This window comes from Camelina sativa, chromosome 8 (assembly GCF_030686135.1).
Source record: "Camelina sativa cultivar CO46 ecotype springtype chromosome 8, ASM3068613v1".
NCBI classification, from domain to species: Eukaryota; Viridiplantae; Streptophyta; class Magnoliopsida; order Brassicales; family Brassicaceae; genus Camelina; species Camelina sativa.
This window is the reverse complement of record NC_141887.1, coordinates 18,849,140-18,992,686: the sequence shown is the minus strand read 5'-3', so window position 1 is coordinate 18,992,686 and position 143,547 is coordinate 18,849,140. Positions and strand designations below refer to the sequence as shown.

The 143,547-nt window shown below is 36.8% G+C and overlaps 12 protein-coding genes, 2 non-coding genes and 3 pseudogenes across 17 annotated transcripts; 7 read left to right on the top strand and 10 right to left on the bottom strand.

The window, feature by feature from the left end:
• Positions 1-7,100: 7,100 nt before the first annotated feature.
• Positions 7,101-10,167, bottom strand: LOC104707270 (transcription factor TT8). The gene is made up of 7 exons (XM_010423586.3): positions 9,800-10,167; positions 9,479-9,730; positions 9,002-9,098; positions 8,795-8,809; positions 8,647-8,703; positions 8,142-8,400; positions 7,101-8,061 (listed from the first exon to the last, which is right to left on the bottom strand). Exons 1-7 carry the CDS (start codon positions 9,934-9,936, stop codon positions 7,331-7,333), a joined length of 1,548 nt encoding a protein of 515 aa, XP_010421888.1. The 5' UTR covers positions 9,937-10,167; the 3' UTR covers positions 7,101-7,330.
• Positions 10,168-21,586: 11,419 nt separating this feature from the next.
• Positions 21,587-23,603, top strand: LOC104707269 (UDP-rhamnose/UDP-galactose transporter 5). 2 transcript variants are annotated; one of them, XR_015563821.1, is made up of 5 exons: positions 21,587-21,929; positions 22,042-22,226; positions 22,315-22,516; positions 22,600-22,761; positions 23,038-23,603. XR_015563821.1 is itself a non-coding variant. In XM_087461594.1 (3 exons), the coding sequence occupies exons 2-3, from the start codon at positions 22,735-22,737 to the stop codon at positions 23,368-23,370; spliced, it is 360 nt and encodes a 119-aa protein (XP_087317720.1). In that variant the 5' UTR covers positions 22,337-22,516; positions 22,600-22,734; the 3' UTR covers positions 23,371-23,603. The 2 variants fall into 2 exon arrangements, 1 of the variants encoding a protein (XP_087317720.1); XM_087461594.1 differs by lacking the exons at positions 21,587-21,929; positions 22,042-22,226 and having other exon boundaries at positions 22,337-22,516.
• A 64-nt stretch (positions 23,604-23,667) lies between these two features.
• Positions 23,668-25,150, bottom strand: LOC104707268 (small ribosomal subunit protein uS13z/uS13y/uS13x). The gene is made up of 4 exons (XM_010423584.3): positions 24,989-25,150; positions 24,525-24,685; positions 24,030-24,218; positions 23,668-23,939 (listed from the first exon to the last, which is right to left on the bottom strand). Exons 1-4 carry the CDS (start codon positions 24,989-24,991, stop codon positions 23,834-23,836), a joined length of 459 nt encoding a protein of 152 aa, XP_010421886.1. The 5' UTR covers positions 24,992-25,150; the 3' UTR covers positions 23,668-23,833.
• Positions 25,151-47,102: 21,952 nt separating this feature from the next.
• On the top strand, positions 47,103-50,409 carry LOC104709584 (putative choline kinase 3). The gene is made up of 6 exons (XM_087461175.1): positions 47,103-47,363; positions 47,522-47,875; positions 49,511-49,576; positions 49,662-49,779; positions 49,854-50,002; positions 50,107-50,409. The coding sequence occupies exons 2-6, from the start codon at positions 47,522-47,524 to the stop codon at positions 50,212-50,214; spliced, it is 795 nt and encodes a 264-aa protein (XP_087317301.1). The 5' UTR covers positions 47,103-47,363; the 3' UTR covers positions 50,215-50,409.
• On the bottom strand, positions 50,262-52,630 carry LOC104707267 (uncharacterized). Its single transcript, XM_010423583.3, has 10 exons — positions 52,409-52,630; positions 52,233-52,294; positions 51,898-52,017; positions 51,686-51,785; positions 51,504-51,584; positions 51,365-51,414; positions 51,132-51,282; positions 50,955-51,011; positions 50,755-50,876; positions 50,262-50,663 (listed from the first exon to the last, which is right to left on the bottom strand). Exons 1-10 carry the CDS (start codon positions 52,421-52,423, stop codon positions 50,453-50,455), a joined length of 969 nt encoding a protein of 322 aa, XP_010421885.1. The 5' UTR covers positions 52,424-52,630; the 3' UTR covers positions 50,262-50,452.
• A 6,454-nt stretch (positions 52,631-59,084) lies between these two features.
• LOC147940162 (uncharacterized) lies at positions 59,085-60,032 on the bottom strand. Its single transcript, XM_087461174.1, has one exon. It carries the CDS (start codon positions 60,030-60,032, stop codon positions 59,085-59,087), a length of 948 nt encoding a protein of 315 aa, XP_087317300.1.
• An 8,277-nt stretch (positions 60,033-68,309) lies between these two features.
• LOC147940161 (small nucleolar RNA R71) lies at positions 68,310-68,416 on the top strand. The gene has a single exon (XR_015564823.1). It is a non-coding gene; the product is annotated as a small nucleolar RNA R71 (small nucleolar RNA).
• Positions 68,417-79,841: 11,425 nt separating this feature from the next.
• Positions 79,842-80,318, bottom strand: LOC147940160 (uncharacterized). Its single transcript, XM_087461173.1, has one exon. It carries the CDS (start codon positions 80,316-80,318, stop codon positions 79,842-79,844), a length of 477 nt encoding a protein of 158 aa, XP_087317299.1.
• Positions 80,319-83,684: 3,366 nt separating this feature from the next.
• LOC147940159 (uncharacterized) lies at positions 83,685-86,868 on the bottom strand. Of its 2 annotated transcripts, XM_087461572.1 has the most exons (5): positions 86,486-86,868; positions 86,136-86,297; positions 85,964-86,021; positions 85,805-85,878; positions 83,685-85,705 (listed from the first exon to the last, which is right to left on the bottom strand). In XM_087461572.1, exon 5 carries the CDS (start codon positions 84,885-84,887, stop codon positions 83,922-83,924), a length of 966 nt encoding a protein of 321 aa, XP_087317698.1. In that variant the 5' UTR covers positions 84,888-85,705; positions 85,805-85,878; positions 85,964-86,021; positions 86,136-86,297; positions 86,486-86,868; the 3' UTR covers positions 83,685-83,921. The 2 variants fall into 2 exon arrangements, with proteins under 2 accessions (XP_087317698.1, XP_087317699.1); XM_087461573.1 differs by having other exon boundaries at positions 85,144-85,878; positions 86,498-86,868.
• A 1,783-nt stretch (positions 86,869-88,651) lies between these two features.
• Positions 88,652-89,740, top strand: LOC104709583 (uncharacterized; annotated as a pseudogene).
• A 2,568-nt stretch (positions 89,741-92,308) lies between these two features.
• On the bottom strand, positions 92,309-93,402 carry LOC109125945 (uncharacterized; annotated as a pseudogene).
• Positions 93,403-102,126: 8,724 nt separating this feature from the next.
• LOC147940158 (uncharacterized) lies at positions 102,127-103,430 on the top strand. The gene is made up of 6 exons (XM_087461172.1): positions 102,127-102,261; positions 102,369-102,639; positions 102,776-102,890; positions 102,992-103,134; positions 103,206-103,290; positions 103,379-103,430. Exons 1-6 carry the CDS (start codon positions 102,127-102,129, stop codon positions 103,428-103,430), a joined length of 801 nt encoding a protein of 266 aa, XP_087317298.1.
• Positions 103,431-120,700: 17,270 nt separating this feature from the next.
• On the top strand, positions 120,701-121,445 carry LOC147940157 (uncharacterized). The gene is made up of 2 exons (XM_087461171.1): positions 120,701-120,898; positions 121,068-121,445. Exons 1-2 carry the CDS (start codon positions 120,701-120,703, stop codon positions 121,443-121,445), a joined length of 576 nt encoding a protein of 191 aa, XP_087317297.1.
• A 338-nt stretch (positions 121,446-121,783) lies between these two features.
• LOC104707264 (type I inositol polyphosphate 5-phosphatase 1-like) lies at positions 121,784-124,951 on the top strand. 2 transcript variants are annotated; one of them, XM_087460444.1, is made up of 10 exons: positions 121,784-122,197; positions 122,301-122,466; positions 122,558-122,587; positions 122,680-122,752; positions 122,885-122,989; positions 123,068-123,818; positions 123,903-124,093; positions 124,169-124,277; positions 124,352-124,494; positions 124,588-124,951. In XM_087460444.1, exons 1-10 carry the CDS (start codon positions 122,162-122,164, stop codon positions 124,784-124,786), a joined length of 1,803 nt encoding a protein of 600 aa, XP_087316570.1. In that variant the 5' UTR covers positions 121,784-122,161; the 3' UTR covers positions 124,787-124,951. The 2 variants fall into 2 exon arrangements, with proteins under 2 accessions (XP_087316570.1, XP_087316571.1); XM_087460445.1 differs by having other exon boundaries at positions 121,916-122,197; positions 122,881-122,989.
• A 238-nt stretch (positions 124,952-125,189) lies between these two features.
• On the bottom strand, positions 125,190-125,408 carry LOC147940156 (U2 spliceosomal RNA; annotated as a pseudogene).
• A 1,747-nt stretch (positions 125,409-127,155) lies between these two features.
• Positions 127,156-127,270, bottom strand: LOC147940155 (U5 spliceosomal RNA). The gene has a single exon (XR_015564917.1). It is a non-coding gene; the product is annotated as a U5 spliceosomal RNA (small nuclear RNA).
• A 4,761-nt stretch (positions 127,271-132,031) lies between these two features.
• Positions 132,032-133,513, bottom strand: LOC147940154 (uncharacterized). The gene is made up of 2 exons (XM_087461170.1): positions 133,070-133,513; positions 132,032-132,994 (listed from the first exon to the last, which is right to left on the bottom strand). The coding sequence occupies exons 1-2, from the start codon at positions 133,511-133,513 to the stop codon at positions 132,032-132,034; spliced, it is 1,407 nt and encodes a 468-aa protein (XP_087317296.1).
• Positions 133,514-143,547: the final 10,034 nt, after the last annotated feature.

Sequence of the window (143,547 nt, the reverse complement as noted above, 5' to 3'; positions counted from 1 at the left end):
TAAAGAGATGAATGAAAATGTATTTTTCTTTAAAAGTTTGAAAAACTGATTTGATAAAAAGTGACTTTTAGCCTCACATACTATATTTTACTTTCACAGGTTTCGTATGATGAGTTTTTGCAGATTAAAAATCTTTGAACATGTTGTGTAATCCGCCTAGCATGACGGGTTTGGACTATAGAACTACACCAAAATTATTAATTTATTTCATATACTATAGATTTGTAGTCATAGTTTGGAAAATTAACTTATAAATTGTTTAGTATATGAACTACAAAATATTACACATACTACAATACATTCTTAATATTCAAAAAAAAAAATTGTATACACATAAAAATATACATTAACATACAATATAGGCATATACGTCTGTTTAATTATAGAAAACAAAACTAAGCGTTTTAAAATTTTATATTCTATCTAATAACAAATTTAATGTAATTAGGTTATAAATTGTATAAAACATAAGAAGAAGAAAAAACATTCTAAACAAAATTATAAACTAATTAGATAAAAGTTAATTAATTGGGAATTTGAAAACTAAATAAATTAAAAATTATTATTTGAAATACAATAACTTATAATTTAGTCCCGCAGTGTACCGCGGGTGTAAACCTAGTTTTAATACATCAAAGCAAAACACTAGTTAATGTTACCAATCATAGTTTTATTCCAATAGTGTGCGTTTTTCCAAAAAAGTGAAAACAACTCATTTGCGTTTTTTAAACCATGATAATACACAATGGACCGCCTTTGTTTATCACACCACCAAATATCCAACAGATTGTTTCCAAAAACACACCAAATACAGTAAAAAAAGTATTTATTTAATTGATGATTAATAAAAGGAGCAATAGTCAACATATTATATTTTAAATATGTCTCTATTTTAAACATGTTTCTTAATTTAAATTGTTAAAATCATTCATAAATCATTTACTTTTTAAATATATGAACAAAAATTTACATGATTAATTCAAAATAAATTTTGGGTTTTAAAGTTCATAAAAAATAAATGAAAATACAATTTCACTAACAATAAAGAAAATATTTACATCTGTAAATATATTAGTATGATATATTTTTTTAATGTTTATTTATAATATATTATTATACTAGTTATTAATAAAATAGTATCAAATCCGCACCGCAAATAGATTTTTTACCAATAAAACATTATTTTACACCGCTTGTTTTGCATTAACCGCACTTTTCCCGCAAATATATTTTTCCCGCTCGTACCGCAGTTCAACCATACCGCACTATCAAATTATTTGTACTGTACAACCATATCTGATGTTACTACTCAGACCCTAAATATGTAGTTACATCTATTTAGGTTCAAAGGTATATGCAGACATATAACATACGTAGGTTCAAAGGTATATGCAGGAGCTTAATTTATGCATGGTGTTTTCCATAAATGCAGTCCAACTACCATCCTGGAACTGGTGGCATTAATCTAACGTTATAAAATCTGAAACACACGCCACACATTTAATTTACCTTAATCCTATAGTATCTGCTTGTGGCCACTCTTCCAATATTTCAAAATGAGAAACAAAATTTAATAACATAATAATAAGTCACATATTTACTACATATATTTTTCTGTGCTTTTTTACTCATCAATAGCTGTCATAGAGACATTCAGGCTCTGATTGGAAGCATGGTAAAGTATGTATTTCAATACATAAAAGTAAAACACTAGTTATTATTACCAATCATAGTTTTCTTTCAATAGTGTGCAATTTTCCAAAAAAGTTAAAAATGTTGTGAAAATCAGAAAAAGAAGACGTATACAATGTCAACAAATGATGCGCATGTGTATAACGTTATGCGTTTATTACTATTTTTTGTGGAGCCTACTGTCACTATACACACATAGTAACTTACCTTTTTACCTCTATAGAAATGATCAAATTCGATCATTGTAACATATGAATATAACTTACAAAAACTTCAATTACAAAAGAAGTAAAATCTCTCTCTCATCTCTCTTTTACTCAGTATCCCAATCTTTCTGCGGGTATAAAATTTCTCTATATTATTTATTATATTCACCACAAAATCAAACACTTATTTATAACACGTTATTAGCACGATCACGATATGGTGGATTATAATTATATATTTAAAATAGATATGTCATTATACTTTATATGTTATTCTACTGGGCACAGAAGCGTGAGAACATCTGTTATCGATGTGGATCTAAATGGCATTGGGCCCATGTATGTCGAACCCCTGAACATCTTTGCAAATTGTTCAAAGAGTCCCAAAAGGGAAAAGGGAAAGAAGTGAACCTCACGGAGCATTTTGAGGGTACATCGTACCTCGATGCATCTAACTTTGTGGACGATTTCGACGAGACCGCTCATGCGGATAACTGAAATGCTTGTAGTGAGACTAATAGTCTCCAGTAATGCCATTATATAAGTATTATGTATTTCAGTTGTTTTAAAAAATAATGTTGTTTCATAAAATAAGATAATGTATAATCATTATATGTTTCTCTATAAATGAAATTTACTTATATTTTTAATGTTTATGTTTATTACAGACTTGATTGAAGGAAGTGGCAAAGCTAATTTTGTATTACCTAATGGAACAAAGATTTCCATAAAGAATGCCTTATATTCTCCAAATTCTAAAAGCAATTTGTTGAGTTTCAAAGACATATACCTTCAAGGATATGAAACTCAGTCTACCACTGAGAATGGAAAGAAGTGTATGTATATAACTTCAAATAAATTTGGAAAAAGGCATGTGTTAGAAAAATTTCAGAACTTCCTTTTGGTTTGCATCATACTTATATAGATGCAATAGAATCGCATCTTGTGATCAAAAGAAATCCAGAAGATTTCACATTGTGGCATGATCGCCTTGGTCACCCAGGCACTACAATAATGCGAAAAAATTATAGTGAGCTCACATGGTTATTCAATTAAAATTAATGAGATATATCAGGGGAATAAAATGACATGTAAAGCGTGTTCTCTTGGAAAATTGATCATAAGACCATCGCCAACCAAAATTGATAAAGAATCACCAAAGTTCCTTGAACGAATTCAAGGCGATATATATGGACCGTTACATCCACCATGTGGACCATTCCACTATTGTATGGTGTTGATTGATGCATCTAGCAGATGGTCACATGTTTGTCTATTGTCATCTCGAAATTTAGCATTTGCGAGATTTCTAACTCAGTTCTCTGATTATACTATTAAAAGAGTTAGACTAGACAACGCGGGTGAATTCACATCCCAAGTATTTAATGATTATTGCATGGTAACGGGAATTGAAGTTGAACATACTGTAGCCCATGTTCATACAAAAAATGGTATGGCTGAATCATTAAATTAAACGTTTGCAATTGATTGCAATACCATTGATCATGAGATCAAAACTTCCAACCTCTGTATGGGGACATGCCATCTTGCATGCAAAAGCACTTATTCGGATAAGACCAAGTGCATATCATAAGTATTCCCCTTTGCAAGTAGCATTTGGTCGAGAACCAAATATATCCCATCTAAGGACTTCTGGTTGTGCGGTATATGTGCCTATAGCACCTCCACAACATACAAATATGAGACCACAAAGAAGGTTGGGTATATGTATTGGTTGTGATTCTCCATCAATTATAAGATACCTAGAACCACAGAATGGTGTTGTCATTATGGCACGTTTTGCCGATTGTCATTTTGATGAGAAAGTTTTCTCGGTTCTAGGGGAGAAAATAAACAAGTAGGAAAAGATATCAAATGGTGTGTACCATCTTTGCTACACCTTGATCCTCCTACCAAGCAGTCTGGAATAGAAGTTCGACGAATCATGCATATGCAGCGAATCAACTTCCTGATGCATTTGTTGATACCAAAACGGTAATTAAATCAGATATACCAGCTGCAAATGTTCCTTCTAGAATTGAAATACCACAGGAACGTGGAAAAGCAAATGATACACGAGAGTCTAGAACATGCTTGAAGCGTGGTAGGCCAGTTGGTTCTAAGGATAAAAATCCTAGAAAACGAAAGGAAGTTGAAAAGCATGATATGCCCAAAATAGCATAAAGCATTTTGGAAGAAACGAATCATGAGTCTAATGAAAGTATTGAGCATCATGAGCTTGAAGATAATCATGATATTTCTATCAACTATATCCATAATGGAAAGATATGGAATCGAAATAAAATCGATGATACTGATGACACTTTTTCGTACCTTGTTTCAAGGGAAATAGATGAGGAAAGTGAGGATCCGAAACTAAAGTCTGTATATGAATGTCAAAAGAGACATGATTGGACAAAATGGAAAGATGCAATACAAGTCAAACTTGACTCGCTTAATAAACGAAATGTATTCAGACCTATTGTACTCACAGCTGAAAATGTGAGACCGGTTGGATACAATTGGGTATTTGTTAGAAAACAAAATGAGAAAAATGAAATTACGAGATATAAAGCTCACCTTGTAGCTCAAGGATTTTTTCAAAGACTCGGGATTGATTATGAGGAAACATATTCCTTCGTTATGGATGCAATAACATTTAGATTTCTAATGAGTCTAGCAGCTGGCGAAAATCTAGAAATGCATCTCATGGATGTTGTTACACCATAATTATATGGATCATTAGATACTGATATCTATATGAGAGTTCTTTATGGATTTAATATGCCAGAAGCATTAAAAGCTAAATCTAAAGAGTTATGTGCAATAAAGTTGCAAAAATCATTATATGGGTTAAATCAGTCTAGACGTATGTGGTATAATTGTCTCAGTGAGCATTTAACAAAAGAAGGATATATGAATGATCCTATATGCCCATGTGTTTTAATCAAGAAAACAAACTTCAGATTTGGGATAATCGCGGTATATGTTGATGATCTTAATATAATCGAGACTCAACATGAAATACAGAAAGCAACAAACTATTTGAAAGGGGAATTTGAGGGGATATAGAGCCAACTATCTTATATGAAGACAATGTTGCATGTGTTGCCCAAACAAAGGAAAGGTATATCAAAAGTGATAGAACCAAACATATCCCTCCAAAGTTCTTTTCATACACCTAAGAACTCGTGAAGAATAAAGACATTGAAGTAAGATATGTTCGATCATCCGAGAATTCTGCAGATCTCTTCACAAAGTCATTACCCACGACTATGTTCAGGAAACATGTCCACAACATTGGAATCCGTCGTCAACAAGAGTTGTAAGATGCAATCCTGATCAGTCGAGGGGGAGCTTGCGAAGTTGTACTCTTTTTACCTTACTAAGGTTTTTCCCACTGGGTTTTTCCTAGAAATATTTTTAATGAGGCAACAGAAGACATTATGCAAGAGACATAGTGACACTGGTCTCCAAGGGAAGTGTTGTGAAAATCAGAAAAAGAAGACGTATACAATGTCAACAAATGATACGCATGTGTATAATATTATGCATTTATTATTATTTTGTGTGGAGCCCATCGTCACTATGCACACATAGTAACTTAGTTTTTTACCTCTATAAACGATCGAATTTGATCATTGTAACATACACATATAACTTACAAAAACTTCAATTATAGAAGAAGTAAAATCTCTCTCTCTCTCTCTCATCTCTCTTTTACTCAGTATCCCAATCTTTATGCGGGTATAAAATTTCTCTCTATCAGTATCCCAATTCACCACAAAATCAAACAATTATTTATAACAAAAACAACTCATTTGCGTTTTTTAAACCATAATAATACACAATTGACCTCCTTTGTTTATCACACCACCAAATACCCAGCGGATTATTTCTAAAAACGCACCAAATTTATGATTAATAAAAGGAACAATAACCAACATATTATATTTCAAAAAATGTCTCTATTTTAAACATGTTTCTTAATTTAAATTGTTAAAATAATTCATAAATCATTTACTTTTTAAATGTATCTTTTCACTATTTTTGTTAATTTAATGAACAAAAGTTTACATGATTAATTTAGAATAAATTTTGGGTTTTAAATTTCATAAATAATAAATGAAAATACAATTTCACTAACAATAAAGAAAAAATTTACATCTATAAATATATTAATATGAAATATTTGTCTTTAATGTTTATTTATGATATATATATAATTATATTAGTTATTAATAAAATAATACCAAATCCGTACCGCAAATAGATTTTTTACCAATAAAAGTATCAAACATTATTTTATACCGCTTATTTTGCATTAACCGCACTTGTTCCGCAAATACATTTGTCCCGCACGTACTGCAGTTCAACCGTACTGCACTATCAAATCGTTTGTACTGTACAACCAAATCCGCTGTTACCATTCGGATCCATAACAGATACACTTAAGTGTCATTTGCTGCCCAACTGATGAGCAAAACTAAGTTGTCACCTTTTCTCCTCCTATTTTCTGAGCTTTTTCTTTTTTTTTTATGGGCAAAATCCTCTTATTTTCTGATAGTATCTGTTTTTCTAACCAAATTGCTAAGCTTTCATCTTACCTTCAAACTATTTTTTTTGGTAGTTTCTCACTTCTTTTACTTCTCCTTGTTTTTTGTTTATCATACTCGGTTTGTTAATCTTTAAGGTTGGTTTAATTTGTCAATTATCATCAACTTCAAAAAAGACATTGGATGATCATCACTAATCTCATTAGATACGTGAGTCTTTCTTTCTCATTGATTTAGTTTTTGGTTCAGCTTGCTTGAATTTTAAAACAAAATCGATTTTGAATCTAATTTTAGTTTAAACCGGTATTATTTAGTTCTGAAATTAAAACCGGATTGACCTTGGTTTATCTTGACCCTGACTATCAGTTTTGGTCCAAGTAGATAACTTTGGTTAATAAATGAAGTTAACGTTGATTGAATCCGGTTTGATTTCTAAACTCTACGTGCAGTTCATATCGAAATCAAATAATCGAATGGGGCCAGTCCAATATTAAGCAGCCTTATAAGTGGACGAATTTTGGCACAGACTTGTTTACATTTAAATAATTTTTTCGACGGTAATATTTTGTCAAATTTGAATTAAAACTGCAAAGGAACTGATCTACTTGTATCCATCCAAATACGATGTTTTGGTTGCAACTGAAACTGCATCCAAATACAGCATTCATATAAAATATTAAATTGGACAAACGAACAACATGACATCTAGTACATTTGCATTTATATGTTGCTTCCGTACTCCTACTCGGAACAACGGGGCCTATATATGTAAGTAACTGATCATATTGCAAGATACGTGAGGCTAAAACAAAAATACGTTTAGTTATCCTTATCTAGAGTTGACATCAACGAAAAGTTAGGATCTATAGACTAGTATTAATTATGTATAATGACTTGGTGGATGGCTCTTTTGACCTCAACGATGCTTGCTTTCTTCCCTCTTACTTTTGCCCTTATCTCCGCCTCGAAATCACCGTCGTTCACCGCGGTATGAACCGAGGTAGTCTCTATACCAAGATCATGAAGAACCTGAAGAATGTCAAGCAACAAACCATCTCGGTACTCACATCTCATCTCTAACAAAACGTCGCTCTCTATGATGGAAACCTCCACCTCCTCCGATGTTTTTCTCTTACAAGTACGTGTGCGCTTATGTTGTTTATCATGATGAGTAGTCTCAAGCTCGTGTACTCTCTTTCTAAGATGATTTACGTACTCGATAGTGTCTCCAAGGATTGATACTTTATCCATCTTGGTCATAAATGGAACCATTGATCTCAACGTTGTAAATTTCTCGTTCAACTTCTCTCTCCTTCGTCGCTCTGCCACTACGTGGTTCAGGTCTTCCCGAGGAAGACTCTTATCTTTAGTGTTGTCATGGAGGAAAGGAACTCTCAAGATCATGTGTTTGAGCATCCATTGCGACTCCACTCGCTGATGGTCTTTGACATTCTCAGCCCTCCACGTGGAAAAAGATGATTGGACGTAAGAAGATGTGGAAACTGAATCTGAAAGAAGACTCGTGGGATGCGACATGAGAAGTGTTGTTACTGTCTGAGAGTAAATTCCACCTTCCTCCATTAAGTTCATCATGTCCATGTGTGTATCTATATAACATACAGATGATAAGAGTGTTAGATACAGCAAAGAATAAAAATATATAAGTTGCTTAAAGGTATATATATACCTAACGTGTGGGTTGATTCTATATGAAGATCAGAGCGTAGATTTTGATTGGAGACGTCGTCATCATCAGGAGAGCCAAGCCTCATCTCCCCTGACATTGTCATCTCTTCTTCTTCTTCTTCTTCTTCCTCTTCTTCTTCTTCAACTTCTTCATGCACTTCGTAGGTGGAGTGTTCAGAAAGAGCAGGCTTTGGGATCGAATTAGAGTAGCCAATGAAGAAACTCTTTATTAGCTCAACAAACTCTACATCTTCTTTTACCTTCACACACAAATATAACAAATCATGCATCCATGATCCACCAACCTTAATTATCCCTTCCATATTTTAACATCATTATATCTAGCTAGGCTTTTTCAAACAAAACTTATGCACAATTTAAGATTATTATATATATGTTACCCCATATGTAATTATAATATAGTTATATACGCTATTTTTACATTTTTTTATATATCTCATTAACAAGGGAATAATAAAGAGAGAGGTACATAAACACTATTATACCTTCTTCGTTGTGCCAAGTTCCACAACACCATTAAGCATGGGAATACAAACCACTGTCTGCGTTTTGTCAAATTACATTTTTCATCAGAATACAAAATAAATGTGTAAATGATACTAAAATGAGTTAAATAATAAAGAAAATTTTTACCTGAATTTTGGCACTCTTAAGTATTATATTGACCGACGTAAAAGGAACATCCCAAAAACAACAAGAAAAAATCATTAATTTGAGATAATATATAAAGGTGTATTATTAAATATATATAGGTATAGTCGTATAGACGTCGATAGTTGCGTACTGTTAGTGTACACATATAGTATAGTTGTTGAATGGATAAAAATAAAATTTATTTACCTTAGCGAGAATAGCCCTACAAAAAGTTTTACTGTCAACCTCATTTGCACCACTTAGCCATACATGCTTCCTCCTCGCATACGCTTTTCCTGGCATCCTACAAAAATTACTACTTCTCACATTTATATTTTTACCACATAGAGGAAAGCATTAAGTATACCCATAACTAACCCATTTTGTTATGCATTTATGTAATATATATTCATGCTTCTACTTTAGATAATCAATCACACCAAACAATGAGAATCTCAACGGTCCTAATTATGTTCATCAAAATGGAGTGTGTGTGTGTACATATGACGTTTTCATTAACTCACATTCCTTTTCTTATTAAAGTAACTCAACCTCCTCAGTTTCTCTTTAATGTCAACACAATATTTTGTGATTGCATTTAACACACAATACTATTTTTGTCTTCACTTACAGAAGAAAAATATGACCAAATTAAGAAACTAGAGTAGAGAGAAAGTTATGTACCCTGAAGGAGGAGAGAAAGAGAAAGAGACACACATTAGATAAAACCATTCAGTCTCCGTCAAATCCTCTGGCGATAATGCGGTGCATGCTCTCGCTTCCGATGTTGACTCTCCCGCTAAAAGCGTCTCGTAAAGCTCCCTCAGCTGTTGGCTCCTCTCTAGTGCAGCCTCTTCTGCCGTCACCTCCGCTGGTTGAGTTGTCTTTCTCGTCTTTATTGCACCGTTATAGTATCCATTCCCCCACACCAATACCCTAAAAATATTGAAATATAGATATTATGGTTGTGTTGTGAGAGATGGATGAAATAAATAAGAAACGAACCGTTGTTGCGGACAAAATTGCCAGAACAGACTATAAGTCCACTCCACAGATTGAACCGCTTCCTTAAGCAGCCCTTGAAGCTCCCTTTTATCAGCTCCGGCAGATTTCTCTGTCGGAATATTAATTGATCCATCCATCAATTCCCGGAGATGAAAACTTGTGTTAGACCTCTCTCTTTGATAAACAGAGTAAAATATAATAATTTACAACTTTGAAGGGTTGTTAACATATAAGAAGAAGATATATATATCTACTCTCATAAACTATTTCGATTGATGGTGATTTAAAATGGAATGGGACCACAGATTTTGCAAATATGCATGTATACATGCGATCTTAATGTTTTTGCGACAGTTGACATAAGTAGAGTTGTGTAATTTAGTTCAATTTATTCCATGTATATATATGAATGCATGACCAAAACTTAAAAGATGTATTCAAAATTGACTTTTGAGTTTTCTGACTGGTTGGTTCACCAGACGTTGGATACGAAAGTAGTATATATATATATATATATATATATATATATATATATATATATATATATATATACAAGTGAAATAATGAAAAGAGATATGTATTTTGTATACGTGTCGTCCACTAATTGGACAAATAAAATTGCACAATGGATATTTTTTATTATGTTATTTAAATGTTTTTGTTCAGAAAGGCATAACATATTGTAGTAGATAAAATAGCTAACTGACAAACAATAGAAAACAGACGTTGCTTTGACTTGTTTTACTGCTACAAGAAGCAAATAAATTATTTCGTTTTTTTACATATTTTTTTTTAATATATTCAGCAAAATTATGCATGGATAAAAATGTTCAAATTCGAGAATTATTGAAGAAACATTATTATTCTTTTAATAATGATCAAAAGAGACATTAACAATATGGGGAATGGTAGAATTGTTGACCTGACCGGTAAGTAAAGAATGAAGAAAATGGTTTGGTGTATTAAAGAAGAATGAGATGTTTCACACAATTTGAGTTTCTAATTTAAAATTGATGGTAATTTGCTAGCCACTATGGTTTCCAATTAAATAATGTCTTATAAAATCGTATTTTGAAATATAGATAATATAATTATAGATAGAAACTGATACGTACACATGTGAGTACGACATACAGTCGGGTAATCGTATGGATATGGGTAGTGTAGACCTGGTTAATTAGACAAAACCAACATTGAATGTTTCTTGGCTTGTTTTGTCGACAAAAATAAATGTTGCTTGGATTTTGCTTCTGTGTTCTGTTTATTACTTACTTTTTTTTTCTACTTCTGAATTAGTCTTTCACCAGTAAATATGTATCTCTGACGGCCACGTGGAGTGATTTATTGTTGCTTCTGTATCTTTGTTTTTTTTTTAAACGTATGTTGTTAACTTATTTCTTATTGAAAATGATGATTCAAATACCAAGAATAAAAAACAATATGCTTTTTAGTATAGAAATGAGAGACTGAGTTAGTCAAAAAAAAAAGTGATTTAGTACATAAAGGAGAGAATGGTCACAAATGTTACCAAGCTAAAACCCAAGTTCTTCTATTCCTGAAGTGGACAAGTCGTACCAATTATAACAATCTGAATTCTATACTTTGCGTTCTTTGAAAATGACATTAGCAGAAAGTGTTTTAGCAAGCATTATTCGTTGGATTACAATATTTACAACAAATGTGTTGGATATTGGCTTTGCCCCAACATTTGGGAAGGTCCAAACTGAAAATACACCAGATTTTAAGGTTTTAAGTCAAAAAATCAGCCCATTTGGTTGCAGGGCCAAAATCATCATTTGCAGAAGGATTCTTAGGTCAATGGTCTATTATAAATACCAGAGATCACTATCAGGCACAAGATCCGAAATCTTGGCAATCAGAGAGAAAAAAGCATTTATTCTCGTATTAATTGCGTTTAGATCTTCGATTGTATTTTCCGTAAACTCTCACCTTCAATTCTACGTTAATAAAAAGATCAGTTCCGATTTATCCCCACTAATATTCGTATTATTTACATTGTCGATTTCGTACATCAACAATTTGGCGCCCACTGTGGGGCTAGACGGAATCCTTTCTTTGACGAAAAGAATTTGAAGACGAAAGCGTTTTCGGAAAACCAAAAGAATGTCTCACACCGTCTCTCCAGCAACGAAGGCGTCGACTCTTCCGCGCCGCGCTCTCCTGCAGCTCGCGTCGTGTCTCCTAGGCCAACCATTTGGGGGCGCACCTGTGCTACGACGAACCAATCCTAAGGCGCCGATAGGACCAAAGCAGCCGCAGTCGAAGGCGAAGAACTGAACACTGCCAGAGTCACCATCCCGAACAAGCACACCACGGAAGGCACTGTTCCAGGAGATCGTGTAGCCATAGGCACCACATTCACCAATGGCGGTGCCGTAGGCGTTCCGTCCTCCAATGGTGTAGCCGTAGGCGCTACTCTCCCTAATCGCGGAGCCATAGGCGCTCCGTCCATCAACAGCATAGCCATAGGCGCTACGCTCCTTAATCGTGTAGCTGGTGGCATCGCCTCAATCAATCACATAGCCGTAAGCACTACGCGCATCGCCCTAACCATCTCACACAATCGTATACGTAATTGCCGCACATCGCGCGCCCAACACCTGTCAACGCGCACGGCCCGGCGTCCTGCGTCCTGCATACCGCGCACTGCCCGACGTCTTGCGTACCACCACTCCCATGCATCCGTCATCAGCGCGCCCTCCTCTGCGTCCCGAACACTGTTCCCCTACCATCGAGAACCCACCGACATCACCTCGCAACCCGCAGCGACGAGTACACCAAGTCCCAAGCTCGCCGAGTACTCTCCACGATAAGCACGCCTACACGAGCACTCTTCACTCGCAGCAAGCAATCACACCAATATCCTCGTATCCACCATGCCCATACGCAAACAATCATACGCGAACGCGAGCTTGCTGACATCACAACATGTCCCGTACTCGGCGACCTCGCCATCTTCTCGATCTAGCCACGATCTCGTACGCAAAAGTTTCGATCTCGCCACGATCTCGTTTGCAAAAGTCTCGATCTAGCCACGATCTCGTACGCAAAAGTCTTCATCTCGCCATGATATCGTACGCAAAATTCTCGATAGATCTCGCCACGATCTCATACGCAAAAGTCTCGATCTAGCCGCGATCTCGTACGCAAAAGTCTCGATCTCACCACGATCTCTTACGCAAAAGTTTCGATCTAGCCACGATCTCGTACGCAAAAGTCTCGATCTAGCCACGATCTCATATGCAAAAGTCACGATCTAGCCACAATCTCGTACGCAAAAGTCTCGATCTCGCCACAATCTCATACGCAAAAGTCTCGATCTCATACGCAAAGGTCTCGATCTCACCACGATCTCGTACGCAAAAGTCTCGATCTCGCAACTCTCGCTTGAGCTCGCAACCCTCTATCTCGTAACTCTTGATAGAGCTCGCCACTCATGATCTCGCACATTCGATTGAGCTCGCAACTCTCGCTCGATCTCGCACTCTTGAGCTCACAACTCTCGCTCGATCTCGCACTCTTAAGGTCGTAACTCTCGCTCGATCTCGCAACTCTCGCTCGATCTCGCACTCTTGAGCTTGCAACTCTCGCTCGATCTCGCACTCTTGAGCTTGCAACTCTCGCTCGATCTCGCACTCTTGAGCTCGCAACTCTCGCTCGATCTCGCACTCTTGAGCTCGCAACTCTCGCTCGATCTCGCACTTTTGAGCTCGTAACTCTCGCTCGATCTCGCACTCTTGAGCTTGCAACTCTCGCTCGATCTCGCACTCTTGAGCTTGCAACTCTCGCTCGATCTCGCACTCTTGGGCTCCAACCTCTCGCTCAATCTCGCACTCTCGATTTTGCCACTCTCGATCTTGTATTCTCGAGCTCGCATTTCTCGCTCGACCTCACCACTCTCGAGCCCAGAACAACAAGCACAACAATTATCGAGTACGTCATCATACGTCACCCGTCGCCGTTCCATGAATTCACGCCACAACCAACTCGTCCTCCAACATCACACGTCATCTTCTGCGCATCGGCGCCCAACAAGCCAGCAAGACATTTTGTGCGATTCTCCTACCACCCTCGATAGCATCTCGCGAACACACCTTCGATCTCGCCATCTCTGTGCCTTGCGAGACATGACCGCGCAACACGCCTACATGCCAGAATCTCAAGCCAGCCATGGTTTCGATGCATCGACGCATCATCCATCTCGACATCTCGCCATCATCCATTGACGCCAGATTGGACAAACATCAAAGTCGACGCATCGACAGATCATCCATCTCGCCATCTCGCCATTGTACGCGCACCCACCAGACTGGACCGCCGGCAAACCTCCGCACATTCACTATAACGCATCAATGAGCCATACTTGTCATACTTGGTGCTACGAGAACCTCTCATGCCAAAAAAAAAAAAAAAAAAAGAGAACACGCTCGACAATATCGAGCTCTTGCTTTAACATTCTTGTGGATATGATTATCTCTAAGTACTTACGGGATAAGCCAGACGCAAGAGCCGCAGCCAATGAGTTTTCAGGCAATGCTGCATTGCTGACGATTATCTTGCACATCGTCGCCCTGGCCAGGTGTTCGATTTTAAACGCGTTCCGCATGAATGCAGTGGTGAAATAATCCACAAACTTTACTTTTGTAAAGATTCTAAGCCGAGTCCATACTCGCAAGCGCTCCGCATGGGTGCAGTGGTGAAATAATCCACATCCTTACTTTGGTAAAGATTTATAAGCCGAGCCCAGACTCGCAAAAAGCTAGCAGGAAGCGGAGTGAGTAAGCCGAGACCCCGACTCGAACACACGCAATTCCTGCAGCACCCACAGGGTAAGCCGGTCACGCGTACCGCACCTAAAACAGTACAACAAGTCCGTCTTGTCTACTCAAAACGTTTTGGGGAGCAACATATCTAGAGTAAGCCAGGAGACGTCCTGCACTACAAAATATGCCCTGTAAATAACAAAAACATCGCATCTCTATTTTGAGGGTAATTTCGCAATAATCTAACTTTGAGCGACAAAAATCAGCAATAATCAACCTTTGCCAAGATCATCAATAAAATACGAATGACCAAGTTCATGAAGCAACAAAGTTCGCAATAACAAAAAAAAAAAAAAAAAAAAAAACACAAAGCCTTGATCGCTGGATCGCGTCTACGCGTAACTACGGAGATCATATTCACGCCACGACTTCCTCGTAATGTCCTAGCCACGTCAAGCTAAGTCATCTCCTCGTTTTGTACGCACGACTCGACGCCACGATAACATACTCACAACAACCACTCAAATCGCGGATTTCCACGACTAGTGCGTAACCTTCAGGCTCTTACGCGCCACCGTGTCGAACGCGCTTCTACGATCTCCTCGTCATGACTAGCGCGCCAACAAAATTTGGGCAGAACACGCCCTAGCGTCAATACACACACGCATCGTCACTGGAAGAACTACGCGCCTCTCAGATCATCGCCCCAAGGCCAGCACGCCTTCGAATGAGCCGACGCGCCAATAGGTACCAAGCCACTCCACACCTCCTATCATGCAGCTCTGCGCCTCATATCAAGCACCTTTGCGCCTCATATCAAGTCGCTTCACGCTGCATATCTAGCTGCTTCACGCCGCGTATCAAGTTGCTACATGCCCCGTATCAAGCTCTATGCCTCGTTCCAAGCCGCTCCATCGCGCCAAAGCCTTGAATATTTCACAACTCTCCAAATCAACAAGCCATAGCGCAACGACCATCATCACGACGAGACGTCCATACCTTCAACCATCTTCACACGTGACCGTGGAGCCACGAGATCCGATCGACGAACACGGCTACATATAGAACCCTCAAAACTCTCGTTCAAAATCCACCACACCTTCGAGAGTTGGGCATCCGAGAACTTTCCAAATATCTCAAAAAATGTGTGAAACGCACTATTCATCCCAAAACCTTCCGGAGGGTTTCGAACTCTACAAGTACATGCCAAGCTCCTAAAATCTTTTGTTCCTTTCGCAAGATGACCAAGAGACGCATAATAGAACCCGACGAGCTCAAGCAAGCCATCGCTCATCGGACTAGGGGGAGGGGACCATTGTTGGATATGGACTTTGCCCCCAACATTTGGTGAGGCCCAAACTGAAGATACACCAGATTTTAGGGTTTTAAGTAAAAAAATCAGCCCATCTGGCCGCAGGGGCAAAATCGTCATTTTCAGAAGGATTCCTAGGTCAATGGTCTATTATAAATACCAGAGGTCACTATCAGGCTCAGGATCCGAAATCTAAGAAATCAGAGAGAAAAGAACATTTATTCTCGTATTAATTGCGCTTAGATCTTTGATTGTATTTTCCGTAAACTCTCACCTTCAATTCTACGTTAATAAAAGGACCAGTTCCGATTTATCCCCACTAATATTCGTATTATTTACATTGTCGATTTCGTACATCAACAGAATGAAATTTGGAGGACCCGGGTTTATGATGAGAGTGAACTATTTGAAAATTGGGTCATATAGTTGAAGAAAAATAATGCATCATTGTAGAGATACTAACAAAAAGTTCACTTTCGGTCTACTGTGTTTTGCTCAATATTATATAAAGACCAGGTCCAAACCGGTTGGTAGGACTTGTAAACCAATGATGTGGTCATTAATGTGGTTCAGGATTCACTGCTAAAGTCATCCCGTGGCGTAAAGTAACTGGTCACGTATATGATACTGCGTACCGGGGTGAAGCGCCTGCGTATTTCTATTAGGATATACATCATATATTTACTAAAGATACGCTTCTATCACAATTGGCAACTTCTATGTGTATAAATACTTATTCTACTCAATAAAATAAACAACTTTGGCATTCTATTCTATTCTATTTCATGGTATCAGAGCAGAAAAATTCTGTGACATAATTCTATTTTTTTTCTTCTCGCCGCTGTTGTCTACTTCTATACTTCTGTTTGTTCTATCATCAATGTCACATAATTTCTTTCTTCTACACCAGCAACCACCAACGCTGGAAACCAACTCGTCGTTGCAACGTCCAACCCATACTCGCTTAGCTCCTCTGGTAACCCTGGATGCTTGATTTCTTCAGTTTTTCTGAGGGAAGACAATTATTCAGAATGGGCGACCGAACTACGTAACTCCCTTCAAGCCAAGCAAAAACTAGGGTTTATTGATGGGACAACACCTAAACCCTCAGCTGATCCAAAGCTTGCTCAGTGGCTAGCTGTGAACTCCATGATTATCGGTTGGATTCATACCTCGATAGATCCTCAGATCAAATCTATTGTCTCTTTTATCTCTGAAGCTTCCATGTTGTGGGAGAGTCTTCGTGTTCGTTTCTCTGTGGGCAATGGTGTTAGGAAACAAGTCATCAAAGATGAGATTTCCTTATGCAAACAAGATGGCCAATACGTTCTTCAATACTACGGGCGGTTATCTAAGTTATGGGAGGAAATTCATAACTACACATCTCGTTGTGTATGTCGATGTGAAGCTGCTCCTTACACGGCCAAGGAGCATGAAGACGACCAGATTCACCAGTTCCTCTTCGGTCTTGATTTGCCACGTTTTGCTAATCTCCGTTCTAAACTTACCGATGAAGATCCTTTGCCTTCTCTCAATCAAGTTTACTCTCGAGTCATTCGGGAAGAACAGAATCTCGATAATGTCCGCTCCAAGGAAACAACCAAGTCCGATGCTATTGGTTTCTCAGTTCATTCTGAATCATCTACACAGGTTGCAGCTTTCTCCACTTCTAAACCTCGTGAACGTACTTGTACACACTGTCGTAGGCAAGGTCATGACGTGACCGAATGTTTCTTGCTTCATGGATTTCCCGATTGGTACTATGAACAAAAAGGAGGCAGTTGGGGATCTTCCGATACAAGGGACACCATGCCTCGGTTTGAATCCAGACCAGTTCAATGAGGAGGTCGGTCTAACAGAGGCATAGGCCATGGTCGTGGAAGAGTTATCAATGCTTATGTTAAGCCTTCCTCTTCGGTTCCCGCCAATGATCAGATCTCTCATCAAATCTCTCTTCTTCAAGCACAACGTCCTAATATTTCGTCCAAACGGTTATCGGGTAAAACTAATCTTACTGATGTCATTATTGATACTGGTGCGTCTCACCATATGACAGGAGATAGTTCTATTCTGCAAGATGTTTTTGATATTATACCATCACGGGTTACCAAGCCGGATGGAACGGCTTCCCGCGTTACTAAATGCGTCACGCTACAGCTCAATAACACATATAAGCTTCACGATGTGTTGTTTGTTCCTGATTTTGATTGCACATTGATCTCTGTCTCCAAGCTGCTTAAACAAACTAGTTCCATTGCCATATTTACTGACACATTGTGTTTCTTACAGGACTGTTTTTCGAGGACTTTGATTGGGGCGGGGGAAGAACGTGAGGGAGTCTACTATTTTACGGGTGTCTTGGCTGCTCGTGCTCACACAGCTTCAACCGCGTCTGCGTCATCAGGAGCTTTGTGGCATCGTAGATTAGGACATCCTTCTACTAGTGTGTTGTTATCTTTACCCGAATGTCATCAATCTTCCCAAGACTTACACAAGATTGAGAGTTGTGATATTTGTTTTCGTTCTAAACAAACAAGAGAGGTTTTTCCTATTAGCATTAATAAAACAATGGAATGTTTTTCTTTGTTCATGGCGATGTTTGGGGACCATGCCGCACTCCTTCTACTACTGGTGCTGTCTATTTTCTTACTATTGTTGATGATTTCTCTCGGTCTGTTTGGACTTATCTCATGTCGGCCAAGTCTGAAGTTTCTCATCTTATCCAAAATTTTTGTGCCATGACCGAACGTCAATTCGGTAAAAGGGTCAAGACGATCCGCAGTGATAATGGTAAAGAATTTATGTGCCTTACTTCGTATCTTCAGGACCACGGTATTCTACATCAAACCTCATGCGTTGATACTCCGCAACAAAATGGACGTGTCGAAAGAAAACATCGTCACATTCTTAATGTCGCTCGTGCTTGCCTTTTTCAAGGGAATCTTCCCGTAAAGTTTTGGGGTGAGAGTATTTTGACAGCCACATTTCTCATAAACCGCACTCCATCTACCGTGTTACACGGTAAAACACCGTATGAGGTTTTCTTTGCTCAACGTCCGTCTTATGCTATGCTTTGCACATTTGGGTGTTTGTGTTATGCTCACATTCGTCCTCGCAATAAAGACAAGTTTGCATCCCGTAGTCGTAAATGTGTGTTTCTTGGTTATCCGTATGGCAAGAAGTCTTGGCGCGTATATGATCTTGAATCAGGAAAAATCTTAATGAGTCGGGATGTTCGGTTTCAAGAGGATGTTTTTCCTTACGCTTCTTCAGATCTGCCTCTTCCTTACGTTCTGACTCCTGTCACGGCAGTTGATGAGGATGATTGGTTCTTACCGGTGCAGCCTTCTTCTGGTTCATTGGTTTCACCATTGGCTACAGAGTCTACTCACATAGTTGTTCCTACTTCAGTGGATCCGCCACTGATTGATCTTGTCCCTGGATCGGTCGACCCTGTTCCTGGATCGGTCAATCTTGTTCCTGGATCGGTCAATCCTGTTCCTGGATCGGTCGATCCCACCTCTGCTGTTCCTGTCGCTCCAACTCCAGTTGTTCCCCCTCCGGAACAAGTTCTCTCCACTGAACCTGCATCTCCGGGACTACCTGAATTGTTGGGGAAAGGTCATCGGAAGAAACTACCTTCTATTTTGCTCAAAGACTATGTTGTTCCTTCACAACACTCCTCCTCTCACGTTCTCACCTCTGATCTCCCCTCTTCAACTTCCTCGTCTTTGGTTTCTGGTAAGGTATTGTATCTTATCTCTGATTATCTAACCGACGTGGGTTTTTCAGCCAACCACATTGCTTTTCTTGCCGCTATACTTGATAGTTCAGAACCCACACACTTCAAAGATGCAATTCGTATTAAAGAATGGTGTGAAGCCATGCAAAAAGAAATTGCTGCTCTTGAAGCAAATCATACTTGGGACCTCACCGACTTGCCTCTTGGAAAGAAGGCTATCAATAGTAAGTGGGTCTACAAACTCAAATTTAACTCTGATGGTACTCTTGAACGTCACAAAGCTCGTCTGGTAGCGATGGATAACCATCAGAAACCAGGCACTGATTTTAAAGGTCTGTCGTCTTTGCAAGTCATTGTATGGACTTAAACAGGCTCCCCGCTGTTGGTTTGCTAAGTTGTCTACTGCACTCCGACGGCTTGGTTTTACTCAAAGTTATGAAGATTATTCTTTGTTCTCTCTCAAGTGCGGCTCTAGCGTCATTCATGTTCTCGTCTATGTGGATGATTTAATTGTTGTTGGCAATGATCTCGCTGCCATCAACAGTTTCAAGGGTCAGCTACACAAAATTTTTCATATGAAAGATCTTGGCAAGTTGAAGTACTTTCTTGGCCTCGAAGTTTCATGTGGACCTGATGGGTTTTGTGTCTCTCAACAAAAATATGTGTTAGATATTATTCGTGAAGCAGGTATGCTCGCCTGTAAACCATCCGGCGTTCCCATGGAGGTTAATCACCATCTCGGTTCAGTGAAAAGTTTGGAGTCTGATGATTCGGCGCAATATCGCAGGCTTGTCGGTCGCTTCATTTATCTCACAATTACACGTCCGGATCTGTCTTATGCTGTTCACATCCTCTCTCAGTTTATGCAGACACCTTTGGTTGCTCACTGGGAAGCTGCTCTCCGTCTTGTGTCCTATCTCAAAGGGTCGCCCGCTCAAGTTATTTTCCTTCGCTCTGACAGTTCCTTGTCTCTCACGGCGTATTGTGATTTGGATCATAGTGCATGTCCTCGCACGCGTTGCTCTCTCTCTGCATATATCATGTATCTCGGTGACTCTCCAATCTCTTGGAAGACTATGAAGCAAAAGACAGTGCCGTCCTCGTCTGCTGAAGCAGAGTACCGTGCTATGGCCTATACTCAAGGAAATAAAGTGGTTGAAGGCACTTATGACAACTCTTGGCGTTCTCCACGATCATCCCATTCCACTCTTTTGTGATAGTCAAGCGGCGATTCATATTGCCGCTAATCCCGTCTTCCACGAACGTATTAAGCACATTGAGCGTGACTGTCATCAAGTTCAGGACGCGGTTCAGGACAAATTGATTTCTACTCATGACCAAGTGGTTGATCTGCTTACCAAATTTTTCCCGAAACCGCAGTTTGATTTTCTATTGTCCACCTTAGGAATTCGTAATTACGACTTACCAACGTGAGGGGAGTATTAAGATATACATCATATATTTACTAAAGATACGCTTCTATCACAATAGGCAACTTCTACGTGTATAAATACCTATTCTACTCAATGAAATAAACAACTTTTGCATTCTATTCTATTCTATTTCAATTTCACTTACGAGCTAGTGGAAGTTAATTACTTGACCATCCTTTTGCTCCAAAGCTTTGTGTGGAATTGTTCTTTGGCCATTTAAGGCTTCTATTGTGGTTGACAACATCACACCAATGCAACTAAACCCACCTTGTTAAAAAGTAATATCCTGGTGTGATGCCTCCTCAAAGGAAACCATGAGAAGCACTTTCACTCTTATCTATTTTCATATACACAGCTTCATTATACCTCATCATATTAGTTATGTTCAAATAGTTGCTTCCTTCTAAATATTTCGGTTATCTACAAATATAACAAACCGGAAATTATTAGATCTATAACCAAATCTCGGTTCGGTTCTTCGAAGTTATAAGTTAGAACAGAGGAAGAAAACAAACTAGAAAATGATCCCCGACAGATCACTTGTTTTTTTAGTTTGTTTTCTTCCTCTGGTCCGATCTGTCCTCTAATCCCCGACGATCACTTGTTTTTTTAGTTTTGATTACTCTTTTTTTTCATGATTTACGGAGATCCATCGATTTTGGCTCTGTGTAGAATGTGAGATTGAAGAAGAAGACGATCGAAGAAGGTGTGAAGTTAAAACTTAAAACAATGGCTCCAGTGAAAAAAGCAGATAAGAAAGCAACACTAGATGCTGCTGCTTGGATCTTCAATGTTGTTACTTCTGTTGGTATCATCATTGTTAATAAAGCTTTAATGGCTACTTATGGCTTTAGCTTTGGTAATTTATTTCTACAATACCCTCTTTTTTTTATGATCTACTTCATTCATTGAACATCCAAAGCTTGCTCTTTTTCACTAACCATGTGTGTACATTTTGATTTTTAATGCAGCAACAACCTTAACTGGTTTACATTTCGCTACGACGACGTTGATGACACTTGTTTTAAGATGTTTAGGATATATTCAGCCTTCTCATCTTCCATTTTCAGAGCTTCTTAAGTTTATTCTGTTTGCAAACTTTTCCATTGTTGGCATGAATGTTAGTCTTATGTGGAACTCTGTTGGGTTTTATCAGGTAAATTTGTGTTTGCATAACCTATGCTTGACGCTTTGATGTTGTTGATTTTTTAATGGTGTTATCTCTTCTCTTTTGGTTTTGTCAGATTGCAAAGCTCAGTATGATTCCTGTGTACATGCTTGTTGGAAGTAGTATTTGAAAAGATTCGTTACTCGAGAGATACAAAACTTAGCATAGGACTTGTTCTTGTTGGTGTTGGTGTTTGCACTGTTACTGATTTTAGTGTTAATACCAAAGGTTTCATTGCTGCTTTTGTTGCTGTTTGGAGTACTGCTTTGCAACAATACGTAAGCTCTTTGATCTTTTGTTATATAACTTTCAACTTTAGACTAAGATTTTTACACGAAGTTACTCTTTTTTTCTATTGCAGTATGTACATTATCTACAGAGAAAGTACTCGCTTAGCTCATTCAACCTACTGGGTCATACTGCTCCAGCCCAGGCTGCAACGCTGTTGATAGTCGGTCCATTTCTCGACTTTTGGTTGACAGACAAACGAGTAGACATGTACGATTACAACTTTGTCTCTGTGGTAAGTGCTCGAAACACTCAGGTTATACTAAAACTCTATAGTCCTCTTTGAAAGAGTATTCTCAGTAGCTAATGTGACGTTTTAGAGAAAATTACCAATTTTGTCCAATACTTGAAGTCATAGTTAGCCTGGTATTGTGACTATATCCTTATTTCGGTTATGACCCTTCATCAAATGAGTCTAAAATGAGTTTGTGATAGTATTTCAGTTGGCCTCTTTTTATCTATAGTATGAATTGTTCTTTTGTACATAAATAACTTGATCATGATTCTGCAGATGTTTATAATAACCCTCTCGTGCACAATAGCGATCGGGACAAACCTAAGCCAGTTCATCTGCATCGGGAGATTTACAGCGGTGTCGTTCCAAGTCTTGGGCCATATGAAGACGATCTTGGTGCTGGTAATGGGCTTCTTCTTCTTTGACCGAGATGGTCTAAACCTGCATGTCATTCTTGGCATGATTATTGCAGTATTAGGAATGATCTGGTACGGTAATGCCTCGTCCAAACCAGGCGGCAAGGAGAAGAAGAACTATTCTCTTCCAACAACCCGACAACAGAAACATGGAGCTGCTTCGGATTCTAATGAACTCCAAAGTAAAATTTAGCAAGTAGTAAATGATCAATAAGATCAGTTTCACACACATAGCCTTTATATATCTCCCACTTTGAGTTATTCTTTCGTAGCTAAATTATGTAATCAATAATGTAGTACTCATTTTTTACCTTTGATGTATAAATCTACCACATTTCTTTCATACGATGAAATTGATACCCTGTCAATCTTCTGATATTTGTAAAATTCAAAGTAAAAGCATTGCTTTTTTACTATTTTAAGACCTTAAGAATCCGCTTAGTTATCTCTTTGCTGTCACAATAGACAATACAGAGAGTAAGCTGGAAAATTAAAACAAATACTATTCATGGCATTGAAGGATCAAGAATGAAAAACAGAGGAATGTGATCACAAAAAGCCAAAAAAACGTCACACAAGAAGGTCCTAGTACGAAAAAAAAGAGAGGTTCTTAAGAAGCATCCGAAACAGTAATAAGTAGCAACATTAGCTAAAGCTTAACGCTTCTTTGAAACACCAACAGTCTTTCCTCTGCGACCAGTAGTCTTTGTGTGTTGTCCTCTGACACGGAGACCCCAATAATGCCTCAGACCACGATGGTTTCTGTCAATTTGTCAAACATGGAAGAATCATTATCACCACGATTAGGCAAATTTGTACAAGGATCAGAATAATTTCTCGGTTTCTAATTACCTGATCTTCTTGAGACGTTCAAGATCATCCCTCAGCTTCATGTCCAATGCATTGGAGACGACTTGGGAATACTTGCCATCTTTGTAATCCTTCTGTCTGTTCAAAAACCAGTCTGGTATCTTGAACTGACGTGGGTTAGCAACAATGCTCATGAGGTTATCAATCTCGGCAGCAGATAACTCACCAGCCCTGTCAAAATATACATCAAATAAGACAACCATCTCCACAAATTAGCCCCAAAAAAGACACGAGTTGCATTGGAGAGTAAACAACAATATGCCCCCAAACCTAGAAAGCTTTAACCATACTCTAAACCTCTCAACAAGCTTTGCTATTCTAATTACTACTTTCCAAGATAAGAGAGAGAACTTGAAACTGTACTCATATAAACATTAATCTCCAAACACAACAACGATATGATCTAGACCTACAATAATCTATATTAAGATGGCCGAATCCATATTCAGTTCCGCAAGCTAAAGAAAAGGGTCAAACCTTTTGTTCATGTCGACATCAGCCTTCTTGCAGACAATGTTGGCCAATCGCCTCCCAATACCTTTGATAGAGGTAAGGGCAAACATAATCTTTTGCTTACCATCAACATTGGTGTTCAACACACGAAGAATGTGCTGAAACTCCTCATTTGCAACCAGAGACTACACAAACCATAACACAATCCAATTAACCCATCAGCAATCACACATAGACTAAAAAGCTTCTTTATAAACCAGAGAGAGAAAAAAAATACAAGAACTTTGTAAATCAGATAGAAAGATAACATAGGAACTCTAGATTCCAGAAACTAACACAACCTAACACTTGTTCAATGAGTGGATTCGAGATGACATCTAAATGCCAAGTTTCTTTTTTTTTATGGCAGATCGATGGAATCAAGATGATTGTGGTTGTTGGAGAACATTTCGGAAGAGGAAAATGAGAAATTTGAAAACGCTATTTACCATTTTGATTAGCAGAGATGAGGTTAGTGAGAAGAAGAAGCCGTCTTCAAGGAGTTAACGATCTCTTGGGAGAGTGAAGAACGCAAAAGAGGTCTGCTAGGGTTTTTCCAGTGATTTATATATGTGATACATTCGTAGGGTTATCATAATCCTCAAATATTCAAAGACCATTGTACCCTTCATTATAATATATTTATAATTTTCTTTTTCTCAACAATAAATTATTTATTACTCTAGTTAGTTTTTTAGTTTTTTTTTTACTTGTTAAAAGCGATGTTCATGGAAACTTTTTTCGAGGTGCGTTTCCCGTTTCCGAAACGTTTCGAAAACAGAAACTCGTGGAAATTCGGAAATAAGGCACAGAAACACGATTTTTAGAAATTTCTGTTTGGAAACACAATGGAAACTCCATTTCCGTTTTGGAAACACGACGGAAACTTTTTTTTTAATTTGAAATTTAACAAATAAATATTTTTAAAATATAAAACTTCATTATAAATATAAATATATAATATTATTAGTGTTTTAATTCAACTATTTAATATTTATATTTGAAGTTTTATTTATTGAAGCTTTTTGATATGGCTTTTATGTTTGGTGTTTTATTTTATATATATAGATATAAATATTTAAATCTATATATATGTATATGTATATGTACATACGTTTCCAAAACGTTTCCATTTCTTAATTTTTGAATAAAACCGTTCTCCGTTTCTGAAACGTTTCGTTTCCGCGTATCCGTTTCCATGCAACCTAGGTTAAAAGCGTTTAAATTTTTTAATAGAACAGTAATGAAAATTGGGTAAATTAGCTCATTAACCAAAATAAAAAAATCATAGAAAAATAAGTATATTACTATATTTTTAAAAATTAGGATAGAGTAAAATTACCATTTTAGTATTTTGGGTAGCAGAAAAGGGTGGTAGTTGTTGACCGGCGGGCGGTAGAGGGGTGGCCAGAGACCAGTAGTTGTAGGAGATGGCTGGAGGTCGTGGCCGGAGATGGTCGGAGATGGTGGTCGGAGGAGATGACTGGAGGCCGGCGGTCAGACATGGTGACCGGAGTCTGGTGGTCGAAGGTCGGCGGCCAAGAGAAATTGCCGGAGGTCGGCGGCCAAAAGAGGTTGTGGCCAGAAGTGGGGCAGTGGTGGTGGCCGAAGATGGTGACCAGAAATAGTGGTGGCCGGAGGTTGAGCAGAGGTGGAGTAGTGCTGGTGGTTGGAGGTCAAATATGGCCAAAGGTGGTGGTGGTTAGAAGAAAATAAAAAAGACAACAACTGTCGTTAATACATAAATATAGAAAATATAATTAATTGATGGTTAACGTGCTTAGTTTATGGATTATAGTTTTTTTTTTTATTATACAACCCAATTTCTCATGAAAATAACTCCAATACGAGAAGTTTTAGCCATAGAAGCGTGCCACTGCCATGTAGATACTGCTAATCTACAGAAATTAGAAGTGAGGGGTTCCTCATCATCCCAGCTGTTGTGACAAGTGTGTTGGGATACAATTCAAGTTCCACATCGAAAATTTAAAGAAACTATCATTAATATATAAAGGATTAAGGTCAATATGCTAATTGCCAATTGGTTTTTAGTTGAAAGCCCAGAATAAACCCAAATTTAACATGGTATCAGAGCCCAAAGTTCAAGTTCTTATGGACCTAGAAAAGTGGATACAGACATGTTTCTTGTTAACCCAAGTATAGGGATCCAAAAAAAGGTTTATTATCAGTCCAAGTGGGATCAGTTTGAAATGGGGTTATCATCTCGAGGAGGCGTGTTAATATCTCACATATGGTCTTTGCTTTAATATATAAAGGATTACGGTCAATACACTAATTGCCAATTGGTTTTTAGATGGAACCTGAGCATAAACCTAAATTTAACAAAGTCACGCTAAATTCTTTGCTTGTGAGTTGTGATTGTATCATTGGTCGTCATGGATACATCAAATAGAACACAGTTTAAAAATTTATTTTCCAAATCTTAATTGGACTCTATATTATTACTACTCATTACTTTTTTTTTTTAATCGTACAAAAAAATTGTTACTCTTCGAATTTGATAACAAACAGAGTTTTTTTTGTCATCTAGATATTATATTAATCCATCAATGGAACCAAAAGATTACAACATATAACTGAAGTCAAGGCAACCGAACAAGTTAGCCTAACCCACACACTTCTAAGAAGAAAGTTGGGGTCTATACCATGATCCTGACCTTCCAAGGTCACCTATCTAAACAACAAAAGAATGATCTCATCACAGAGAACTATTCACAGAAAACTGCCACTCAAACAGAATACAAACCCCTTTCCTCTATAAAAACATTACGAGTCCATTCAAGAAATCCTTGAGCAACATAAGACTGAAATCTTTCATATCTTCAGTAACACTCTTTGCTATAAGGTTTGCTCCTCTGTTTGCTGCAGCGCATTCCAAAACCACTTTCCATTCCACAAAAAGACTTAAAGAACTTAATAAAGCCGCTGAATGTGGTTTAAAGGAGGACCAAGCTATTGGTCTGTTCACCGCTCCTACCAAGGATTTGTCTTGAAAGGAGAAAATGACTTTGTCCAATCTATGACTAGCCATACTTTCCAAAACCCAGAGTAATATCCTGAGCATTGCATCACCTTTTGAAGAGATATTTGAAAAGGCTCGTCGACTATGCAAGAGCACTATACCTTCTTCATCTCTTAAGACCGAGGAACCTCCTGCAAATTGATTTCTTTTTGACCAGGATGACCCTACATTACACTTCAACCAATTATTTGGAGGTTTCTCCCACACCCTACCACTGCTCCCCTGTTCATCTTGGTCTCTATTCCGATTTGATTCGTCAGTCTCGATGATTTGAGCCTCAAACCATTCTGTGACATATTCTCTGATTTTTTCCACCATTTCAATGGCCGAGAAACTCATATCTTCGAAATTAAGAGCGTTTCTATTTTTTCAAATTCTCCAAACTATCCAAGGAAAAGACTTTCGAAGCATCGATGGCCAAGTTCGATTGTCCATGTTTTCCAGCAAGTGAAACATGTTTGAGAAAACAGATCCATTGTGGAAACTTTCAGAAGGAGAGGGGTAATCAGAAACAGAAAAGAAAATAAATTATATATATATAAGAAATTCATGCACAAATCTAAACTAAAAAAAATGGTTATATTAAACTTACGTACGTTCAAACTCATCTTCATAAGTTGATATTGTATGAACTTCATGGTTGATATCCAATATTTAAAAATTACATCCCCACTAGTATTTTAAGCAACTCGTTTACATCCAAGATCAAGTTCACAATCATCTTCGTCTGTTTCATAATTATATTATTAGTTGTTTAAATATATAAGTCATATCAAATAAATACAAATATAAATAGTCTTTCTATCTTCTTATTTTGTACGTACAGAACATTCTGTTTAGAGCAGAAAATATAGCATTGCACAATATTAATTCTCGACTGATTAATTATGGCAATTTTTTGATGATTTGATGTGTTTGGTTTTGTTTATGTATATGTTCTATAGAAGTTTGGATTATGGCAAGTTTCCAAGAGAACAGTGTATCACGTTGCGGAGGTCATTCAGAAAAAAAAGCAAAATCGACAAGGCTGGACAGTGAAGGAAATGTATATATGTTTTGTATACAGTTACTAAATATGATCAAATCTACTAAAGCTAAACATGATAACCCATAGTCATATACAGTATATGGGTATAGTATGTGTGGCAGGAAAAGCATTAGTATATTGTATTAGTATTATATATTATCTTACTCTTATTCTTATTATATATTGGTTTTTAGAGTTAATAACTCGCCTGTAATAAAAATCTGTTATGTTAAACTTCTTAACCGTGTACAGAAGATCCGCTTTAGCTATGAAATTTTGGACCGGCAGAAACATGCGTTTATCATCTCTAACTTGGAAATCATAGAAATAAGCCGATTTGATGAAAACCTGCTCAGCACATTGCATGGAACCTATCCATGCGATGAAGCTCATGTTCAAACTGGTCTCCTCTCTACCACACTTACTTGATCGAATAAGGTTGTAAACTTCTAGACATGCCAATAGCCGACCGACACTACACTCGGTCATATTATTCTAACCACCAATTCCCAGACATTCGATCCTACATCAGCAGCGGATCTTGAACAAATTTTAATTAAATGCAAAAATTGATAAATACTAATATATTAAATCTATATATAATAAGAAAAAATAAATAATTTAAAATAAATGAAGATAAAAAAAAAACTATATCCATTTGCTAGGATTATGTATTTTAAAATTTTGGTATAAATATTTATCATAAAAAAACAAGAGAATTGTAAAAATGTTAAATAATAAGTATTATGCAAAAAGAGTATAGCTATTTTGCATTTAAGATACAATACAATTGGAAATAAAGTTTTTGATCTAAAGTTAAAGATATCGTAAAAATTTGAAAAACATAATAAACTTATATGCATTTTTATTAATTTATGATAATGTTAGTATAGTTTTATTTAAAATTAGTTGAAAACATAGTATATGCTCAATGTATAGATATTTTGGTGTTTCTGTTAGATATTTCTCTAGAATTAACGTCTAGAAAAATGGAATCACCTTTCAAAAATGAGTGTTGACAAGCTAAACAGAGGCCAAAGCTAATGACTTTAGCATGAATGAGCTTAAACCAAGGATTTAGAGAACTTAACTAAGTTTGTAAAACACTCAACGAACTCAAAACGCAACAGAACCAAGAAAAACAAAGCACACCAAACAAATGTTTACCCAGTTCACTTCCGTTAACGAGGAAGCTACGTCTGGGCCGGGATCTGTTTCCCGGAATCCACTAATTACAGAGTTTACTACAAAGAGATCTCTCACCCACTGAACCCCTTACAAGCTCACTCGATTCAATCTCTCTTATCTCTCTCTCTTTTCCAAGAACACAAAACACAAGTTTACTCTTTGTTTTTTTAGTTCTCTCTACTTAACCTTACTTTCTCTATGAAACATACACCTTCTTTAAATAGATGCTTGCTCAATAACCCTAGTTACCCTTCTAGCCGCTTCTACAAAGTTGCCTCTTCCTTGGCGTTATTGTAGTGACATCACTCGGTCTATTTGCAGGGAGTAAATAAGACAAATACCCCTTTTGCTTTTGCTTTTACAGGCTCGACGGCAAAAATGGTTAGCTGCAGCTTGTGGTCCTGTACGTGAGTCATCACTTGAGCTGTCTTGTTCTTTGTTCACCTATTCCTAACAAAACTCCACCTAGTGAATCAAGAACAACAATAAGAAAACATGTCAAGTGTACTTACCTTTAAGAGAGAGATAGTCTGGTTTGAATTAGTCTTTAGATTCCATCCCGGTTCCTGTGTTTGATTACTCAGTCTTCACACGTAGCAAGTTAAGTGCTGCTTGAAACTTGCTAACGGGCAAAACTTTGGTGAAGATATCTGCAGGATTTACATCCGTGGATATCTTTGTCACCTCCACAACTCCATCTGCTACGCAATCTAGGATCTTGTGGAACTTGATGTCAATGTGCTTCATTCTTTCATGATTCACATTGTTCTTTGAAAGAGCTATGGCTCCTTGAAAGTCACAGAAAATCTCAATTGCCTTCTCATCATAACCAAATTCCTTCAATAAACCTTTAAGCCATAATGCCTCTCTTACTGCTTCACATAGAGACATGTACTCGGATTCAGTGGAGGATAAAGCCACCACTTTATGTAAACGCGACCTCCAACTGATAGTATTTCCACTAAGGGTGAAGACCATGCCACCTGTAGACCTTCTTCTATCAACATCTCCTGCGTAATCAGAGTCACAATAACCTCTAATGAGGAAATCAGACCCTTTTCTGTAGCACAGCTTTATCTTTTGTGTTCCCCTGATGTATCTTAACATCCACTTGACTCCTAACCAGTGTTCTTTGATCGGTTTACTCATAAACCTGCTAATGACACCAACAGGATAGGCCAAGTCAGGCCTAGTCCCGATCATAGCATACATAATGCTCCCGACCGCATTAGAGTATGGAAATGTGATATGTATATATTTTACCTTATTTAACCACTGTTTATTCACATCTTTTACATGTTTTAATAGCTTGTTTTGTCACTTTCATGTAGTTTAAAGACTGTTTATGCATTAGAATAGGATTTGCATTGCATTTGCATTCTTTCTTGTGTTAACAGGTGAATTCGACTAAAAAGGCATGGAAATAGCATTTGGGATTAAAGGAGTGCAACCATTGAAGCAGATGGGAGTTGAATCAAGGGGATGACCAGCAAAACATGAAGCACTCGACCATTACCACTAGTGCACTCGACCGTTTGCATCTGAAGCACTCGACCGTGTGCGACTCATGGACTCGACCGTGTGATATTCAGCAGCTCAACCGTTTAGAAGCAAGGAAATGGACCACTCGACCGCCAGTGGTCGAGCACATCGAGCCGACTTTCTATTTTGTCATGTAGCCAAATCAGGGCTTCCTTCCCTCACTATATATACTCTTTGTACCCCATGGCTGCCAACAACACCTTTTTTTTAGGAAAAATCACATCAGCAGCCAGAAAAACCTTAGTTTTCATCCCTTAAGGGTTTTTAGCATATATTTACTGCTTTGCATCTTTTATTTATTGTTTTTCTCAGATTTATGTACTTTGTAAGTCTCATAACTTTATGGGTATTGAGAATCTGAGTTTGCTTCTTTATATTAAGTTGTTGTTCATCATCTCATCTATCTATCATGCTAGTTTCATCATTTTCTGGGTTTATGTTCATCATTATTATGATTTGCTTATCTGAGTAGTGAGTTAGGATTCTGGAGATGGATTAGGCTAGTTTAGGGCTGTGGTAGTCTGGAAGGGTCAAGCTTGATTGTTTAAATATCTCTTCTGGGTTGGGTGTGCTCTAGGATGTTCTTATATCTGAGAGGGTAAGAACAGATCTTAAGCTTCCTAGCATTACACCAATGTCTAGGTTGTTAGATAAAGCCAACACTGGAGATTATCATGCTTGTCCCAAGAGATTGGTTGCACAAGGTGGTTTTTGACAAGTAATTATTTGGTTTTTAATGCCTGTTCAGTATGGTTTCACCAATGAGAGTTGGGTTAGGATGTTACTGTAACTTGATCACTTTTGTCATGAAAGTGGATTAGTGAGTCATTAAGATCATTGTCTAGAGATAGCTCATGTTTAATTGAGGCTTGTTGACTAGTTTAGATAGCCACAACCTGAACACTAGCCCATGAATCCATCTCTGGAATCCTTCTTTGTCATTTGATTGTTTACTTATCGCACATATTCCTGTTTCACTGCATTTGTTTCAGTTTTAAGTTGTTTAGATTGCATATGCTCTACGTAGAAACCCACTCGACCTAGTCACTCGACCAGTCACACAATCGAGGGCTTGATTGAGCACTTCGGGTTGTTCATTTATTTTCTGTTTCATTTAGTTTACTTTCTGCATTTACATTTCTATCATTAGGATTGTTAGTACCAAAACCATTTTCATATTTGGCTTGACTTGAGTCTCTGTTTACATCTTGATTGCATGCATCACACACTTTATGGATTGACATCCTTTATGCTACAACTACATAACGGTATTGAAACACCTTGCATCTCATGCTTATGTCTGTTTGTTTGATTGCATCATTCATTCATTCATAAGTAAACCTTGAAAAAGATCTTGTTTCAAAATGTCTTCATGTACTCTTTGTCTTTGAGCAGTTGCTCTTCAGTAGCAGCCTACATCTTTAGGTGAACTCCAAGTGGAGTGTCTTGCTTCTTCGCTTGTTCCATTTTGTACTGTTCCATAACCTTTTCCAGATAACCTTCTTGGGAGAGCTTTCAGTGTTTCTCTTCCTTGGTCCCTTATGATCTCCATGTCGAGTATCTTCTTCGCAGCTCCCAAGTCTTTCATTTCAAATCTTGCATTGAGTTTCGGTTTCAAACTTGAATTCACACTCATGTCTTTTGCTGCCACCAACATGTCATCAACACAGATGAGCAAGTAAACTTTAGAACCATCCTCATGGGTCTTAATGTAAGCATAATTATCTCTAGCACTCTTCTCAAAACCAATCTCAGTCATAAAACTATCGAATTACTGATTCCATTTTTTTGGTGACTATTTCAGGTTGTATAGTGACTTGTTTAGTAGACACACTTGTCCTGGCTGGAACTGACTCTCAAAACCCTCAGGGATCTCCATATATATCTTTTCTTCTAACTCTCCATGGAGAAATGCAGTCTTGACGTCTAACTGCTCCAACTCATAATCCTCTTCTACAATGGTTAACAAGATCCTTATGGACACATGTTTCACCATTGGTGCGAGAACATCAGTGTAATCTACACCTTCTCTTTGTGCATACCCTTTAGCAACAAGTCTAGCCTTGAATCTCCGCTTCTCAACCTCAGGAAACCCAGGCTTACGCGTGAAAATCCACTTGCATCCGATAATTCTTTGTCCTTTAGGCGGTATGACTGCAGTCCATGTGTGATTCTTTAATAAAGAATCCATTTCTTCAAGCATTCCTCCTCTAAATAATTCCCAATCAGCATCTCTTAGTGCTGCTTCATAGGTTGCAGGTTCTGTAGTGTCTTCATCGACTGTGGTGAACAGAGCCTCTCCATCAAATTCGTCTTCATCATCGGTTTCTTCACCAAAATATCCTTCCACATGAAACCTCCTATGAGCAGTGATATGTCTTTTTGCTCTATCTCGAACCAAATGACAACTCTCTGGTGAATCATGTTCGGGATCTTCAGGAACTGCGTTCTCTTCTGTTTGGTGACCATCTTGGACAGGTGAGAGATTTCCCAGGGATACTATTTCTTCTTGGAGATCTCCACCCTAGCTTGTATCACAAGTATCTTCAAGATCAATGTTTAGAGAACCGCTTGATGTTTCTTCTTTAGAGTCTTTGTTTCCCTGCATCAGATCCTTGTAGATTGCATTCTCTTGAAATAACACATTTCTACTTACTAGAACTTTCTTTACTTCTAGTAGCCATACCTTATAACCTTTTACTTCTTCTAGATAGCCAATAAACACTCCTTTCTTGGCTCTACGTACTAGTTTTCCTTCATCTGCATGAACAAAAGCAACACATCAGAATCTTTTTAAATAACTGTAAACTGGAGACTTACCTGTCCATCTCTTGTCAGGAATCTCAAAGTTTACTGCAGACGAGGGTGTTTTGTTTATCAATATCACTGCTGTGTTGGTAGCTTCGGACCAAAATCTCTTAGGTATTCCAGAATCACTTATCATGCCTATTACTTTCTCCATGATCGTCCGGTTCATTCTCTCTACAACGTCGTTCTGTTGGGGCTTGTATGCATAAGTTATGTGTCTCGGTATGCCTTTATCCTTGCAGAACTCATTGAACAAGTGATTGCAGAATTCTAGACCATTGTTGGTCCTTAAGATCTTGATCTTCCTCTCTACCTTATTTTCCACCAAAGTGCTCCATTCGACAAATTTTTCAAATGCCTCATCCTTGTGCTTCAGGAAGTAAATCCATGTCTTTCGTGAGTAGTCATCGATGAACGTGATGAAGTCATTTTCCCTAAGACAGTGGAACTGATGGAGCTCCCCATAAATGTGAATGTACATAGTCGAGCTTGTCTTTAGTCCCGTGAGTAGCTAAGACAAAACAAAATCTCTTTGCTTTCCCGTATATACAGTCTTCACACACTGTTAAGGTTGAGATCCTCTTCTTGTCTAGAAAGCCTTTCTTTACTATGATCTCCATGTTTTTCTGACTTATGTGGCCCAATCTCCTGTGCCACAAGACTGTATCATCAGGTGATCTTTCAACTGCGAGAGGCTGACCAGTTTTGGGTCTTCCCTGAAGAAGATAAAGTTTCTCATGCCTCTTTCCCACCAGAATGGTGTAGTCTTCTTCTTTTATTTTTAGGATCCCATTCTTGGATTTAAAACTGCATTCCTGCTCTTCCATTGTTCCCATTTTTAGCAAGTTTCAGTCTATATCCCTCTCCCTAAGCTAATATCTTTAGTATGTAATATGTAATTCATTTACTTCAACAAACGCTGCACTTGATGTAACAAAGTTTTTTCGAATAAATTTTACATTTTATTCAAAAAAAAAAAAAAAGTTTCAGTCTATATCAGGAATGTATCTCACATGTGTGAGCAATACTGTTGATCCATCCTCATTTTGGATCCTGACATTATCAATGCCTCTGACCTTTGATGTACTTTTGTTCCCCATCCTCACTGATCCTCCAACATCTTCACTTATCTCTTCAAACCAGTCTCTCTTGTGAGTCATGTGGTAGCTGCATCATGTATCCATGATCCATTCATTCTCCAAATTTACATCTATAGGAATGTAATGCTTCGGACACATATAGCCCTGCACCATCAGCTGAATTTCCTTTCACCATTGCAGCTTCTCCTTTGTTGCCATTTCCCTGATCCTTCTTATTTCCTTGCGACTTGCCTTTGTTCGGACACGCGTTCTTGAAATGTCCTTCTTCTCCACAAGTCCAACATCCTTTTCTACTCTTAGACTTAGATCGGAATCTATTCTTGTTTCCCTTCTCCTTTTGTTCAGGCCTTCCTCTGTTCTCTGTTTTGTCTTTCGCATACAACACTTCAGCTTGACCCTTGATGCTCTTCTTATTTGACCCAAACTCTAGTTCCTTCATGTACTCTTTGTCTTTGAGCAGTTGCTCTTCAGTAGCAGTCTGCATCTTTAGGTGAACTCCAAGTGGAGTGTCTTGCTTCTTCGCTTCTTCCATTTTGTACTGTTCCATAACTTTTTCCAGATAACCTTCTTGGGAGAGCTTCAGTGTTCCTATTTCTCGGTCCCTTATGATCTCCATGCCGAGTATCTTCTTCGCAGCTCCCAAGTCTTTCATTTTAAATCTTTCACTGAGTTTCTGTTTCAAACTTGAAATCACACTCATGTCTTTTGCTGCCACCAACATGTCATCAACATAGATGAGCAAGTAAACTTTAGAACCATCCTCAAGATTCTTGATGTAAGCACAATTATCTCTAGCACTCTTCTCAAAACCAATCTCAGTCATAAAATTGTCGAATTTCTGATTCCATTTTTTTGGTGCCTGTTTCAGGCTGTATAGTGAATTGTTTAGTAGACACACTTGTCCTGGCTGGAACTGACTCTCAAAACCCTCAGGGATCTCCATATATATCTTTTCTTCTAACTCTCCATGGAGAAATGCATTCTTGACGTCTAACTGCTCCAACTCATCATCCTCTTCTACGACGATGGCTAACAAGATCCTTATGGACACATGTTTCACCACTGGTGCGAAAACATCAGTGTAATCTACACCTTCTTTTTGTGCATACCCTTTAGCAACAAGTTTGGCCTTGAATCTCGGCTTTTCAACTTCAGGAATCCCAGGCTTATGCGTGAAAATCCACTTGTATCCGATAATTCTTAGTTCTTTAGGCGGTATGATGCAGTCCATTTGTGATTCTTTAATAAAGAATCCATTTTTTCAATCATTCCTCATCTCCTTAATTCCCAATCAGCATCTCTTAGTGTTGCTTGATAGGTTGCAGGTTCTGTAGTGTCTCCATCGACTGTGATGACCAGAGCCTCTCCATCAAATTCGTCTTCATCATCGGTTTCTTCACCAAATTAGCCTTCCACAGCCCATCGGTTTCTTCACCAAAAGTGACGCCCCACTGTCACTTTTCAATGGGCTTCATGTCCACTCCGAGCCCATGGATTCCCTTTGCTTAATGGGCATCACATCCTCTCAGTAGGTCTGTGAGTCCATCTATATCCGACGGTCTGTTTGCTACATCCGGAAGGCTTTAAGACTTGTTTACCGTCCTTACAAATCACCACATGATCTTTTCATGTGTTTTATTCTCACTTGCACAATTCCGACAATAACTTCCCGGAAGGTCAACTAACCTGAAATTAAACTACTTCAACTCAAGCACGCTTAATTCTAGAATTCTCTCGAAACTCTTGACTGAAGATAATTACACTTTGATGACATAAATGATCTAATCAATTCTTTTAAACCTCTTTACTAACCTAGATGTCACAATTTAGCTGCATAGCCCACGAATAATTAACCTAGTAACTCTCAAAGATGGGTTGGGGACTAAAATAAGAAAAGTATCTTCTTTCGGATAACAGTCTCTCTTTCTAAAGTGATTGGCTAACTTATGTTTTTTTGGAAATACGTAAAGCAATTTTTTCATTTGCCAAAAATAATAATAATAATAAGTAAAGCAATTTTTCTAGTTCGCCACTACATCAATAACATCTTAAATTGAATGTAATGCAATGTATACACATAAGAGTGTAAATACAGATTCTGGAACAACTCGCTGTGAGGAACAAGTCGTTGTACCAAACAGAGCGTTGTGCCAATCAGGAAGCTGCATCAGATCACAGACGCTTGAGTTGATGACGTGGATGTGTGAGCTGACATGGCAGGACGTGAGTGGATGTGATGATGTGTCGAAAAAGGTTGCTGACTTGGCATTGAAGATAGAGACGAAATTGTACTTGGAGATATGAAGAACATTCTCTATAAAAAATAAGGAAAGGATTAGCTTGAGGAGCAAGCAGTTTCCTTATCCCTTGATACTTGGAGATTCGCCTTCTAGGGTTTCTCAAGTCGTGTATATATATTCTAGGAGTAGGTCACAAGCCAATTTGAGCACTCTAGAATATTGATACAGTTGTAAACTTCGAAGCCACAAAGATAAGGCTTAGAAGGGGTGTTCCCAGTTCTCTGTGACGTTAATCAGGGTGGCGATTAAGTGCGCAGAGAATTATTTTTCTTTCTCTTAGATCTATACTGGTGAGAGTTTAGATAGAAAAGAGAGAGGGTTGGTTTTACTCTCTTAGATCTACACAGGGTGTTGTGATAGATAGAAAAGAGAGAGACTCATATTCATTCTTAGTTGGGATCAATCCTACTGGGTAGAATAGGTTGAGTAAGGGCCGAGACAAAATTGTATCATTGTAAGAGATAAATTTTGTTAATAAGATTGAAGAGAAAAGCGTTGGTTTGGCGCGTTCCAAGTGTAAATCAGTGTGTTGTGTGTCTCTATACCCTAACAATTGGTATTAGAGCAGACGCCTGATAAAAGATTTTTTTATCTTTTCAACATGTGAGATCTTGAGACGAGGTATGGAGAATCCACAACAGCTCATTGATGAGAACAATCCGCTGATGCTTGACGCTGAGCATTATGATGATTTGAAAGCACAAATCAGACAGATAATTCAGAGTTGTGATATGGAAGCCTGGTTCGGTGTTGAAGATGGATGGTCACTTCCAACACTTACGAACATGAGAGGAGAAACTGTAATAAAGCCCTGTAAGCTGTGGACGGCTGAGGAGAAGTTAAAGGGAAAACAGAACACTGAAGCGCTATCTGCTATTTTCAGCTGCTTGCCGATGGATCTGTTCGCGATGGTGCAAGAGTGTATGTCAGTGAAAGAAGCTTGGGATCGTTTGGAAGCCTTCTTTGAGGAAACCAGAAGGGTGAAGAAGGAAAAATCTGATGTATCACCATCCTGTCATTTCAACAGTCAACTAAGCTCCCCTTGTCAGGAAGTTGTAGTGTTGAAGAAGGTACACAAGGATAAGAGACAGATGAACTGCAGATGAGAAAGAATGATCAGAAGGCTGAGGAATCATTCACTCTGAAGACTGTAGAAACTCAGACGTCTGTTCAAGGTAATAAGGAAGTATTGATCAAGAAGCAGTTCAGAAGGCTGAAGGGTGTACAACGCCATCATCAATCTTCATCATCTGAATCTGATGGAGAAAAAGAATCTCAGAGTTCTTAATATCAAGGTTCTGGACACTTCAAATCATGATGTTCTACACTTAAAAGAAGAAGCGTCTTGATGTGTTACAACCGTCAAGGCTGTGGTCATACAAAATCTTGTCTGACATGGAGTGATATTGATTTTCCCAAAGAAGATGATAAGAATCAGAAGTCTGTTTTGAAGTCTAATGATGAAGTGGCTTGCTTATCTGTTGAGAAACAAGTCATCGCTCTGTCTAAGGATCTGATTCTGCAAAAGAAGGAGAATTATGATCTGATGTCTGAGAAGGAAGAACTGCTTTGTAGAGTCTTCATGCTTGAGAAATTGTTGTCTGAAGAGAAAGTCATTTCATCTCTGTTGAGACAACGTCTTGAGGATCAGCTAAAGAATAACAAGAGGCTGAGTAAAGGAAGAAAGGATCTGGACAAGCGGCTGATCACTCACAAAGGTACTATGATTTCAAACTGTGATATGAGCAACCATATAGGAAACTCAAGTGGTGACATGAGTGTAGTGAACGGGTCTGTATATGGTCAGAAGGCTGCAAAACAAATGTGATTCTGTCAAACGAGTGTCTGAGTTCAACCTGTAGAAGACTAAACAGATGACTGTTGTGAACTTGCTGAGAGGGAAACTGCGTCATTGTTGGTATTGTGGTGTGATTGATCATATTAAGGTTGATTGCTACAGATTTAAGAATCGCGTAAGTCAACTCATACGCCAGAAGAAATTCCACAAGGTTGGAAGAAGAGGCAATCAAGTCTTCTTTAAGAATAATGATATGTTAATTGTGTTAGAAGTTGGGGCAAAACTGTGGAGTGTCGAAGATCTGAACAAAAGAACATGTTGTTGTTACTATGCAAGTCAGAGCCTCCACAAAGCTGTCTGTTTCAAGTGTCTGGATTGTACTATATCACTCACGCATCTGAAGGAGTGTCACAAAGATGTTCGAAGATACAAGCGAGCAAACATCAAGAAGTGTGACATGAACTGTTGTGTTGCGCACATTGTTGATGATGAACAAACTGTTGTGTTGAAGCATTGGTTCTTTGATAGTGGTTGTTTAAGGCACATGACTGGGAATCAAGGAAGGCTACACACCTTTGAAAAAGGCTCAAAGTTACTTTTGGGGATGAAGCTGAAGGTAAAATCAGAGGGAAAGGTGCATCTCGTGTTGTGTGATGAGGATGTTACTTTCACCAAGAAAGGATGTCTGGCGGTTGATGAGCACGACAATATTCGAGTCGAAGGTGAGCGCTCTGATAATGGTTGTTATATATGGAACTTGTCCACACTGCAAGCAAAAGATTTCAATCAACAGTGTTCTATGATGCCTAGAGACATGATCTCATAAGGAGTGCATTAACTAGTTGTTGTTAAGTGTAAGGTGCAACAGTCAAGAAACTATGAGAATCACATCCATCACGAAGCTGCTGGAAGGATTCAGGAGGGCAGATTTGTTGTGTCTGCTGCTACTACACATAGTTGTTTGCATGCAGTTAATGGTGTGACAAGTCAGAGCTTTGGCTGATAAAATTATGCTTAACGAACTCAATTGTATGTGGGTCTTCAAGAACATAAAAGACAAATGTGGACAAGTTGTGGAGAACAAGGCATGAATGGTCGTACAAAGCTCTAAGGAGAGTTTGCTAGACGCAGCACATTCACTTCAACACAAGGTGATCAGAAACCTGATAAGGGATTGTCTGTGCGCATAACTTCATGTTGTATCAGATGGATGTTAGCAGGATTGCTAGGAATGACTTCTTCAGAAGACTGTTTACTAGAAACTGTAAGGTTTTGAGGTATTCATATACCAATGCGAGTATGCAAAAGGTTTGATCAGTGCATGTGAGTAACAAAGAAGTGAAGATGAAGCCACACCTATGAGAGTTGGAAATGTTCTATCTTAGAAGATGATTCAAGAGATTGTGTAAATTGTAACTGGTACGGTGGGCTGATCAGTCGTCTGAAGATGTGTTGTATCAGCAAACCAGACATCTGTTATGTACGTGAAAGCTGAAAAGATTGTCAAGTATTTCAAAAGAACATGCAACATAGGGTTGATATTGACGAAGGGAGCGAGCAGAAACTTGAAGTGATACCGCTTTCTGAATCACCGTGAAGGATCTGGTGGCTATTGCCTTCTGGGAACAAAGCTGTTTTCTGCTATGCTCATAAACTTGTTAAGGTACCTTGTTCAATTGTTGAATCTGAGGTTAATGCCTTGGGAACCTGTTTCAATCACCTGATGAGGATCAAACAATTGAGAACAGTGTACGATACATTCTTAGACTATGCTTCAATTTTGTGTGATAATTGTTTGTTTGCTAATATTGTTGTAGATCATGTATCATATACTAAAATTAAATTACAGGATCCCGAATATCAGTTTATTCATAGAGTAGTTGTGGAAAAACTGATAGTAATAGAACATTAGAGCACTGATTTGCAAATTGCTGATTTGTTTACAAAACCATTGGACTTAGATCAACACATGATTACGAAAAAAGTCATTGGTGTTTGTGAGATCTAATATGTTCTGTAAGTTGTGTTGATCAGATACAGGGACATGCATCAGAACAGGCCAGAATTCCTAGAATGTATAAAAGATCAACACTCTGTCCAAACAAAGAGTCAGTGGAAAACAGTTGCTTGTCATGCCAATTCATATTGGGGATCTCGTAAAACGTTGTCGTGAAGCAGGAGGTCAAAGAGCTGAGGAGTAGCATTATTATGTATTCCATTCTGAAAGAAGTACCAGTTGTTTGTAATTAAAAATAAACAGAGTAATATGGTTGGTACGTCTCCAATAGAGCTCTGAAGAATAATAACAAGGGAATGCACAAATATCCGCGGTTGAGAAGTCAAGTGATATCGCTGATCGAAATCAAGAGATTCAGTAGAAGATCGTTCATATCATCAAACTGTGAAGATCATTCATGTCTGTTGGATCTAAGTTCTAAGGTAGTGTATCATGCAAACTCAAAAAAAAAAAAAAAAAAAAAAATGACTTGATACACCCTGTCAATGCAATCTCCAAAGAAAAATTCCAGCTGCCTATTTCACGTTGATGGTGAACCATGAGAATCAAAGGCATGCCAGAGCAAAAGACTAGCCACTGATCATAGATCTGTTCTTTGAAGATTCACAACAGGTTGTGGTAGTTTCTGGTGAAGTCCTGAACAAGTGGTTGGCACACATCACAAAACATATCTCAAGGTATGAAAGCCTCTTACTTTAAGAAGTAAAAATTAATATAAAAGTGCTTTTGATGGTCTTGCTTTTTTGGTTCCCTCACTTCCTGTGATTAACTATGTTTGGATGTCTGAGGTTGTATATAAAAGGCTGAAAAGAAAAAATGTGTTGTAAAATCAATGTTTTGTAGTTAAATTCATATGATTGATTGCTGAAACACGAGGCTGGTTGTAAATATTGTTGATGATAAATGTTTGTATGTTTTCAACAAGTGTGCACTGATGTGTGTGTTAAGTGTTTCAGGTTTAAGCTTATTTGTTTCAGCTCATAGGACTGATCATGACTCTCTAAGAGGTAAACTCCAGAGAGTAGCAATGGATCAAGGGTCTGACATATGGATTGATCATGGAAGTAGGATCAGAGAGCTGCGTGTTCATCTAATTATGTGGGTTGTGAAAGTGCTTTAGAGGATTGCTGCTGAGTTGTCATGTGTCTGAAGGCGAATCGAATGACTGATATTGGGTCTCAATCGATAAATGAGTATAATGTTGGTTCTATGATGCAAAGGAATAAAGCTACCTCTTCCAGAGGCTGATGAGAGTTCCTAGACAGAAGACTGTGCTCGTAAGGTGTTATGTGACTATCATGTCTGTACAACAAGTGGGTGTTCATTTGAGTTCATCTTTGATCCAAGTATTTGATGCAAGGGACTGTTACCGGAAGTTGGACTGTGCTACAAAGCCAGTATCTATGGTCTACCAACTGTTTGGCGTATATATTGTAGTCTCTATCGATGGTAAAATGCTCAACAAGTTTAACCACATGTCACTATCTCCAAAGCAAGGGTCTGTTTTGTCTTCTACAAGTGAATCTAGAGAAGATGTGATCTTGCGGTTAAAGAAGATTATGCAGAAGTGTGTGGATGCTTCAGTTTCTTGAAGCCTAGCGGAAGATGACATTAGACCATCTCATTCCTGATAATTAGACAGGGGCAGCAAATTGTTATGAGATCCTTGGTTCAAGTGTCTACAGGGACAACGAAGATGTGATGCTCTGGTCATCATCATGCATGCATGTTTGGACAATGTTGTGTTAACAAACGGACGATTGTGTTTGCTCTTAATGATGCAGCATGCAACTGTTGAGTTTCTTAGGAATGTGTTTGCGTTGAAGACTTGCTTCAGCAAAGGTGTATGATATTCTTGGACTAATCTGTCAAGTTCCAAGGGGTTTGATCAAGACAGTGAATGCTCTTTTCAAAGAACTATGGATTTGGAGTCTCACATGTACAATCAACTCTCTGTTTGATTGTGTGGAATAAATGTCTAGGCTGGTATTAGACATGTGAGAATGATGATAGTTGAGTTAACAGATGATCATGTGTTTGAGTTCCCTACAGATGAAGAATTAGAGAAGTGATATGTGCTTAGCTCATCTGATTAGGTAAGGGGAGCAAGACTCTGTGTAGAATCGTTCAAAGAAACTGGTTTAGATGCAAGAATGAAGGTTATCTACAGTGAAGCAGAGATTTGAAAGTGTAGAACATGATACACAAGGGGCTGTTTTTTCCTACAAAGCTTATGTATGGTCACATTCACATTGTGATTCGATCAAAGAGCTACTTGCTGTTCGAATTCTCGACTATCAGCGTCCTATTGCCTAACATCCAGTTGTGGTTGCAAGGAGAGTCAAAATGCCTACAAACATGAAGCTGTTTCAATAGGCGACGAGACTGATCATCAAAGTGATTAAGGATGTGAAGCACTGTTAGCAGGTAAGTAATTCCCATAACTCAGTATACTCTTGTGATACATATGTCTGTTTTTGACTTAGTTGATCACTCAAGCTGGGGGAGAATGATTCTGGTTCTGGTTTTTGATATAATTCTAATCAATGGCTAATGATAAGGAGTTCTGTACTTATGGGGGGAGAATGCTTGTAGCTACTTGGTTTAGGGGGAGAATCATTGTTTATGGGGGAGACTTAATTGATTAATTGGTTGATCATAGGTTGATGGTGGTTATTGATCTTAGGTTGTTAATGATTGAGAATATGCCAATTGATTAAGTATGATTAGAGAGCTACTCAGAGCATGGTTTTCGCTGCAGCCCGTTGGGGTTTCTGATTATTAGGTTCTTAATCATAGTTCTGTTTGAACAAGCTGTTGATTTATTTTGCTAGATAATGATTGTTGTTTTGTCTAGTTGTTGATTGTTCTATTTTTGGCTTGTGTTTGTTGGAGTGTCTTTTCAGGATGAACCAGAGAGATGCTTGAGTATCAAACTCAGTCAAAAAGGGGGAGATTGTAAATGCAGATTCTAGAACAACTCGTTGTGAGGAACAAGTCGTTGTACCGAACAGAGCGTTGTGCCAATCAGGAAGCTACATCAGATCACTGACGCCTGAGTTGCTGACGTGGATGTGTGAGCTGACGTGGTAGGACGTGAGTGGATGTGATGATGTGTCGAAAAAGGTTGTTGAATTGTTATTGAAGATAGAGACGAAATTGTACTTGGAGATATGAAGAATATTCCCTACAAAAAATAAGGAAAGGATAAGGTTGAGGAGCAAGCAGTTTTCTTATCCCTTGATACTTAGAGATTCACCTTCTAGGGTTTCTCAAGTCGTGAATATATATTATAGAAGTAGGCCACGAGCCAATTTGAGCACTCTAGAATATTGATACAGTTGTAAACTTCGAAGCCACAAAGATAAGGCTTAGAAGGGGTGTTCCCAGTTCTCTGTGACGTTAATCTGGGTGGTGATTAAGTGCGCAGAGAATTGTTTTTTTTCTCTCTTAGATCTATTCATTCTTAGTCGAGATCGATCCTATTGGGTAGAATAAGTTGAGTAAGGGCCGAGACAAAATTGTATCATTGTAAGAGATAAATTTTGTTAATAAAATTGAAGAGAAAATCATTGGCTTGACGTGTTCCAAGTATAAATCAGTGTATTGTGTGTCTCTATACCCTAACAAACAGAAGATTAAAAAGATCAAAAAGATCGAAGTTATTAATTGTTTGTTCACAAACACAAAAGATTGAAGATATTTTCGATTAGTTACAAAATACTTTTGGAAATTTTTTGAAACCTCATTTCGTCTTCACTCAAATTATGTTAATAAACTGAAAGTATCATTCTAGGCCTTTAGTCTCGGCGTCCTTAACTTTACCTCCAAACCTAGAAATAAAAAAGAGGTGCATAGTTTCTATACAAATCCTGATTAAGACAGATTATTTCATTCCTAACCGAGGCCATCCTACTATAAAACTTTAGTCTACATCCCAATTCCCAAGATAGCCATTTGAAAAATAAAATAAAAAGTATGTAATCTCACCTTTAAATGTTTGACGGAATATATTCTGTATATATTTATGGACGAGAATGACAAGACAAGGTAATGTAAAAGGTTATGGACGAGAATAAATGGTTGAAGGAGAAGTGGAGGATCAAATTTTGTTGAACAAAAGGCAAAAATATTTCGAATTGTTTAAAGAAGAGAGATAAGACTCATTAAGAGGGGGAATCTTGGCTCTCAACCAGACGTTACTTCTTAATTTCAACTCCATTTCTTCAACTTTTCTGAATTGATTCTCACATCACGTGGAGTCACAAGTGAAAAAAAAAAAAAATCATATTAAACAAAAATGAGTACTTAACTTACAAAAGATCGTTTTACTGACCATTGCTCTTTAACTACAATTTCAAAGCTCAAAGCATCATTTTTTTTCCCATTTCAACAAATCATCAAGTTTGAAATTTTAGTAATATATGTTTCGTTTCTCGTATTATATATTCGACACCACGTTTTTCTACATGATATATATATCAAAAATATATATTAAAAAATAGAGCTAAATTATATAATAGGAAAAACTCTCAACGTTATCTTGTTCAAAGAGTGGGTGTGGTACATTAAAACGTGTCGTATTCTCATTTGCTTAGTAAGCAAGTGGAAGACAAATTGAGTTCTGCAATATAACCGCTCTATGGAGTAAGTAACGAAAGCTTATCTGTCTGAAAATTAGCAGCAGATGGTCCGATTCAGTTGACTAACGCCTACGTTACCCATGTAGTCATTACCTACTTTGTCTTACTCACTCAGGACTCACCGTGCACAATTTCACATTATGTATAGACATACTCGAACCAAGAATTCTGTGTAGGAGTTCAAACCAAAAGAAACAAGCAAAACTGATTAGAGTAGTTAAACTGTTAAAGAATAGTATAAATGAATAAATGATTTATGATGATATTGGTGAAAATATCATGGACGCAAAGCGATCTCTATTTAATATATGTCTGTTTATGAATCTCTTTTTTACAAGTTCTTAAAGTCTTCAAAATGCTTTTAAAGTACTCTTTGGAAGCGTCATTGTCTAATCATGGTAAGATGATATATTACAAGATTTTATTTCGGCCCCAAATAGTGTCTATAATGTAAATGCCATTATTAACTATGCTGATTGGTACCTTCTGCGGACAAATTTCAGACCGATGTGTTGTGGTCTTATCATCTTCTCACTATGTATCCTTTTCAATTTAAAAAATGTGGAGTATGGAAAATTTTCTACTTTGTTCCCACTTTCATGCAAACACACTTAACTGATAGGGAATTTTGGTACCGTTGGTGTTATCAAAATGTTATCAAAATTTTCTACTTTGTTCCCACTTTCATGTAATCTTGTCTAAACAAAATGTTCGAACGAATGACACCAAAAATTTAATAGACTTTTGTTGTTGTCGATCTAAATGTTTTACAAACATGCTCTTGTTGAGAGTCAACTTTTTTTATAATAGAATTTATTTGGTGTTTTAACACAACGCAAAACGGGTTTCACGTAACATGAAATTTGTATGTTTTAAGTTTTTTTTAAAAAACTAATATATAATATACATATTAATTCTATATTCAGAATCAAGTACTACCACTTCAAACTTATATTTCCTCTTTTACCAAAACAAACAATAGTTTCTGTTTGTCACAACAAAAATCCAGAATCCAATTACTTGTTATATCTCTTGTCTGATAGATTTTTCATGAGTTTATTTTAATATTCACAATTCTACAAAATAATACCATTTTTGTTTCTTTATTTTGTATTTGTCATGATCCTCTCAAATCAAACCCACCAAGACAATGAAATAGATCTTTTCTTCCCTTTCTTGTGTAAAGACAAAAGTCCATAAATACTCTCTTTCAACACCTCTCTCATTCACCATGCAATCTGTCTTTCCTTCTAACCAAGACTTCTCTCCAACAATAACCAAAAATACATAGATTTTTTCTTTCTCCGATTTCAAGATTCCCCAACTCCTTTTTTCCAAGATCATCTGCAACACCCTTGGTAAGCTAGCCTCTTCTTCTTCTTGCTTAGTTTGATCATTCAGTGAACCTAAGACTTCTTGATCTATCAATATCAAAAACTAAGTACTTCTATGTCAAGAAACAGAGTAGTTCTATTGCAAGAAACAGAGAATTTAAATTGTTTTTTTTTTCTTCTAGATGGCGATAGGAATCTTTGGATTGATCCCAAGCTCATCACCAGACGAGCTAAGGAAGATTCTTGACAAGCTTTCCACAAAATGGGGAGATGTGGTTGAGGATTTCGAGAGTCTTGAAGTGAAGCCGATGAAAGGAGCGATGACTAACGAAGTTTTCATGGTGAGTTGGCCGAGAAAAGAAACAAAATTTGGAAGTAGGAAGCTCCTTGTTCGTATCTATGGCGAAGGTGTTGATGTTTTCTTTAACAGAGACGATGAGATTCGAACCTTTGAGTTTGTAGCTCGTCAGGGCCATGGACCTACGCTCCTTGGACGCTTCCCCGGCGGTAGAGTCGAAGAGTTTATTCATGCCCGGGTAATTTATTTATTCTTTCATTTTTATTTTATTTATCAAGATTCTACAAAAAGAAAAAAAAATTACTACTTTGACCAGTTCTGTACATTAGTTTTTGGCTGTGGATTTTTAAGTTTTCTCACCATTTTGGTTTATGAAGAGACCGGATTGAAACCAAATACCAGTTGGCTTTTGGTTTAATATTTCGATATAAATTCGGTTTTATATAGAAAAGAATTGAGTGATTTTCATGTTTGATTTTTCTTACGGTGCGGTTCATTTTGGTTTATTGGATTATGAAAAAAATGAAACCGAATAAGTATACATATCTTTCGTTCATTTTTCGAATTTGGTTTGGTCAGATTCAGGTTAAGTTAGATTGAGCAAACCTTACCACTAAAATAATTGGTTTACCATTTACAGGAAAAGTTTGGCGTATTTTTAAAGAACTGAGGTTTAATCTGGTTATTTTTCTTCATGTTTGCTCTGTTCGATATGTAGAATTAGTGAAACCAAATTGGTTTATGTTTTAATTGGTTTAGTTTCGGATTCTTTTTCTGGCACAATTCTGGTCCAGCGCAAACCTTATCTTCATCTAATTGGTTTACATTTTCATGTGAGTGTTAAACCGGGAAAAAAACCGAAGTGTTTTGGGTTTAGTTGTGTCACATTATCACACTAGATTATGACCGTAGTATACCGCGGGACAAGTTTTTTTTTATTTTTTTTAATTTCTATTTTAATACTAATTTTGTTAATATACTCTTTTGTTAATTTAGTGATTTAATATATAATTTGTGGTATACTGCATAACAAAATTTTTTAATACAATCTTAATTAAATCAGTTTGATTCGAAATATTTTATATTGGTATTGTTAAAATAGTAAAATAAGGATTTAACATGTATTGAAGTATCATATTAATGATACTTTATTTTTTAGTATTATCAATTCAATTATTTAATATCATATAACCCGTTATGTAATATAACTCGTTTGTGTTATTTTGAAAATTTAATATGTTTAAATATTCATAATTTTAAACTTTTTATTAAGTTTAGATATATCAGTTATAAGTTATAAACTTTTTAACATTCTATAATTTACTATAGACGTTAAATTTACGATACATGTATGTTGAACACACACTTTTTATATTAATTGAGTAATATATGTTCGTTTAAAAAAATTCAGCTCACAATATATACAGGAAAAATATACATTTTTATCAACTTTATGTATTATATGATGATTCACTACATTTAAATTTTAAAATAAAAAAATGATAGGAGAATGATTTTTTTAATATAGAATAAATCTTCTAAATATCTATATTAATTATAAATTATTATATATATGGATATTTAAAATATTTTAAAAATTGTTTGGTTATAAAGATAGTAGAGAGAATTAACTAAACTTGTTTGAATATGAATATAAACATTAAATGTCATTAAATATAAAAACTTTCCAAAACCGATTTTTGAGCAAAAACTGCTGCAAAAAATACTAGTATAGATATAGGAATTAGAATTTTTTTTTTGTCCCTTTTCGAAATGTGCTTGAATTAGATTCATCAGCAAATTCTTGTGTTGGCCTCTTTCCATTAAAAGATTGACACAGTATTAATTCTTGCATCTTGTAACTTTGGATCAGACACTATCAGCAACCGATCTACGTGATCCGAACATATCAGGTCTGGTTGCACTAAGTCGAGGTAAAACAATATCATCACACACATTGATGAACATGAGACTTCTCATTTCTCTGTCTATTATAGTTTATGAGACTTTTGGATTTTGTACAGGATTATGAGTATGCAAGTTATAACCCAATTGCTTACGACATAGCAAATCACTTCTGTGAGATGGTGGCAAAATACCATTCTGACACTCCTCATATCTTGGACTACACTCTATATCCAGGTACAGTAGTTAACTAAATAATAGTTTACCATTGAGAGAAGTAGGGTTTAAAATTCATGGTTTGGGAATTGCAGGTGAAGAAGAAAGGAGGAGATATATCTGCAACTACCTCACCTATTCAGGTGAAGAGCCAAGAGAAGAAGACATAGAACAACTCTTGGATGAGACTGAGAAGTATACACTGGCAAGCCATCTCTTCTGGGGGTTATGGGGAATCATATCTGTAAGCTCTCATTCTCTCTCTTTCATAGTTTAGATGAATACAACAACAGAAACTTATGATTGTGTGCTAAGCTTATGATTGTGTGCTAATGTAATTGTGTGCAGGGCTATGTGAACAAGATTGAGTTTGATTATGTCGAGTATTCAAGGCAGAGATTCAAACAGTATTGGCTACGAAAGCCCCAGCTTTTATCTTTCTACCCATCATCATAAGTAATAACTCTCTGTTTACTTTAGTGCTTACTCTTTGCGAATAACGCTATACAAAACCAGTGATGGATCCATAATATAGCTATGCCAAAGCTAGATAACTGTATGTTGTTCTTGTTTTCTGATACTATGTAACGAATGAGTGAACGTTATAAATACTCAGCACAATAATAATTCCAAGGCTACATTTACATGCAATCGCAATTTATTTTGGAGAAAAAACCATGTTGAGGATGGTGATCTAAGAATCAAGAGCTGCCATGGAATGCACGGTTTCAATGACTGAATCTATAAGGTCATGAGACTTGCTTGTACCTGCAAGCTTTAGATGTTTTGGTGCTTCAGCTCTATCGAAATAGAATGCACCAGAGACAAGCTTCTCTTTTGGCTGCAGTGCTAACCAAACAATTGTGTCTGCTCCTTGTTCGCTTGTCCTAAGCTTACCCGCGAACCTGATTCACACAAGTTTAAAACATTCTTTAGTACAAAAAAAGATGTTTGCTCTAAGCATAAAAGATGTTTTCTTTAGCAGAGTTATCTTACGATTCACTGAAACTTGGCAAACTCTTGGCAACACCAGGTGTCTCAGCCCATCCAGGGTGCATTGAGTAGAAACCTATGCCTTTGTTCTTATACTTGTCAGCCCATTTTTCTGTTAGAGCCACCTAATCATTTTGATACAAACGAAATCAGAAAACAGAAAAAAGTAGAGACTTGGACTAGTAGATTCTGTGTTTACAGACCTGGATTCTTTTGTTCCGTGCGTATTGTTCTACTCCATCAAATTTTTCACCACTAAACTGCAGAAACATTATATGTAGATCTGATATATAAGTGGTGCAAACAGTTTTGAAAAGGAAGCAAAATTGAACATAATCAACAGTTGAAGATGATATATACTGTCCTGCAGATTGAGTTACCTGGAGATCTGTTGTAAGGGGCGAAGTGTACATTCCACCAGAGGAAACTGTGATGACTTTGGCGTCTGGTGTTGCTTTCTCCAACAGTGGAAGCATCAACTCTGTCACTGTATATGTCCCGAGTACATTCACCGCGAAGCTTAACTCGAATCTGATACAACAGATGAGCATAAGGGTATTAAATAGAAGATCAAATGATATTGGAATGCTCAAGAAAGATAACTGAGACCAACCCTTCAGGTGTAGTAGTACGTTTGTTCTCAAGCAAACCAGCATTATTCACCTAAAAAATTGACAATCAGATTCAAAAATGTTCTAGACTGTAGAGTTTTAGTAAAATGTTTTTCTAGGAAGTAGGAAACGAAAACATACCAGCACATGAACCGGAACATCCTTGGAAGCGAAACTCGAAGCAAAGGACTTTATTTCTTTAATGGAAGACAAATCACACACCTACGAAAAAAGCTCAAAGTGTGAATCTGATATCTATTATGCATATAAAAAAAAAATTATAGAACTTGCAAAAATGAATTTTAAAGAAGATGATAACATACTTCAAGGTACACATTTTGGTTTCCTGTTGAGTTTTGAATCTTAGAAAGAGCCTCTTGTCCTCTTTCCTTGTTCCGGCACACCATGTAAACAGTTGCTCCACTGGAAAAAAGTAAGCGGGCAGTATAAATTTTGGCAACACTCTTCCCACAAGACTATTCGACACAAGTCTATACAATTTGGTTCCCTCAATTACGTAACAAAGAAACCTTACCGTGAAGCAAGACCCTCTGCAGCAGCAAAACCAATACCAGAATTAGCTCCAGTAACCACACAATTCTTTCCTTCAATTTGTATCTGCATATCTTCAGGTTTGAACTTCTTCGAATGCTCTCTACCAAAAAAAAATCACAGCAAGTACATCAATCACTTCTTCATAACAGAGTTCCTCAAGGTACTAATTCCATTGTTGAAAAGCAAATGTTGAATCTTTCCACACATTCTAATACCTTCACAATATTAATCCACACAATCATATACAATCCATAAAAATCAAAACTTTTAATCTCCACAGGATTGAAAAATGTAGAAACAACAACAACGACTTACAAGAAACCATTCTTGGTGAAGTTCATATAGCCAAAAACCCCAAAAGCGGTTGATCTCCATGTCTACAGATCAAAATCAGACAAAAGTTGTCATTTTAAATCCGACACTGGCTAGACAGAAACAAACAAGCTATAGGGAAATGAGTGGTTCCGAGGACAAGTTAAAAAGGGACGTACCTTTAAGAGAAACATTTCCGTGAGTTGGAAGATATTGATTCGATTCGAGTTCCTGTGTTGATGGAGAAGAGATGTGTTAGATTTAGCCAATGGTGCAGGAGAGTTATGTCAATTTCGTCGATTGGAAAATAGTGAGAGAGAGAGAGGTTCTGGTAGGGGTTGTGCCACGTAGAAGAGAGCCTCACCGTGACAAGAACTATTGATGACGTAGCACATTTTTTCAGGATATTTTTTTGAAACAATTACTTAGATGTACTCCAAAAAATAGTTTATTTATCATATATAACAATTTTCTAAAATTTGCTCAAATATTTAATGTTCTAATATAATTATAATTTATTTTCTGAACTTTTTTTTAATTTTGATTAAAAAATAATAAAAATATACATCAGCAAATTAAAATACACATCATTTTTCATAATCCACGTCACAATCCAAAAAAAAAACTTAACGGCTGAGTTATCGTATTTACAGGAAAACGAAAAGTCTCATCGATTCATATGACGGCTGAGTTATGATGTTTTGTGGCTGAGTTATCACAAGAAATAATCTGAAAACAAACAATTGATTTATATTACTTGACGATTGAGTTATAATATTTACGGGAAAACAAAAGATCTTGTCGATTCATATGACGGCTGATATATCATAGTTTTTAGGTATTTTTAGCTACGATATAAGTCTTATTTATAGAGTCTTTTTGGTATTTTTAGAGTCTTTTGAGTCTTTATATAATTTAGCATGGATGAGAGCATAATGAAGCTAAATAGGAGGATTTGGAGTATAATCAAGCATTGAGGCTGAAGCTGCGAAGTTGGGAGACCAGTTCAAGAGTAAGCATCGGTCGATGCTTCATATGTGTTGATCGATGCAGAGCCACAAGACAAATCGGAAGTTTTCCCACAAGTTTTGAAAATTTACAAAACTGCCCCAAAATTTTTCATATTTGCATCATTAGTCTCTGTACGTGTTTTGGAAATATAAATAGAATTTCTAGGTCATTGTTTAGACCTAAGCTTTATTTTTCCTGCAACTTGAGAAAATCCTGAGAGATTTTAGAGAGTTTTTGGAGAGAAGAATCAAGACTCCTTCTAGAGAAGATTCATAACTTCTTTTCTACTTCTTTAGAGGGGTTATTAGTTTGAGAATTAAATAAAATTTTAATTACTTTAAAAGTTATGTGAAATATGTTGGTATTCATACAAGATTTTTTAAAACTTTTTTAAAATTTGGTGTTATTAGTTGTAGATTTGTCAAAAATTATCTAAAATCTTCATAAATCTAGTGTTATTGGATTAAAGGTCTTATAAAGTCTTTAAAAGTTTTGTGTTATTCAAGTAAAACAAAAGAATCTTGGATTGTTAATAAATTCAAATATTGTATTATTGGTTTAGAATTTTATATTATTTTCATCATAAAAAAAAATTTTAAAAACTCTCTCATCAAATAGATAGATTTGTGAATCATAGTTCATAATTTTTTTTATTTTTTTTTTGTTAAAAATGAAAACGTAGATCTCCTCATCTCTCTGATACTTCTCTCATCAGACTCTAACATATTTTTTATATCAACTATTGAGGAAACGTGTCTACGTTTGCCCCGAGAAGACATGCGTACACCATCACTAATCTCTCTATTTGAGTTTTTATTAACCTTTTTGTTGCGTATTGGGTAGAGTGAAAATTAAAATTCAACTTCATAGCAAAGAGAGATATATTCTTCAGAGGGGCTTAGGGTTTATGATCATAAATTGATTCATGACAGCAATAAGAGATAAGCAAGATTTTTTTTTTTTTTTTTTTCACAGAAGCCTTAAATAAATAAGAGAATATTATGCAATATTTTTTTTGAGAAAGATTTTACAAGATTAGGAAAAACAAATCAACAAGATTTTAAAAAACTTTAAAACAATCACCTAGAATCCTTCATTTTATATTTTCCATGATTTTATTTAAAGTTATTAAAATTCTCTTAAAATCCCAAACCAATATTCCCTCCTTAATCTCTTAATGCTATCTATTTTATTCTTTTTTTTTTTATTTTTTTTTTGTCAACAAAAGATCAGTTCAAACGAGCCAATTGGTGGGAAAATCGTTTACAAACAAAACTTGGTGCGGAGATGTACGCGCTTGGCGTGCCAAAGAATCCGCCCTTACATTAGCATTTCTAGATATTAAAGATAAAGAGAAAGAAGAAAATTCCTCCCGATCAGTCTTGATGTCGTCAAGGTACGCCGAGAACGCTGGCCAGTCGGAAGGGGAAGACACCATCTTCACCAAGTCTGAGCAGTCGGTATAGAAAGCCACCTCTCTGAAGTCATGGCCGATCATGCAGCACATCGCCCAAAGGAACGCTTCAACTTCAGTATGTAATGGAGATAGACTTTGCCGGAAATTCTTGGCTCCCAAAAACGGCAATACTGTCTGGACCGAGGTACAACACCATCCAGCACCTGCATACAAATCCCCTGCTTTCCAAGATCCATCGGTGAAGCAGCGGTATCCCGAAAAGACCGAAGGGAGGGAACCAGTAGCCACCCTAGCTGGTATCCCCGAAACTACTGGAATAGTGGTCAGTGGAGCGTCCTCTACCCGAGCCTGCTGCCACGCTGCAGCTTCTCCCTCTGCTACCTTAACAATATCCTCCGGCCGATCGACAATATTGTCAAAAAAACGTGCATTCCTTGCTTTCCAAATAAACCACATAAGCCAAGGGAAAGCCGCAACATGAGCCCCAGGGTTCTGGTTCCCTAAAAAGTGATCTACATTCGCATAAACGGATTCCGTCGGGAAGGAAATAGGTCCCACCGGTACATGTGCTAGGGCCCAAACCTGGCGAGCCAGAGGACACACAAAAATGGCGTGATTAATGGTCTCCATGTCCGCACCACATCGTACACACCGTAAATCAAAAGCAATACCCCGTCGTCCCAAATTTGCCGAAACTGAAATACAACCAGATAAATCCTGCCACATAAAATGTTGAATCTTGGGTAGGCAACGGGCCCTCCACACACTAGCGAGTAGAGGGGTAATGTCCGGGCCTGAACCAGTGGCTGCAAAAGTCCGAACCACATCATGACGTGCAGTGTGATAGCCTGATTTGACTGTATAGAGATGGTGTCCTTAGAGCCAACCCGTTTAATAAGCCCTTTATTTACCAGAGAGCGAGCAGAACATATACTCCTCCATCCATAGGAGGGAGAGTATGACCTAATCGGATCCAAATGATTCGTATTCCGATAATACCTACTTTTTAAAACCCTGGCAAACAGCGACTCTGGAGCGTCTATCAGACGCCATAACTGCTTGGCCAGTAATGCCGAATTAAAGTCATCCACATTCCTGAAACCCAGACCACCCAACTGTTTGCTTACACATAATTTCTCCCAGGCAAGCCAATGCATGCCACCAATTGTTTTTGGTAAACAAAGACACGACATCACAAACGTTGGAACGGCAGTGGCAACAGATTTTATCATCACTTCCCTTCCGCCTTTGGACAGCAAATTTGCCGTCCAACCATTCGTCCGACTCTGAATCCGTTCCCGAACAAAAGAGAAAACCTTTGTCTTTGCCCCATCCAAACTTTCGGGTAAACCTAGATATGACCCCATACCACCCAACGTCGTGATCCCGAGAACACCCCGAAGCTTGGTTTTTGTCTGATCATCAATCTTGTGCCCAAATTGGACAGAAGATTTTGAAAAATTAATTTGTTGACCCGAAACCGACTCATACTGTTTCAGAATATCTAAAACAACCCGACATTGTCCTCTGTCTGCCTTACAGAAGAAAAGACTATCATCGGCAAACAACAAATGCGTAATGGGCGGGCATTTGTTCGCCACTTTTATCCCTGTAATAAGTTTATCCCTCTCTGCTTTCCGTATATTAGCAATTAAAACTTCTGTGCATAAGATAAACAAATAAGGGGAGAGAGGATCCCCTTGGCGCAACCCCCTCTCTGGAACTATCAAACCATTCGGCTGGCCATTAATAAGAACCCGGTACTCTACCGAAGTGATACAAAACATGATCCATGAAACCCATGACTCTGCAAAACCCATCTTCTGGAGCAAAGCTGCCACAAAATCCCACTCAACCCTATCGTATGCCTTACTCATGTCTGTTTTGATGGCCAAAAATTTCCCTTTACAAGACGGGTTTGTGCGCAAGCCATAAAACATCTCTTGAGCAATAAGGATATTATCGGAGATCAGCCGACCTGGAACGAAAGCCGATTGAGTCTCAGATATAAGACCAGGTACAACCCCCTTTAGTCGCTGGCATAAAACCTTAGAAATGATCTTATAGCCAACATTACACAGACTAATCAGACGTAATTCTGCCATTCTAGTCGGCTTGGCCACCTTCGGGATAAGACAAATATGAGTTCGATTTAGACCCTTCTCAAAAACTCCCTCCACCAGAAATCTATTAACCAAATCTACAAGATCCATCTTAACTATACCCCATGTTTTTTGAAAAAATAGAGCTGTCATTCCGTCTGAGCCAAGTGCTTTATTCGGATGCATCATAAATAAGGCAGACTTGACCTCAGCCTCCGTAGCGGGTCTTGTCAGCCGCTCATTATCCTCAGCTGTAATCACCGTTTGGACCTCCCTTAGGACCTCCTCAAAATTAGTCGGGTTTGTTGAAGTAAACAAATCCTCAAAATATGATACCGCCGTATTACAAATATCCACATCCTCAGTTGACCAGGTGTCATCCTTATTAAACAATCCAGTAATCCGATTACGAGCCCGTCTCTGCTTTGTTAAGGCATGAAAATACTTAGAATTTTTATCCCCCAATCGCATCCATTTACTCTGACTTTTTTGATACCAGTAAATCTCTTCATCCCCATACGCCTGACGTAACCGACTCTGTAAATCCGAAATTGTAGCAGGAGGAATTGAATCATCTTCTAGAGCCACCTCCAACTGCCACTTTAAATTTTCAATGGTTTCCCTACCGTATGGGACTTGTGATTTACGCCACTGAGAAATCGCCTTTCGGCAATTCACTATTTTATGGATGAAAGTATCGAAACCTGATCCAAATCCCCGTCCCACCCTGATGCGATCGCATCCATCAGCCCCGCCTTACCAATCCAGCGGCGGTCAAACATAAAACTCCTGTTCCCCCACGGCCTTTTAGCCCCAATATTAACCACTAGAGGCTTATGATCAGAGGCTATCATTGGTAAGTACTCCGTCACCGTGTCTGGGAACAGATCATGCCAATCCTCATTCCCTAGAGCCCTGTCCAGCCGACAACGAATAGGTTTTTTATCCCGCCAACCCCTCCAAGACAAGCAATCACCAATATAAGGAAAATCCAAAAAACCACAATCCCTAATCATCCCATTAAAAGCGAGAAACGAGGAAGGATGACGTAACTTCCCCCCTCTTTTTTCATGATTTCCTGTCAGCTCATTAAAATCCCCAACTAAAAACCAAGGGCCAGACCGATTAGAGCTTATTCTTAAAATACGTTCCCACACCAGATCCCGATTCTTGGGGACAGGATCTCCATAAACGAAAGTTAAATGAATTATCCGCTCTTTGAAAACCGCTTCAATGTCGATTAACCTGTTAGACTCAAATAAAACCAAAACCTGAAAATCATCCTGATTATAAAACAGAGCCATACCACCACTACAACCAATAGGATCTATTGTTCTTAATTTCTTATACTCAAAATGACCAACAAACTTTTCTAGAATAGGTGATGGTTGTTTAGTTTCCATGAGGAACAAAAAATCCGGTCGATGTTTAGATCATAAATCCCAAAGATTACCAATTGTGGCCTTATTACCTAGGCCTTGACAATTCCAACTCACAATATTCATAAAATAAAAAAGAAAATATAGGAGTTAATAACTCCAAATACATCTCCTCCTGCCCTAGAGGAAATATAAAATTGAAACATCACACCAACCGTTTCCGCAAGGCCCATGATTACAAGGCCTCCTAAATAAATTTTGATATAACCGTAAAAACCATAAAGCGCAGGTATTATATAACCAAAGGGAAAAAACCAAAAAACAGGCCTCACAAAAACCCGGAGACGGCCAAGGCCCAAAAAGGCTACATATTCCAACCCCGAAAAGAACATCCGACAATCTAAGCTCCAAGCTAAAGAAAGTTGGAACATGCGAAAATTATAAGTAACCATTAATCGCAATGGAAAACTCAGCAGGCCCAATAGAGGCCCGAAACTGAATCCCCACACACAGTCTGTAACCCAAAACTGAAAACCTTTATGAACCCAATTTTGTAACATCCGTACATCAACACCCTTTAGTAACGAGTAGAGAAGGAGTAGGCCCAATAGAAGCCCAACACCCGACTCCCATCTCAAAAACGTAACGCAATACCTGAAGTAACAATAATTCTGTAAAAGATAAAATATGAAGAGAACAAAGACAATACACCAACAAAAGGACCAACAAGGACATTTTATTATTTGTAGAACACGGATACATTGGGTACAACCCAAAAACGCACAAATCAAAATCACAATGAAAACCAGAAACCAAGGACAACTACAACCATACGGAACACCCGTTGGTAACTTATTCCGGAAGAACAACTGAGCAAAAACCAAACAAAACAAAACCAAATAACCAAAGTCATCGTCCCCTTGCTGCCCTATACTGACTAAACACATTAATCAGATGCTGAGTTTGGAGGTTTTCCTCCTTGGTGAGAACCGAGTTTCCCATTCAGTCCAACACCCTTGGCGACAACCTTCTTTCGCGGAGATGATAAGGAAAAGAGATTCCTCTTCTTGGTGCTAACACCTGGAAGAGCACCCTTCTGCTTGGCCACTTTGGCTCGTGAAGGTTGAACTATTCCATCCTCTTCTACACCCTGTAACTTATCCTCAGAGGCCCCCTCCATAACATCACTGACCGTGACCTCAACCGCTTGTTCAGAATGAACCACCTCATCCGTACCCTCCTCCACCTGCTCATCCGTCAGGAGATTGTGTTCCCAGGGACACCCCTCTGTCGCCACACCATCCTCCTCCATGATAGTATCCATAAAACCCAAGGTATTGTCTTCTCTGGTGGGAAACTCTGGACCCAGCAAGTCACTAAGATCAGCAGAGAAAAACTCCTCTTGCTGCGGCAGTTCCATGGACCCTGAAGCTTGAACACTCGGTTCACCAACACTGGGGAAAAAATTCTTGCACACCCTCTTCGCAACACCCTGTGCAATTGTCGACACTGGCACTAGTGGTGGATCACCCGTAACCACAGCCACCCCCACATTTGGACCCAAGAAATCATCCAGCATCTTCTGCTCCTCAGCAGTAAAGCTAAGCCCCACATTGCCTGTACCACACTGAACTTGACCATTCCCAGAAAGAGGGACCTCAGAGATTGGAGCGGTAGGAGGAACCACCGATGTATTCTTCTTGACAAACCTCTCATCGGGATGAGGACCCTTTTTACTCTTTCTCCACTTACCACCGAAACCCTGAGCAGGCCGATGGTTAACCGCCTGCGAACCACCACCACGCCCATTCCCATTAGCAGAACATTGGTGGAGCACCCTTGAGCTATCACCACTCAACCCTACCCCAGTGCCTGCAGATGCACCATTGACCATTGCACCCTTATAACTTTGAAGCTTGTCCTCTGATTGAAACTGACTATTTTTGTGGTGGTGGTGAATGATGTATGGAATGATGACTTATGAATGAATGGATGTCAGGGTGTTTCAATTCCCCTTATGCAATTGTATTATAAGAGGTGTCAATCCAATCTGAGTGTTTGTGAACAATCAAGATGTGCATATGAGTCTAAGTCAAGCCAGATGTAAAGGTTGTTTGTCACTAACAATCCTATGATGAAATGGAAAGTGCAGAAAGTAAAACTACAAGAACTAGGAGTTAAATGCAAATGGAACAGAGTGATTATGACAAACAGAAATATAAACTATGGAAATGCAAGTATTGAACTAATGCAAGGTAAGTAATGAACAAGATACTAAATGAATGCAACAGAAATGCAACTAGGGTGAAACAGGACAAACATAAATCATAAACACAAGTTCTAGGTTGGAACTCGAGCAAGCACTCGATCGAGTGCTGATCGAGTGCAGGGTCGAGCTGGACAAATACGCAAAACAGAGCAACACAAGAAAAACAGAGCAATACCAAAACGAATCAAACAACGATCAAACAACAGGATTTAAGCTAAGAAATCAATAGACAAAGAAGGTCTTGAGGAGGGATTCATGGGCTGGACTATGATTGAGGTCATCTAACTTGGTCAACAAATCTCAAACAACTTGAGCTAATCTCTAGACATATATTTCTAAGACATGTTTAATCCACTCTCATGGCAAGAAACAATCAAACTCATGCAACTCTAGACTTATTCTCACAAAGTAAAGAATCTACACAGGCAGGCATTAAGCAATATGTCAAAAATCAAACAAGACTTCTAATCTCTTAGCAAGCTTAATGATAGTCTCTAGATCTAGCCTTATCTATGCTCCTTAGACATTGGTGTGATGCTAAGAGGCTTGAAATCAGATCCTACCCTCTCAGATATAGGATCAGCATTAAGAACATCTAGCCTAGAAGAGATCTACAACAATCAAGCTTGACCAAATCAAACAAACCTCAAACACAACCCAGCCTAACCCATCCTCAAGATCCTAAGCAACTACTCACAAGCATACATGATGAACATCAAAATCATAAACCCAGAAAATACTGAAACTTGCATCATTAGAAAGATAAATCAAAGATCTACAATATTGAAGAAAGAACCAAACTCAAATTCTCAATATTAAGAAAGTTATGAAACCAACAATATTGAAGAATTTAGTCTTTTTCTCCTTTTTAAAAGAAGTACAAGATCTAAGAAAATAAAAATGCAAAAGGAATAATTCTAAAAAAGGTAAAAACTAGGTTTTAGACTCTCTAAAAAGCTGGCCTCTTTTGGTGGCTGCAGGTACAAGCCCTTATATAGAAAATGTAGTGGAAGCCTTAAAAACGCTAGAAGACAAAATAGCCAGGCGGCTCGACCAACTCGACCTGGTGCTCGGTCGAGTGACCGGTCGAGTTGGCTCCTCTTGTGCTCCTCCCACTCGGTCGAGTCCCTCTCAGCACACGGTCGAGTGTCTGGTCGAGTGGGCAGTCGAGTTGGACTCCGGACCTTGGTTCTTCAGCCTTAGCTCTCTTGCTTTCTCCTCATGATTGCTTCACTTCTCCTCAGCATTGCTTCCATGCTCCTTAAGCTCCAAAATCACCTGTTTATGCATGAAAAGATGCAAATGCAATGCAACTAAACTCTAATGCAAGAACAGTCCTAAAGCTATGCAATAATGGTCAAAATGGATAGCAAAAGATGCAAAAGATGTGAATATATTAAGGGATAACAAGGTAAAATATATGAACATCAACACCCCCAAACTTAGTCTTTGCTTGCCCTCAAGCAAATGAACAAGACATAAGAAGGTAGGTGAGGTTTGAAAGTGGGATCTCAGCTCTTAAAGCTTGCAAATAGACCATCTAGAATCAATGTCCAAGTAACTAGTACTATGATGCAAGTTGAATGAGCTGTACTTAAAGATTTTACACAAGCATATCACAACCTTTACTGATTTGAGCCTTAGATGTCCACATGCATTCAAATCAACCATTTCTTTTAACATTCATTAATCAAGAACATGAATCAATTATATGCAATGCTTAAACTCATTTGGCTTGGCAGTAAAAGGTTTAGAGACAATGATGGTCTCTCTTTAGAGTGGGGTTTATCAATATCAAGGTTCTCTCATAAAAAATGGATTGAGCTTTAGAAGAATGCTATAGGTAAGAACACTTAGACACATACAAGAACAAAACCTTCTCTACCCAAAGGCACCCAAAGTGTTTATCCTATCAATCTAAACCCAATTGATCCTAGTGCTACCCTTTAACTTCTTCTCTTCTCTTTCACCCTTTTCTCTTTTGATTTTAAAGTCTTAGGAGAGGTTTCTTATTTGATCTTTCTAGTGGAATGGGAGATTTTTACTTATTTGCTATGGTTTTCTTTTCTTCTTATTCTGAAGGCATAAAAACATTTTGCTAAACTCTTCTTTTTCTTTCTTTATTTTCTTTGACTGAAACCATCTTTAAACAATATCATACTTCCCATTCTTTCACTAGACTTTGATTTTTCTTAAAAACATTCCCCTCCTAAAGACTCTAACCTTTTCTTTCTCTTCTCCTCTTTTCTTTTCTTTCCTTTTCAAACTACCAAATCCCAAACCCAACAATGAAATCACCTAGTCCTATCTAGTTTGGAAAATGCAAACTAGAACTACACAATGCATTATTCTTGTCAGTTCAAACCTAACACTTTCTACCAAGCTCAATCCCAAAAAGGCCTCACACACTTAAGAATAAACATGGCTTGAAAGAAGGGTTGGTTAAGGGTATTGGAAACTGATTTTAATGATTTAATCAGCTACTTGGATCAACAAGAGTGGTAAAAAGGAGAAAGATGATCCAAATATATATGGTATCCATGAGTTTAAAGCAATGCACACATTGATATTTAACGGTCAATATTAAGTTCTTATAAGTAGGAAATGACATCAAATCAAAACATGCTTCAATTTAGACCAAATGCAATGCAGGAATTCAAGGCTTGGTTCAATCTTATGCTTCTAACCACTCAACTAGCATCAAAGTACTATTAACTTGGGCATTGATCCTAGTCTAGTGAATTAAACAAGCTAACAAGGCAAAACTCATCATAGATCCCTAATGCAAATATTATACAATCCTACATGAAACATGCTAAACAAGATGCTATTATGCAATGCAAACTACATGAACACTCTTTTTTTTATAAAGAATTTTGCAAAAAATTTCAAATTTTTAGGATTTTTCTATGCCTTAGATGCTATGCAAGTATTAACATGATGATGCTAAAAATTTGAAATAAGAAAACAAAACACAACATCAAATGCTATCTCAAACCCTCCCCCAAACTTAAATCACACAGTCCTCTGTGTGAAAGAAATTTGTAAGAGGATTCAAGATCAAAAACAAAACACAACATCAAATGCAATGGTATTTACAAGGGAAGGTGATAGTGGTACCTCAATAATTGGAGAAGAAACTGTCCACATCCTCTTGCATGCTGTCAAAGGTGTAATTGGGGTCTTGTTGAGGACTTGGAGGTGGAGATTGGGGCAGCTCGACGATGGGAATCGACCGGGACTCGGTCGAGTACGTGCTCGAGTGGGGGGGTCGAGCTGGACCGCGAGTGTCAAAATTCTGACCTTGCTGCTGGTAGAACTGCTGGTAGAGTGCTGGATCCATGAAGTACTGGGGTGGGATGGGAGGGTAACCTGGATATCCTGGATAAGCAGCTGGAGGTGGGAAGCCATATGGTGATTTGGGCTGGAACTCGGCCGAGTGCATCTGGGGTGCTCGGTCGAGTGGGTGCTCGAGTGACCCGGTCGAGTGCCTCGAAAATTGTTATTCTCGGCTTCTTGAACTCTTCTTCCTCTGATTTGGCCCGTACATTGAAGCTCTAGCTGGTTCCACAGGGTTTGCAACTCTTGAGAGTGCTCTAGTTGAGCTAATCCTCCTCAAAGGGCTTGAATGGCTTGGAGATGAGTTTGCACTCTTCAGCTCAGCAATCTCCTTTTTTAGGCCCTTGATGGACTTAGCCATATTGGTCACCTTCTTCTTAAGCTTATCAAACCTCTTCCCATGCCACTTGCTCCACTTTTGTAGGAGAGTCAACCTCTTGCTAGTCTCTCTCACTCCTCTACTATCCCTTGGGTTGGGCTCATAATCTTCAAAGTAAAATTGCTCCTCCCCATCAGCCATTTGCACATCTCCAGCTTCATCAACTCTAGGTTGAACTATCCCATCAAACAAGAACTCATCAGCTGGCCAAAAGTCAATGTTTGCTCCTTCTTGAATGGTGGTGAGCTCTTGGTTAGGTAAGATCAACTGTTTTTTCCCAACTGTTGGAAGCTCAAAGTTGAAGATGTGATTTCCTTGATGCAATTCCTTGGCCAATATGAGAGTGGAGGTGAGGTAGCTTGAGTCAATCCATCTTGGCAAAACCTTCTCTCCTCTTAGTGGGACCATGGCAGCTTGTAGTATTGGAGTGATGATGCCTCCAATGGCTACGGCTCCTCTTGACCCTTTGTTTTGTAGCTTGCCTACCCAACTTCTCAAATATATCATGTGGTCAATGAGCACCATTGCAAGGTCAGTCTCCACAGTGGTCCTAAGAATGATGGTTCCATTTCTTGCCTCAAGGATGATTCCATTGAGAGCCATGTCAATTACCTTGAGCTCACCCTCATTGAGATTTCCAGTCTCCTTCCTAGCAAAGAATGTATTTGCTAAGGCCTTATGGAAGTACCTTAGGACTGGGCTTCTTATCTTTGAACTCTTCGTCTTGGAGGATGAATAGGTGATGTTGTCTCCAATGGTTTCCCAAATGGCATAGAGCTCCTCTCTTGGTATCATCAAGCTCCTATTACTACCAACTTCAAAACCAAACACATTTGCTATCTTCTTCCTTGCATATGTGTGCAGCTTGACTGTGGCTAGAAACTCACAACTTTCTTCTTTATACCCCTCCATGCAAAGCCCCATGAACTTGGTTAGGTTGCTCTTCTCAAAAAGGTACTCCACATCTTTATCAATGGCTAGCTTCTCCATGGTTTCCTTGTGTGGATACCTAGTCCCCAGGAACTCCATTCTCATGAAGGCTTCATAAAGTTGCCTCTTTGTCAATCAACAAGATTCTGCTTCTCCATCATCCTCTCCCTCTTCTTCTTCACCTTCTTCTTCACTCTCACTCTCAACCTCCTCTTGTTCAATCTCAACTGCTGGCCTCTTCCCTTTGGCCTTGTTTCTCCTCATGAAATCACTAAGAGTTGGCTCCCTTTCTTCTTCACTTTCAGTTCTCTCAGGATCTTCCTCAACTGACTGATTTCTTGAACGCGGCATCTAGCTCGATCGACCACTCGGACCACCACTCGATCGAGTGCATGCTCGAGTGGGGCGTCGAGTGGTTCTTCCAGCTTCTCCTCTTGATTGTAGGCGATCATCAAAACGTACCATGGAGCTTGCAGCGGCTTGTTGAGACTTCCTTGTAATCCTTGAAGACATTTTCGAATAGAACTGAAGGGAATAGACTCAAAGCTTAAGTTTAATAGGTTAGTGACCCAAAAACTTAAAAGAGCTGAGCTTGAGCAAAAGATGAACTTTGAGAGAGATTTTAAAACTTGATTTTAGTTGTTTTGAGCAAGTGAGAGAGTGTGAGAGACATAGGATCGTGTAAGGCTTTATTTAAAGAAGCTAAGGGGGCAAGGAGACAAGAGTGGAGCGTCCATACCATTCAAATTTGAAATGAGAATCTTTGACCTGCTTTTTGCTGCCACTCGACCCCACACTCGACCAGCACGTGGTCGAGCTCCTTGACCAAATTTTGAAATTTCAAAATTTTTCTTCTTGTTCTTCCCTCCACTCGATCATTCTAGAGAAATGAGAATCGAGTGGGCCTTAATTCTTTGCCAACTCGGTCGAGTACCTCTCGTGGGCTGGTCGAGTGGGCTTGCGAATCTCCTTCCCCAGGTCCAAATCTCTCCATACCCATCTACACTTTCATTGAAAGGCCTGCCCAACACAAACATAAAACAAAATACATCAAAACTACTAAGAAAATAAAGCATATTTACAAAGGATACCTTAGGGACTTCCTCCCTAGTGAGCTTGTTTAGAGTCACTAAGCTTGACTTTGGCTGCCTTCTTAGGCTTTGTTTAGATACCAAGGAGGTGATGAAATCCTCCCTGGCACTTCTTGATCATTGTGAGTCTGATCCTTGATCACCTCACCCTTAACACACAAACCATATTTCTTCTTGATTTTGAGCCTTGGTCTTGCTTTCCTCAAAGACCTCTTGTTTAGCTTGACTTGGAGATCCTTAACCATACCAGTCAACTCTTGAACTGACCTCTTAAGCTTTTCCACAGAATCTTCTTGAAGAGGGAGATTGTCCTTTGGAGTTGCCACTTCACTTAAACCTTCATGACCACCTTTGTCCTTGATAGTAAAAGGTTGATCATCAATGGTAGGAAGGTTGGTTGGGTTATAGATGTTAAACTTCATAGCTATATCCTCAGAAATGTTCAAGGTCACAAGACCTTCCTTAACATCAATAACAGCTCCAACTGTGGCTAAGAATGGCCTCCCAAGGATGATAGGATCTTCAGGTTCCTTGTCCATCTCCAATACCACAAAATCTGTATGAACCCTTGCTCTTCCTATCTTGACTGGAATATTCTCCAATTTGCCAACCACATCTCTGTTTGAACCATCAGCTAGGCATATATGAAGGTTGGTGGACTTGAAGTCAGTGTGCCCAAGCTTTTGTGCTATAGATTAGAGCATCACACTGATAGATGCTCCCAAGTCACATAAGCACTGGTTGTAGTGAAGATAGCTAAGTGTGCAAGGCAGATAGAATGGACCTGGATCCTTAAGCTTAATTGGGATGATTACTCCTCCAAGGTCTTCAAGATCCTTCTCATCTTGAGCTTGAGCCTTCTTCTTTGATAAATCAAGCAAAAAATCCTTATAGAGAGGATATGGATCATACTATTCCAAGGCAGGTCCTCTCTCTTCTTCTTGGTAAGCAATGATGATCTCTTGTATGGCCATCACTTCTTCTTGTTTCTCAATCACAACCACTTCCTTCAAAGCCTTCTCTTCCTTTTGTTGCAAAGTCAACATTTGTTTTTTCTCAATGATTTCCCTTAATTCCTTAAGCTTTTGTGCCTTGAAACGTCCTGGGAATGGTAGAGGCGGTTTGTAAGCAGGAGGGATGTACTTAGCAGGCTTGACAGCTTCTGACTCTTCAGCTCGATCGGCAACTCGAACACTCACTCGGTCGAGTGCATGCTCGAGCACCTGGTCGAGTGCAATACCGGAGTCAGTCTGCTTTGCACAAACTTCACTCTGAGCTTCAAGAAATGACCAATCCTCCCCAACTTGAAATTCACTGTCCTCAGTGACTTCCTCTTCAAAGATATGAATGGCTTTGGCAGTAAACTCCCTTGGGTTTTGAACTGGTTTGCCAGGGAGTTGGGTGGGTTTTGGAGCTGAAGTAGATGCTATATTGCTCTCCATATACTTCACTCTTGAGTTAAGTCCTTCAAACTTCATATTGAGATCATTATATTGTGATGTTAATCTTTGATTCAGCTCAGCAAACTGTTTGGCTTCCTCAATTTTCCCATTGGTTTGCCCAATCAACAACTGTTGTATCATTGCTCTTAGGTCTTGTTCCTGGCCTTGGTTAGTCTGAAACCCTGGTGGGGGACACAATTGGGGCTGGAACACCTGTTGCTGCTGCTTGGGTGCATAGTTGTGCTGTTGTTGAGGCTGAGGAGGTGGATAGACTTGGTCTTGAGGGTTGGCTACATTGGTGCTCCTATAAGAGAGGTTGTTCTGCTTGAAACCTCCACCTTGGTTGTAGCCTTTGTATCCTCCTCCTTGGTTCTACATATAACACAACTCAGCAAACTCCCTATCTCCTTCTTGGACTGGAGCTTCTTCTTCACCAATGAAGTGAATAGTTTTTGACTGGCTAAGGAGAATCTTGTCAAGCTTCTCATTGACCATCTTTAAATCCTGCTTGTATTTGTCCTCCTGATCAGTGGAGGGGATCCTCATGGTTCTATCATAATCTTCATTATAATTACCATCTGACTGAGCAAGGTTCTCAACCAATTCCCATCCTTCTTCCACATTCTTGTTGAGGAAGTTGCCATTTGAAGCTGTATCAAGAAGCATTCTTATCTTGGGAAGCACTCCTCTATACAAAGTGCGTAGAAGGGACTCATTGCTGAAGCCATGGTGAGGACACTGAGTTTGGAATCCTTTAAACCTCTCCCAAGCTTCACAAAAGCTCTCATTATTCCTTTGAGCAAACCCAGAAATTTCATTCCTCAACCTAGCAGTCCTTGCATTGGAGAAGAACTTGGCCAGAAAAGCTTTCTTGCATGCATCCCATGTGGTTATAGCTCCAGTAGAAAGAGTCTTCTCCCATAGATGAGCTTTGTCTCCAAGGGAAAATGGGAATAGCCTTAACTTGAAGCCATCTTCACTTAGTCCATTGATTTTTGTGAGTCCACATATTCTGTCAAACTCATCAAGGTGATCTAGAGGATCCTCCATTGGCAACCCATGAAATTTGTTGGCTTGTATCATGGAGATTAATCCACTCTTTATTTCATAATTATTATTGGCCACAGCAGGAGGCACAATACCAGCTCTTTGGTTGTGTGTGTTAGGTGCATCCCCAGCACCAATGTGTCTAGGTCTATGATCATGGTGATCTTGCTGCTCCATGACTACTTGTTCTTCTTGTTGTTGAACTACTCTTCTTTGCTTATGTCTCAAACCCTTTTGTAGCCTGTGGATGTTGTCAATAGGCCTTTGAAGACTGTCTTTTCCTTTTGACCTTGTGTGCATCAACAAACTCGACTACAGACTTGAACAGGTACACGGTCGAGCGCAGGCTCGAGTGGGTGGTCGAGTCGACTGGGAAGTAATGGCTATTTGGATACGGCTTCTGACTCGATCAAGTGCTCGATCACGGCTCGGTTGAGTGGTGGTCGAGTGGGTACCTGAAACTCAAGACAGTCAAGCAAAGGAAGATTCGAGTTCAGTAACTTCACAAGTGTTTAAACGAACTTAATCTTAGACTAATAATGATCCTAAATGTCACAAAACAAACTCAAATGGGCAACAGCGCCAAATTGAAACTGACTATTTTTGTGGTGGTGGTGAATGATGTATGGAATGATGACTTATGAATGAATGGATGTCAGGGTGTTTCAATTCCCCTTATGCAATTGTAGTATAAGAGGTGTCAATCCAATCTGAGTGTTTGTGAACAATCAAGATGTGCATATGAGTCTAAGTCAAGCCAGATGTAAAGGTTGTTTGTCACTAACAATCCTATGATGAAATGGAAAGTGCAGAAAGTAAAACTACAAGAACTAGGAGCTAAATGCAAATGGAACAGAGTGATTATGACAAACAGAAATAGAAACTATGGAAATGCAAGTATTGAACTAATGCAAGGTAAGTAATGAACAAGATACTAAATGAATGCAACAGAAATGCAACTAGGGTGAAACAGGACAAACATAAATCATAAACACAAGTTCTAGGTTGGAACTCGAGCAAGCACTTGATCGAGTGCTGATCGAGTGCAGGGTCGAGCTGGACAAATACGCAAAACAGAGCAACACAAGAAAAACAGAGCAATACCAAAACGAATCAAACAACGATCAAACAACAGGATTTAAGCTAAGAAATCAATAGACAAGGAAGGTCTTGAGGAGGGATTCATGGGCTAGACTATGATTGAGGTCATCTAACTTGGTCAACAAATCTCAAACAACTTGAGCTAATCTCTAGACATATATTTCTAAGACATGTTTAATCCACTCTCATGGCAAGAAACAATCAAACTCATGCAACTCTAGACTTGTTCTCACAAAGTAAAGAATCTACACAGGCAGGCATTAAGCAATATGTCAAAAATCAAACAAGACTTCTAATCTCTTAGCAAGCCTAATGATAGTCTCTAGATCTAGCCTTATCTATGCTCCTTAGACATTGGTGTGATGCTAAGAGGCTTGAAATCAGATCCTACCCTCTCAGATATAGGATCAGCATTAAGAACATCTAGCCTAGAAGAGATCTACAACAATCAAGCTTGACCAAATCAAACAAACCTCAAACACAACCCAGCCTAACCCATCCTTAAGATCCTAAGCAACTACTCACAAGCATACATGATGAACATCAAAATCATAAACCCAGAAAATACTGAAACTTGCATCATTAGAAAGATAAATCAAAGATCGACAATATTGAAGAAAGAACCAAACTCAAATTCTCAATATTAAGAAAGTTATGAAACCAACAATATTGAATAATTTAGTCTTTTTCTCCTTTTTAAAAGAAGTACAAGATCTAAGAAAATAAAAATGCAAAAGGAATAATTCTAAAAAAGGTAAAAACTAGGTTTTAGACTCTCTAAAAAGCTGGCCTCTTTTGGTGGCTGCAGGTACAAGCCCTTATATAGAAAATGTAGTGGAAGCCCTAAAAACGCTAGAAGACAAAATAGCCAGGCGGCTCGACCAACTCGACCTGGTGCTTGGTCGAGTGACCGGTTGAGTTGGCTCCTCTTGTGCTCCTCCCACTCGGTCGAGTCCCTCTCAGCACACGGTCGAGTGTCTGGTCGAGTGGGCAGTCGAGTTGGACTCCGGACCTTGGTTCTTCAGCCTTAGCTCTCTTGTTTTCTCCTCATGATTGCTTCACTTCTCCTCAGCATTGCTTCCATGCTCCTTAAGCTCCAAAATCACCTGTTTATGCATGAAAAGATGCAAATGCAATGCAACTAAACTCTAATGCAAGAACAGTCCTAAAGCTATGCAATAATGGTCAAAATGGATAGCAAAAGATGCAAAAGATGTAAATATATTAAGGGAAAACAGGGTAAAATATATGAACATCACTGACCTTGGTTCAGAACCATCATCCAGCCTCTGTTTCCCTTTATCCCCAAAAAGTGGACACCGAGATACATCATGACAGAGGCTATAACATCTCCGACAGTACCCAAATAACCTCTCATATCGCAGCGATATTGTCGTCTCCTCGCCACTATGAAACTCAATCGTGGCATCAAAGATTAGAGGCTTGAAACCATCCAACAAGATCTTCACCCGACCATTGTCCAAATCAACTTCCTCAACCTCTCCCAAATCAGCACCAATAGTACGGAATGTCTCATCTGCCCAGAAATGCAGAGGAACTCCCATGACACGAACCCAGAACTTGATAAGGTAAGGATACCGCGGATCCACCACTGGCTCCCATCTGACCAAAGAAAGCATCCAATGATCAAAATGATAGGGCTCCATCTTCAATACCTCCTGAATATCAGTCTCTTGATCGAAATCGAACTGAAACCGACCTAGACCCAGATCAGCCCCAACAACCCTCTCCTCCATCTTCCATATCCGCGGCAGCATAAACAGCAATGTCTTCATATCTTGCATCATTGGGTTCATGCATCTACCATTCAAGGTTTTAGCATAACCCTCAATCAAAGCCGTATTATCAAACTGTGGAACCTTAATCTTCAGCTTACCCCCTGACCCCACAACATTCCCTTTCAACAGAGCACTTTGAGACATGACTCTCGATGCTAACCAAACACGAAACGAAATCCCGAGATAAAGAACCAAACAGCCCCGACTACCCAGAAAGGAACAGCAAAGATAACTAAAAAGAGAAGTTTGCTTAAGTAGTGATGAATGAAGAAAAGAACCAGACCGCACAGAGAATTTATAGTCGATCCCGGACGACCAAATCTTCTTGTCACTGAAAGCCGATATCACAAAACGATTGGAAATCTTCATCCCGCAAGAACCGCGACCAGGATCCCCAGAATCAAATCCCTGAAATAATGCGGCTGAAAAACCACACCCCAAAGCCAAAGGAACCAAGAGAAATCTCACACCATAACCTTCGACTCCCTGGATGAAAGCCCTCTCACTCCAATCCAACCGAATCTGTATCAATCCGACAAACCCGAGATTACCGCCCAAAAAAAACAAGACAGAATGAGAATTAACCAAAACATCCTGCTCGAATCCACCCCGTGAACCAAAAAAGGAAAGAAAACCCGTAGGTCGGAAGATCTCCAAAGACCAGAATCGAAACCCCAAAAAACTCCATCTCAGATCTAAAGGATCATGAAACCGCAAATCAGAACTCACCAGAACGGATCTCAAGTCGAAATCCTCCCTCATAAAACCCAATCAAACCGAATCAAAGCCAAATCAGAACCAAATCGGAACCCTAGAACTCAACACGCCATATCAAGAGAGAGAGGTTTTCTCGAGAGAGTATTTTCTTTTATTATCTATTTTATTCATGATATGTGTTTTTACAATTATTTCTGAGTAGATCTACTTGTTAGGTTTAGGGTTTCTCATTAGGGATTTCATGGATTGTTAGATTGATTAATTGTTTGGATTCATTATCTTTTTTGTTCTTCACCGTAGGATGTTCTTAATGCTAGATCTTTGATTAGTCATCTGGATTTAGATCTTAGGATTATTGATTGATATGAAAATATAATTGATTTTTCTGACAAAAAACCTTTAGTGAGCAAAATTACTTTTTGCAAAGAGATTTGAATTAGTGATTTTGTGAACTTATCTAAACTTGATTTTATTGCTGGTTTTTAACATAGAATTTTGCAAAGAGATTTGAATTTTTGGGTTTTAAAACTTAGATAATATTTGGAGTGAGAACTAATTTATTTAACAATTGTATTTAGAGTTCAAGAACGGTGCTTAACTGTTGAATCATGCTTGCTTAATTAATTGATTTGATTTTCCATGATTTCCTGAGAATTTCCCTAGGCATAGCGTTTTTTAAATTCCTGAATTACTTTTTAAAACCTTTGGTGAGCAAAATTACTTTTTGCATTGTAAAGAGATTTGAATTAGTGATTTTTTGAACTTATCTAAACTTGATTTTATTGCTGGTTTTTAACATAGAATTTTGCAAAGAGATTTGAATTTTTGGGTTTTAAAACTTAGATAATATTTGGAGTGAGAACTGATTTATTTAACAATTGTGTTTAGAGTTCAACACTTTGATTAATTGCTTGGATTATAGTCCCCAAGAATGATTTTGAGTTGAAGTCTGCCTACTTTGCTCTTGTCGGTCAAAGACCATTCCGGAATTTGCCCCATGAGAAGCCTCTAGACCACATTGAGCACTTTGAGGATATAATCACCAGCATCAGGGCTAATGGAGTCACATAGGATTATCTCTATTGCAAGCTTTTCCCCTATTCTCTTGTTGGGGAAGCTTCTCATTGGCTAAGGCAACTCAAACCAGGATCTCTGAAGACCTGGAATGACATCAAGGTGGCATTCTTGAACTACTTCTATGATGATGCAATGTCTGATGAGCTGAGGATTAAGCTCTCCACCTTTAGAAAAGGACCAGCTGAATCTTACAAAGCTGCTTGGGTGAGATTCAAAGCATACCAAAGAGATTGTCCGCATCATGGGTTCTCAGCGATACAGTTGATTAGTATATTTTTCAGTGGTATTTACTGGAGATATCAGATGGCTTTGGATGCTGCTAGTGATGGAAACTTCAAGACAAGGTACCCGAATGAAGCTGAACAGTTGATAGAAAGGCTAGCCTCAAGCAACAACACTAAGAATGCAGACCTAGAGCGGAAAAGGGCACATTAAGGCAATTTTTTAAGTCAGTTTGCTGCGGTGAATGCTAAGTTGGATACAGTCCACAATCTTCTTGTGGGAAAGAAGTTTGTCCATTTTGCTGAAGATGTTGAGACTTTTGAGATAAAAACCAGAGATTTCCGAAGAAGGTGTTAACTATGTGTATGGAGCTGGGTATCAAAATCAGAGATTTGGTCAGAAAAATTCATTCTCAGGAAATCCAAACAACAACTTCACTAGGAACTATGGTTCTTCTTCTTACCAACCCCTCCCTCCACCCAATTCAGATAGCAAGATGGAATCAATGATTGGACAGATTTTGGAAGGTCAACAGAAGTTGACAGTGGACTTCAATGGAAAGATTGATTCTGTATACACTGAGCTGACTGGGAAGTTGATGCATTAAACACTCACGTCAAGAAGCTGGAGAATCAAGTAATTCAGACTGCTGGGTTTGTTAAAAGACAAGAAGAACTTCTTTCTAGAAGAACAGAGATGAACCCCAAGCATGCTTGTAATGCAATTTTGGTGAAGGAAGGAGACGAAGATATGTTAGTGGAGCCAGCATCGATCGACACCATCACAATGCATCGATCGATGCAGTCACCATCCATCGAGGCAAACTCACTCCAGAACGAGAGCATCGATCGACACAATATTAGCATCGATCGACAGCCCCTGCAAACAGGTTCGGTTTCTCTTCCAGTTCCACCAATCGATTCAGAAAAAGTTTATAAGCCTAAGGTCCCTTTTCCTAAGCCTAGGAGATCTAAACAGGAGATTGAAGAAGCTAGATGCAATGCTATGATGGACAAGGTAATGATTGAGATGCCTTTGATTGATGCGGTCAAGTTTTCTCCTGGGATTAAGCGATATGTGAAGAGGATGGTCAATAATGGTTTGAGTCCTAAGGAAGGAGCTTTGCTAACCAAGGATGTCAGCTCAATTATGTTGAATCAGCCTCGACAGAGAAAGAAAGAGAGAAAAGAGAAAGTGGTTGTATCTGAGAAAGTGAGTGCAGTGATTCAGATTAGGATTGCAGAGAAGTTACCAGATCCTGAAAGTTTTGTGTTAGATTGCTCTATCTCCACAGGAAGGTTTCCTCATTCTCTTTGTGATCTCGGTTCTAGTATCAATTTGCTGCCACATTCTGTTGCTGTGAGACTTGGGATGACAGATTTTAAACCAACTATGATCTCTTTTATCTTAGCTGATAGATCCAGAAGGATTCCTGAAGGTTTCTTAGAGGATATTCAAATCAAGATTGGAGATTGCATGATTCCCACTGACTCTGTGGTGCTGGAATATGAGAAAAGAGCCTAATGATCCGCTCATCTTAGGACGCTCTTTCTTGGGTACAACAGGTGCCATCATTGATGTTAAGAAGGGACACATAATCTTGAATGTAGAAGATTTGGTTATGAACTTTGAGATGGACAAGCTGAGGAGGGTTCCCACTATTGATGGTCAGACATTTTCTGTGGAGGTTATTTCTGATGACAATCCGATCATAGAGCTTCATGGAGACATTACTGTTGGGTATGTCAAAGAGTTGGAACCTATTGAGAAAGTGAGTAACCAAGCTATTAAGCTTGAAGATTGGAGTGGAGATCATCTAATCAGTACTAGAGACCATGATGAGGTTCTGATCCATGACAAGTCTCTTGTAGATGACGTTTTTGTATTGGAAACACGAATTTTAGAGGTTAATTGCAGAATCGTTGAAGAAACACGAGTTGCAGGCCCAACATCGATCAATGCAGCTGTTGCATCGATCGACACACCTCCACGAGCCACCCATACCTCAGTCCTGCCCTGGTCCTGTTCCCCACATCCTTGGCAGACCTCATGCACCTAAAGCTTATACACCACCTTGGATGAAGCGGACATTCTCTCGGAAGCATTCATTGCCATGTTCCAATCCACCGGATTCTTGAGATCCGACACAGTCAAGCTAATGACTGAAAACAAGCGCTTAGTGGGAGGCAAGTCACTCATAGGTTTTTCTTTTCCACTTAAATTGAGTCATTTTTATCCTTGCTTTGAGTCAGTTTGAATTTGTATTGAATTATGAACTTCTATCTATCATGTTGCGTTTAATCTTATGTTTGAGTGATTCTTAGCAGTGCTAACATCCAAGGAATGAGAAAAACACAAATTAATCGCAGCTAACTCAGGAGTAATGTTCGAACTCTCTGCATCTGCAAGGTGCATCGACCGACACACCATCAGCATTGGTCGACACAGAACATACGGATTGGTAACACGATTTTGTTCATAATTTCAATACTTATTCGTTTTTGTTTATTTTTCTTCGCCAATCTATTACTTGATAACACTGGGGAAAGTGTTGTTTAAGTCTGGGGGAGGCAGTTACTAACTACGTTTTTATTTTTGAGCTTCAGTCCAAAAAAAAATTGTTTTATTGAGCCAAAATTTTTGTTGGGAACTATGATTTTCTTTTTAGTGTACTGCCTTGGTAGATTAATGCTACAGACTGAATCCACAAATCCGACTAATGAAAAATCCAATGGCTGACCAGTAAACCAGAGACATCCAAATTTCCAACAGAATTCACAAAAGCCTAAGGTAACTTCTGCGCTTTTATTTTTACCTCATCAAGGAGATTTATGTTCATAGAGCTTGACTCCTTGTTCATACCTGACAAGTAAGATTTCAAAAGAAATTGGTATTCCTCTCCATTATTCTAGTTATAAAAAAATATCCCTGAGAGCTTTGTTAAAAAAAAGAAGAGATTTTGATCAGTTTAGAGAGGTAGTAGGTAAATTACCTGTAACCTCATTATTCTACTCTTGAGTCAAATGATCACACACTACTTGGAAGCGAGGGGTAGATAAATTACTGATGACCCCATTATTCGCCTACAACTTTGAAGAAAAGAAAAAAAGATAGTAAAAAGAAAAAACAACAAAGCAAAGCTCAAAGGAAGATTAAAAAGAATAAGCCTCGGAGAGAGAAAGAGTACCACATGTTGTACAAGTTATATCTTGCTTGTTAGGGTATACTACAGGAATGAGTCTAGAAGGTTCTTGACATTGATCAAATTGATGAGACCCACCGATGAAGGCTTAATGGAGGAAGTAGTGAAATTTGGTTTGAATTTGGGATGCTACGAAAGTCAGCGGAGAAGTACATGGTGGTTCGATTTGGATTTATCTGCTAAGCATATGGATTATGGTTTGGATGATCATGACATTACTTTAAAAAGAAAATGAGTTTCTGCGTTTTCAAACCTCTTTCACAGATCTAAGTTTTTGTTTTGCTTGAGGGCAAGCAAAGGCTAAGTCTAGGGGAGTTGATATATCATGGTTTTTCGGTGTTTTTAGCCATGATATAAGTCTTATTTATAGAGTCTTTTTGGTATTGTTAGAGTCTTTTGAGTCTTTATAGGATTTAGCATGGATGAGAGCATAATGGAGCTAAATAGGAGGATTTGGAGTATAATCAAGCATTGAGGCTGAAGCTGCGAAGTTGGGAGACCAGTTCAAGAGTAAGCATCGGTCGATGCTTCATATGTGTCGATCGATGCAGAGCCATAAGACAAATCGGAAGTTTTCCCACAAGTTTTGAATATTTACAAAGCTGCCCCAAAGTTTTTCATATTTGCATCATTAGTTCCTGGACATGTTTTGGGAATATAAATAGATTTTCCAGGTCATTGTTTAGACCTAAGCTTTATTTTTCCTGCAACTTTTGAGAGAGAAAACCCTGAGAGATTGTAGAGAGTTTTTGGAGAGAAGAATCAAGACTCCTTCGAGAGAAGATTCAGAACTCCTTTTCTACTTCTTTAATCTCTTAATGCTATCTATTTTATTCATGATTTGTGTTTTTACAATTATGTCTGAGTAGATCTGCTGGTTAGGTTTAGGGTTTCTCATTAGGGATTTCATGGATTGTTAGATTGACTAATTGTTTGGATTCATTATCTTTCTTGTTCTTCACCATAGGTTGTTCTTAATGCTAGATCTTTGATTAGTCATCTGGATTTAGATCTTAGGATTATTGATTGATATGAGAATATAATTGATTTTCCAGACAAAAACCTTTGGTGAGCAAAATTACTTTTTGCAAAGAGATTTTGATTTTCGGGTTTTAAAACTTAGATAATATTTGCAGTGAGAACTGATTTATTTAACAATTGTGTTTAGAGTTCAAGAACGGTGCTTAATTTATGAATCATGCTTGCTTAATTAATTGATTTGATTTTCCATGATTTCCTGAGAATTTCCCTAGGCCTAGCGTTTTTTATAATTCCTGAATTTACACTTTTGAATTCTGTTTTTGCATTGCGTTTAAATTAATATTTTGGTTTAGCATAATTAGAAAAGATTATTAAATCTTTTGTGTGATCTAGAGTCCTTGTGGATACGATCCCTAAGTACTACAACTGCAAGGCTGTTAGTACCATTAGGGTATTACAATTTTACCATATCAACGGTTGAGTTATAATGCTTTGTGGCTGAGTTATCAAAAGGAATAATCTGTAAGCCGAAAATGAAAGGTCTGGTCGATTAATATGACGGATGAGTTATAATGCTTGACGCCTGAGTTATTGCACAAAATAAAACAAATGTATTACAATAATACTACATTGGACAAGTTTTCGCATTGTGCCCAACTTGTTTGCATCGAGAACATGCGTTTAGCTCATGGCTTAACGCGTTCAATCCGTAGTCATCAAAAACAAGCTTCACAAGTTTGTCGTGTGCTGTTTCTGCATCTATCTGCACAACTCTACACACTCTATCGTCGGTGTTAAATATATATTTGTGTTTCTTTACCCAATTACCGAAAACAACAATTACCAGAACTTGATCCATGAAAGAAAATGAAGAACAAGGTGAAGAAGAAAGTGAAAAAGAAGTAGAAGAAAGGTGAAGAAGAAAGTGAAGAAGAAGTAGAAGAACAAGGTGAAGAAGAAGGTAAAAACCATGTTAATATTTCACTTATAACCAGTTTAAGAACAAAAGTCGAGGGAACGACGTTTCGTATTTCCGGAGAAGAAAGATGATGACATGGAATGCTGACATGGATGATGCGTCCGACGTGGCAAGTCAGCCATCAAACAAATTATAACTCATCCTAAATATAATTCAGCCATCAAACAAATTATAACTCAGTCACAACATGAATAACATTATAGTAATTAAAAAGCAAAAAAATAGCTGCCAAATTCAGCCGCTTCATCAACTGAAAATATGTAACTCAGTCGTAAAATGGCCGAGTTGTACGATAAGTTAGCCTATCACGGCTGAGTTATAGTTTTTAACCATAACTCAACCGTAACTACATCTCATAAATCAGCCGTTTTTCATAACTCAGCCAGCCGGAAAAAAAGTTAATTCAGCTGTGTCGTAGTGATAACTCAGCCAAAATTTTGACAACTAAACCATCGGGTTGTTATAGCATAATTCAGCCAAAAAGTTATAGCATAACTCAGCCAGATTTCAATAAGTCAGCCATAACGCTTGGCTGAGTTATGCTATAAGTCAGCCGTCCGCTCTTACTCAAATGTTTTTCTATAAATCAGCCGCAACATACCTATAACTCAACCTTCATTACCTCTGTAACGCGTTACGGCTGAGTTATTTAATACACGTCAGCAATTTCTGACGTGACGTCTGACGTGGCAATGACATTTTTGTAATTACGTTTTTCAGATAACATAAAACAAGAGCACACTGGGTATTTTGAAAATACCCAAAATATTTTAGTAATAAAAAAAAGATTTTAAGATTCTGGTAATATTATCTAAAATGTATAATATCCCAGTAAATTTTTCTATTTTTTTTTCTTAACATAAATTTTTCTTGAAAAAGGAAAAAGAAAATAAAATTGTTTTGGTAAAGGACAAGAATTTGTTTCGTACCCTATATACACAAATTAATTATTCTTTTACATATTTTAATATCCAAATTTCATAATCGGATTTTAACGATGATAGTAATGGTATTCATTACTTTTTGTTATTTCGTTTAGTTTCTAACCGGGTTAAGAAAATTAAATGTATTGTATGTTTAAAAATTCTTTTTTTTTTTTTTTTTTTGCCAACAGGTTACAAGATTGACTCAAACGAGCCAATTAGACGGGAAGTTATTCACAAAGGTGATTGGAAGCGACTCCACTCTAGCACGACGCGCCAGTTTGTCCGCTCTACCATTCTGTGATCTTGGTATCTGAACGAGAGAGAATGAAAGGAATTCACCCTTATCTTCATCAATAGCGTCCAGATATGTCTTGAAAGCAGGCCACTCGGAAGGCGAAGACACCATCTTCACCAAATCAGAACAGTCTGTGAGAAAGACGACTTTCTCATTATCAGCACCAATCATACACCTCATTGCCCAGGTAAGGGCCTCTACCTCTGCGTGGAGCGGTGACAAGCTACGACGAGAATTAGATGCACCCATGGTGGGAGATTCTCCGTTAGGAGAAATGCAATACCATCCTCTGCCCATAAACTGATCAGTCGCCTTCCAAGATCCATCTACAAAGCATCGGTAACTAGATTCATAACCGTGAGCCACATTACAAGTCTGAGTCATAGATCTGGGTAGAGGCCGAGGGACATCAGTAGAAAAGGATCCGGATAGGTCTTCCTGGGCTGAAGACCACAGCCTGGATTCCTCCTCTGCTAAGCGTAGGATTGCTACCGGGTTGGAGTCCAAGTTACTAAATAGTTTATCATTCCGACCCTTCTAGATATACCATAGAATCCATGGAAACATTGCCACCGAAAGAATGTCTTGAAACCTCCAAAATAAGGAATCCATATTAGCATATATAGAATCCGACGGGAAACAACCCGTAGAGGTCGGAAATTGGGACAGTCCCCAAACCTACCTAGCCGGAGGGCATAAAAAGAGGGCATGGTTGACTGTCTCTTCCGTCTCCCCACAAATTTCGCAGTCCATATCACAGCTTAATCCACGACGCCGTAGATTAGCTGTTGTCGCCATGCAACCCGTAATTGCTTGCCACAAAAAAATGTCTGAGTTTTGGTGGACACCTAATCTGCCAGACATATGCCTGTAGAGGGATAATATTGGGGCCAGAAATGGGAAGACCTCTCTCTGGTTTCTGCCGCAATGCCTGATATCCAGATTTAACAGTATAGCTACCGGTTTTAGTCAAATGTTATCCCAAGCTATCCGGTGTGGTAAGATTACCAAGAGGTAAAGCAGAAATAAGGGCTACATCCTCCGGCTCGAAAGAAGCCGAAAGTAATGCCGGATCCCAGGAACGTGAAGTCATGTCAATGAAATTTTTAACTCTAAGCGTTGGATCGACTGGCGATCCTGAACGCAATGCTGGTCTCGGGGATTGAGCAGGTATCCAAGGGTCAGACCATACTGAAATGGAGGCCCCAGTTCCTACCCGTTTAATGAGTCCTTTGTTCACCAGAGAGCGAGCAGAAATCATACTTCGCCATCCATAAGATGGAGAATAAGATTTAATAGGATATAATGGATCCGAATGCCTATAATACCGTCCTTTGAAAACCTTTGCAAATAGTGAATCTGGAACTGATATCAACCGCCAAAGTTGCTTAGCCAACAGTGGGGTATTGAAATCGTCCAGACACCTAAACCCCAAGCCTCCCTCCATTTTATCGAAACACAATCTGTCCCAGGCGATCCAATGTAAACCCCGAGTTTCTCCCGAAGAGCTCCACCAGAAGTTGGAGATGACACTCGTAAGTTTCCGTGTAACTGTTTTGGGAATTCTAAAACAGGACATAACAAAAGTAGGGACAGCCGTCGCGACCGATTTGATCATGACTTCTTTACCCCCCCGGGACAGTAACCTGGCAGGCCAACCACCAGCCCTTTTTTGTAACCGATCTTGGACGAAAGAGAAAATTTTGGTTTTCGATCCACCAAGACTTTCCGGGATTCCCAAATAGGAATTCATGCCACCTAAAGTGGTAATCCCCAGGATACCCTTTAAGTCGTCACGCACATCCACATCTACTGTATGTCCAAATTGAACTGAAGATTTCTGGAAGTTTATCCTCTGTCCAGAAATCCTCTCATATTGCCTAAGAATCCCCAAAATAACTTCGCACTGTTCCTTTGTGGCCCGACAGAAAAATAGACTGTCATCTGCAAACAGTAAATGTGAAATTGTCGGACATGCAGTGGAAACCTTGATACCCGTGATAAGCTTAGACTGTTCCGCTTTCCGTAAATTTGCAATAAGTACCTCAGCACAGAGGATAAAAAGATAAGGTGACAAGGGATCTCCTTGACGAAGCCCTCTAGACGGTATTATTGATCCATGGGGTTGCCCATTTAATAAGACGCTATATTCCACTGATGTCACACACCACATGATCCAAGAAATCCATGTCTCACAAAAACCAAATTTCCGCATTAAGGAATCAATAAAGGACCATTCTACCCGATCATAGGCCTTACTCATATCTGTTTTGATGGCCATAAACTTGCCCATACAAGAGGGATTAGTGCGGAGTCCATGAAATATTTCCTGAGCAATCAAAATATTATCCGTAATTAAACGGCCTTCTACAAACGCTGACTGTGTCTCAGAATTTAATGCTGGCAAGAACTTACGCAACCGTTGACATAAAATTTTTGAAATAATCTTGTACCCGACATTACATAGACTAATGGGGCGCCATTCAGTCATCCGGGTCGGTTTTTCTACTTTTGGGATAAGACAAATATTAGTCTTATTGAGGCGTTTATCAAAACTGCCAACCTGAAAGAAAGACTCCACCGAAAGCTTTAAGTCAGCTTTAACTGTATCCCAAGCACGCTGATAAAACAGGGCCGTCATACCATCCGGTCCCGGGGCTTTATCAGGGTGCATCATAAATAGAGCCTCCTTGATTTCCTGTTCTGTGAGTGGTTTAGTCAGTTTCTCATTGATTTCGTCCGTTATAGAGGTGCTGATTTCACCCAATGAGTCCTCAATTTCTGAGGGATCGGTGGACATGAATACCTCTTGAAAATATGAAGTTGCGATATTCTGGATCCGAGGCTCCTCTGTGGTCCAGTGACCCAACTCATCATACATTCCAACAATCCGATTATTAGCTCTTCTTAACTTCGTTTGGGCATGAAAATAGCTGGTATTTTGGTCTCCGAAGCGCATCCACTTACTTCGACTCTTTTGATACCAGTAAATTTCCTCATCCCGATAAGCTTCCCGCAATTTCCAATTCAATTCCGAGATAACCTCAACAGAGATAGAGTCATCCTCCTGAGCAATGGCTAGCTGGGATTTTAAATCCTCAATTGTTTCCCGTCCAAATGGGGCCTGTGCTTTCCTCCAGCGGGAGATTGCTTGGCGGCACTTTATTATTTTGTCCATTAAATTCCCAGACTCCCCTGTCTCCCCTGAGAACCATCCCTCTGAAATAGCTCCAAAGAGACCCTCTTTCTCCAGCCATCAGCGGTCAGAGCGAAAAACGCTCCTCCCTCTCTGAATTGTATCCTCTAAAAAGGCTAACACCGGTTTATGATCCGAGGCTATCATTGGTAGGTATTCCGTGAACGCATTCCGAAACAAGTCATGAAGTTTCTCATTGGCTAGGGCGCGGTCAAGACGACACCTGATTGGCTTCTTATCACGCCAACCATGCCAAGACAAGCTATCCCCAACCGCCGGAAACTCTAATAATCCACAATGCCGAATCATTGTGTTAAAATTCACAAAGGAAGAGGCGTGGCAGAGCCTTCCGCCCCGTTTTTCGTGAGTACCTTTAAGTTCATTAAATTCACCTATAAAAAACCAAGGGGCATCACGAGACAAGCCAATCCGCGTTAATCTTTCCCACACTAAATCTCGATTCGTTGGTACCGGATCACCATAGACAAATGTAAAGTAAATAATATGTCCTTTATAAGTAAGTTCCAAATCAATCAACCGATTGGATTCAAATAAAATGGAAACATCATAATTATTATTATAAAATAAGGTCAAACCGCCACTACATCCAATAGGATCAACTGTTTTTAAATTTGAATAACCAAAATGACCAACAAAAGGTTCCAAAATAGATAAAGGCTGTCTAGTTTCAGATAAAAATAAAAAGTCAGGTCTATGCTTTCCCCACAAATCCCTGAGATACCCAAAAGTTGCTTTATTCCCCAGTCTTTGACAATTCCAACTTAAAATCTTCATTTATCTTCTGTTGGTTTGGGTGGCTTGACTCCACCAGTTGGACCCTTCTCCTGATCCGAATTCCTCATGTTTGATCCTTCTCCAGCCTCTTTAGGGACAGGGCGTTTCCTTGGCGTTGTGCGTAGATACACGTTCAATTTCCTGGAAGCAGCTCCTTTAAGAGACAAAGGAGGTTTCACCTTGTGGACCTTTTCCCCTTGCGGAGCCATGACAGAGGTTGCACCTGAGTCAAGTTTTGCTTCCACGGGACCATCACCTGAGTCTGCTGTTGTTCCTCCGAGAGTCGGAATAGCGACGGTTGGATTCAAGGCCTGATCTTCCACCGAAACCTCCATGTCTCCATTAGTCTGTTGTTGTGGATCATGAACCGTTTTATCCAACACCTCTGTTTCGACCTCCTCCATCCGCTGCTCAAAATTCTCCTCCAGAGTTTCCTTTGCTGTTGGCAAAACCGGTAACGTTCCTGAAATGTCGCCCATAGGCACCTGAGTTGAGCCCGCTTGCAGAGCACCAGAGCCTGTAGACTGTGGAGCAAACCCATCACCCGGGACAGAGGAGCCCGCATCAGCCAAGATCACCTCTTCTCGCAAATGTGATTGTAAAGGCAGTTCCGGTTCCTGAAAGAGAGGCCTCCGAACCCGTTTCAGTTGTGGAACCCCAAAGGTTGCAGCCTGAACCGCCACATGCTCGACCTGATCTGGAATCTGTCCAGGTTCCAGCTCTCCCACCGGAACCACACCCAAAGGAGGTGCCACCGTCGTGGAGGCTCTAGCCTTTTGGCGGTAATCCTTAAAAGCCACCGAATTGTTGGATCGACGCGGTTTGGATGAAGACTCACCCGTTTCCCGTGAGGTCCGGTTCTTTGACCTTGCGTCCTGCTTACCCTTGGGTAGGCGCTGACTGGGCTGAGGCAGTCCCCGAGTATCCACCTCCTTGCCTTTTCCGTTATTTCTGTCATTCATGACAGCCCCTTTGTAACTCTGCAGCGGACGAGCTGAGTCGTCTTCCACCGGGAAATGCAAAGCTGGAGTAATCTTATTAGTAGCCCATAGTGGACAGTGATTCTCATCATGGCACAAACTAGAACACTTCTTGCAGCAACCATGAAGACGCTCATAGCGGAGATTGACGATAGTCTCCTGGCCATTGTAGAATTCAATTACCGTAACCAAGCATAAGGGCTTGAACCCATTAACCGTCACTTTCACCCTCCCACCATCGATATCCACCGCCTCCACTCTCCCAAACTCTGAGCCAATGGCACGAAAGGTTGGTTCTGCCCAGAATTGGAATGGAACATCCAGGACTCTGACCCAAAAGGTTAAGTCTGAAGGGTAAGCATGATCCACTGTTGGACTCCATCGAACCAGTTACACTATCCAACCATCAAAATGAAATGGTCCCATCTGAAGAACCTCCAGGATGTCTTCCTCATTGTCAAAATCAAATTGAAACTTCCCTAACCCAAGGTCAGCTCCCACAACTCTACCTTCAACATGCCAGAACTTGGTTAGCATGATCAGGAGAGCCTTCATATCCTGCACCTTCGGGATCATACAGCGCCCCACCATTGTCTTTGAATACCCCGCAATCAAAGCTGTGTTATCAAAATACGGAATTTTGATTCTCCTCTTAGGAGCCACGAACTCATCATTCGTACTCCCCACATTCTTTCCCAATAAGCCGCTCTGAGACATGCTGAAAGTCACCACCCAAACCCGCAAACACCAACCAGAAAGAGAAATGAAACACTCAAAAGTTGTTGCAAGGAAACCAAGAGCTGAAACAAAGTGATGAAGGAAAATGTGATGAGTACTAGAGACCGCAACACAACCCTTTATATAGTCCCAAATATCCCAGAAATAATCTGCTATCACACCTATCGATTCAGCACATAAATGATATACGATATTCTCTTGATTTGGTAGAATCACAAGCATATCCCGTAACACCCTGAAATCATTCCAAATGGAAAGTAAAATCAATAATGATCTCCCCTGTTCAACACTTAATGATTTATTTCGAGATAGAAACAAACCTCGTATCCCAACAAAGCTGCTTTGAAGTAATGGCCATTGTGCTTCAGTATCTTCCAACTGCATCTCCGATTTGTTATCAATCCATAAAAGTAAACAAAGCGCTTATGATCCACCAAGATAAACAAAGAATCCGATAACATTATTAAACCAGATAAAGCTAGGGGAAGAAACCTTGATATGTTCCACTTCGGACCAATCTTCAAAATGATGCGCTTCATTATGTGTTTCCATACTCTCCAGAGATATCCAGCTAGAGAATCCTCCAATTTATTCTGTAGGTGCCAGGAGAGAGATTCTTGATACGCCGACATCAAATACATATCTAGGTTTGCCCTGAAACCATTCCAAAAAGATAACAGAATCAAAATCCAGAACCATAATTCATCAACTAGTGAACCAAATCGAAGCAAATGAGAAACCCGAATCAAAACATAAATGTTACAAGTCAGAAACCAGTGTGATTTGGTATCCTCCAATTGTGTCTTTCGTGTGTTAACAATCCAGGAAAGGCAAGCAATAACCTTGGGAATTACCAAAGTGAGTTGAGAATCCGATAGTATCAATGAGCTAGTCAAAGAGAGAGACTGAAACCCTGATATGCTCCATTGCAGATCGACCCTCGATCTATTGCAAGAAGAGATTAAGAGGTTGACCCGAATCAAGCTTCCGCCATCATCGGGATTCACATATCGGATAGACCAAGCAGATCGTGTCGACTGAGAGATATGGAATGTCTCAAACACGGATCTCATTAAAGTTGGTCTTAGCACCCGTTCCCGATTAAAACCATATCTCCATGTAGCGATTACGCCTCCTTTGCCGTAACCATTGAATCGTATCTCTACCTGCCACAAGAGGCAAGGTCGAAGGGACGAACAAGAGAGTCCAAGAACATCAAACACCCAATAGCAAACCGATTCAATCTCACCGAGAAACATTTAGAAACCTAGGAAAAAAAAAAAAAAAAATCTTCTTATTAAATTGGAAAGAAAAATTCAAGTCGACATAAATGTCAATATGTACCTCAGTAACTCAAATTTTTACAACCTCGAGGTAAAGAAAAAGACTAGGATTTTGAATCTGATTAATATACATTTTGTATATGTAATAAACTGAATATACAGCTCAGACTTTGAGCAGCAAAGTGAGTAAAAAATAGTATTTGTATATTTTCTGGATATGCAAAAAGTTTGTGTCTTTAGTTTTGCGGAAATCAAAAATAAATTTAGTGTATTTTTACAATATTTTCCTTTGTAAAATGCAAAGTATTTATTTAATAACAAAATAACTTATGTATGAAGTAGTTTATTAAAATTAGGTGATTCATATCACTCAAAATAGTGTTATTTATCAATTATATATAATTTCATTTATATATATTCAATTTGCAAGGTTTTTAACTTTTAATATTCACGATTGAATCGTCTGGGGCTTCCCCTGTGTACTAAGAGAATGACTTTGGCTATCAGAAACCAAATTGGCAATTGGAAAAATATTTTCTTGTCATTTGTAGGGAGATTTGCGCTACTTAGTTTGGTGATTGCAAATTTAACAAACTTTTGGATTTCGGCTTTTTAATTGCTAAGTGCTTGTTTCCATGTAGTAGAAAGAATTTTTGCATTGGTCACGTCATGATCTTAATTCGAGGAAATATAAGATGGCATGAAAAAGGATGTTTGTAGGCCTAAGCATGAAAGTGGACTAGAGTTAAAAATGTGTGTGTGTGTTTTTTTTTAACAAAGAGTTAAAAATGATTATGGAGGTTTACAAAGTGAGTGGTTATGGTTAAATGGAAAATAGTCTCAAGTACAAATTTTCTTTGGGTTAATTGGATCAAACGGAAGCAGCAGCTCCATTTTGCTTCATTTTGGTCAGTGAAGGAATCCACAAGCAAGGGGTTTTGGATGTGGAAGAAGTTTCTCAAATACATATCACAAGCCCATGATTTTCACTTGATGAAGGTTAAAAGTGGCTGACAAACGTCATTTTAGCATGACAGTTGGTGCTCACTTGGTCGCGTATGTAAAGTTGTTGGTGATAGGGGTTTTGTTGATCTTGGGATGATGCATTTTTATGCATTTCGATATCTATTTTAGACTATGTACAATGGTTTTCATATTAGACTATCTGCATTGGGGGTGTTGAATAATTTATTCAACTGTTTAATACTTGCAATGAAACTGTTGAAAAACAAAAAAATCTACGTGTATTCAACAGATGTTGAATAGATTCAACATATTGAATCAATTAATTTTGGGCCCGCATCAGCCACGTGGCGCCGCCGAATTGGTGTGTATGATACACACAAACATTGCGCAAGTGAACTTCTTCAAACTTTTTTTTGTTTTTTGTTTTTTTAAGGGATGATATTTGCTTTATTCTGATTGGTTCTTCAGACTTTTGAGATTTTTATCTCACCCTATTTACTGAACAATCAATTATTCTATAACAAATAATTATATAAAAAAAAATATACGAAATTTATAATTTATTAAGCTCTATAAATAGAAACTTGAATCATTTCATTCGGACACATAAAAAAACACTACTTCTACCACAATTTTCTTCTTATTCTCCCAAACACTTTTATTTATATCTTTAATTTTTTTATTTAAAATGGATTCTAATAATAATCCTACCCAAAATTCTACTAATTTTCCTTTTCTTTATCCAAATTCCAATAATAATCCTACCCAAAATTCTACTAATTATTATTTTCCCTATCCAAATCCCAACATTTACCAATTTCAAAATCCATCTTTCAACCAACCCCAAAATATTCCAGGATCTTCACCAAATTTTTCTATGCCATCATATGTTCCAAACTACCATCCATATTATGGATCAATGATTCCATATTCATCTCAACCACCTCATTATTCTTCTACTCCAAAGGATAATGAAAATGATGTTAGAGCAATTGAATTTTCTACAAAAATTACTCTTGGAGGGATAAGCGGTGCTGATGAAGCCACTCCAAATACAGAAGATTCAACATCTACTTGCCGGAAAAGCCCTAAATGGACAACTGAGCAAAATTTGGTGTTATTGAGCGGATGGATTAAATATGGAAAAGACAACATTGTTGGCAGAAACCAAAAGAGTGAATCATATTAGGGTAAAATTGCTGAGTATTGTAATGAGCATTGCTCATTTAATCCTCCGCGTGATGGAGTTTCGTATAGAAATCATTTCAACTACGTGAACCAAAACTTGGGCAAATGGATTGGCGCATACGATAGTGCTAAGCTTATGCAACAAAGCGGGTGGTCGGAGAATGATGTATTGGCTAAAGAACATGAACTATATTCAAGTGGTAAGAATGGGCATTTCACTTTAATGTCAGAATGGCTCGCTGTCCGTGATCAACCACGTTTTTGTAGTCAGCTAGGAGGAAATACTGGGTCTAAAAGCAGTGGATCTAAGAGAGCCCACGACAGTGATGCAAGTGACTCTAATTCTGTAGGATCTAGTGTTCGTCCCATGGGAAGAGATGCAGCTAAAAGAGAAAGCCAAAAAAAAGGTAAAGGTGCAGCCTTGGAAGTCGTTAATGAAGAATGGAATTAATACAAGCATTTGAAGGAACAAGAGTTAGAGCAATTAGAAAAAATAGGTAAGAGACAAGAGGAGGCATACGAACTGATGAAAGAAAAAACTCAAACTAAGAAGATGAAGATGTTTATGAAGCTAACTGAAAAGGAGCATTTTGATGATTGAAGCAAAGAACTGTTGGAGAAACTGAGCCACAACCTATTTAGAAATTAGTGGTTGTCAAGTGTTCGGCTCCACTTTGTCACTTTCTACTTTAATAATGTATTATCATTTCGTGTAATAATGGTTGTTTGTCATTTCGTGCAATAATGTTTGGTTGTCAGTATTCCATTATTTTTTGACAATGTAATCTATCACTTTTTGGCTTTTTATGTGAGAATCAAATCCTTATCTTTTACTTTGCCACACAATTCTTATCTTATCCTTATCGTTTGCATTTCAACCACATGTTTTCGACCACAAGATTTTTTATAAATAGGAACTCATTCTTCCATTGATAAAATATACTCACAAAGATCATCTTACTCGAAAAACAATTCAATGGATCCATCAGAAATTCCTTTTGATATTGAAGCTTACAAAAGACAATCTCAAATTGAAGAGAGGTACATCATCAACCGGTTTAGAGAGCATCGCAAGAAAGTTGAAGAAGATTATCCAAGTCGCAACAAAAGAAAATACATCAAGAGAGATCATGTAGCAGAAAACCAAAGACTGATTGACGACTACTTTGCTAATCAACCTACATATGATGATGCAATGTTTCTTCGGAGATTCCGGATGCAAAAACATGTTTTTCTTCGTATCGTTGGAGACTTATCTCGAAGTGACAACTACTTCACCCAAAGAGTTGACACAACCAATAAAGAAGGTATATCTCCAATTGCAAAATGTACCACGGCCATGCGAATGTTAGCATATGGTATGGCGGCAGACGCGGTGGATGAATACATCAAAATAGGTGGTTCTACATCATTAGAGTGCTTGCGTAGATTCTGTAAAGGAATCATACAATTGTATGAGCAAGTATATCTCAGAGCTCCAACTCAAGATGACCTGCAAAGAATTTTGCATGTTAGCGAGCAGCATGGATTGCCGGGGGTGATTGGGAGTATTGATTGCATGCATTGGGAATGGAAAGATTGTCCTACACCGTGGGAAGGCCAATTTACTCGGGGAGATAAACCACTGTTATACTTGAAGCAGTTGCATCCTATGATCTCTGGATTTGGCATGCATTTTTCGGGTGTTCGGGAACATTGAACGATATAAACGTTCTAGATCGTTCACCAGTTTTCGATGATGTTGAACAAGGAAATATGCCCAGAGTAAACTTCTTCGTGAACCAACGTCCGCATAATATGGCATACTATCTAGCTGACGGCATCTATCCTTCTTATCCAACTATTGTTAAATCAATTCGACTTCCTCAGAGTGAAGCAGACAAGTTATTTGCACAACATCAAGAAGGATGTGGTAAAGACATCGAGCGTGCATTTTGAGTTTTACAAGCTCGATTTAAAATCATTCGCGAACCAGCTCGCATGTGGGACATAACCGATTTGGCTATCATCATGCGGTCATGTATCATATTGCATAATATGATTGTTGAGGATGAACGAAATACGTTTGCTCAACATTGGACTGATTATGATCAGTCTGAGGCAAGTGGTTCTACTACACCACAACAATTCTCGACTGAGGTGTTACCTGCATTTGCAAATCATGTGCGTGCTAGATCTGAGTTGCGTGATTCAAATGTTCATCATGAATTGCAAGTAGATCTTGTCAAACACATCTGGGCGAAATTCGGAATGTTTCGAAATTAAAGAGATTTTTATGTCTGTTAAGTGATTTAAGAGTTTTATTGTTTGTGAGTTAAGTCACATGTATTAATGAAGTTATGTATGTTTATTATTAATTGTGTTGGGTGCTTTTATTGTATTGTTTTAGAAGTTTTTTGTAATTTTATTTGTTTTAATAATAAATGTTTGTATTTTTATTATTTTAAAAATGTTAGTTAATAATTTAAAAATAATAAGAAAATCTGTTAAAAATCGTGTCACTTTAGCTAATTTAATTTAATTTTAGTTGATGTTTTAACTTAATTTAATTAGTACTTATTATTAATATGTAATCATGAAAATAAAAATATATAAGAAAATAAGAATACAAAATAAAAAATAGTGGGGTAGGGTGTTGAATTTTATTAAACAAAACTATTGTAGTGTTAAAAAATTTAGTGGGTGTTGAATTATGATGTGGAAGAAAGATAAAATGATGTGGAGTGTTAAAAAGTGAAAAAGGAGGGTGTTGAATTTGTTTGCTATTGCACATAGTCTTAGAACACTCACTTTTTTTTTTAACACTCCACATCATTTTCTCTCTCTTCCACATCATAATTCAACAAATACATTATTTTTATCCATTACAATAGTTTTGTTTAACAAAATTACAATACCTTACCCCACCAATTTTATTTCATATTTTTCACCTTATTTGTGTTTATTTTTTTGTGATCACATATTATTAATCATATTTAATATCAAATGAAATTAGAATAAGTAAAAATTAAATAAATTTATATAATAAATTGAGATTTTGTTTTTCACAAATAAAATATGTAAATTGTTTGCAAATAATAAAAACAACAAATAAAAATAGCCATTATAAAAACACATATAATACAATGATGAGAAATTTAAAATGCAATACAATAAACATACAACAAAAGTAAAGAAACACTCATAACTTAATTAGTACAATAATCTCAACTCACAAGCTTAAAAATCTCACTCACCATGGAACATTCCGAATTGTGCCCATATGTGTTTTACTAGATCTGCTTGTAATTCGTGATGTACATTTGAATCACGCAACTCAGATCTAGCACGCACATGATTTGCAAATACAGGTAGCACTTTGATCGAGAATGGTTGTTCTGTACTAGACCCACTTGCCTCAGATTGATCATAATCAGTCCAATGTTGAGCATATGTCTCTCGTTCATCCTCAACAATCATATTATGCAATATGATACATGACCTCATGATGATCGCCAAATCGGCTATGTCCCACATGCGAGCTTGTTCACGAATGATTTTAAATCGAGCCTACAACACTTCAAATGCACGTTTGATGTCCTTCCGATACCCCTCCTAGCGTTGTGCAAATAACTTGTCTGGTTCACTTTGAGGTAGCCTAATTGATTTGACGAAAGTAGGATAAGAAGGATAGATACCGTCAACTAGATAGTACACTATATTATATTGACGTTGGTTCACGAAGAAATTCACTCTTGTAGTATTTCCTTGTTCAACATCATCAAACACCGGTGAACGGACTAGAACGTTTATATCGTTCAATGTGCCGGGACATCCAAAAAAAGCATGCCATATCCATAAATCATGAGATGCAACTGCTTTAAGAATAACAATGGTGGTTCCCTTATCTCGGAGAGTAAATTGACATTCCCATGCTGTAGGACAATTTTTCCATTCCCAGTGCATGCAATCAATACTCCCAATCATCCCCGTAAACCCTCGCATCTCACTAACACGCAAAATTCTTTGCAGGTCATCGTGAGTCGGGGATCTGAGATACTCTTGCTCATAGAGTCGTATGATTTCTTTGCAAATCTTCGCAAGCACTCCAAAGCTGTAGTACCTCCAATTTTGATATATTCATCCACTGCATCGGCTGCCACACCATATGCTAACATTTGCATGGCTGTGGTACATTTTGCTAATGGAGATATACCTTCTTTTTTAGCGGCGTCAAATCGTTGGGTGAAATAGTTATCGCTGCTTGATAGGTCTCCAACGATCTGAAGGAAAACATGTTTTCACATTCGAAATCGACGACGAAACATTGCATCGTCATATGCAGGTTGATTGGCAAAGTAGTCATCAATTAGTCTTTGATTTGCTGCTGCATGATCTCTCTTGACGTATTTTCTCTTGCTACGAGGTGGATAGTCCTCCTCTATTTTGTTTCGACGCTCCCTAAACCGGTTGATGATATATCTCTCTTTAATTGCAGACTGCATTTGGTAAGCTTCAATATCAAAAGGATGTTCTCACCATTGTAAGTAGTCTTAGGGAGCTTTACTAGAGTAGGTCATAAATAGTGGTTTATTACTAGAATGGGGAGTAATGAGGTTTGGTTCTAAATGGCAAAATCGCCCTTAGAGAAATGTGTTATGAAAAAAAGAATTACGAAACATGTCATCGTAATTAAAAGCCATGTAGGAAAGAGAGTATTAGAAAAGAGATGTGGAGGGAAAATGTCCTGCCAATCCATAAGTCTACCATTGTAGTGACGGTAGAGTTAGATGAGTTTGGTAGAGTTAGTGAATAGATTTATAGAATTTCTGAGAGATGCGGTAGATTGAAGTATAGTGGCGGTAGAGATATAGTTAAATGATAGAGTCATAAATCTAGTAGATTTAAGCGACACAGATATAAATAGTTATGGTAGAGTTAGCAAAATCTGTAAAGTTATACGGTAGAGTAAGTCGCAGCCGTAGACTTAAATTTAGTGGTGATAGAGTAAGTAAGAAAAAGATTCTTAGAGTCATGGGTAAAATAGAGATACTCAATAGACTTAATTGTACTGGTGGTAGAGTAAGAAGGTAGAATTGAGTTATATGGCAGACTAATAAATAGTGACAGTGGAGTTAGTATTTCTGATAGAGTTATTGCTGACAATAGAGTTTTTAAATTATGTTACAATAGAGTTACTGCTTACTAAAATAACATAAGATTCGTAGATTTATTGTTTCGTGTGGTGGTAGAGTTATTGATTGAACGTAGATTTAGGTCATCGTTTTACAAGTATTTTGTAGGTTAAATGAAGTAATCTAAATGGTGAAAAGACAAAAATAGACTAAATAGTTAAGGGAATTTGTACTAAATATAAATTGAGAAATAATGTGAACATTGAAGTTTTTAAGTGGATTTCCAAACAGGCTAATGAGAATTAGAGTTTTATCTAGGATTCTGTGTAGAGATTTAATTGTAAGAAAACCAATGCAACTAATGGCTTGCAAATCGAAGTTAATCTCTATGTGCAGGGCTCCTTAGAATTTGGCTCATAAGAAAGTTAGCTCATACTTATCTTTATGATTTGTATGGTTCGTATGCACATGACAAATAGAGGATGTTCTAATTTGTATTTATCCAACGATACAAATAGAGGTATACAACAAGACTATATAATTCACTAGAGCTAACATAACATGTTATTGTTGTTATTTCACCCTAAGTATCCCAATCCACCTACACAAAATATTTAAGTACAAAAAATCACTGAATCGATCTCAGGCTATAATTCAAATCAATAAGCCATCTTAAAACATCAGTAAATCGAATGTTTATCTCCACACGCACCACAAACCGCATCTTGTTCGTAATCTTCCTCCTCATCTCCACTCTCATCTTCTTCTTTTGGTGGTGGGGACATCTTTGAAGCCTTAGTGTGAGATTCAGAGTGGCGAGGCTACATGAGATAACAAAGGAGTAAATAAAGACAAGAACCCAACCCAACATAGATTATTAGCTAGACTGTGAGAGAGAGAGAAAAAAAGAATGGAGTAAACAAAAGCTTCTACCTTGGCACCGCTAGATTTGCTTCTGCTACTGTTGTGGTTGTCAACCTCAAAAATGGTTGGGAGATCATTTATCATCTGGAAGAGCCTCTTCCTGAAAACAATTAACGAGTTCAGATGTCAGAGAATATATAAGAAATTCTTCAACATTCAAGAGAGGAACTAGAGGCTCTCACATGAACTTTGAATTTAATATAGTCAGTACAATTGATTCAGCTTGATGTGAAACACAACACTTATGGGTTCACTTTTTATTCATAGAACAAGATATCTTGAGTTTAAAGGAAATTGTAACAACAATAACTGGGTGAAACAATGCCAAAAAAGTTGCAAGTACCATGACGGTTTTTTTTTTTTTTTTTTTTTTTTTTTTTTTTAATCATAGTTACGTATATGTTGAAACCAAAAGCTCATGAAGCAAAACAAAAAAATGCATTTTCCAACACGAATTCTTCCCTAATCCAGACCCAAAAGGAACTCATCTCAACTTAAGTCTAAAAAACAACTCTTGAAAACCAACTAAACAAGCAAAGAATCAATGCGTTACGAAGCTATACAAAGACGTACCAGAAGACTATCTTTATTTTGAATGTGTAATTTATGTCATGTTTCTATTTACCTTCCCTCATGAGCTTGCAATGCTATAAGATTGCCTGCTTCTTCTTCTACAACTAGCTATTCTCCAGGGACAACGTTGAGTGTGTCTGAAGAAGTGAAGCCGCTGCCACCACCACTACCTAATTCGAGAACCCTGCTTCTCATTGAAAGCCATGCCTCGGCGGAAGAAAAAACCACCAATCCAAAACACCACTCAAACCTTCCTCATTTTGGAATCGAACCACCGCAACCCCATGTCTCATTCTCAAATCTCCAATCAAAGCCGCAACAAAGAAGAAAAAGAGAAGCAAAAGCTTCTGGCCTGAGAAAGGGAGGTCGAAACCGGTGCTAGGTCAGCAACCGCGATCCGGCCTCAAATCTACATTTTTTTTCTGGCAGCTAGAGCTCGAGAGAAAAGAAAACTAGGTTTATATTTGTTTTATATATATTTAAGTTTCTTTAAACCAAAAAATAATTCATAATGGCACTTATGGAATTCGAAGATTATAAAGGTGGTTATATGACTTTTCCCAGCAAATGTTTTCTATTCTAGTAAGTGAAACGAATAAAGACCTATTCTAGTAATAAACCACAATTTATGTACTACTATTGTCATTCTTTCTCTATTTTATGCATTGTTATTTCCTTTTGTAGTTTATCTTTAGATGATATTACCTTTAAAATTTTGAGGTAAAACTCCATTTTAAAATAAAAAAATTATTTAAACTACCATATAGACTAGGCTTGGGCATTCAGGTATCCGATCGGATTCGGGTTCAGATGTTTGGATTTTCGGATGTAAAGATATAAAACCCGATCGGGTATTTTCTAATATCGGGTTGGGTTCGGATCGGGTGTCTTCCGGCGAGTTCGGGTAATCTTGGGTATACCCGAAATCATTAAAAAAAAAATCTTTTTTTTGTCTGTCGTGAAAAAAAAAATTATTTTCTACTTCCCTCTTCTTGTCTCTTTCTTATTTATATATCTCTTTTTTAGCCAAAAACCTAGATTTGTTCATCCATGGCCACCACTTCAAAAATTGAATCCTTTAAATTCCCTACCAAATCTAACAACATCTATAGCAAATTATATGATATTATTCATATTTATCATCCAACCTCACTCAGTCTTCAAACCCCACAACTATCACTTTTTTTTTAGATTTGCTAGTCATATTTCTAGTAAAATTGATCTGGGTAATCTAATATATTAAAGGATAAGTCGAGAGAGCTCACAGCCAATCTCACAAAAATTGACGTCGTTTACCCTTAATGAAAATTGCCCTTAAAATTATTTCGGAGAAGCTTTTCCTCTCTATTTAGGTTGCTGAAATGCACCACATTCATCCTCAGACTTAAGATTACTAATTTGCCATTAATGAGATTCAAAACTGGACCTTTTTACCTTTTAAATTAATCTAATATATTAAAGGAGAAGTCGAGAGAGCTCACAGCCAATCTCACAAAAATTGACGTCGTTTACCCTTAATGAAAATTGCCCTTAAAAATATTTCGGAGAAGCTTTTCCTTTCTATTTAGGTTGCTGAAATGCACCACATTCATCCTCAGACTTAAAATTACTAATTTGCCATTAATGAGATTCAAAACTGGACATTTTTACCTTTTAAATTAATTAAGAAAATTATAAAAGATTAAATTTATAAAATATATAATCTATATAATAATAATCGTCAAAACGTGATTTTATAAATTAAAAAACCCTAAAACCTAAAATAATGGGCTTTATATAAAACCCAATCAAAATATACAGACCTATTCGAAACCCTAAAATTATAGGTTGTTAACTAATATATAAATAGGTACAACCCTAACCATTCTCCATAATTCGAAATTTAAAAAAAAAAAACCCTAAAATTCTCTCATGTTCTTGAAATTATATATGTATTATAGTCTTGATGATCCTTTATATGGTTTTCCGTATTCGTGTTCGTGTTCTAATGATTCATATCCTCTTTCTGTAGTATTTGTTTGGAACGCAAGTTCGAGCATTACCAAAACTCTATGTATGGTTTCTTTACTTCTTATATTATATTGTATATGTTTCTTGATTTATTTAAAGTTTTGTAAAAACTAATTATACTAATTCTTATGTTTCAGGTGAGTTAATAGATGGTTGTAATCTTAGTTCTATATTCCCGCACAAGAGATCTAGGTATTTTATTTTTTGGTATACGTAAAACTTAATTCTTTATACCTTGATGATGCTAGGTAATTTATTTTTTGGTATACGTAAAACTTAATTCTTTATACCTTGATGATGCTAAATTAAAAGGATCCTTTTTATAGTTGCAGGAAAGCTTCTGAAGATGCTGATATTAATGAGATATGTTTGGTAATTTAAATAGTAAACTATTCTATCATCGTTATTGAATTTTATTCATGTGTTTGTGGCTCTAATAAATAAATAAATATAAATCGATAGGTAGAGGTTGCGAGGACTATTGTACATTTTTATTTGAATTCTGCATATTCATCGTTGATAAAAGGTATGTTGTTAGTTTTGTAATTCTTTTGTTAATATTTTTAACTATTTCTAATGCTTTCTTTAAAAATAAATCAAATGATTAAAATTTAAACATTATTTAGATGATTATACCGATGATCGTATGGTGAAAAACAGGTATTGTTTTAACTTTTATAAGAAATATTATTAATATTATATATCTGATTCAAAAAATCATATTAATATTTGCAGTTATTGATTATTGTTGCAGAAAGACTATGAATGGTGCTAATAATATCCCAAAATTTATGGTATATTCTTAAATAAATGATTTTGTTATTGTTTAAAATTATATACTTTTTTTTTTGGATATAACATCGTTAGTTTGATTTATCAACAGATTAGAGATTCAGGGTCAGCAATACAACGTCTTTCGGCTATTGTTCGGTAGTGGTTTATGTTAAAAAAGGAGGCTTGACCCTAATTCTTTGTTTTAAACATGTTCCAACGTTTGTTACTAATTGCTTATTTTGGTATTAACACGGTAACAATTTGTGTTTAAACGTCATCCTGATACTAATACTTTAATAACAACATGATACTAGCGTTTATGTTCAATTTTTTTACCCTAACCCTAAATTTTTGTGTTATATGCAGAGAAGCTATTAATCGTAAGAATCTAAGCCGTTTCTTTTCCATTTAAGATACACGGTAATTATCTAAAAATATTCTCATTAGTTTTTTCAATTAGATCTAATATATAACATTGTTATTTTTTTAAAAAATAGACTGCATATGGAAGAAGAAATGATTGGTGTCGTAGCAAATATTCTGGCGTGAAGAGAGTAGAAGAACAAAAATCAGAGAATAATAGGATGAATGTTCTGAGATCTTATAATTGTTGCTTTTTTAATATTGTTTTAGATGGATGAATATTTTACGAAATAGTAATATTTGGACAGTCTAATTATTTTATTAATGATAATCTGGTATGTTTATAATATCGACCAAAAATAAAAAATCATGGAATACAATTATAAATACTACAATCGAACGGATTCTAAAGTTCTTGATCATTTTCAAACTTTGAATAAATCAATTAATCGCTGTAATGATAAATATTATTTTTAAAAAATGTGATAAAATTTTGTTCAAAAATTTGAAGATTATTGTTAAGTTAATGTAAGGTTGTTAATTAAAAATAATAATTATAAATGTAATGATAAAATCTTAAAAATAAATTATTTTACCTTATGTAATGTAGTGTGGATAAATTAAAGAAATATTCTATATTCAAAACAGAATAGAATACGTATATTATCATGATTAATGTAAAATAGAAAATGTAAATTAAGCATTTAAAGCCGTAATGATAAACATTAAGAAGTTTACTATTTATCTCTAAAATAAAGGGAAGTGTAGATATATTATGCCTGGAGATCTATGCAAATTAGTTAAATTATTCGCTAAACATGTATTCTTAAATATCACTTACAAAAAATAAATGTAAATAATATATTTATTAAATTACATGTATATATATATATATATATACGTCTATTCGACTATCTTTGGTTTTTAACCTAAATTAAAGAAGAAGACAGAAAACAAAAAAACAATGGTTAGGTATAGCCTTTCGATGATGTTTCGCGATTGAATTCTTCAAAATACGAATGGAAATTCGTGTGAAGGTATTGTGTTTGTGGGAAGAGAAAGGTCCAAGTTTGGAGATGGTTTTATCTGATATAAAGGTATTTAGTTTATTCTAATCACAAGCTCATTATATCTTAAAAATAAAACGTATATGCAATTATACCTTAAAGTTATATTTCCAAGTTTTGAGAATATTGTTTTGACATATAAAATTATATTATGCGACAATAATTAATACTATGTTTTATTAGGGTGTAAAGGTCCAATGCTCCTTTCGTGGAGATGTTTATGATCGTTTTGTCTCAAAGTTCAAGGTCGGTGATTGGCTTGATTTCGAAGATTTTAAGGTTGTTGAACAGAATGGTTCATGTTTAGCTACTACACATCGTTATAAAATTGTTATTTTGTACAATACCAAATGCAAAGAGAATTCAATTGTTGGAGGGGAAGATTTCTATGATTTCGTCGATTTCAATCTCATTCATCAGGGTACCCAATGTGAAGATTACTTAGTCAGTGAGGAATTATTTTAGTTATTTTGAAATTAATTTCAATTATTATTTGTAATACTTTGTATTTGAACTAATTTAAATTTTATACAGACGTCATTGGTGAGGTTGTAAATGTTGGCGAATTCAGTTGTAATTTCAGAAAATTACAAGAAAACGAGGAAATCAAGGGGTTGGAAATTAATAAGAAACATTTGGACGTAACACAAAGTGATAATATTCGTATGTTATTTAAGTACTGTACTCGATATGGTTCAGAGCAAAAGAAAAACATTACTTTTCATGATCACTCTGAATCAGATTGCACAATATTTGAAGAATCTGAAGATGACAGTGATATTGGAGATCAGGACGATGATGATTATATACAAGAAGGAAGCGATGAGGAAGATGATGTTTGTTATGATACAATGGATGAAGAAGAGGGTGATACTGAAGAAGAAATTGATGATGAGGACGAATATCAATCAAATGATAGTGGTAACGATGATCATAATGACGATAAATATGTCCAAGATTTAGATGAGGAGGAAGAGGACGATGAGCTGCAAAGTACTGACGAAAATCTTAAAATAAATTCTAGAGGAGAGGATTACTCAATTAACCACAAAATCTCTTTTGATCTTCGTGATTTCAGGTAAATTATAATACTTATATATATATATATATATTATACATAATCATAATCTTGAGCCATTATATTGAAACATACAATTTAAATTCTTGACATTTTAGTGGAACCCTAATAAGGTGTGAATTATTCGAAACACCGGCTGCAAAATTCTACGATGCTTTAAAATCATTCCGAGGTGATCGTTTAATTTGTGTTATTCGATGGGGTGTTATTGAAGATTTCCAAGGTTTAGATTTAATTTGATTATTCTTATTGCACAGTTCTGTTGATCGGGTATTAAAATAATTAATTTTGTTATTACTTTGCGGGAAAAAGAAGTATATCTTCTACAGTTTGTACGCGAATAAAACTCAATCCGCATAATTCAGAGGTGGCAAAAATGATGGAATTGTAAGAATATCATCTCTGTTCATGCTATATATTAGATGAAAACTAAATTCGTTTCTAAACTTCTTTCATGTACTACTTAACTGTTTTATAGGAGACAAAGGAAGAGGACTCGCAAATAGAAGACTGACTCCCTCATTTTTATGGCTTATTAGGGATTTGAGGGGGTTTTGATTATTTTATATTTAAATAATAGATGGATTATTTTTAATTCTTGCTTTAATATAAATAAAGGTTTAAATTTATTTACATATAACGATTTATGGTTAAATTAACCATAAATTTTATTTTAACAAAAAATTGATAAAAATAGCTACATATAAAATACTTACAAAAAAAATAAGAATATAAAGTCTTTTAGGTTTCCAATAAAGTTTCAACAAAAATCGTAACAAAAAAACGATAGCCCAATGCATGGTAATTAAAAGATGTCAGCATGCAAGTTGGAAAAAAAAATAAAGTTAGACATGCAATCTGAAATTTAGAGTTTCAACCGTCCAGATTAAATTTTAAAAATAAAGTATTCTGAAAATACGAAAACATTGTTCATTCTTATCGAACAAAGACTCATGCAGCTTTCCCTGTGTAGACCACGGGTTTTAATACAATCCACACAATTCTATAACTCTGATTCTTATAATCCTTATCTTCTTTGTTCTATGAATATACGAACTATAACAAAAGATATTGTAATATTTGAAACTTCTCTCTGAAACTTTTCCTTGCTTCTAAATACACGCAAAAAAAAGGGCAATCGGGATGGTGATGTACTTAAAAGATCTGAATCCTACTTTACGTAACCGGAAAGTTGCTGTGAAAATTCTTAGAGAATGGCCACCTTATTTTATTCAAGGACAACCTTTCTATCAAAGTTTGATTTTAGTAGACGAAAGGGTAAATTTTCTTCCTCATCCCATGTTGCCGTTATTTTTTTCCAAATATCAAATGAGAAAAACAACAAAAATAAATCAATGAAATTCTATATTATGTTTCTATCATAGGGAAATAGGATTGATGCCAAGATAGATGTGGAACTTTATGTAGACAATTACTATGGAAAGATCAATGAAGGAGACTTGTACGAGATTTCTGGATTTTTAGTGATTGAAGGTCAACAAACATTCCGAAACTCAAACCATCCGTTTGAGATCCTGATACAGGATAAAACAAAAATGATCCCAATTAATCCGCGAAGTACTGACAATTTTATCCTTATGTATGATGCATTGAGAATGCATAATTCAACGCCTGACGAGAAGAACCGTTGTGTAGGTAAGTTTTTATACTTAAGTCATCTTAATAAATCCATCCTTAAGTGATTATATTCTACTTTAAATGATGTCTTTTTGATTTGTTTTTTAAACAAAAAATTGTTTTTGTTTTCCATTGGAATTTTCCTTTATGTTAGATGCCTTAGGAATGGTGGTACATGTAAACGAGCCTCAGACAATTGATTTCCTTGAACATCAAAATGGCTACATTTCAGAAAATGAAGTTGTGACATTCACCATCCTTGAACACAAGTAAGATAATATATAAAACTTTTGATGATATTTTAATACATTCGATTATTATTTAAAACAGTTATTGATAAACTTATACACAATCAAATTATTTTTGAAAGTGGACAAGAGATTGAATGTGTTGCTGTTGGTTCGGTTTGTACTGCATTTCTTGAGAAGCGGAAAAAAATTATCACTTCTCCTACCTATGCTAATGAACCAATAAAGTGTACTCTTCTGTTTTGGAGGATCTCTGTTTACGAAGGTACTGTTTAATTTATAGATTCCTATACAACTCAAAACTATCATTTTCTTACTTAAATTCTACTTTGCTAGGTATACAATGTCTGATGTCTCAGTTACGATGCTTAAAGGTCATTCTTGAAGATGAAATTGCTGGAATTAATACTGGTGATATGCTGTAATGACGTAAATTTAATAATTCGAATAAATATAGTAAAATCATAATTATGCGGGAGTTTTAATCTTGAATTATTCTATTTTTACAGACGGTGGCTAGACGTCGATTCCAGTGATGAAGACAATGAAGATGAAGATTGAGCCTGTGGTTCGAGCAGCAAGCTATATTTCCACTTCTCAATGTTACTTATTATGTTTATTTTACTATTGTTGTTCTAGACTTTCAAAGACTAATTTGATGAGATTTTGGACATGAATCTTTGTTTTTATTTATTTAATTATGTTTGGAATGATTTTTATTAATTTCATTAAGTATTTTTCTAATATAAAATATCTAAAAAAGTAGTCTCACTTGATGCTAATTAAACTTTATTCTAAGTTTTGACAAAGAGGATCGATGATTTTTCTTGGTTAACCTATATGGGCCCGACCTTAATAGACGTCAATATGAGAATCTCCGCGGCTCTTAGAACTAATATTTAACCGTTCTACGTCTTTATATTAATATTGTGACCTTTTGTTTTCCCCTGTCAACAAAGAGAAAAAAAAAGGTTTGTTATCATCCATATCCTTGTGGTAAGATCTCGAACGATATTTACTTACTTTTTCGTTTCATGAATTCTTAGTTTCTAAGTTTACAGTTTTTCATAAATATTTTTCAGAATTAGAGATGGAGGGTGGAAGTTCTAGGAAACGGAAAGAGCTCATGTCAGATTTCGAATGGGAAGATGGAGCAATCGATATGGTTAAACAAGCGTTTCGAAAATCGAGAGACGTGGTTCTAAAGGAAACGACGAGACATTTCACTGCGATCTTTGATATGTTGAAAGAGTATATCAAGAAAAAGGAAGAATCTGTTGGCTTAATCTGTCAACTTGAAACTATCAATGCTCAGATCTCGCTAATGAACAATATCTTGGAGGGGCAAATCGACTTGGTTGCAGAGCGTAACAGGTTAGAAGATGTTAGGATTGTTATTGAGAAAGATGTCAAAGAATGTGTTGTTCCTAATATTGATTGGGATAAACTTCGTGTTCCTTATAATGGTTAACAATGTTGAATTTTATCTTAATTGTTTAAAGTTCTTGAGTATTTTTTTTGTTATTTTACGTAAAATATAATCGGGGAATTTATTTATTATTCTAAAACTCAAAAATTCGTTAAAGTGATAATATAAAATAGAGATATTAACCTATTTTCGAAATCTAAAAAAAACATATTTTAAAGTTTTTTATAAATCGGAAATAAACATAAATTAGTCTTGGATTTTAATAGTTTCCAAAAATGTTCATGGTTATATAGTTCCTACATTCATTGAATGAGATATGTATTCAAATATTAAAAACTTTTTAAAGTCGTAATTTTCTAAAAAGAATTGGGAAATCTAATAATATATTTGGTGGTTACTGAAAAATGTATATATACCATTAAGTTTATCCAATGATAAAGAAATATTGAGATTTGACAATATCATAAAATGTAAAAATTCCCAAAAAAAAGGTATTATGTATATATATATATATATTTTTGTTTACAACTTTATAAAATAAAGATCGTACGTTTCGTTTTACCATAATTTTTTTCCTTTTTGTAAACATGGCAGACCTTCTATCCAATGCTATTAAAAATAATACGGGAAGAGAGATTATTTTTACGATGTGGATGACTTAAACCCCTTCATTCATGAGTGGACAATTAACGTCAAAATACTGGGGAAATTTGAGGTCCGTCATCCTCTTTTCAAATCAACAGACTTGATTGTAGTTGATGATAAGGTAAATTTTCAGTATACATCTCGTTTGATAAATTTTTAAAAAAATAAATATATGTTGCTTATATATTTCTTAATGTAGGGTAAAAAAATTCAGGTGATGATGCGTCCTCCTTATCGTGAAATCTTTTTAAACAATCTGAAAGAAGTTGAATGGATAACGTTACCAATATTCTCACTAACCATGGTTGATGGGGTTTTTAAGCTAACTGATCATCGTTTTATGATACATTGGGGAGACAAGACATGGTTTAGAAAAATTCATCATTTGTCTTCCAAGCAGTTTTCTTCTTTTTTATCATATAATGATATCAAAAGTGGAAATTTAGATCCTGATTATTGTGTAGGTGAGATAAAAAAAAACTATATCATAAATTTAAATATACCTGTTAATTTAACTTCTAATGGAAATTTTATGAACAGACTTTATTGGAAGAGTGTACATTGTTGGAAATCGTTTTGATGAAGGTCCACCATATAAAGAATGGAATGAGTTGTACGTTGTTTTGGAAAATATTGAGTAAGTCGTTCTATTATCAAAAATTTAATTTAATAATATAATCGTATTCATTAATGTCTCTAATTCTAAACAACGTATAATTGTAGGTTTGAACGATTATCATGTCGTTTACCAAAAGACTACGCAGATGCCTTTTTCAATAACTGGATTCATTGTGATTTTGATATCATATGTGTGTTACGTTTTGTCAAACTTGAGACTATCAAAGGTTTGAATTATTTCTACACGTTAAAAATATTATTGCTTAGACTATAAAATATGTTAATTAATTATATATTGCTAATGTAGATACATGGATGGCAACAACGGTGCACGATTGTACAATGGTCATGATCAATCCTAAAATAGATGTTTGAGTAATTTCTCAAGTCACGCAGATGTTTGAGTACTTTGCCTTAATGTAAAACTGATTTTAAGAATAATTAAAGTGTAAGTTGATATATCATAAAATAGCTATGATATTTTACCTTGGATTTTAATTTGATATATTTATATTTATATGATAAACTTTTTGGTGATTATCATACAATAAACTAATTTTGAAGAAATTCTCAGAGAAAATTGAATTAATAGATTCATTGACATTAAGATTGTTTGAAATTAAATTAAATAATTTGAAACTAAACAATAATAATTACAGTATGATCTATTCAATGAATACTATTGTAGTATATATATATATATACTAACAAACTAATTATGGTAATTACATAATAAATTGTGAAGATAATATAAAATATAAATATGAATTTTAAACTGTTTTTAAAATAAGTTTTTCAATAAGGGTCAGAAAAACAAAAATATGAAATATATAAAATATATTTGAATTATTTGATTATCCCGAAATGTTTGTGGAGATAACATAATTTGGAATGTAAATATCTAAAAAAATATTGAATACTTATAGAAAACGGAAATTTTAAAAATATCGAGAAACATAATAATATTCTTTTAGTAATTAATGATAATTATACGAATACCATTTAAGTTTTGGCGATGATAAATATTTAGAATTTTGACAATATCTTTAGATGTAAATATTCCAAAAACAGAATTCTGTATTATGTATATATAAATACGTTTAAAAGATAGAATGTATGATTCTTTTTAAAAAAGTTTTTTCAAACATAATATGGCTAACCTTCTATCCAATTCTATAAAAAAAAGGTTCGGGAAGAGAGACTATTTTTTCGATGTGGACGACCTAAATCCCTACGTTCATGAGTGGAAAATTAACGTAAAAATTCTTAGGAAATTTGAGTGTCTTCATCCTCTTTTCAAATCAACAGACTTAATCGTAGTTGATGAGAAGGTATATTTTTCATTATATAGTGTTTACTTAAATTTATTTTAATTTTTATGTACTTATGTATAACGTTTACGTAGGGTACGAAAATCCATGTATTGATGGGTGCTCCTTATCGTGACATCTTTCTAAACGATTTGGAAGAAGGTGAATGGATAATGTTATCAAGTTTCTCATTAAGCAATGTTGATGGCAGTTTTAGGCCAACTGATCATCGTTTTAGAATACATTGGAGAGATGGGACATGGTTTAAGAAAATCCTTCCTTTGTCCTCAGATCAATTTTTCTCTTTTTTTATCATTCAGTGATATTAAAAGTGGATATTTAGATTCTGCTTATTGTGTAGGTAAGGGTAACAATTTATTATTATATTATAAGTTAAGTTTGAAGTGTTTGATTAGTTTAACTATTGGAAAATATTCGTAGATCTTATCGGAAGAGTCTTTAGGGTTGGAAATAGCTTGGAACAAGGTCCACCATACAAAGAATGGAATGAGTTATTTGTTGTTCTTGAAAATATAGAGTAAGTTGTTCAATATTATTAAGCTTTATGTTTAAAATTCCCGATGATTTGAAAAGTACTCAATAATGAAAAATTGTAGGGGTGATCGTTTCTCATGTTGTTTACCAAAGGACTACGCGAACGGCTTCTATGATCATTGGATACATCGTGACAATGATATTATCATATGTGTATTGCTTTTTGCCAAACTCGAAAGTAATAAAGGTTTGAATCATTTCTTGCTGATATATTTATAATTGATTTCTTTATAAAAAAAAGTTAACTAATTATAATTTTTTTATTAATGTAGATACATGGATGGCAACCACGGTGCACAATTGTACCAGCGTCATGATCAATCCTCCATGTCCTCAAGTCACACAGATGTTGGATGCCTTTGCTGAAATGGAAATTTGATTTTAAATTTAAAGTGTATGTTTTTTATATTTCGTATTTACAAAAATGATACTTTAAACCCCTATGATAATGTGATTGGATTAAAACTATGATACTTTAAACCCCTATAAAACTATTTCATTTATTATAAATTACATAAATCGAAGTCTTATATTATATTAATCCCCCTTTGTATTATAAATAGTTTTCTCGTCCGTATAATTCAACGATATCTACATATTCATGAATCTTTCAATTATTTAGTCAACAGGTGTGAGTGGTAACATCCCTCCGAGTCAATAATTTTGATGAAACCATTAACACCTTATAAATACTTATAGTTGAGTTAAAAAAAATTAAAACTAAACAATTACCTTTTCAACTTCTACATTTCACTCTCTTTTAAAATTTCTCTCAAACACAAAAACTTTTGATTTATAAAAAAAAAAAATGACGAGATTTGTGATGCTCGACAAATTGAATCCTTGGACAACGGGATGGATGATTTGTGTCAAGGTTTTTCGTTCATGGAGAGTGAGAGATTGTTTGAATGATGTATCGACTGAGCTAATATTGGTAGACGAAGAGGTATGTTTTACAATTTTATTTCGTTGTTTCTTCATATGTATGATGTGTCTAAATACCTTGGATAATCATACTTTGAATTAGGGTACGTTTGGACATGCTACTATCCCGACATCACTCCATGGTGTTGCGAAATTTAATATGTCGGAGGATCGAACTTATGTTATAGAGAAGTTCGAAGTCAAGGACGACAGAGAACAAATCCAGAAAACTAATCTCGGTTATCGGATTTTATTCACAGAAAAAACTATAATCAGTTTTGCATGAGATCCTATCATTTGCAAATCTTTTGATAATGTAGATTTTAAACGTGTTTATGATAATGTGTTTCATGGAAGATGGCCCTACGGTAAGTCATACTTTATTATGTATTGTTTTATAAATCTTATATTTGTTATTTATAATACATATTAGTCGTTTTTATGGTAGTTAATTTAATTGGTTGCATTACCAATATGGGTGAAGTCAAGAGTTTCAAAAAAGAAGGTAGTGCCGATCGTTGGAGTTTGATGGATCGATACATAAAATTTACTATCGAGTCGATTGAGTAAGTTTATATATGAATGGAAATATTTTTTGATACTGTTATATGTACTTGATAAAATACGTTGGTTGACCTTTTTGATATCAAAAATTATTTTTTTTCAAGGGGATATGTACTTGACTGCTTCGCAACAGGAGTCTATGCCAATCATATGTTCAAAACATTCAAACTGCGTAACAGGAAGAGGGTCTGTCTGTTCAAGATGTGGAAAGCAATAAGATTTGAAGGTGATTACATATGTTTATAAATTATTATTTTAGAAATTCAATGCGATTAATTATGATAATGAATAGTTTATTTATTTAATAATCGGTGATGCTTGATGATAATGTTCTCCTAACCAACGGTGATGGATGCTCGGAGATTATAGAGGACCCAAAGAGTGAAGAATTTGCAGACTACATGTACATGTAAGTCAGAGTCTTATTTCGGATCATTTTTCGATTATATATTTTAAATATGTGGATATATCTGACTATCTTCAAATATGTAGGTACAATTACGTTGATCATGGAGAGTCAAGAATCAAAGATTTGGATGATACCGACTATAGGTTCGATATGGACATAAGGTAATAAACAAATCTAACTTTATTTGTTTAATGATTAATTGATATGAACAATACTGACTAAAATTTAACCTTCTGCAAAATACAGTGATGCACTTGACTCTTATGTTCATCTTGCTGTTGAGGATTCCTTTGAGAAGCATCGAAATCCTTATTGAGAACTCTGTTCAGATCCGATTTTCAATATTCTGTAATTTTATTTTTTTATTGATAAACACATTTGGTTATTTTGTATTTCAAATTATGTTGAGATTTTATAAAATAATTAAAATAAAATTTTCCGGAATTTTTATAAAATTACGTTAATTGCAAATGATAACATATAGAGATTTGTGTACTTTTAAAATATAAAGTCCATTATTATAATTTACAAAATAACGTTTATTTTAAAGATCGACATATGGTAATTTACAACTGCTTGATGATTTTCATTAAATTTGCAGGAGTAAAAATATGTTAAATTTTCTTTTTAAATAATGATATTAAACATATTGAGAATATTGATAAATGATATGTTTGCATTCTTCATCATTATCGTCTTAAAAAATAAAGTAAGTAAATATTCTAAAAACAAATAAAATCAAGTCGGTTGTATAACATCTCTATAAATATTGATTCGCTAATGTGTTAAAGAGTCGTATGCACAACTCAATATGACTTCTAAAAAGATGAACGTTCGTCCTTTTGTTCAGTTAGGAAATCTCAACCCTGCGTTAGACCATCAAAAAATTAGAGTTCGTATCATAAGACTTTGGCAGTCATTCAAGTCCCTACATATGGTCTTCATTGACAGTGATGTAAGTTTTAATAAAATATTTAAAACGTGATGTTTATTTGATATCTCTATAAAATTTTTAGTGAAACTCGATAATAGCTTATTAACTTCAAATTGTTATATATAAGGTACAAGGTTACATGCAACTATTGAAGATGTTTTGATCAGCAGATTTCAGAACCAACTCGCTGTCGGCGAGTCTAAAATAGTTGATACATTCAGCTTAGTAGAATCTGATAGTAGTTATAAGAAAAGTTCTTTGGTATTTAAAATCGTCTTTTATAGAACCACTATTGTGAAACCATGTGATGAATTCCCAGTTCGTGTTCCAGAAAAATATTTTCAGAATTTTACTTCTATCTTGGCTGGAGAATTAGACAAGAATGTATTGTTTGGTGAGTTGTTAACTTCGTTTTTAAAAGTTAATTTTACGAGAAAAAAAAATTATTAATTCATATGTTTTTTTGTAGATGTAATCGGTCAGATCGTTGGTGTCGGAAATCTTGATAGCGTCAAAACAAAAGGGAAGGATAATGTCAAATTGAGTTTCGATTTGCAAGATTTACGTATGAATCCTTAATAAATATTCTTTAAAAAAATTAGTTTGAAATATCATATCTAATGTTTTATCTTATTTCATGCATTCGTATTATAGTGGAACCCGGTTAAATTGTACGGTGTGGGGTGATCTTGCGAAGGACTTTGATACACAAATAAAAGAACATCAAGATACTGTTGTCGTTTGTGTAATACGATTTGCATGCTTGAAGGAATGGAAAGGTAATTTCTGACTTTCGAAAGAAATCTTAGAGCTTATGATTGTCAAATCTAACGTTGCCAATTAAATCCACGTTTCAGGGAATTACAGTATTTCAAATGCGTTCAACTCTACCGACATTCTAATAAATCCAGTTATGTCTGAAGTATACGCGTTTCGAAAGAAGTAAGTATATATATATATATATATATATATATCCCTTCTATATTATTCGGCAAGACATGCTATATTCGTATACATATTCTTATTATTGTCATAACTTTACCGGTTGCCCACTGATGTTGTTGATTTAATACAACTTGATGATGATTTAAGACCTCAAAAACCAAATGTGACATTATATGAGGAGTTTTTCATTATGAACGAAAAGAGTACTATGGACCAAATCGTTTATGCACTTGAGGTAATGTTTCTAAAGAAAAATTAATATCGTGAAACTTAAATAGTTTCTGAATTCTCTAAGGGAGAACGAAAGTTTGATTTATTCTTTACAGGCGCGAACATGTGTGACAATCGCGACAATTTATTCTGTTGAAGTGTTTCCTAAATGGTATTATATTGCCTGTAAAGTTTGCAATAAGAAGGTGCAGCCGTATCCACCAGAATCTCAAACTGGAAAAGATTTACTTTATAGTTGTGGAGTTTGTGATGCTGATGTTACGGATGTTGATTACAAGTAAGTTTCACTTAGTCTGTTAAAATGTTCTTTAAGAATTGTGATTTGGAACTATACGCACATTTTAAGTGATGCCAAACTGTTTCAAAGGTATAAACTCATTCTTCATGTTGGGTACGGAAGTTCTCAAAATATTAAGCTACTCTTCTTTGACGGTCTTGCCCAACTATTTATTGGAAAAAAGCAGAAGAACTGGCTTTGGAAAAACCTAAAGTAAGTATAGTAACATTTGAAGTCCTTTTGGTTTTAAAATATATAAACAAGTATTCAATAAAGCGTTCCCCTATGGTCAGGATGATACTGCAGCTATTCCTGGAACTCTCTCTGTCTTAGTAGGGAAGACTATGCTGTTTAAAATTTCGATTACAATCGATAATTTAAAAAGCGACAAATCTGCTTATGTTGTCGAAAAGTTTTGGGAAAAGGATGACATGGTTGTGCAATTTGGCAAGGTACTAATGAAAAAAAAACAAATACCCATAATACCATTATGAATTCTATATCTTTTAAATCTCAAATGTATATAATTTCAATGTAGGAACTCTATGGAAGGAATGAACTTTCAAATAATTCTTCGGATGTCGACGATCATAAGTTGCAAATCGCACCAGCTGAAATGAGTTTGTCTTTATCTAAGAGAGATCATACAAAAAGCAATGTTGGGTCGAACGGGGGTCATAGCATGAAGACAATGAAAAGAATCAAAACTTCAAAACATGATATTGGTTTAAATTTATTTTAGACTTTTTCTTGGTTTATTTTTTGAAACAAAAGTTTAAATTATTTTAGACAATTTCAATCGCTTCAAAACATCTTGACGTTTTGGTATTGGTTAAAATTTATTTTAGTCATTTACTATAATTATGTTAGAAATAAATAAATATTATATTTATATACATAATGTGACATAAATAAAAAAACATACTATATAATCGTTTGGGAAATAATTATAGTTAGGATATCTCTATACCCCAAAGTAAAACTATTTTGAAATAAATCAAAATTCCAAAAATAATGATAATACGTTAAAAATAAAAGGCTAAATTTAATAGTCTGAATATTCAATACGAGAATTTAGGAAAATGATCATTAACGAATATGTTAACAAAATTTTTTATATTAAAAACTTAATGGTATTCTGAATATTGTGCTTATTCAATACGAAATTTTAGGAAATATAATATTATCAAATGTAAAAAACTTATCTTCTACATGTTATATATATATATATATATATATATATAAGTCTTATTATTGTACCATGTCAACTAGAAAAAAAAAACTGAAACAATTCTTGAGTTCTTGCTGTTTGACGTAAAAGGTAACGCAAAAATCAAGATTTTATATTATTTTGTATTATTGTAAATTTACATTCACATGTTTCAAATGTATATGTGCAGAATCATAATGAAACGTCCATCTGGAGTTCGTCGATCCACCAAGAAAAGTTCAGTTGCTGATGAAGATGCACTACGTTCGCAACTTCAACCAGAACAATTTGTTTTCTTTTGTGAGGATAGCATTCTGGAACCAGTTAAAAAAAATCCAGACAAACCAGTAAAGAATCAAGATCTTCTAAAGAGAACTCATTGGCGCATCTTAACGTTCAAAATTCCATTGTTGACGGTGAAGATAGTATATTGAAATCAACGAACAAGAAATCTCAATTTCATACTTGGATGGAATACAATATGATGACTATCAATGAGTCAATTAACACATATGATAAGGGTGTTTATGGATCTATCTGGTGTGAGAAGAACAAGATATGGATGCAAAGATCTAACATGACAAAAGATTGACTTTCAAAAATTGTTTTGAATTTAAATTTTAATTTAAATATTTAATAATAATATCTATTTTTATTTATAATTATTATCATGATGTTCTTATAATTCGTTTTGATTTTTGAAGGGATATTATCACTTTCATATGTTTCTCGAGTGTTAGTTTTGATAACACAATAAAATTACCTTTTTAATAATAATTATGATATGACAATCCAGCGAAAAGTTCGATAATAGTATAATGTTACTAATGGAAAAATTAAATTATAAGTTGATATAATTGATTTGTTATAACAATTATAATATATAAATTAGAACAATATTATATTAAAAATAATGGTTCAATTATGATCCGATAATGATATTAAAGATTAAGGAAATATAACAAAAAAATATATTGATAAAGACCAAGAAAGTAAATCTCAAAAAATACGTATTAGAGATCCCCATACATAATTGGAAAGATAAATAACATAAGTTTAAAAAAATTATCAAAAAAGTTAAGAGGATATATAGAAACATATGTCAATATTCGTATATATCAATAATTAGTACATTTTAGTTTACAGAATATATACGTCACCGTCTTCTTATATAAACAGACCTAACAGCGAAATTCATACTAAAATGGTCATAATTACTCGATTATATGAATTCTTGATCGTAGTTTGATTTTCATTTTGCAGATCGCTACACTTGACGTATTATAATGAGACCTTCGAAGATTCCATATCGGAGGAAGAATGTATCGACACATGTCGTCTCTAGAAAACGTACAGACATTTTCAATTCTTTACATTAAGAGATATGTTTCATTCAAAACTAATAGATCGTACGCAATAATATTGAATTAAAGGTGTTAGTTCTACGATAAATCTACCTGCATTTACGAATGCATTGAATTTTCAGTATCCTGATCCACATAAGACGGCAAGGTTCAAAAGAATGCAAATACTGAAGTCTAAAAGGGCACAAAAGAAGAAAAAGGTTATATGTTCGTAAAAGAATTTTAAAATAAATAAATAAATATATATATATATATATACTAAATAACTAATCCAATCGTTACCTATACAGAAAATTTTCTTCTTCCCGGACTACAGGAAGATTTCGCATGTTTCGTCGCAACTGATTCGGGTACGAACGATGAAAGTGATTCAGATAGCTCTACTGATGGGAATTCATTCGAGATTAATGATAACAATGCGACATCTGATATGTTTCTTGGCTTTCCTCCCGTAAAAGCTAAGTTACTCAATAATGGTATTACTCGATGCATATCTGATTGGTTATATGATAGATTTGTAAATATGTATTTAACTAATACATATTTAAAATATTTTTATTGAAAAATATATGTAGGTTATTATGATGATGGAGATCCTTATTTTTATGTGATAATTGTGGAGCATATATGTGGTATGGAGAACGGGTGAATAAACAGACTAAAAAGGCAAAGCCGGATTTTTCACTGTGTTGCCATCGTGGCAAAGTAACACTTCCTACCTTGAAGACTGCACCTAAAACGTTATTATCGTTGTTTTATAATAACGATGACAGGGGTAAAAACTTCTGTGATAACATACGAGCATACAACATGATGTTTTTGTTCACATCGTTAGGTGGAAAAATTAACCATTCTATAAATAATGGTAAAGGACCATATCTATTCCAGATGTGCGGAGAAAACTATCATCGTATTGGTGATATTTTACCATAGCCTGGCAAGGAACCAATGTTCTTGCAATTATATATACATGACGTATGTAACGAAGTAGCGAATAGAATCTCTGCAGTTAGGTAATTGTTAATATTGTTATATACACATATATATATATATATTATTCATATCTTAAAATATGTTAAATATCTTTAATATTTGTTATATTCTACTAATCATGATTATTATAAATTTATGTGTTTTGTCGTTGATATAGAACATCTGGATCTTCGGGAGATTTAAGATCTGAGATTGTTGAACTCTTAAAAAAAATGCTTGATAGTCATAACCCGCATGTTAGGGCGTTTAAATCGGCACGTGAAAGATTTAATATGGAGGACGGTAGCGAAGGTTTGCGATTAATGTTACCTTCAGAAAGAACTACTGATGCAAGAACTCATAATCTTCCTACAAGAAAAGAGGTTGCTGCTCTAATACCCGGAGATTTTACGGCTGGTGTGAATAAACGTGACATTGTTATAGAAAGTCGTTCGGGAAATTTATAGAGGATAAGTGAGCTTCATCCCGCATACTTGCCTTTACAATACCCATTGTTGTTCCCTTATGGTGAAGATGGTTTCAAATTAGGCATCAATATAGGGTTCGTGGATACCCGTGGACGTAAAAGGAAAACGGTTACCATGAGGGAATTTTATGCGTATAGACGACATTGATAAATTCATAAGCGCTGAAATTCCTGATAAAGAGGTGGATAAGTATTTATACGAAGTTGTTTCTGATGTGATGATCCATGGTCTGTGTGGTCCTATGAACAGAGATAGTGTCTGCATGCATAATGGGAAATGCACTAAATTCTTCCCAAAACCATTCATGGATAATACTATTGTCGACGATGCTGGTTACCCAATATATAGACGACGAAACGATGGGAGAGTTGTGGAAAAAAGGGGTTTTCAATACGATAATAGTTACGTTATTCCCTATAATCGTGATTTGTCCCTCCGTTTTCGTGCTCATATCAATGTTGAGTGGTGCAATCAGACACGTTCAGTAAAGTATTTGTTCAAGTACATCACTAAAGGTCCGGACTATATAAGAGCCAAAGTAGGAGAAGAAGATCAGGAGAATGAAATTAAAAAGTTTTTCAATTGCAGGTAACAGTTTATTCAAATTGTCAAACATTCTCATATTTAATTATTTAAACTTTTTAAAATTTTAAAAACGTGACTAACTAATCCGAGATTTTTTAGATATGTATCTGCATGTGAGGCTTCTTGGCGAATTTTTGCTTTTCCGATTTGTTATCGTACTACACCAATAGAAAAACTCCCGTTTCATCTTCCAGGACAAGAATTGGCTATTTACAACGAGGATGATCCAATAGAAGATGTTTTGCACCGTACAACAAATAGAACTTCTAAATTTTTGGGCTGGATGGAATGCAACAAGATTTATCCCCAAGCCAGAGAACTCACATATGCTGAATTTCCATCTAAATTTGTGTGGAATAGGAGAAAAAAACTTTGGAAGCCAAGGTCAGAAAAACGGAAAAGTTTTGCAATAGGCAGGATTACGTACGTACCGCCTTCTGTAGGACAAGCCTATTACTTGCGAGTTTTGCTTAATAAAATTCCATGACCAACAAGCTTTGACTATTTAAAAACAGTCAATGGTGTTCTTTATAAGGTTTTTTCAAGAAGCTTGCTATGCATTGGGATTACTGGATGACGATAAGGAGTACATTGCAGCTATAAATGAAGCAGGTGAATGGTGTTTTGGGGAATTTTTAAGGAAGTTATTTGCGATCCTACTGCATACAAAGAGTTTAATTGTTCCTCTTGAAGTTTGGAATGAAACAAAAGACATCTTGTGTGAGGATATTTTGTTTAAAGAAAGGAGAAACAGGAACGATCCAGGTACATCAAAATATTATTTTGTTTCATTTTTCGAAAGACAAAATTATAATTAAGTTTTTTAACATTACTGTGGTAGGTCTAATGTTGACACGGGCTCAGATAGAAAATATATGTTTAACTGAAATAGAACTTATGTTACGATCGAATGGGACATCTCTTACGGCCTTCGAGAAAATGCCTAAACCAGATGATAGTATAATGAACACGGGAGTAAATAGGCTTATCGCATATGAGAGAATATATAAGCCTCATAAACAACATGAATTGTACGATAAGTTGTTACCTATGCTAACTGATGAGCAGAGACGTGTTTATGAAGAAATCATTCACTCTGTTAATCACAACAAAGGTGATATGTTTTTTGTCCATGGTTTTGGTGGTACTGGGAAAACTTTCATGTGGACTATTCTTGGTGCTGATATAAGGTCTAAAGGTAATATTGTTCTTAAAGTTGCTTCAAGTGGTATAGCTGCTTTGCTTTTGGAAGGAGGTAGAACGGCTCATTCAAGATTTGGTATTCCAATCAATCTTAATGAATATTCTGTGTGTTCGATAGATGCTGAATCTGATCTTGCTGACTTAATTAGAGAAGCAAAGCTCATAATATGGGACGAGTTTAGATAGGAGTTTGCGAGATATGATGAGGTGTGACAAGATTTTTGGAGGTAAAGTTGTTGTGTTAGGAGGTGATTTTAGACAGATACTACCAGTTATTACAGAAGGAGGAAGGGTAGCGACAGTTTTAGCATCTATCAACTCATCTGTTCTTTGGAATAGTTGTAAAGTTCTTAAACTTACCGAAAATTTGAGACTTCGCAAGGCACATAATAGTATGGATACAGGTGCTCTTGCTACTTTTTCAAAGTGGCTTCTTGATATCAGGGATGGCAAAATCAACGAGTTAGATTGTGGGGATGTGGAGATAGTAATTCCGGATGATTTATCAATTAATACAAGTGGAAATCTTTAAGAAGCATGATGTTCATATATTTTACCTTGTTTTCCCTTAGTATTTTCACCTCTTTTGCATCATTTGCTATCTAGTTTCACCATATTTCCATAGCTTTTAGGACTGTTCATGCATTAGAGTATAGTTGCATTGCATTTGCATATTTTCTTGCATAAACAGGTGATTTTGGAGCCTAAAGAGCATGGAAGCAATGCTGAAGAGGAGTGAAGCTATCAAGAGAAGAAAGCAAGGGAGTTAGAGGTGAAGAATCAAGGTCCGGAGTTCCACTCGACCATACACTCGACCGTGTGCGGAGAAGGACTCGACCGAGTGGAAGGAGCACAAGAAGAGCCAACTCGACCAGTCACTCAACCGAGCACTAGGTCGAGTTGACCGAGCCGCCTAGCTATTTTGTCTTTTAGCATTTTTAGGGCTTCCACTACTTTTTCTATAAAAGGGCCTTGTACCCTTCAGCCACCAGAGAGCCACCTTGGAGAAAATCTAAAAACTTAGTTTTTATCCTTTTGGGAATTTATGCTTTTTGTTTTTTTACATTTTTTAGATTTTGTTCTACTTTTAAAGGAGAAAACAAGAGATTTCTTCATACTTGTTTGTTCAATAATTCTCAAAGTATAAAGAATTCGAGTTTAATTCCTTCTTCAATATTGTAGATATCTGCTTTATCTTTCTAATGATGCAAGTTTCGTTATTTTCTGGGTTTATGACTTTGTTCATCATGTTTAGCATTTGTGAGTAGTTGCTTAGGATCTTGAGGATGTGTTAGGCTGGATTGTGGTTGAGGTTTGTTTAGCTAGGTCAAGCTTGATTGTTATAGATCTCTTCTAGGCTAGATGTACTCTATGTTGATCCTATAACTGAGAGGGTAGGATTTGATTTTAAGTTTCTTAGCATCACACCAATGTCTAGGTTGCAAGATAAGGCTAGATCTAGAGATTATCATTAGGCATGCTAAGAGATTAGATGTCTTGTTTGATTTTTGACATAAATGATTTGTTGCTTAGTGCTTGCTTTTATATGTTCTTTGCTATGTGAGAACTAGTTTAGAAATATATGAGCTTGATTGTTTTTGCCATGAGAGTGGATTAACATGTTCTAGGAGATCATTGTCTAGAGATTAGCTCATGTTGTTTGAGATTTGTTGACCAAGTTAGATGACCATAATCCATATTCCAGCCCATGAATCCCTCCTCAAGACCTTCCTTGTCTATTGATTTCTTAGTTTAAATCTTGTTGATTGCTCGTTGTTTGATTTACTTTTGTCTTGTTGTTTTGTGTGTTTTGCTCTGTTTCTCGTATTTCTCAACTCGACCCTGTACTCGATCATCACACGATCGAGTGCTTGTTCGAGCTCATACCCAGAAACTCTTGTTTATGTTTTGTGTTTGTCCCGTCTCATTTCCTGTTTCATTTTAGTTGTATTCCTATTGAACAAGTACTAGAAACCCTTCTATGAACAAGTACTAGAAACCCTTTTATGGGTTGCTTTTCTAAATTATCTCAATTGTCTTCACGAAATTAAGAAATCTTTTGGCCCAAATAATTATTCAACCTAATTTAAACTATCCAGAACAAATGTATTGGGCTCATTAAATATTTAAAAATTTGCAAATGGGCTTCAAAATCTTAATTAAAAGTTTACATATATATATTATAGACAACTATAATAAACATCTTATTAACTATTATTATTTATTTGTCCATGAAATTTAAAGTTTTAGATACGAAATTAATTACAAATTTTCAACATTATAAAAAATAACAAAACTTTACTTTAAAAATTTGGACAATTAATTTAGATTTTTTTTTCTATTTAATTCTTGCCCGCACAGGCATGCGGGTTACTCTCCTAGTAAAAAAATAAAACGATTATAGGTTCTGTTGATTGACAAAGAAAAAAAATAAGTCAATTTTAGAATACATGTATAAATATATATATAAATAATTTATGTTTTCATATTATGACAGAATAACTAAGGTGGCAAACTGGTTATGATGCACCAGTAAATGCCTAAGGTTATGGGTTCAAACCCACTTTGAATCATTTTTGTATTTATTTCGAGTTAATTCGGATCTACTTCGGATATCGGATAATACCCGAACCCGATCGGATATTCGAATTTCAAAGAAACTAAATCCGAATTCGAACCGAACTGCCTATTTCGGGTTGGGTTCGGGTTCGGGTTTCAGATTCGGTTAAAATGCTTAGGCTTAATATTGACTTTGACTTTAACTAAAATATTAAAACAAATGAAAGAAACAAAAACATTTATTTGATCTGACATATAAACTTTGACAAATTTTGTCAACGATGTCATTTGTATGGGCGTATTAAAGAAAAAAATGTCTTAAACAAAAAGAAAATAAAGTAAAGTGATGATTTTTTTTCCTGATCTTTTTTGAGTTTTGACATAAGAGATTCTTCTGCAATCTGCATTGATGTTCCATCTCGTGTCTCACGATCTTGACGTCACTACCATAGATGACCAATGTCTATATTATCAGTTAAAACTCTACTGAATTTATTATTGTCTTTAAACCATTCATTATATTGCTAACATAAAAAAATATTTGACATAAAATTCATAATAAATGAGTGTCCGCCATTGCAGCAGGATTGGGCCCTTTTTAATGTTCCAATGGGCACCCTCGTGTTTCCCACGGTTTCGGTATTTGCAAATATGGATTATTTCTTAGGGGCACAAAATCCAGGATCTCAAGTCCCAGTTTTTCCTTGGATTTTATGGTATATTTGGAAAGCTCGAAACGCAAAGGTTTTTAAGAATGAGCTTAAATGGCTGGATGAAGTGGCACGGTTAGCGGTGAGTGAAGCGCAGGCATGATCAGAGGCTCAGGGTGAGAAAGACGAGATTTTTTCCGTTTGTCCATGATTTGTTATTAGGCCGGGGTGGGGAGGGGGGGCGGGTCAGCTCCCTTCAGTCTTCACGGGTTTTCGTTGTTTTGTTGATGGGTCGTTGAAGGATACGAATAGGCTTGCTGGTGCAGGCTGGGTTTGTCGGTCGTCTCAGGGGCCCTCTCCGCTCATGGGCGCCTCAAACTTCCGATGTAGTCTATCCTCTCCATGCTGAAGTCGAAACTTTTGTTTGGGCTATGCGATGCATGATAGGTCACGATTTTTTGGATGTGACTTTTTATACAGACTGTTCAGATTTGGTGAAGATGGTGTCTTCTCCCTCCAACTGGCCAACCTTTTCAGCTTATCTTGATGACATCAAGGTGGACATGGCAGAGTTCTCGAGCTTCTCCTTGAATTTGATTTCTAGAAAGGATAATGTACTTGCAGATAATTTGGGACGACAAGTTCGTACGCAACCATATGATATTACTTTTGTAAACAATTCTGTTCCCAATTGGCTCTCCTGAGCTAATCTTCTACACTTGTTGTAAAAAAAAAAAGAAGAGTTTTATTACAAATAATTGTACATATTAGTTTTAAAAACCAGTATTCAAACTGGAAATAACATTTGCAAATAAGAAAAAGAGTACATATAAAATACATAAATACATAAAATACGCACATTTTTTACATTGCTAGCTTTTTAAGAAATTCTCTAAATATCAAATTAATTAATGTGAAGAAAATTAGTTGGAGAAATTGTTTTTAACACTTTTGTCTTTTGCTAAATTGAGTCACATTTTTCCACCTCAAGAAAATATATACAATAATTGGTACATTCCTGATACACTTACACTTTAGAGCTGCCCCATTCTTCTTCGAGGGCCTGTTTATTTTTGTTCTCTAGCGGCTTTTAGATGGTTCCTAAATCCTAGTTCCTCCTCCCCTGTTTTAGGTTCCTTTTAGTAGAAATTGACAAACAAAAGAATTCCAAATTAAAACAATTTTAAATTCTATAGAAGAAATAGTTCAGGTCAACCAATCAGCAATCACCATCCTAAACGCCGGCTAATTCCCTGATTAATGCTTAATCACAACTTTTGTGTTCTGTCTGAATTTACACTTCAACAAAACCACCACAAAGTCAAAAACCAACAACAAACAATGGTTCGTTAATATCTTTCAACCGTCTCCTCTCCTCACTTCTTTGCTTTTGATTAGATTTTGTCTTAAGAAGAGTTCTATGGCGCCTGGACGATCCCAATTGCAGCCAACAGAGGTACGCTCAGATCTCTGTTTTTTTGTCTTCACTATGCTCTGTTTTTCATATTTTAGGGGTTTCTTGAATTTGTGTGTGTGTGTAATGGAGTTGGAATTTGCAGAAGGGTTGGGCTACAACAGTATGTTGTTCTGCTTCTTCGTCTTGCTTACAGCTCTACTGGGCTCGTTTTCTCCTACGCAAATGGTTTAATATCTCAGCTACTGAATCAGATCATTCCCCTGTTACTGATGATGATGATGATAGTGTTGCTCATTCTGACATTGAAGGTTTAGTTTTTAGGAAATTACAAAATTTTACTCAGTTATGTATAAACCCATTTTGGTTGCTAATTCGAAAAATCTTGTTTTTGAGTTACAGCAATTGAAGAAGATCATGTTGACAATGATGGTAAATGTGCTCTACACCCGTAAACACGAACCTCGAAATTGGCGGATTTGATTATATTCTTAGATAAGTTTTGTTTTTGTGGAATGTTTTAGATTCTGAACCAAGGTTAAGGAGAAGGAATTCAGAAACGTTTAGGGGACAGTATATGGACACTAAAGCAATCAGGTCTTTTGATATTCTAATTTTTGAGATTTGGTTTGAAGTCTTTAGTTTTTGTGCAATAGCCTATTTTATGTATGTGGTGGCTTTACTTCACCCATAGTGAGTACTTTGGTAATGTGGTTTTGGTGTAGCTAGAATCTGTGTTGGAACTTGGAATGTTGGAGGAAGAGTTCCACCTGCTGACTTAGATATTGATGGTTGGGTTGACACCATCGAACCTGCAGACATTTATGTCCTTGGGTACGGTTTCCACATGAATTTGTCTTAGTTCTAACATGTTCGCTGTTTCTTGATTTGTTTTTAGTTTTTTTTTTCCAGTCTTCAGGAGATTGTTCCACTAAACGCTGGCAACATTTTTGGTATTGAAGATGACCGGCCTGCTTCTGAATGGGAAGATACTATACGTGATGCTCTAAATAGGATTCGACCTAGAAAGGTTAAGATAGTAAGTTACAGTGATCCGCCTTCTCCGTCCAAGTTTAAGCCATTTGAAGAAGTCACTGATGTAGTAGAAGATATGGCTTTTGATACTTGCAATGTGATTCATTCGGTTAATGAGAACTTTAGCTTCGATGATGGTATTGTGGACACTAATTACGATAAGAGATCTTGCTTGCCAAGACAAGAGTATCTGCAAAGGCAATTCTCATCGCCAAAGACGTTGGACAGGTTGTTTTCTATGCAGCTGGAGAAGGGTTCCACACGTGCAAAAAGTTTAAGCCGATGGTTTAGTTACTCCGAAAGAGTTGGTTTGAGTTGGCCAGAACCTCCATTGAGATTGTTAAATCAACATGTTCGGGAAAGACGTTGTTCCTTAAAGCCTTTTAAAAATTATAGCTCTTTCAAAGCAACTGCCAACAAGAATGGAGAGAACAAGACGCCTCTACTTTCGGATTTAGACCTCAAGCCTCTTATGAATGTGAGAAAACCATCGTATGTAAGGATTGTAAGTAAACAGATGGTTGGGGTTTTTCTCACCATTTGGGTACGAAGGAGCTTACGTAAACATATACGAAACCTTAGTGTTTCTACTGTTGGTGTTGGCGTTATGGGCTACATTGGTAACAAGGTCTTCAATAGTTCTCTTTGTTAAGCTTGATTTATGAGTACACCTTGAGAGGATTATAACAATTCACATTTTGGACTTTTACAGGGATCTGTGTCTGTGAGCATGTCAGTCTATCAGACACCTTTTTGTTTTGTATGCACACATTTAGCATCAGGGGAAAAAGATGGAGATCACAGAAAAAGAAACGCTGATGTTAGCGACATACACCGAAGAACGCAGTTTCATCCTCATTCTCTTAGCGCGACGAGACTTCCAAGAAGCATCCGTGATCACGAGTATGCTTTTATTCCTCATAGTTGCACTATCTTCTTGATATAAACTCTTAAACAAGATGAATGTTTGTTCTACAGAAGAATAATATGGCTGGGAGATCTGAACTATCGGATAAATTTATCGTATGAGAAGACACATGAACTTATTGCAAGAAAGGACTGGAAGAAGTTAACTGAGAAGGACCAGGTACGTACGGTTTCTAGTTCCATATTAATAAACATGACTTTATTTCAACTCATATCTTATTAATCTTTGGTTAGCTTACAAGAGAAATGAGACAAGGTCGTGTATTCGAGGGATGGTCAGAAGGGACACTAGATTTTCCACCAACTTACAAATACGAATTTGATTCAGAAAACTACGGAGGAAACGATCCCAAGTCAGGGAAACGGACACCAGCCTGGTATGTACCGCTCTCACACACTCACTACAAATAATTTGTGATAATGCATTATTATAAAATATCATATGTACTTAAAACTGAATTTTTATTCAGGTGTGACCGCATTATATGGTATGGGAAAGGAATGAAGCTTATGAGTTACAGAAGAAGTGAAATTAAACTCTCTGATCACCGGCCGGTCACAGCTACATTTGTGGTAGAGGTTGAAGTTTTCTCTCCTCGGAAGCTTCAGCGTACGCTCACGCTCACCAATGCAGAAATTGATAGCCATGAAGCTTTTGTACATGATTAGCTCTATGCTAGAGTCTGATCCATTTTTCTTTGCAAATGACTTGCTGTTCATATATTCTATTTTTAAAATGTGGCTTCAAAGAAACGTCTATGTTTAAAGTTGGAAGTTGGAACGGTGTATAAAAGTGTTAGCGTGAAATACACAAAGTTGGAACGGTGTGTAAAAGTGTTAGCGTGAAAGAGAAGACTAATACTACATCTCAATATGAGTGACTAGTGGTAACATGCGATCCAAGTAACATTAACGGACGACTATGGAAATCGAAGCTCTTCTCCAGAAGTGAATGTGAGATCCAGTTATAAGGTTAGAACCCAAATTATAGTATACCTACACTGTTATTCTTCATGAACAAACAATGCTACATAGAGTAGAAGGGAGAGAAAATTTTTAACTGTTAGGAGTGTTAGGATGCGCCAAAAGCCTTCGCAGTGGTGCAACGCATAGGCGACGCTCAAGAACCCGGACATAGGCGACGCTCAAGAACCCGGACAGTGAACTGCCACATTGGGCTCTCCCCTTAAAAAATAGAGTCAAAATATCAAGGGGGACAGTGTCCTTACATGTGAGATACTAAACTGATAAAGAACAGATACTATACTTGATGGAAAAATGACCAAAATCAAACTCAACCATTTGTCAAACGCTTTTTCATACCTAAATTTTAATACTATGCAAATAACAATCTGAACAGTGTTAAAATTCAAATTTGCTACCTAAACTACATGAAATGTTATCAATTTCAACATCTGTTTGAACTGTATTAAGTCGGAGTGTAACGGTGATGAGTTAGATGACCTTAGGTGTCCACATGGCACACCGACTAATTAAAACGACGTCGTTTTAGACATTTCTTCTTAGTAATCACAACACACCAAAAAATAACTAAAACGACGTCGTTTTAGTCAATCGCAGTGTTATGTGGATGCCACGAGTCGTCTGACTCAACACGGTTAAACTTCATCTCAATACAGTTCGAAATTAACAACATTTCATATAGTTTCCGTAGGAAAATTAAAATTTAACACAGTTCAGGTTGCTATTTGCAGGATATTGATCGTCTAGATATAAAAAGTGTTTGACAAATACTTGAGATTGATTTTGGCCGCTTTCCCAAACTTAGTCTAAAGGCCGAGAAAGGTATGACTTTTATTGTCCTACTCAGCTTCATTTTTATAGCTCCAACATTAGTCTTCTCTTTCTATTCCTCGTCGAAGTGGGATAATTCTCCTTTTTAAGATGAAACATAAATTCCACCTTCCCGTACTCAATTTCTTGTCATAATTAATAATTAACATAATTTTTTTATAGAAACATACACTATGGATTGCTGGGTTTTGAACTCAAATTCAATTCTTGAAGAAAAAAAAAAGAACTCACGAATTGATTGGGGGGAGGGGGGGAGGTTGGGGTAAAAAAAGGGTCGTTGAGAGGCAAACGCTCCGACCTCTTTCTCTCTTAAAAATAGAAACCCTAACCATCATAGTAGATCTGAGGGGTTGAACTCTTCGTGTGTCATTCCGACGATGAGGCTTCTTCTCCCTCCCCCTAATATATTAGTTCTTTTGGTCCTCATGTTCAGCGGTCAAGATTAATTCAAGAGAGATCCAGGAGTGAGCATGTTCTATTTTGTTGTCAGCGATGGCAGGGTTCTCCTTCTGTCGATGTAGTTGTGGTTCCGATCTGACGAAAGAGGAGCTTCGTAGTCGAGATCTGGTTTGAAGACACCGGAGAGGAGCCTCATGGCTCGCTCGTCAATCTGGATTTTGTTGCTACGGCGGAAGTCGACAAAGGAGAGGTGGGAAAGCGCTGTTCGTCTTGGTGGTCAACAGTAGGTATTTTTAAATCTTAGATGACTGTTGCAGATTATTGTTGCAGAGGGTTGGAGTGAGCCATATACCGCTGTAACTGCCGTGGTTTTGTGTTCATCGGACCAGTTTTCTTAGTTCATGCTCAGGGGAGATCGGAGAAGCTAAGGTCTGGGAGAGAAGGTATAGATCTGAGGTTGTTAGATTGCTAGGTTAGGATCTAAATACGCAGAGCCGGCTGTCGGAGAGTTGAGCATATTAGGAGGTCTGTTGTGGGTTGGTGGCTCGTCGGAAAAGGACCATTGGCGGAAACTGGATTCTACCGTCTTTGGTTTTGGGTGATTGTGGACCTTAAATACGCCGGAATTAATGCTATGGACTCTCTGCTTCCGGTCAAATAAATTTTTAGATAAAGCAATTGAACTGTTTCAGCAGGATCTGAGATTTTCTCTTTTTTCTAGCGACTTTTAGAATTAACCTTTTTTGTAACTGGATCAAAATTGTATTTCTCAGCCCAACTCATTTTGGGAGATGAATGAAATTTTAAATTTAAAAAAGAATTGATGGGTTTTTTTTTAAATCCTTCCAAATATAGGTGTATGTCGTTTAGCACGGAGAGTAGACAGTATTCTTTAGTAAAATGCAAAAGAATAATTCGTTTTATGCTCACCACACGGCTCCACATGCTATTCTACGAAGTGTATCTGAATCTATGTTTTGCTGCTTGACGATGTAGGACAAAAACCAATGGCTACGAAACCCAAAAATAACTTTAAAAGGGGAACCTGTCAGACTGCCTCTGCGAACAGCCCGAAAAGGAAAAGAAGCAGCCGGCTCCAGAAGTGAAAGTCCAATAATGCAAACTATTTATACATAATTAACGTCGGTGAATAAAATATTTTCCTTTTTCTGAGGATAATATATGTGGTGGTCGAGGTCCACACTACCCGGTTAACCTGAGGACATTGTGTGGAGGTGCTATTCACGTGTTGATTTCCAAACTGAATATATTAGCTGAACAGAAAGTTTTTATTACAAGTTGCTCGTTTTCCCTATTTTCGTAAATCCCCTTTTACAATGTTTTTGCTACTTTATATTCGATTTCCAACATTAAGTGTAACGCTAATATTGCTCCGCCAACTCCGCAATTCTCATTAATTACTGATCGATCTGGATCATGTGCATCAAGCCCTTTGATTAGATTCCCTTGGCAAACTCTGAACTCCCCCACTTCACACGCTCAACTCGGCCATTTTCTTCTGGGCCGCCTCCCCTGAATGGGCCTTGGGCCTCACTAGGCCGAGCTGCCTTCTTGGGCTTAAATTCGGTTAGCCGATTTCAGTACCAACAATATCATTACAAAAAGCATTTTTCCATCATTATCGCCGCGATATATCTTTTTTTAATGTAATTTTAAATTATATTCAAAGAAAAAATATACTTTGTTACAACTCATGCTTTTGTGTTTAAGAGAGTTGTCTGATATTAATAGAAATGATCAAAACAAAATTTTAGGAAAAAGCCAAAGGTCTTGAATGCAGCCACATTTGATATGTGTCGTCATATCTCCGATCCCCCATTTATCTGATTGCTATAATCTGATTCTTAACTTGCTTGTCAAGCCAACCAATGATGTACAACGCAGTTTTAATTGCCTCTCCATCCCGTCGATAGTTTTGTTCCATCCAAATAGTGTGAATGACTGCTTGAAAGACATCAAATGAGAAAGCCTTCCACACGGCGATGATCGTGGTTCGAAATGTACTCAAGCAAAAAAGACCAGTCAGTGGTATACCTGGACCCGAGGAGACCCACGCAAGAGCAAACCATATCTCTGAAGCAAAACTATAGGAGAAAAACAGATGATCACGAGTTTCCAATGTCTGTTGGCAAAGAACAAGTCCCTATTGCTCCTACATTCCAAGAGACTATACAAGCACCCGTTGATAACCGATCATGGGCAGCAAGCCACACACAGAAGGAATACTTTGGTGATGCGTGAGCAAACCACACTCCCTTGTGCCAAGCCACTGTAGTCGACTTTGTTCGAACATGATTCCAAGTGTCCCTTGTCAAGAAAGCTAACCTAAAACAAATATTTCATCCTTTCCACAACACCTTATCGGGTGTGTCCTGTCTTTTTTGCCACTGAGCAAGCAAAGCATCCTCCATCTCATTCAGATGTCCCACTCTATTCTGCCGCCAACGACGTGCGGCCAAGCCTTTGCCACAATGCTATCTCTGCGAATTCCCATGTCTATGAACCCGCGCTCACCCCCAACATCAATAAGGCACTTCACAGAAGACCAATCGTCATACCAAAAAGAAGTGAGCTCCCCATTCTCCACCTCAACCTTGCACAACGATTTAGCTATGTCCCGATACTTTAGCAGTTTCGGCCAGACCCAAAACCCAAAGCTTGAGCTACTCTGGATCGACCAGAACGATTGTTGCTTAAGGAGATTCACACACACCCACCGAACCTAAAGGGAGCTGCAATGAGAAATAACTCGCCGCACTAGTTTTAGAAAACTAACTTTATTCACCTCTCGTAACAACCGTAATCCTAGTCCACCCTCTGCCTTTGGTTTGAAAACTGTTTCCCAAGAAACTTTTGCTATGTGAGTACTCATATCTATGCCAGACCAAAGGAAAGCTAACATCTCGAATTGAGTCTGTCAATGCAGTTGCTAGGGAGTCGAAACGCAACCAACCAGAAGCTACATATACTCCAAAGCACAAAAGAGATAAGATTTAAGCGACCTGCAAATGAGAGAGAGCGTGCAGTACATGATCCTATACGCTTCTGAATCTGTTCCGTTAATGGGAACGTGTTTGCAATGGAAAGCTGTTTGGTGACCAACGGGAGGCCTAAATAACGGACTGGGAGACGAACCACAAATAAAGGGAACCGAGCAGCACTACACTCAGCAGTCAACTGTGTAATGCCAGCCAAGTAGAGGGTAGACTTCTCCATGCTAATTTTTAACCCCGAGAGCCTTGCAAAATCGTCGAACACCGCTGTAATCCCTTCAATAGACCAAACCTTTCCATCCAAAAGAACCATGAGATCATCAGCAAAGCTCAAATGAGTGAGGCCTATGCTTTTGTAGCTAGGATGGTACCCAAACCGAGTTGCACGAGCTGCCTTGTCCAACTTATTTGTAAGAACCTCCATATAAATAACAAATAAATACGACGATAGAGCGCAAACCTGTCTTAAACCCCGCGAACTTCAGAAAAAAAACCCGCTAGCTCACCATTCACTTGAAAAGAGAAAGAGGCCGTGGTGACACATAACATGATCCAGTGAATGAACTTTGGTGGGAAATGCATGGCAGATAGCACTTTGGAAAGAAACGACCATTGAACATAATCGAAAGCCTTTGATATATCAATCTTTATTGCAAAGCGGCCTGATATAGAATATTTATGGTATTCCTTTACTAGTTCTATGGAAAGGAGAAGGTTCTCAATCAGTAGGCGATCATTTACAAACACCGATTGATTTCTTGAGAAGAACTTAGGGAGTATTTGTTTGAGGCGATTAGCCAAAATATTTGATATAACTTTATAGAGGAAACTGCAGGAAGAGATTAGATGGTAATCCTTCATTTCATTTGCTTATAATCTTTTGGGAATAAGCGCTAGTATAGTTGAGTTAATCCCCTAGGGGAGAAACCCCTTTGCAAAGAAAGACTGCACCACCATTACAAACTCAGTACTTATCAAGTCCTAGGCTGCTTTATAAAGTTTAGAGGTGAACCCATCAGGACCCAGAGATTTATCATTTGGCATAGAAAATAGTAACCGCTTAATTTTTTCCCGTGACCATACATGTAAGATGTTGGTGATCTTGTTCTGAACAGGGAAACAGAAGAAGCATCTATAACTCTGCAACTGTACTACCCTCAAAACTACTTGGAACAAACTGCAAAAATTCACGGAAATGCCTTTCAGACTTGGCTTTGATCTCTTCCCGTTTGTGACAACCTGTCTCGTGGGAGGGTTGTTAAAGGGTGGGAACCAGGGTTCGAGGAACGCCTGGCACACCAATAACCTACTGGTGGATTTAGATGTAGTTTCCTTTCCACGATGAGGGGTTAGGATCGATGCCCTACAGGACCAGCTTGGGGTCCATGGGGGCGGCGAGCGTGGGGCTAGTGGGGTCCACGGGATGGGTTGTCACACCGTTGCAACACCATTGTCCCATCAAGACATTTCTATCTCTTTGATACCATTTATAGCTGCCCGAGCCATTACCTCCCTATAAAAAACTTTATTGTTTTTATCCCCCACCTGCAACCAGTGGAGCTTTGAATTTTGTTTAAGATATCTCTCCTCCAAGCCTGCCAAGAACTCCCACCAATGATAAGCAACGTTCTCTGCTTCCATCGCCTCCACAGTAGGACTAGCTAAATTCTCCTGCTGCTTTTGACATAAAGTCTCATAGGCCTCCTTTGTACAATTGACAAGATGACCCATCTGCTCGTTAGCTAGCTTCCATAACAACGGTTTCAGCGCTTTCAAATTTTTAGAGAAGTAAAATAGAGTTGATAAGGGTAAAAACAAGGGTTGCGTCTAACGCTAGTAGCTGTCCACCAGAGGTATGAACTCCACCATGGTCGTTAGCACATTTAAAAACTTGAATGGCTTCCGACGAGTAGTCCCAACTGCTTCACCTCTCAACATGATTCAACAGTGAAAATGGTCATAGCCGGCCTTGAGGCCAAGCAAGCCAAGCATGTGCTTGCGGCCATTTATGGGATAAGTAATATTTCAGCCCCAAATTTTCTGAAATCTCCTTTAGTTCAATTGGTAGAAGGTGTAAATATTGATGCTTTGGTAATGGGTTTGACTCAGTATCACTTTTGCTTCTGTTTTATTTTTCGTTAATTTGTTAGCCTAAATTTTTTTGGGCTTGCGGCCCACTAATTGTTAGCGCCGGCTCTGCAAATGGTCTGAGCAGCCTCCAGCCCCGAACGCACTGTATGCATGCGGGTACGAACGTATCTAAACATCACTTGTCATCACTCTATCCAGCTTCTTTAATATCAAATCATTTTCCCACTTGTTACACCATGTGTATAGAGGACAATGATTCGCCATATCCGACAAAAGAGCAATAATTTACGATGTCCTGCAAATCCCTCATTCTAGAGGTTACCATTGGATTGTCATCCACATGCGAGTCTTTATCCATATCTAAAGTCTCATTAAAGTCACCAAACAAAATCCAAGGTTTACTCCTCAAGATTAGAGAGTCATACTGATCTTGTAACTCCTGCCATAACACTTTCCTCTCCTCCACCATGTTCATAGCATAAATAAAAGAGCAAAAAAAAATCATCCTCCTGATCCTTGAGCTTAATGGATCTAAACAGCACGACTCTTAACTAGAAACTAACTTATACAAATGTGACTTTATGTTATACAAAACTCAATTATGTCCGACACTCCTCCTTAATTGAGTTTCTCTTTGACTCCACACTTGTCTCGCAGTTCTAACTTTCCTCTTTGACTCCACGATTGTCTCGCTCCAAGCTTCTTCCTTGCCTTTGATCTCGAATTCTTCTTCATCCACCACGTTCAAACACCCTTCTTCTTCCCTCGCAAGTAAGGCACTTGCGTCTGAGTTATTCCATCTAAATGGAAAACTCTTATGCTTCATCTGAATGTTCAATCTCCTTCTCCCTTGAGGATTATTGATGACACACCTATCATCTTCAAATAGGACTCCATATCCATTTGATATCGTTTGAGACACAGTCAATAGATTTCTCGCTAAACCCGGCACTAGAAACACCTCTTTGATGATTTTCTCTCCTTGGCTTGTCATCACTTGGATTTTTCCTTTTCCTACCGTCATTACACATTGCCCATTCCCCACTTTGATTGGAACCTTTATCCTCTTATCAAGAGTGATGAAGTATTTCACTTCCTTGGTCATATGATTAGTGCATCCACTGTCAACTAACCATGTCTCATCTTTTACTTTTGATGATACTTCTTCTTCAACCATACTGAACAGCATGTGATCCTCATCATCTGTCTCTTCTAGACTTAGATCCCCTCCCTCGGTTCTTCTTAGTTTGCAATTTTTGGCTAAATGTCCTGGTTTGTTACACACAAAACATTTTCTCTCACTGTTAAAGACTTGTTGCGAAAGAACACCTTTCTTGTTCTTCTTCATCCAACAATCACTCTCATTGTGATTGTTACATTTGCAAACACCACACCACTTATCAGCCTTCTTTCGACGTTTGTCTTCTCCATAGAACACTCCTTCCGTTGATTGTTCTTCTCGAAGTGATACACACCGCTCATGTGCTTTCAACGTCCTATCAACTCCGTCACCGACAACGACGTTAGATCCTTCGTTTGCTCCATCATAGCGACAATACTGTCAAATCTTTGAGGGAGAGATATGAGAATTTTTCTGGACAATTTGATAGTCCGTCTTCTCTTCACCATGAACCCTTAATTGATTTCCCAAATCAATCAGCTTCTCTGTGAAAACTTTTATGTTGTCTCCTTCGTTCATCTTTAAGTTTTCATACTCCCTTCTCAACGATTGCAAATTGATCAACCGTACTTGTGGAGATCCTTCAAACTCTGTTTTCAATGCACTCCAAGCATCCTTCGACGTGACTGCTGGTGCTATACGAGGAAATATTTGATCTGTGACGACAGTTTGCAAGAGTTGCAGTGCCATTAGATCCTTCGATGATGAGTCCTCCCATTTATTTTTCAATTGCAGTGCTTCTGGAGAATGATCTCCTTCCATCGGCTTAGTTGAAACACCGGTCTCCACTACTTCCCATAATTTTCTCGTTCTTAAGATGGTCTTCATCTTTATTTGCCAGAAAGCATAATTATCCCCATCGAATATGGGAATCACTTGATGAGATGTCGTCTCCATCTTCTCTGTTTCGTTGCTTGAAATTTTTACTTGAATAGGCCCTGGAATCAGTAGGGCTCTGATACCATGTTAGAAGCAAAAAGCTTCTCTCTCACAAAGAACAAAACAAGTGTATTTATTCTCTGTTTTATAGAAGACAAAACAGAGGATTTGAGAAACTTGTGGTTTTATTAATAAACTGAAAAACTTGTTTTTTACATCATCGTTTCGATGCTTAAATAGATAAAACAACAGACGCAAATAAGAGTTCCATCTCTTCTACTTGTGACGTTTAGACAATACGACACAATCTAAACATCACGACTCTTAACTAGAAACTAACTTATACAAATGTGACTTTATGTTATACAAAACTCAATTATGTCCAACAGGACTGCTACGACGAGTTCTCAGAGTAATCCATCCCTCCTCCGCCTCCTTCTCTGATCCTGATCCCCTACAGCAACCATGCTAGATTCGTCCACCGTCGGGGGAATCTCTGTAACAATGGTCTTCTCAAGAGGAGAAACCGGATTACTCACTTTCTCTATGTGAACAGCCTCCAAATGAACAGGTAAATTATGCTTCACAACAACAAAAGACACACAAGAAACACTCAGATGTCCCTACTTTTTGCAACATTTACAGTGAGAAGGCAGCCAATTGGATAAGAGTACTTGATGATAAAGTCCAGCTCACCTTTGATTTGCGCTTTGTTAAGTCTGCTTCAACCAAGATTTGCGCTTTGTCAAAACTAACTCAAGCCTCTGTCTTCGGGTGCAACCTAATAGGTTTAACCACAACACTTGACAAAAATTCAAGGACCTTATCCGTGAAAATCGTAGGCGGAATGTTCTTTAACGTCACCCATAGAGGAACTGATTGTATCGCTGGTTGGGTCTCCGCAGCAAAAGGTGTCCATTTAGACACAATTATAGGGATATCCATGATGTTGCACATGCCTCTGTTTAGAACACGATGTCACATACCTTCATTATGAATTTGGAGTTTAACTGTGAACTCATTAACCGCAAAAAATTCAATCAGGGAAGTCCTATCCCCCAAGTGCCATATTTTATTCACAATCATATGAATCTTTCTAACATGAGGGGCTTTCAAATTAAGAAATTTGCCAATAAAAAATCCTCCTGTATGGGTTTTGCTCCTACAAAAAACCTTACGGGGAACAATAACCTTCTCCTAACCATCAACTTGCGAGATCACAAACTTTTGCTTTGTAAACACACGCTTCTGAGCTACTTGCAAAAACGAACGCTTAACTGTCAGACCCCCTGCTGCAGGCTGAAGCGACGATGAGATGTCCGTTGATGACACATCCCCCTTTGTAAATTTGTCTTTTAAACCATCCTCCACCGAACCAGTAACCTCAACCCCCACCCCTACCAAAACAGGCGAGTGTTCCTCATCCCTCGGAACCACCGTGGGATCACTTAGGGAAGCCGCCGACGGCATCATCCTTGGCTAGAAGGCAAGAAACACTAATCGCGTTATTAATCGCCCAGTCCATGTCAGTAGAGAGAAAAAAAATCGACCACCTCCTAGTCAAATATTATTACGATATATCCTTTACAGTGTAAATATCCATTTTGGTTAGCATCTATATATATACATTTTTGAATTACATTTTGGGTTCTATCCTTTTATTTGTACTTATTTAAAAACTTATTTACAAAGTTAATCCCTAAAAAATTTCTAAAAAGAACATTATTTCTGATTTTGTTTTCTAAATATTTTATATTCCATTCCAACTAAAAAAAAATTATAGCAAAATCAATATGAAAACAAAAACTATGATATATTTAACGACACATTTTATTGTGTTTTGAATATATTCTATCTCTGAATCATTTGCAAACAAAGAAAACAACAATTTGATTCCCATTTTGTTTTCCAATACCTATGAGCTTTGATTTTTAACGTAAGAAGAACTTTAATACACATTTATTTAAATATTATAATTTTTTTTTGGTGTGAATTTAAATATTATAATTGATATATAAAATTAATAAAATTTTAAAATATTACGAATATGTAAAATTAAAAAAGTTTAAAATACTATATAATATGATTATATAGCATATGAGTTATAAAGAGTACAAGTTATATTTAATAAAATATCATTAAATTTGTGCTAACACGGGTTAAATTCTCATTTTATTATTTTTCAACACTATTAATATTATAATATTTGACATATAAAATCAAGTTGATTTAACTAAGATTGTGTAAAATAATTAAATCATTAGGAACAATGTGACTTAATCATAGCATATACATGACTTATTAAGTATTTAGGTCCTTTATCTTTTCGTTATAATAATTAAAAATCAAAATAGAATCTCAAACACTAAACAAAACAACTAAATATAACAAATAAATGATTATGAAGTATATTATGGGTTAAAAAATTAATAGAAATATTTAGCTGTACAAACTGCCGTAAAATTTAGTTATTCTTCTATTTACAAAACATCCAATATTTAACAAACGAATATAACATAAAATATAAATAATAATAAAAATTATATATACACAATTTACTGCAGATTAAAATCTAGTTCATATTAAATAAATTATACAAAAAGGGAGTTTTCATTTTTTTACAAAGGCAGATAATTGGTATAACAAAATAGCACAATTTTAAGTTTTTCTTCCCCAACTAGAACACATTTTCTTATTTTCCAAATTTAGCACACAAACTCTAATACTAAAATTATTAATTAAAATATTTAATAAAATTGGGAAACGCATCGTTGTTATACCACGGCGAACACCTCATCTTTATCTCTCTCCCGTAATTACTCCTTCACACCCCCACATCCTCCTCCATCTTCAATCGGCCGATCGATCTGGAACGTTGCCGCTCTATCTCCGCCGTAACCGCCAATTAGCTTAACCTCCCGTTGCCGCTCTATCTCCGCTGTCACCGCCGATTAGCTTAACCTACCGATTAGATCAGAATTCAAAGAAGAGGAGTGGTGTTGGAAACATCAGACAGAAGGCGGCAAAGGTTACATCTTCATCTTCTTCGTCTGTATGTATGTTTAGAAGGAATTGGGTGTCAGTTGTGCCGTTATTAGCGCTTCCTAAAGGCGAACGACGAGTGGTTATTCAAGACAATAAAACGATATTGTTGTCTATCTAAAAAATGTATTAAAATCTCTCTTTTTCCTTACTAGCTTTTCAATTAGTGGGATAATATGTCAAAGGATGGTGAGAAATATTTGCACCCGTCTTGTTTGATGCGTGTGTGAAGTTGGTTTCTTTTGTATTTCCAAGTCATGTGTTTTGATAGTGATTAATTATTGGAAATCTCCTTAGTGAACGCCATATGAAGTAAGGAAATATATTAGATGAGACAAAAATATGTTAGATGAGAAGGAGCACTTAGTATGGGAGAAGGAGCGCTTAGTACGAGAGAGGAATTGGGATCCCCTTGAAGTCGATCCAAACTATCAAAATTGTTGTTTGTGATGGTAAAGATGGATATATTTATCTTAAGGACTGTCTCGTATCCCAGTTAGCTTCATGTCTAAAATCACTGTTTTTTTTTGTTTTTTGTTAATGATTTTGCCTCAATGTATACTCGAGTTAATGGCTTAGATTATTGGCTAGACACAAAGTTATCAGGTTCAAATCCTTAAACCACAAATTTTAGGAAGACTTTCCTAAAAGTTTTAGGATGGTTTAGGAAGACCTTCCTAAAACCACATAGTTATTACGTCCATGGGATCTTTGATTCCATGAAAGTTTTCTTGAAATTTAGGATGGTCTTCATAAAAACATTTGGATTTGTTAAGATCAGGATATGTATAAAATAAAATCACTACCCTCTTTCTACTGGAGTAATCTACTAATATTTATCACAGTGAAACAAAAACTCAAAAAACAAAAGTGTTAAAATCATATTTATTTAAATTTAGGAATGATTCAATAATATTCTGGAAGATTTTTTTGCAATTCAGGATGACTTTCATAACAAAATTAGGAAGACACAAAATCAAATCATTACTCATATGTATATTATGATGTGCCACAAAATAAAATTAATATCTTTCACTAAATGGAGTAATTTGTGATATATTTATGAGTACATGCAAGGAAGAATTTCAAAACTCATTCAAAACTCATTTTTTAAAAAATTAGGAAGAATTTCATTATGTTTAGGAAAGTGTCTTTGAAATTTAGGATGATTTTCTTAATATTCAGAAATCTCCAAAATTATGATGACTATAACCAAAAGATCATCTACCATTGTACTCTGCCTCGTTGACACTAATAGCCCACTTTATAACTGATAAACGAGAAGCCAGAGAAGCTGACTATATCAAAACCGATGAAGTCACATATCCCATCACCGAAATTAACGACAAAACCACATCGTCCCCCAAAAGATTGGAAATTTTGAATAAAGTTTGCATCTTTTAATTACATGTGAAGTAAGAACTTGAAACCCATTAACATCAACGCTTACCTATTGAATCTTCCTTGTTTTCGCACAAGCCTTAAGCATAGACAAAAACGTGAACCGGTTCAACAAACTCATCACTCATTATCTCACATAAAAATGTGATCGCGATTACAACTTTGTCTTCATCACTCTCACTGAAACCTTTGATTATAGTATTCCAAGAGAAGCAATTTCGCTGTGGCATCTGATTAAAGATGGGAGATACAAAAACACTTAAGACTGTTTTGTGGTCCGTACAATCTCACTGTAGCTGCGAATCTCACCATCGCTGAGTCCATTTTCGTGGTTGTGGAGATGGGGATTCGCGAGGGTGAAACGACGGTGGCATGGCGGTGGATTCGTCATCGGCAGAAATTAATCTGGAAAATCTGGTTAATATCAATTGTTGAAGAAGAAGAAGATTTGAGATTGAAATTGAATCTCAGATCAAAAGCTTCACCGAAATCAAAGTGGTAAGATTCCCGTGATTATAATTGTTTCATTTTTTTCATAATTTAATAATTAGTTTTAAAGAAATATTAATATAATAAAAATGCTACATTTGGAAAATTTAAGGGTGTGTGCTAGTTTTGGAAGAAAAACTTAGAATAATGCTAATTTAAAGTATTTCTCTTTATTCATTGCTATTAATATTAAATAAATATATATAAAGGGGCGATTTAAATTTATTAGAAAGGCAAATCATTTTTAATATCCGAATCATTATCATAAGAGCATAATTTCAAAAAAATACCATATAATCATGATTATCAATGTTAAGAAAGAAAAATACCTCTCAATAGCACTAATCTATGTTTTTCTTCTAAAGTTAGTTAGCACTTACTCTCAAATATTTCATATTTAGCACAAATTTAATATAATGAAATACTTTTAATTTTAAGAAAACTCTAAAATATTGATATTTTAGATCTCTCTCTTCTTCACTTTGTTCTCGTCGCCGAAGACCATCTCCGTCGTACGTTGTCACCGGAGTCTCCATTTCTTCCATCTCCATGGATCTAAGACACCAATGGCTGCTTCCGCCATTAACCTTCTGAATTTTTGTGGCGATCTATTCATTAATTGCACATACCGAGATATGATTCCTCCTTTCTATGGCTTGGATTCGACGGTACACATCGGAGCGACGCTCACCACAGCGGTTTCTTTATTCAATTGCCGATGCCGCCGTTGTTGGTGCTGATTCCGTCGTATCTCCTGATCCATCGTCGTGCAGAAGAGTGGTAGTTGGTTTGGTTTTATCTCCGATGGTATGGAATTGGTGCTTAAGGTGAGTTTTAAGCAGCTCAGTTCCGATCTGTATGTGTTTAGATTTAAGCAAAGGTTTCTGGAATTGTCTTTGTAGCTTTAAGTTTTTGTGTTTGGAAATTTTAGATTGTGAAAGATGGACTCAAATACAACAGTTCATTTGCCTTACACTTATGGATTTGCGCTTATCAGCAGAAACGTATTCTTCAAAAAAGCAATAGGTGAGTGAGTGAGTTAGAGTGAGAGTATAGCTTTGTAGCTCTTCTTGTCACTTTGATTCAGTTTTGACATATTGAATAAGAACTTGAGAGTATTGTTTATTGGATTATGTTTGGTTTTAAAATTTCTAACAATGTTTATTCTTTGACGAATCACATGTACAAAGTGGATGGGTGTTATGCGAAGTCAGCAGATATCAACACCACAATTGTTGTATACCAAGTGTTTGTTATAATGTCATTGAGATTTTCGTATATTTAGGAATAGCTTCCTAAAATTCAAGAACGCATTCCTAAACATTATGTAATGTTTCCTAAACATTATGAAATTCTTCCTAAATTTCAAAGAAATGAATTTTTGAATCTTCTATTCATATGATGCCTTAATGTATCACAAATTACTCCAATATGATGAATTTATGCACTTTTATGAGATTTATGCATCATCACTTTAAAATGTAATCTTCACATAATATTTCAACCATTATTTTTGTGAAGAACATCCTGAATTTCAAAGTGTCCTTCTTGAATACTATTGTAACTTTCCTAAATTTGAATAATCGTGTTTCTAAAATTATATGTTTGTGTGTTTTGCTTCAATGTGTCAAATATTATAGATTACTCCATTAGTGAGGGGTAATGATTTCATTTTTGTGCACATTCTTTCCAAATTTCATACAATCCTTCCTGAATTTCATAGAATTCTTCCCGAATTTCATACAATCCTTCCTGAATTTCATATAATCTTTCCTGAATTTCATATAATCCTTCCTAAAATTAAAGAACCGAGAGAAGAGAAATCAGAAAAAAAACCTAAGTGAGTTCAACGTGTTAATCAAGTAACACAGTCGGTGAATCAAGTAACGATGGTGAAGTAACGGACAAAAAGGAACCAGATTCAAAGGAGGAGGAGGAAATTCATGGGAACATGGGAGAGAGAGAGAGAGAGAGAGAGAGAGAGAGAGAGAGAGAGATCTGGATACGGAATGAATCATGTTTGTGGAGGCTGAAAAAAAATGAAATAAACTTAATTTTATTAATAACTTAGGTTTTTTCCAAAATTGAGTATATATAAATTTGTGCTAGTTTTGGAACATTTGAAAACATGTGCTACTTGTAGAAGAAAAACTTAAAATAGTGCTATTTTTGTCAATTGCCCATAATTATTTATCTTCTCTTATAATTTCGTAACTAGATGGAAAGCATATATATTTGATATTATGTAATTAAATATATTAAGATATTACAAAACATTACCTTTTTATTATTTAAACGTGAAAAAAATATTACAAAACATTACTTTTTTTGTTTTGCGTAGAAACGTTGTACCGACCAGACAGCGGTCCGGAAATTAAGGAGCGATTGTCTAGCGATTCAAAGAGATTTTTCTCACAAAATCAACCAATGGGCTTTCATGCAAATGTGAGGAATAATCATTGTGTTGTTGACACAAAAATGAGACATAATCATTATGTCTTAAGGAAGTGGCCAATGGGAGTTCATGCACGTATGCAAGAGTTAGGAGAGATTCTCTTCATCTAGAAGACTTGCTCACCAAGTTTCGCAAAAGAGTGGAGGAGAAGCGACCGTGTGCTCGCCATGCATTGGCGAGTTGCACCGCCCATAAACCTCTATAAAAGGAGGCTTACCCTTCTCATTTTCGACATTCTCTCAACTCAAACAAAACTCAAAATTTTTGCTAAGTGTTGCTCTCTCAAAGGCGGAGAGAGAGAGAGACCGGAAGGGGAAGCTGTCGGAGACCCTGTTCGGGAAGAGGCGAGACGCTGTTCGGGACCTGGCGAGACGCTGTTTGGAGAAGCTGTTAGGCGCGAGAGGAAGTTGTCTGATCCAAGGTGTTGTGAAGTCTGATCATCAATCTGCTAAATCGCTGTGAATCCTGTGGTAGTTTGCGTGGGGTGCTGCATGGTTCCTATGGACCTTGTACATACCCATTGTGTTTTGCATTTAGAATAGGATCATGTTAGGATCAGTTAAATGTTGCATGCATAAATTGGTAGGATTCGTGCTAAAATTCGTGTTAAATCACATAAAATTATGCTAGGAATCACCATGCATGTGGAGATTTGATGAGAATTGAACAGCATATTTTCATGATGAATTTGATGCATTATTTTAGCAATTTGGACTTGTTAAAATTTGGACCACAGACTTGGAGGATTGATAGAACCGATAGATTTTCATTTGCAATAAATTCTTGCGTAAAAATTGGTTAAATCGGTTGCATGCATGATTAAATTGGTAGATTTTTACTTGCAATATTTTCTTGCTTAAAAATCGGTTAGGGAGGTTGCATGCATGTAGAACAATCTAGGTTGCTTGAATTTTTATTTTTGTTTCCTGTTGATTGTTGTGTTATTTTCTTGCCTGCTTTGCTTGATTTTCTTGCTTGAATTACTTGTATTATAGTACTAGATTCTTAGAGTTATTTTCACTAACCCTTTGAATTTGTAGTACTTGTCTTAGCTAGTCTCTTGAATTATGTTAGTATTCTTCTCGAGTCGTAGCTAGGATAGAGTAGTCGATCTTGTGTTTCCGAGTATAGTTGGTTGTCTCCCGAGAGTTCTCAATGACCACTCGCGCGGGAAAAATTCGTGTCTAGCTAGCTACTAGAATGACAGCTACTTGACGTCGTAGCATTGGATGGCACATGCGGGTTACCTTTGTGGTTTCCGCATGGGCAGAGGTAAGGAACGGAACAGATTATCGAGGGCCCATAGGTGAAGAGTCTAGGGTAGTCGAGTAATCCTTGATTATTCTAGTCGTCTTGTGTTGTTTAGGAAAAAGAGTCTAGAGTATCCAAGTTACCCTTGTTGTATTCTAGTCGTCTTTGTTCGTTGTGTAGGAGTAAAAAGTCTAGGCTATTTGAGTCGAGTCTTGCTTGATCTAACCCTCTTTAATTGCTTGTTGTTTTGCTTCCGCTATCGTTTCTGTTGCGTAGCTTTGATTGCTTGCCTTGCTTGTTTCCTTTCTTGTTGGGGTAGTCGGGGTGGGAAAATTTAGAAGCATGTTTAGGAAAGGGGTACCCAGGCTCACTGAGTAATCTTAGATTACTCATGATAAAATTTTGTCTTGCAGTAAGTCTAGGAAGAGTCTAGAGCTGGAGCAAACTTTAGGGTGCCGGATAGGGATTGATTTTTGTGTTTTTGTAAAACCCTATATTTTCCTAAGATGTATTTTTGAAAGTATCCGACTATTTATGTATATTGCTTTGATAACTTATTTTTCAATGTAATAATTTATTAAAGTAATATATTCGGTTTTTGGGGGAAACATGGCAAGTTGCATCCGATACTTTGGCCTTGTCCGGGCCAACACAACACGCCAGGATCGCGAAGGCTGCAAAGCCTAAGCGAACCTTGGTCGCGGGCGGAGTCGCGTCCAGGAGGACTGGTCGGGAAGCTGCAGCTTTTGTCTCTCGGCCGGACTACCCGGGTGCGATCTCCCATACGTAACGTTGCGCAAGCTGTTCGTGCCCTCGTCTAAGGCATAGGACGATTCGGGGGCGTTACAGACGTAGTTAGTTAAAAGAGGAAAAATAAACTAACAATTGTTTTAGAAAAAGGAAGAAGAAAACACAAAATCATATTCTCCTCCTCGCTCTGCTAGAGAGGTCGCATGTATGTTCTTCATAATCATAATTGGTGGAGATTGACAGACTGTCTACATTAAAATAAACTGTGCTTGAAACCATAAGATCATGAGCAAACTATTATGTGTCGTATTTTATGCTGTATCAGAATAACAAAACATTGTTATCTCTCCCATTATACTACCGATTACTATTATTCCTAATTTCCTATGAATACATGCTTTATTAGGGTTTCAAGTAGGACGTCCGTAAGAGAAGATTATACCCATACTATTGGTATTATGATGTCGTCGATCATCACAACAGCTAAATAGGTATATAAACAATCTAGTTGCATTTGTTATTTTTGAAAACTCAAACGACGAAGAACACGATGAACTCAACTGAACTGGTACGGAATATATAACAACCTTGAGTTTTAGGGAGTATTGGTTTAGGATTTAATGAGAATTTTAATAACTTTAAATAGAATCATAGAAAGTATAAA

Bases quoted from the DNA above. Each gene is read 5' to 3' on its own strand.
- LOC104707264 (XM_087460444.1), top strand. From the start codon at position 122,162: ATGGCGCCTGGACGATCCCAATTGCAGCCAACAGAG. The intron at 122,198-122,300 runs GTACGCTCAGAT...TGGAATTTGCAG, and splicing joins CCCAATTGCAGCCAACAGAG to AAGGGTTGGGCTACAACAGT. The intron at 123,819-123,902 runs GTCTTCAATAGT...GGACTTTTACAG, and splicing joins TGGGCTACATTGGTAACAAG to GGATCTGTGTCTGTGAGCAT.
- LOC104707268 (XM_010423584.3), bottom strand. The intron at 24,219-24,524 runs GTTTGACCCTTT...ATATTTTGACAG, and splicing joins GATGTCGACATGAACAAAAG to GGCTGGTGAGTTATCTGCTG. The intron at 23,940-24,029 runs GTAATTAGAAAC...ACAAATTGACAG, and splicing joins GAACGTCTCAAGAAGATCAG to AAACCATCGTGGTCTGAGGC.
- LOC147940159 (XM_087461572.1), bottom strand. From the start codon at position 84,887: ATGAATGACAGAAATAACGGAAAAGGCAAGGAGGTGGATACTCGGGGA.
- LOC147940157 (XM_087461171.1), top strand. From the start codon at position 120,701: ATGGGCACCCTCGTGTTTCCCACGGTTTCGGTATTTGCAAATATGGAT. The intron at 120,899-121,067 runs GCATGATCAGAG...TTGCTGGTGCAG, and splicing joins TAGCGGTGAGTGAAGCGCAG to GCTGGGTTTGTCGGTCGTCT.
- LOC104707270 (XM_010423586.3), bottom strand. From the start codon at position 9,936: ATGGATGGATCAATTAATATTCCGACAGAGAAATCTGCCGGAGCTGAT. The intron at 9,731-9,799 runs GTTCGTTTCTTA...CAATATTTTTAG, and splicing joins CAATTTTGTCCGCAACAACG to GGTATTGGTGTGGGGGAATG. The intron at 9,099-9,478 runs GTACATAACTTT...TAATTTTTGTAG, and splicing joins TCTTTCTCTCCTCCTTCAGG to GATGCCAGGAAAAGCGTATG.
- LOC104707269 (XM_087461594.1), top strand. From the start codon at position 22,735: ATGTACGATTACAACTTTGTCTCTGTG. The intron at 22,762-23,037 runs GTAAGTGCTCGA...ATGATTCTGCAG, and splicing joins ATTACAACTTTGTCTCTGTG to ATGTTTATAATAACCCTCTC.
- LOC104707267 (XM_010423583.3), bottom strand. The intron at 52,018-52,232 runs GTAAGTCGTTGT...TTTTTTTGGTAG, and splicing joins TTCACCAAGAATGGTTTCTT to AGAGCATTCGAAGAAGTTCA. The intron at 50,664-50,754 runs GTAAGATAACTC...TGTGTGAATCAG, and splicing joins TTGCCAAGTTTCAGTGAATC to GTTCGCGGGTAAGCTTAGGA.
- LOC147940158 (XM_087461172.1), top strand. From the start codon at position 102,127: ATGGTGATGTACTTAAAAGATCTGAATCCTACTTTACGTAACCGGAAA. The intron at 102,891-102,991 runs GTAAGATAATAT...TATTTTTGAAAG, and splicing joins TTCACCATCCTTGAACACAA to TGGACAAGAGATTGAATGTG. The intron at 103,135-103,205 runs GTACTGTTTAAT...CTACTTTGCTAG, and splicing joins GAGGATCTCTGTTTACGAAG to GTATACAATGTCTGATGTCT.
- LOC147940154 (XM_087461170.1), bottom strand. From the start codon at position 133,513: ATGGAGACGACATCTCATCAAGTGATTCCCATATTCGATGGGGATAAT. The intron at 132,995-133,069 runs GTTCATGGTGAA...AAGATTTGACAG, and splicing joins ATTTGGGAAATCAATTAAGG to TATTGTCGCTATGATGGAGC.
- LOC104709584 (XM_087461175.1), top strand. From the start codon at position 47,522: ATGGCGATAGGAATCTTTGGATTGATCCCAAGCTCATCACCAGACGAG. The intron at 47,876-49,510 runs GTAATTTATTTA...ACTTTGGATCAG, and splicing joins AAGAGTTTATTCATGCCCGG to ACACTATCAGCAACCGATCT. The intron at 49,577-49,661 runs ACAATATCATCA...GATTTTGTACAG, and splicing joins TTGCACTAAGTCGAGGTAAA to GATTATGAGTATGCAAGTTA.
- LOC147940162 (XM_087461174.1), bottom strand. From the start codon at position 60,032: ATGGTCAATGGTGCATCTGCAGGCACTGGGGTAGGGTTGAGTGGTGAT.
- LOC147940160 (XM_087461173.1), bottom strand. From the start codon at position 80,318: ATGACTCAGACTTGTAATGTGGCTCACGGTTATGAATCTAGTTACCGA.